This window comes from Silurus meridionalis, chromosome 15 (assembly GCF_014805685.1).
Source record: "Silurus meridionalis isolate SWU-2019-XX chromosome 15, ASM1480568v1, whole genome shotgun sequence".
In the NCBI taxonomy this organism is placed as follows: domain Eukaryota; kingdom Metazoa; phylum Chordata; class Actinopteri; order Siluriformes; family Siluridae; genus Silurus; species Silurus meridionalis.
The window spans coordinates 12615371-12743582 of record NC_060898.1 but is presented as its reverse complement, the minus strand read 5'-3'; the positions used below and the strand labels follow the sequence as shown (position 1 = coordinate 12743582).

Genomic DNA, 128212 nt, shown 5'->3' with positions numbered 1-128212 from the left:
TTCTTTATAGTGATTTATACAAACCTGATTCCAAAAAAGTTGGGAAACTGTACAAATTGTAAATAAAAACACAATGCAATGATGTGGAAGATTCAAATTGCAATATTTTATTCAGAATACAACATAGATGACATATCAATTGTTTAAACTGAGAAAATGTATTATTTTAAGGGAAAAATAAGTTAATTTTAAATTTCATGGCATCAACACATCTCAAAAAAGTTGGGACAAGGCCATGTTTACCACTGTGTGGCATCTCCTCTTCTTTTTCTGTCTGCAAATGTCTAGGGACTGAGGAGACAAGTTGCTCAAGTTTAGGAATAGTAATGTCTTCTTTGTCGCATCTTCCTCTTTATGGTGCGCCTAATGTTTTCTATGGGTGAAAGATCTGGACTGCAGGCTGGCCATTTCAGTACCGGATCCTTCTTCTACGCAGCCATGATGTTGTAATTGATGCAGTATGTGGTCTGGCATTGTCATGTTGGAAAATGCAAGGTCTTCCCTGAAAGAGACGACGTCTGGATGGAAGCATATGTTGTTCTAGAACTTGGATATACCTTTCACCATTGATGGTGCCTTTCCAGATGTGTAAGCTGCCCATGCCACACGCATTGGGGGAATTGGTGATCCTCTGCCCATCTTGACTTCTAAAAGAGACACTGCCACTCTGAGAAGTTCTTATTATACCCAATCATGTTGCCAATTGACCTAATAAATTGCAAATTGGTCCTCCAGCTGTTCCTTATATGTACATTTAAATTATCCGGCCTCTTATTGCTACCTGTCCCAACTTTTTTGGAATCGGGTTTGTAATCCCATATATAGTCAGTGCTGGTCAAAAGTCTGGAAACTTTGTTTTTATTCTTTTATTTTTACTTTATTCATAAAAAGAAAACCTCAGTAAAAAATCAGCTTTAAACCTTTAGCTGAAATGCACTGCCATGCTTTGCTATTCTGATATTTCTTTCTGACCTTGCAATCCTGTTCATATCAGCAGTTCAAGAGGATTTAGGTTTAGTGACTAGGTATAGTCTAGAATCTAGATAGATAACACTACAGCTGACTGCTTGCTCTGTAAATAACACTTATAAAACAGGGTTTTGAAGTATGAAATGGTACCCTTGTTGTTTCAGTATTCCTTTCATCTGGAAATAAGTCTCCAACCGTCCCTGCTCCAAAACATTCCCAAGCCATTAAGCGTCCACCTCCATGTTTGTAACATTTTCGCTTTCATTCTACATCTTCCTTATCTTAAGTTCTTCTGTCAAATTTGTGCTCATCTACTCATCTGTCCACATAGTTTTCTTCAATTCATTCACTGTCTAATTCTTATATCTTTTTGTCTTTTGCATATAAATAAAAGGAACATGCATGTGCCTTTAAAATCAATTAAAGACTAGGTGTTTCCAGACTTTTGCCAAGCACTGTCAAAACTTCATGTAAATACCACACACACACACACACACACACACACACACACACACACACACACACACACACACACACACACACAAAGCGATTAGGTTGAGTTTGGCTCCTCTGTAGGGTTCTTCCTTATGTCACCTCTGGTGTTTTCTTAGTGCAAATGGATTGCTTATCGCCCAATAACGAGCAGGTTAGTCTGTTTTATGATCTTATTTTATATACTTAAAATCAATACGCCATATTTCCGAGCTGTCCTAAATCCAGATTTCCACACAAACTAAAAATGTTTGGACTAAAAAAAAATAAATAATAATAATAATAAAAAAAAAAAACAGTAAATAAGCTGGAAATATAAAACTGTACTACAGAAGCATTGTATTTGTGCCAATTTCCAGTAAACATTATATCATTATTTATCTATTTATCCAGCAAAATCAGTGTATACATTAATTTACTGTGGGAATTCTGTTGGGAATTAGTTTAGCTTTATGTTGAATTTTAGTCATCTTGGAGGAGTAAAAAGTGTGTTACAATTATGACCTTGTGTGTTTTTTTCCTGTTTCCTTTTTAAAGTAAACTTTAGTATATATATATATATATATATATATATATATATATATATATATATATATATATATATATATATATATGTATGTGTGTGTGTGTGTGTGTGTGTGTGTGTGTGTGTGTGTGTGTGTGTGTGGTCAGTGGGCAGTATCTATCAAAAGTGGTCCAAAGAAATAGCAATGGTGAATCGGTGACAGAGTCATGGGTGGAAAAGAATCATTAACGGGGAATAAAGGCTGGTCCATGGGGTCTGATCCAACATATGAGCTACTGTAGCTCAAACTGCTGAAGAAGTTCAGGACTGTTTTGGCAGCAAAAAGGAGAACACAATATTAGGCAGGTGATCATATTGTTATGTCTGCCAGAACATTGTATTTAATTATATATATTCAGTTCAAATACATTTTGTTTGTATGGCACATTTTACAATGGACATTGTCTCAGCTTTACACAGATAAAGTGGCAATAAGGTTATATAAAAGAATGTGTAATTTTATTGGCTATAAATTAGATTCTTATAATTGTTAATCCATGATGAGCAAACCAGTGACATCTGTGGCAAGGAAAAACTCCCTTAGATGGTATGAGGAAGAAACCTTGAGATGAATCAGTTTTAAAAGGGAACCCATCCTCATCTGGGTGACACTAAATTTCCATTTATTGCAGTTCCATTGTTAAGGTGTGCAGTAATATTGGGTGCGTGAGTGCAAAACTATTTATGCAACATGTAATTCTGATCCATTGTAGTCTGTTGATATTAATTACAGTATGAATCAATCCTCAAAGATCTTGAGTTGATCTGTGGCTTCATAGATCTTTAGGCTGTAGATGTGGAACCATCCCCAGCTGCACAGTCAAGTCAAGTCAAGTCAAGTCAAGTCAAGTCAAGTATATTTTTATAGCGCTTTTCACAACAGACATTGTCTCAAAGCAGCTTTACAGAATTTTAAGAGTTAAGGTGAATGGTGTGCATTTATCTCTGATGAGCAAGCCCTGGCGACTGTGGCAAGGAAAAACTTCCAAAGAGTGGTCTCCAATTAAGAAAGACTCCATCCAGAGGTAGGATGACAGGATGAACAAGGCAGATGGGTAGAGAAGAAAGGATAGAAACACTGGTCACTGGAACCTCAGGGGCAAGTTTACATGACAGAGAGAAGAAAAGTGGGGTGGCAGGAAGAGAGAAAATAAAGGTTGTTAAACATTCTCATTGTTTAAGTTTTTAAGGAGTGTGATCAGGGACTAAGTGGGAGAGCATAGAGGAAAGATCTAAGAGCTAAGGAAGACCTACTGACAAAAGGCTTGCAGTAGAATTATGTAATCATTGTGAGATTTAATGGGAAACCAGTGTAGACTGATTAAAACAGGGGTGGTATTTTTTCCTGGTTCAGGTAAGGACTCTTGCTAGACTAACTGAAGCTTATTTGTGCACTTACTAGAACATGTAACAGTACTTGCAGTTTATCAGAGTTAAGCAGAAGGATGTTTTGTACAATTTTAAAGAATGTGTAAAGGACATTAGACAGTGGATGCTTAATAACTAAGCATCCACTGTCTAATGTCCTTTACACATTCCTCAAAATTGTTACAGCTTTTCTCAGTTGCTTTGGACTGTTTCTTGAATCATCCTTACTATTTGCAAACCAGTAGGTGCATTTTCTTAACAATTTGTACAAACAGCACAATATATTGGATTGCAAAAGCCTGTACTTTTTTTTTTTAAATCCTTAGTTCATCTCTCAAAAGCAAGTATTTGTGTCAATAAACGTCATTCCCATCATAATGAAACGTCTCTTTGTCATTGTTCACAAACAAGATTGTCAAAATGATAATAATAATAATAATAATAATAATAATAATAATAATAATAATAATAATAATAATTTGAATGTAGACTGTATGAATGGCCACCTGCTGGCTCTCAAACAGGGGGAAGGAGAAAAGTATCAGACATAGTCTCAGATAACTGTTTGTAGTCTGCACATTTTTCATTACGTCTTCATATAATTTGAAATATAATCTCATGAGACATGTGGCTGGGTGGGGCTGGGTGGGACAGGGTTGACGAGACATTTTAACTATAAACTCATGTGACATTTAAACCATTACTTTTCTGGATTGCTCTAGGACAGATTTCATGTACAGTATTTATATATGAAATAAAAAAAACATTTTCAATGCAAGACATTTATATTCAAGGTACTTCATTATCTATAACTTATCTTTTTGAGCAATGATTATTTGATAGACAGTAAAACCCATTTTTTTCCAAAGATATTTAAACTGTGTATGTAGCCCACTTTTGTCAGGAACTGTTAACATTTATCAGTGAGTCCCAAATTCGGGGGTAAAGGCTAACCTTCACCTTATGTAGCAACAGGGTTCTGGAGGAATGGTTGTATCATTTCACTGTGTACTGCGTCATATATGGTTTGAAATGACAATAAAAAGCTTCTTGACTTGAATTGAGCTATCAATAAAGAGCAGTTTGTATTTTTAACACCATGACTGTAGCCATTATTAATAATAATAATAATAACAAAAAGAGTCAGAAGGTCTCCCTTGGTTCAGTGAATTTTCCACACAAAGATAGTAGGACAAAAATCCATTATCAATGGATGTTATGGCTAATTATAGGCTGCATATTGCTCAAACCCTGCATTTAAACACTTGCCTACATTAATATATTATAATTGGAGATGCACTGATATCAATATAATGATTCAGGCCAAGGTCAGGTCATTTTCTTTTATAATTTTCTGAAATATGATCTGCTAACATTTAATGCATTACATAATGCTATGTGATGTAAGCCATAAACAATATGTTTGTGACATACAAGTGTACATTGTTAAAGAGAAAGCACTGTCTTCTTCTTTTTCTTCTTTCAGTTTCTCCCATTAGAGGTCGCCACAGTGGATCATCCGTCTCCATACCCCCCTGTCCTGTACATCTGCCTCTTTCACCCCAACCACCTGCATGTCTTCCCTCACCACATCCATAAAACTCCTTTTTGGCCTTCCTCTTTTCCTGGTGGCTCCATCCTTAGCATTCTCCTACCGATATACCCCATGTCCCTCCTCTGCACATGTCCAAACCATCTCAATCGAGCTTCCCTCACCTTGTCTCCAAAACGTAAAACATGCGCTGTCCCTCTAATAAACTCATTTTTAATCCAGTCCATTCTCGTCACTCCCAACAAAAACCTTAACATCTTCAGCTCTGCTACCTCCAGCTCCGCCTCCTGTCTTTTACTCAATGCCACCGTCTCTGAACCATACAACATTGCAGGTCTCACCACAGCCCTATAACTTTCCCTATAACTCTCACAGATACCCTTCTATCACAAATCACTCCTAAGACTCTTCTTCACCCACTCCACCCTGCCTGCACTCTTTTCTTCACTTCTCTAACACATTCTCCATTACTTTGCTCCGTGGATCCCAGGTACCTAAACGCGTCCACCTTGTCCACCTCTTCTTCCTGCAACCACAACACTCCACTGCCCTCCCTCTCGTTCACACACATGTATTCTGTCTTACTCCTAATGACTTTCATTCCCCTTATCTCCAGTGCGTACCTCCACCTCTCCAGGCTCTTCTTATCCTTCTCCCTACTCTTACCACAAATAACAATATCATCCGCAAACATGATTATCCACAGAGACTCCTGTCTGACCTTGTCCGTCAACCTGTCCATCATCACTGCAAACTAGAAAAGGCTCAGAGCCGATCCTTGATGCAGTCCAACATCCACCTTAAACCAGTCTGTTGTTCCTACTTCAATGCTGTCACACTGTTCTCATACATGTCCTGCACCACCCTCACATACTTATCCGTCACACCTGACTTCCTCATACAATACCACAACTCCTCTCTCGGCACCCTGTCGTTTGCTTTCTCTAAATCCACAAACACACAATGCAACTCCTTCTGACATCTCTATACTTCTCCATTAACATTCTCAAAGCAAATAATGTGTCTGTGGTGCTCTTCCTCGGCATGAAACCATACTGCTGCTCACAGATGGTCACCTCTTCTCTCAGCCTGGCTTCCACTACTCTTTCCCATATCTTCATGGTGTGACTGATCAATTTTATTCCCCTGTAGTTACTGCAGGTCTGCACATCTCCCTTATGCTTAAAGATCTTTACCAGCACACTCCTTCTCCATTCCTCAGGCATCCTCTCACCTTCCAAAGTCCTGTTAAACAATCTTGTTAAAAACTCCACTGCCATCTCTCCTAAACATCTTCTGCTGGAGAGAGAGATTAGGATACACAATCTCAATCACAGGGACAATTAACAAATGTGGCCATCTGTAAGTTCATGCATGTTGGATAAAGTAGACAGTGCTTTGTATATAGTGTAATAGGGTTTTAAGTATTGGGAAAGTGATAATGGATGGGAATTAGTAGGTGACCAGACTGGTAAGAAAAAAAATAGGGGGAACTGTCTAGAAAAAAAACAAAACAAAAAACAAAGCAGGAAGTTTATTGCTAGTATCATTTTTCTTTATGGCATGTTTCTCATTGCTCATTGACAGATTCTGAAGCAATGTAGACAATAAAATGTGCTTTATTTAGAGCTGTACAGAATTGCATTTTAAGTGGAACAAACCTATTACAACCCTACTTGACCCAAGGTAACTGATGGCTGAGGTACTTTCTTTACAATGACCTAGAATTGTACATGCTTGACACACACGTGCTGCTTTAATATATATCTATGCACATCAGGAAAATATAGTTCAGTCTTCAGCATTATGTGTCCATCTCTCTCTCTCTCTCTCTCTCTCTCTCTCTCTCTCTCTCTCTCCTAATGAATTACATTCACAAGTTTTAACCATTCAATTCAATTCAAGCTTTTTATTGCGGCTTTCAGAATCCTCAGAATCCTTTTCAATAGAGGCACACTGGATTGTAAGTGCTCTATATAGATCAATATAACTCACTATGTCACTATGTCTAAATAGAAACCTATATATATATATATATATATATATATATATATATATATATATATATATATATATATATATATATTAAAAGGTGTGTTTTGTGACATATTTAAGAAAGAAGTACATTGTCTAAACATCTGAATCCAATATTGTTTAGCATCTCAGGCTTTCTTGGTGTTCTTGCAAATCATTCATAAATATCACAGCATGCAGCATCATGAATCAATTTTAGCTTTAGGGACATTACTACTGAAGCAATATCTTTTTGCTTGAAAGACTGTTGCATGAGAAATGTTCTGCTGATAGAAATTGTGTTTTTTATGGAAATTATTTATGATTTATGAAATGATTCATCTTAGGATGCTTAAGGATGACTTTGGACTGTCAGTTCTTCTTTTAAAGTGTCCATCACTAAGCAGTTGGTAACTTGTTATGTTGGTAACATCAACAATGGAATTATAATTAATAGATGTTTGGTTCCCTTTTGAGTCTGGTACCTCTCAATATCGGTGACTCGTGGTGTCACACTCTAATCAGCTGATTAAATCCAAACACCTGCAAAGGTTCCCTGAGCCTTTAAATTGGTCTCAGTCTGGTTCAGACTACACAATCATGGGGAAAAACTGCTGAATTGACATTTGTCCAGAAGACAATCATTGACACCATGAACATGGAGGATAAGACACAAAAGGTCATTGCTACAGAAGCTGCTGTTCACAGAGTGCTGTATCTAAGCACATTAATGGAAAGTTGAATGAAAGGAAAAAAATTAAAAGGTGAAACAAAGCCTATTCAAGAATTTGGGGGAGATTCACAAAGAGTGGACTGTAGCTGGAGTCAGTGCTTCAAGAGCCACCACACACAGATGTATCCATGGGCTACAACTGACACATTTCTTGTGTTAAGCCACTCCTGACCCAGAGACAACTTCAGAGTTGTATTACCTGGGCAAAGGACAAAAAGGACTGGACTGTTGCTCAGTGGGCCAAAGTCGTCTTTTCAGGTGAAAGAAAAGAAAATTTTGCATTTCATTTGGAATCAAGGTCCCAGAGTCCGGAAGAAGAGAGGAAAGGCACAGAATCCGAGTTTCTTGAGGTCCGGTGTAAAGTTTGCACAGTCAGTGGTGGTTTGGGGAGTCATGTCATCTGCTGGTGTTGGTCCACTGTGTTATATAGGGTCCATGGTCAGCACAGCTGTCTACCAGGAAATTCTAGAACACTTAATGCTTCCCTCTGCTGACCAGCTTTATAGAGATGCTGATTTCATTTTCCAACAGTACGTGGCATCTGCCCACACTGACAAAAGTACTAAAACCTAGTTTAAGGACATGGTATCCATGTGCTTGATTGGCCGGCAACCTCGCCTGACCTATTCTTTTATAAATTAAAGAATTTAGGCAAATATTTTTAATGAACATTGATATCATTAAATTTAATGAACATTGATATAATGTTTTCTTTGACAGTTATTCTGGACTATTCTAACTTTCTTTGATATAAAGAAAACAGAACCTTTCTGAGATGTTGACTCAAATTTATCTAAGTATACTAGATCTCAAGAGTGCACCTCTTAAAGGGTCTTCTAAACCAGACAGTGGGACAAATGCATTCTCTCAGACTCCCAGCCATCATTAGGCTTCAAAAGCACAATCTCCCAAGCAAATCCAGACAGTAGTGTCTCGCAAGAACAGCCTCAAAGATCTGCCAAACTTTTGAACATTTTTCTTTTGAAGTTTGTAAGATCGTTCCATTTCTCCATGCATTACGAGCTAAATGACACTTCCTCTGAGTGCCACTCATCCTGTTATCTATAATTAAACATCATAGGGACTCAGACTCTCAAAGCAAAAAGCAAGGAAGTTGTGGTAGGACCACAGATTGGCCTAACCGGATATCATACATATAACATGACCTGAATGGCCAGAGAATGTCACTTTTTTTTATCTGAATATTTATTCACTCTGAATGACAGGAAGGGAAGGGATCCTTCTAGGGATCAGTGTATAAATAGTCAAACCATGGTAAGTTTGTTAATTAACTGGAGTTATCAGCTGTTCATCAAGACAGATCTTAGCAATTCCAGTCTTTAGACTATCTAAGGAAGAACATCCAAGGCATCTTATTTTTGTGATACCATTCAAAATAATATAATCTGAGTTTTCTCCACAATAGTTTCACTTATCAAATAAAGAATCCTTTGTTTTCATTGAATCCTTTGGTATCATTTTGAAGCATGCTAAAGGCTAAATTATATAGGTCATCACTAGGTGGCACTATTTATTCCTTCTATTGAACCCTAATCACTGCTTGACATGCATATTTGCTTTCATCTCTTAACTTAAACACCCAGAAAATAGGTTATGAACCTATAGGGTGAAGGTTCACAAATTCCCTTCAATATAAATTTTTTATTGGAAGAGCCAAAGCATGTAGTGCAATTTTGAAATTTAAAAGATAACATAAAATATCTATTAAATTCTTGATTCGAACTGGTCAAAAATGTTTCTGTGTTGGGTTGTGACAAGTGACATGATTAAATTAAGTATATATATAATCATATGGTGAAGTTTTCTTTGTAAACATTTTTTTTTAATATTCTATGACTTACATTTTTTATATTTTATATTGAACACCAAATGACATACCATGCCTTTCATGAATAAATAAATACGTTTAAAGACCAAAAAAATTATTAATTATATTATTATAATAATTAAAAATGATTAATTATCATGACCAGGAAGTATAAAACACACACTGAGTGAAGCCGGCGCCAGCTTTTGTAAAAGAGAAGGAAGCGCTGCAGGGATGCTGGCAGTGTGGCCCTCAGGGAACTAGGGTTACATAAGTAACCTAAAGGCATTCCCTTTCAGGAACTCAAGCTGTGTCACAACGCTTTGGGAACAAGTGTCCAATCACACCAGACTGACCAGTCCCTGACTAGTGTGTATGGGCACAGCTAGGTTGAAGGACAATGGTACCAGGAGTGGAAATGTTGTCCAGGTTGTAAAACCAGACAAAGGTCAGCAGGGTGGACCAGCCTGTTATGGAGGGGTACTCTAGAGGACCAAGCCATAGAGGCCCGAATGGAGCAGGAAGACCAGAGGACTCATAAGAGGATGCATTAATGATCCATCTGCTCAGGGTCTGCTTATTAACAGGAAGGCCTGTTCTAGGAGGGCCGTAGCAGACAAGCAGTTGGTCAGAATTCTTTCAGAGACCCGTCCTGTGGACGTAAGTGTCCAGTGCTCATGCCGGGCACAGCCGGTTTAGTTTTTCCTGGTCTGGGGCGGACACACATATATCACTTAATGGAGATAGAGACAAATGCAAACGCAAGTAACACAATCCTTTAATTATTTTAGGGCATTCTCTCTCCCCGAGGCTGGTGACTCGCTTCTCTTTATTGGTGTCACCAGACTGAAACAGAGCACACTGATTACTCTCATTAGCTGCAGGTGTTTCTTACCGCTTGTTGCATCCGGCTCTGCCCTCCACTCGCTTACTTCTGGCACATACCCCCAATGCCCCACTCAGGCCAGGGAACTGTCCGGCCAAAGCTGAATCCCCACCCCCAGAGGCAGAAGCTGGTGGAAAGTGCTCTTAGACTCCGAGGAGTGGGTGGGTGGGTTGGGAAGGTTGATGGAGCAGAAGACAGGGAATGAAAGAGGGAGAGAAGCTGCCTGTCGCCATCTGGTCTTACCTGAAGGGGCATAGCAGAAAGATGGAGTGCCCGTTTTTGCCAATAGTCCCATCTCGCCAAACAGGATGCCAGTGTGCGCTGTTGCGGCTGCAGCACTCCTCCGTGCCTTGTCCCACTTCCTCCATTGCAAAGTCTTCCTGACGTCATACCTCTCTTCCAGCACGGGGTTTTGGCACCACTGTAATGCATTTCAATGGTTCTGTGCTGAAAGAAAGAGAGACAGGCAATAGTTCACCAAGCAGAGGTTTCTTTGATTTGCTTTCGTTTTTACCCCAGCATTTCCTTTTTAGTAGGCTCACCCACACACCCTCTCAGTCTAGATGTCCGTCGGCGGCCACTGACGAATCGGCCCACCGTCCTCCAGCGTCCACCTGCCTCACTCACGGATCAGCACACTTTCCATTTATAGCGCTCGTCCAAGTTTTCTTGCACCCCGACACACTTTTCCCTGGCATCCGCCTCAGTGCACTTGCCAGCCGACACATCTTTACTCCGTCGCCCGACCGCGTTCAGTCACTGCTTGGCAACCCTTCCTCCAGTCTCTGATTGGTGGCTCTCTCTCCCCGAGGCTGGTGTCTTGCTCCTCTTTATTGGCGTCAGCAGACTGAAACAAAGTGCACTGATAAGCATTACCATCAGTCCTGTGTCATGCCAACAGTAAAGCATCCTGAGATCATTCATGTGTGGGGTTGCTTCTCAGCCAATAGAATGGGCCAAAAAAAATGAATTTTATAAAAACATCTTCCGAGAATAACTTCTCCCAACCAATGAAGAACAGTTTTTTGATCAACAATGCCTTTTTCATTATGATGGAGCACCTTGCCAGAACTTAAACTTATTGAGAACTTGTGGTCATTATACCATAGAAACATCTGACAAAAAGGTCTAAAAACACTGAAGCATACTTTTTAAAAACACTGCACAACACTTTTTTTTTAAGTTTGCTTTCTGAAAAGTTTTTGCTGATTGTGACAGGTACCTGGTGGGTATTCACAAATATAGTTTTGGTTTTGCTGCATCACGTAGGAACTCTGAGAAATGGGCAGTTAACTGTTTACCAGCAACAACGTATTTAATCGTGTTTATGTTTCTTATACGCTATTAAGTTCAGCATAATTAAAATTGTTTTGCTCCTAATTTTTGTTTGTATTTAATGTCTGGTGCATCAGGTTTCTGTGTCCAACAGTAGTCAACATCGATGGATTCCAGTTGCCCTGATACCATTTTTCCATTGTAGCAATGTCTTGGTGAAACCGTGTTTGTCGCTGGCAGCACCGAGATCTGAAGTGTGAGTGGAGGAAAATGTATCTTGTGTGACATGTTGCACTTCACAGTTTTTTATGCTTTGAGAAGTTTGTCTACCAGCAGAATGTAATGTGGTGCTCTGTAGTTGGCAAGAAAATTGTCAACAACATCTTTAAAGGCTTTCCAGGCAATTTTTCTGGCCCAGCTAACAGATCTGCCAAATCCAAATCAATGTCACTGCCAGTTCCCTGCATTGCAGTTCATCTGCAGTTTACTCAATAAGGTCTATGTTAATCCAATAATGAGCATCTGTGTATGCAAGCCACTTTTTTAGCCTGCTAAGACCGTGTGAGCTGGCTCCGGTCTGCCAGGCATGCCTACTGCATACTTCCACAGAACAGCTTCCAACCTGGCCTGATTTCATGCCTGGAAATGCCCAGACTGCACAAAACATTGTTCATAGGTCTCTTACAGAAATGAAAATATTTGGAAACAAATATAAATAAATAAAAAAAAACATTACAAAACAAAGGATTGCAATGAAACGATATGTGATGGGCAAATTTGGATGTGATTGTCATGATCAGCAGCCAATAATCTATAAGGAACACCCAACAATCTTCAATAAGCAAAAACTTTGTTGTGCTCTGAAATTAATACTGTATTTGTGTTTCCTGGGTTATTAAGTTGTTGACCAGTTGTGACCTGACACAAACCTGTTAATCATGTAATTTATTTTTCAATGTTTTACATATGTTTTAGGTTATTTGTGTATGAAAGAACTTTGTGGTTGTTTTGCAACTAAGTTCCTTATTAGTTAGGCTTTGTAAATAATTCGATTGAACCTACTGTACTAATATATTCTCATCCTTTGTTGGCAGATACCAGCTAGGTGGTTGTGAATACAATTTATAAGCTGAACTCTAAGATGAAGAAGTATTTTTTTTCCCTATGCTTAAGATTAGAGTAACTTCTGTGTCCCCCTCACTTTCAAAATGACTGCTACCCGCAAAACCCCACCAATAACGAACACAACCTAAAAGCTTTTTATTCATAGGGGAATAATTTTTTTCCTCTTCATGTGTTGCTCAGTAAGTAAATAGCAGTATTGTATTTGAATATGCTTCATCACTGCATTTTTCATGTTGTTATTATTTATTTTCAGTAGTACCAGTCCCTTTTAAATCATGCTTTAGTTGTAAAAACAAATGTTAGCCTAAGCAATAAATATGCTACAGCAAAATCATCAGTAAAAGTTGTCCTCCTTGTATGAATTACTGAAAACTTTCAGGTTTACTGAATTAGCTTAGGAAAGTCCTTGTGTAGTGCTTAAATTATAAAAATTATAAAAATGTAATTTACTGAAGAGCTTGTAGTGTTAACATACCTTTTCACCTCAGTTAATACATGCACTAATCACAGCCAGGCAGATAGCTTTGAAACTATGAATAGATGCAGATATTAAACCAGCACTGCTTTAAAGTAATAAAAAAAGGCCTTAAAGTAATAAAATCCTGTTAAGAGCATACCATAGCTTGTCTGTAGGACCATGTTTAATTTCCTAATCCTGCACATGAAAAATAGCCAAGTATAATCAAGTTTATATGTTTGATTTACTCCAGGTCACCTTTAAGGTGTGATATTTGGTTTGGAGGTTCTAAATAAATTAGATAGCTGTTTCAGATCTGTGCATTTGCATTTTGTCATATTTGTCTTTAGTTCTTCTCCCAGAATATTAGACCCCAAACCTGTATGAAAATGTGCATAAGACAGGTCCATGAAGATATGGGTTGGAGTGAAAGATCGTAGGTGGCTATTGAGCTCTGATCTCAACCCTAATGAATACCTTTGGATAAATTGGAACACTGAATGACCCCTGACCCCTGAACACCACTGTGGTTGAATTAGTGCAAAGCACACTCCAAACTCTAGTGGAACACCTTCCCAGAAGAGTGGAGGTTATTTTAACAGCAAATGTAAACTAAATGTGAAGGGATGTTCAAAAAGCACATACGAGTCATATGGTAATGTATATACAAACTTTTGTCTATATCAGATGTCGTATAGATGTGCATGCTTTTTTGTATCTGTCTGATCTAGTGTTCTAATGCAATGCTCTAGCTTTCTGTCACAGTAAATGGATATATTTGATATGTTCATTAATGTGAAATAAAGCCTTTAAATATCTAACTATCATTAATAATTATATAATAATAATACAGATAACACCTAATAGTAATTACAGATAATATGTAATATTCTGCAGTGACACATTGCAGATCATTTTAACAGTAATTAGATTTGATTAGACATTCATTGCTTGGCTCCTATTGTCAGAAACAGGGAAATTAAAAAACAATGTGCAAACAGCCAAACCACTGTATATACAGTACATGTCCTGTGTTCCCCTGTGCCCCCAGGTGTCCTCCCTAAAGTAGGACTAGATATTTTACTAAATTTAGGGCAGCAAATGTGGCCTGCCACTATTTGCTATCATTATGCAAGAATATTTGTGTTGTATGTATTTGTGTTTATATAAATGATTATTTAGATATGAACTTAGAGAAATAGATTTATTTTAGTTACATTGTGTGAAAAAAAACAATCTTAATAAAGTTCTTTATTGGTCTAATTAAGTCCTTTCTCTTCGTGGTTAGATTGCATGTGTGATTTGCTCTACTAGAATGGCTTAGCTACAGAAAAAGTAAGTGAAAAAGAAAGAGCTTGACAGAGTGTGAAAGCTTTATTGAAGTCTTTTACTACTTGTTGAAGAACAACACCCACAGTATTATTCCAGTCCCTCACAATCTCTCCTTTTTCACATTAGTGAAAATTCCCCTGTTTCCGATATCTTAAAAATTCCAGCTTTACTAATGTTACAAAGTGCGGAAACTGGAGACCAAATTAATGATGTTATGTTTTGAATCTGCTTACTTGGCTTGCCCATTATAATCAATTCAATTAGATTTTATTTGTATAGCACTTTTATCAATAGACATTATTACAGAGCAGCCTTGCAGACATAAATAGATAAAGTATATATATATTATAGATTTGTCCCTATATTAGTAGAATGAACCCTAAATAAGTGATCCAGTGACGACAATGACAAGAAAAACTTCTAAACTTATCATTCTTGTGTTTATCAACAACAATATACTAATATATTATAAAAGTTCCAGTGTAATCTGTAACTCTAGCAACCCTAGAAACTGGGTAAGTACCTTACAATTATTAACTATTGTAAGATGATAGAACAGGGACATCAATATAAGCCTGTGATTTGCAGTTACACTAATAGCTATTAGAATGAATTAAAATACATCAGTCAATAAAAGATGAAATTTTATTCCTTGCCAGATTAGTATATTTTTGGTAAAAAAAAAAAACAAAAAAAAATTGATCATTAAAACCCTGACATTTTGACTTCTAAAGTAATTTTTCTAATATTTTCAAGATATTTTAAAGACTTTTTTTTTTTTTTTGCATTATTGTAATTTCTATATGCTAACACATATTTAGCAAATTTCTAATTATTAAAATCTCCCCCCCAAATATTAACAATATTAATATTTTAAGCATCATCTTTTACTATTATTATTAGCATTAGTATTCATATTTGATCATATTCATGTTACACTGAATTCAGGAAGGTGGCTTATTATTTTACAAGCTCTATGCTTTGTACAAACCAATGACGTAAAGTTTTTCTTTAGGAGGAAGATGCTCACAGCAGTTTCCTTTATCCCTGAGCCTGACAGGATAATGTTAAGCTTTGAAAGAGCAAAATGGTCCTGGGGGTTACTCTGTGATAATCGGGTACTGTGATGCTTGAATGTTCCAGCTGAGACTCTCTGTTAGCTCTTGCTGTTTTATCATCTTCCTTAAACAACAGGTTTTCCATTTTCAAGTGTTCATCATCCTGTCGAACAGGGTCAGAATCACGGGAGGCTTTCTACTCCGAGATCAGAGCTTTTCTGGGTCTGATCTGTAGTGGAAATAATTGCAGCTCATTTAGAAATAGTGCACTCGTCACACACACTCACTCATCCAATTTTATGTAGTAGGCAAAGCTCATGTGTCAAAAGTTAAATTAGCTAGATCTACCTATGAGCTAGTCTGCTATGTAACAGCTGTCAGCATGCAGAAGGCTTCCTAATCCACATATTCTGGGGACCTTAACTGGAGCACTATTACTGACCTATAGATACAACCAATTTTAAACAATTCTTTCTGAATTTAGATTGTGGATGGATGGATGGATGGATGGATGGATGGATGGATGGATGGATGGATGGATGGATGGATGAAGATATTTCGGTAGGCAGTTAGGCTCATCCCAATTTGAATTGACACAGACAGTTATTCTACACTAAAAGTATACTTTATTAAAAGAAAATTTATAACATCACATCACTGTGTAGTATCACAACACGTCACTGTTGGTGCAAACGACCTCCTGTATCACTTTTTTCTGTATTTGAGATTCTTCTTTCAGCAGTTCTTTAGCACAAAATTAAAGCCAGAGTCTCTGTGGGCATTGTTCTAAGTTCTCCACAGGAGTCATGGTTGTGAATAAATGCACTGCCATTGCTTCCTTGTTTGCATGTAGAGTAATAATATTTAACTGGATGATAGCTACCAAGCCCCCACTCATACCCAATACACCAAACATGTAATGCCTTCCCCATGAAAGGTCAGATAATTGTTTAGAGGATTTGAAAGATGAAATCCATAATTAGAATCAATCCGAATGATACCAAATGCTATTACATTTAAACATTTTAGCATAGCAAAACACTGGGAAAAAAAAACTTAAGTTGAAATATCTGAAAATTAGTCATTATTATTTCATGGTGGCTGTAAGTGTAGACCCTCTCATCTTCTCTCTGGATTGTACAGGGATGATTATAATCAGTGAGCAAAGAGACAAATCAAATAATAAAAAACTATTAATATAATAATAATCTTTTTTTCCCTCTTTCTATTTATAGTTCTGTCTTGTTCAGCTTAGAATAGATTTGTTTTTACTTATGAGGACAAAAAATGTAAAATGATATGTCAATTGATTTTCAACACAAAAAGCAGTATGACTTTGCTGTAGAAAAAGCAAAGCCCTGGCAACACTGAAAAGCAGTGATGTTACAAAGAGAAGAGAAAAAAAAAAGAGAAAAAATGAATGTTTTGTCATTGTGCTTTGTTTTAATTTATGACTATCAATTAATAATGTATTATTACATCCTGACTATATGAGAGAGAGGAAACATCTGTTTTTATTTTACACAAAAATACATGTAATGATATGGTGAAGTTTTATTTAAAGAGATGTTCAAAACATAAACATAATCACCAGTCATGGTGACAATGTCAACAGGTTAGCAATATTTACACACAATCTGGAAATTTTATTTGGACATTAGTTAGAACAATTGCTGAATATATAATTACTGTATAAGTTGGGTTTCATGAACATGGACCCTAACCTTGGCAACATTTTCAAAATCATCTTGATTAGAGTGAGTTTCATTGTATACATTCTTACCTCTCTCCTGTCAGATTACACTATGGATAGTAAACTGAATGACATCTGTTAGATAATTGCCTATTTATTATTTGTTGCTTTTAAAATAAAATTTTCTTTAACTGTTCTTCAGCGATGCATTAACCACATATCTGGTTCCTGCTGTCTGTCATGCTGCAGGTGAAAACTGAAAGCGGCGATTTGTACTCTCTCCAAGTCACTGAGCGAGCCCGAGTAATCTTCCAGCTCATTTCATTCCAGCATCCTATTGTGATCTATTCTGCGACTTTTTCTGCAACCTCCAACTGACTTTGAAAATTCGTGGCAGAAGAGCTACATCCAGAGTTGCTATGGCTATCAAAAACAATGACTATTGGGTATTATTTATTTTAATGACGTATGTTGTTTTTACTGAAAGATGAAAAAAGGTACAAAAGGATATATAAATATCCAAGTTTACTAGGATAAATATTTATCCTAGCAATTTTTCGGTATTTCTAGGCAATTCTTAGCTGCAAAATATTCCAGAGATGCCAATCATATTGACAAACACATGCATATTTTTATTTTCATTATGCATATTTTTGTTTTATTTAATTCATTATTATTATTTTTTTAATTACATTCTCAGAACCACACACAATTCTGTACTGTACATACATGTTATACCTTGTACTAACCAGGGCAGAGAAAGCACTGTGTTCTCTCTGTTTACCTGGTTGTGTTTCTTGGCCTTTTTGCCCTCCTGCTGAGTTTTTGGGTTTTTGCTTTGCAGCTTTCACATCATTATCAGAGGCGTGACAAGTGGCTGCTGCTGAGTTCTACCCCACTTTGATTTATCTTAGAGCAGAGGACTTAGATTCTCCCTGGTGAGATTTCTTGTAAGCATCACCCCTTGCCGCCTACGACATGTAGCATGTTCTCTCATGCAGGGCTTAATGACATTGGTGATGGAGGTGAATGTCAGGAGGAGGGACACATCACTTGACACATAGATTGGGTTCCTCACTTACACCAATTTATTTTTATTGCCCGTAACTGAGTAGTAATACATTTAGACACAATATTTATTGTTTCTGCTGTTTTTAGATAAGATGGTTTATCAATAGTTTATTGATAGTTAAGTGTTTTTTGGAACCCTCACTGAAGCACTTCAACAGGGGGTCCTTTAAGGGCTGCTTTGACAGTTAACTGTTTTCCACTTCTTAGAAAAAAGGTTCCAACCCTCTCTTCTTAGAAAAGTTGGTCTGTCAATAATTTATTAAATTAATTACAGGACTTTGCTTCCAAAAAGTGTTCAAAACATTATTTATACACAGAACATTTAAGGGTTCTTTAGCAGGATAACCAGAAAAGAGAAGTTAGATTTGTTTGTGTTTGGAAAAGCTAATGATTATTATTTTTTTTTTTTACAAGATATGTATTTATAAAGGTTAAGATTCTGAAAAACCCCCTGTATATTTTAGATATATGCATTGTATTGTAGACAACAAAGATTTGAATTATGAACACAGTTTTTCAATATCTAGATTCCTTTTAGAATTTATAATAGTCTATTATAGAATGCCCAAAGATACAGATTTTTACAGATACCTTTTTGCATTGCTGATGCTTTGAAAACTCACACATATCACACCTAAAAGGGTTTATGCAAGCTGCATGCATCACATCACAAGCCTACGAGGAGCATTGTGTGTCTGTGATCTAGCTGTGTTCCTGAGAAAGTTTTCACCCACAACACTGACCACAGTTTCCTTTAGCATCTGTCTTTAATCTCCAGAGTTTTGTTTTACTGATCTTTACCCAATCTCCACTTCTTTACTCAGAGCACACCATGTTCATTCAAGAGTGTTTTCTTCTTCTGCTTTTCACCCTGTTTCAAGCAACAGGTAAAATTTTTCTGTTTATGTTATAGAAACCATAAATATCTGACCATTGACCAATTTAATCTCTAATAGCGTTTACTCTTATTACAGCTTGCTCAGGCAGTCTTATTGTAGGAGGCCATGAGGTCAAAAAACCCAAACCATGGATGGTGTCAGTCCAGGTTGAGAACATGCACATTTGTGGAGGAACTCTTATTCAAAAGCAGTGGGTTCTGACGGCTGCACACTGCAAACTGTATGCATTTTTAAATATATTTTATTTTGTGCTAATGTTCCAACAGTTATCATTTTGAGTTCATTTAGAGCTTCTGTCTCTTCTGGTGGTTTCTTTTTAGTTTACAGCACTGCTTAGAAAAAAGGTTCTTCAATAGAGTTTTCAAGAGTTACTTTTTCACTTTTTAGAACAAATGGTTGGGCAGTGTTTTGTTTTTTGTTTTTTTCCTTTCTGATAATAGTTAAGTGTTTTCTTTCTACCACATGTTCCGTATGTTTTCTCCAAGTGTTTTAATTTTTTTTTTTTTTTGTAATATTTGGTCTCTGGTCTTTTTTAAGTTGGTTTTTCAGGTGGTTTTTTAATACTTAAGTGTTGTGTACCTCTGTAGAATCATACATAAAATACACTTAAAAGGCGCTTTGCTGGTTTACTCAATAGTTCGGTGTGGTTCACTTTTTAGCAAATATGTTCTTGAAAATTTTTTATGATAATTACTTTTTATTCCCTTTTTTGAAACAATGTCTTATACATTTATATGCTCTTTTTATTCTTATTATAAAACATTTTTCCTGGTGAAGATGGAGGTTTATTTTAAATACATTTAAGGGTTCACAGCATACACATAAAAGCTAATTGTTTTAAAGGTTTAAATAGGACCTTTATAGAACCTTTGAAAAATACTTGAAAAAATGGTGGCAAAATAAAATTTTCTTTAAAAAAAAAAAAAAAAGAAAATTATTTGATTTTACATTTTTTAAATACGACTTTAGCAGCAAACTGTTAATTAACTGCTTGTTGATAATTTAATAAGTAAATAAAAATAAGGCCATTAAAGTTCGGTCTATTAAAGTTGACCTAAAAATGTTGTTGCACTGAATCAGAATCAATTAGTGTAGCAGATATCAAAGAAATTTAAGAAATGAGGCTGTTTTTATTGCTGAACTCCGCTACAAGTCATGTAGTTGCCATGATAGCAATAAAAAAAACTAAAATAACAGATACATTCTTAAATTTCATATAAAATATTAATATTAAATGTAATAGTGTTACCTGCAAATCAAATTAGTATAACCCTATATAAATCTGTCCTTGAGCGATATTTCTAATATATATTTATAAAATAAATAAAAAATATAAGACGAGTAAAAGAATAAAATGCACATTATCCCTAATTTAACCACAATTCAAATTTTGTTTCAGTGCTTCCAAATCTAAACCAATGACAGTGCTTGTAGGTGCTCACTCTCTGACCAAGAACAAAAAAGCAGTACGAGTCAAAGTTGAGAGCGCTTATATCCCCGAAACGTTCAGTGTTGAAAAAAAGATTGATGACATCATGCTCCTGAAGGTAAAGAACAGTCTTGTAATGAAAAAATTGTCAAAAGTTTCCATGAAGTGCATTAAGATTTTGATACTATTTTTTTCCAGCTCCAAAACAATGTCCATTTGCAGAAAAACAAAATTCAAGTGAAGACAATTCCCAAATCGGGCAGAAAAATCCAGACAGGGACAAAATGTGAAGTGATGGGTTGGGGAACTATTCAGACAGATGACCTTAAACCATGTGACACCTTGCAAGAGTTGGAGGTGACGGTTGTGGACAGAGAGTTGTGCAACTGCTTCTACAACGGCAAACCTAACATCACTGAAGATATGCTGTGTGCAAAAAACAAGCAAGGGAACAAAGATGCATGCTGGGTAAGTCAAGCTGTTCCACTATTAGGGGAATACATTTAATATCAACCGCTAAAATTATTCACAGAACAATTCCTTCTTGACTACAATTTATTAACTTGTGGTCAAGAAGAAACAACATGTCAAGCATGTCCCTGTGAATGAGTTACTATAGAAACAAAAACAGATTTGAACATGAGCATTAACATACAGCTGTGTTAAATTTAAAAAAATAAGTGGTTTAAAGATAAAAAAAAATTTTAATAATAAAAAATACCAAAGGCTCACATGAATAAAGATTATATACTGGTGTGGGCAGAGTCTGAGGTTGACTAAGTTTATTTTCTCAAACAAAGAAATAAAATGCCATTCAGCATCCAGAAGAATGAACTGTACCTTGATGTATTTTCAGGGAGATTCAGGTGGACCTTTGCAGTGTAAGAAAGATATTGTGGGTGTGGTGTCTGGAGGAAATGGCTGTGGCAATCCCAAGAAACCTGGCGTCTACACTCTTCTCTCCAAGAGGCACGTTCTCTGGATCAACAACAAACTTAAAAAGCATTTCAACAGCACAGATGTTTAAAAACATGATGTTCATCCATGCTTGCAATAGATGAAGTTGTATACAGTAGTCAATTGGTGTATACACCACGTAATATTCACTTGACCTTTACTTACTGTTTGATTTTCTTTTATCTTTTACTTCACACATACTGCAAAAATCACAAATGTACATTTGTGTGGTCTTGAAAGCTGCGTTTGTGTTTTTTTCTTTCGGTTTTAGTTGTTTTTCTCAGCAACTTTGTGTGTTGTTCTTTTTTTTTTTCATTAGATAACATTGTGTCTGTGGAGTCCACATCAGAAAGTTTGCTTGAGAGAAACCCCACAGTGGGTGATTTGCAAAAGCACAATTGTTAGTCATTATAAGCAAAAAAATAAATAAAAAGCAAGTTTTAGACTCATCTTTTATGAAACGTTTGGGTTTCTTTGATAATTCAGATCAGTAATTGCTTTTATTAATGATCTCTCTTCTATGTAATTGTTCCACTAGATTTAGGGAGGTTTGTGCTCATTCAGCCAACAGGGATTTAGAAAAGTCAGGTACCGATGTCAATTTTCCGATTCATCCCAAAGGTGTTCAGCAGGCTTGAGGTCAGAGCTCTACTCAAGATCTTTCACTCCATGTAAACCATATAACTTCATGGAGCTCACTTTGTGAACAGGAGCATTGTCTTGCTGAAACCGGGTTTGAGTCTCCTAGTTTCAAATGAAGGAAAAAATTGAATGCTTTTCAATAGTGTGCCTCTAATTTTTGTTTTAACAGTTTGGAGATGAACTACATGGCTGGAAAGGTTGGTGTCCCAATACAAAACCTACTCTATCATGTAGATACTGTAAATAAAAAAGACACTGTGTGGGGTGTTATTATAAGAAAACCTCTAAGAGTTTTATTCTTTTTAATATACATCAATTTGACAACAAATTGCATTTAAATTGATTTTTACATGTATTGTTAAATGTGTGTGAAACTAGCTTATCATTCTCTTAGCAGCCTTATATTTTCCTCTCTAATAAAGTCAATAAAATGCATGAAAAAAAAATTCCAGAATACTTTACCTTTTAATATTACAAAGCGCTGGAGATGCTCAAGAAAAATTTTAACTTGCGGAAAGGGTTTGTGAAAAATCATGTGTAATTGTAAAAATAAAAGTTTGTTCTTACTGAAAATTTCATCAAAATAATTATTATGCATGTTGTCATACAAGTTATGGTGCATGAGCAGTTACTATAGAAACAATAAATAAATAAATATTTGAGCATTGTCAAAATATGTTTTTCTTCAATGACTTTATAAAAGCCTTTAGCCCAGTTTATGGAGCGTAACAGGTTTGTTTGTTGATGGTTTACACTTGGGTGCATTCTGACAATCCGTTCACTAAAATGTCTGCTGATGTCCAAGCACAAACAAGCCAAAACCTCCTGCTGACAGCACATGGCCAATTTCTAACACCCACAGAGTAGCTGAAAGCATGAGCAACCTAAAAAGTGATGAATTTTGCAAAATTCTAACACTTGGCTGAAATACATTTTTATTTCCTGCTGAAACCTTGTTGTGTTTAGTATAGAGTATAGGTGAAATGCATCATAATAAATATGAGCAACAGCTTGATCTTTATTTAAATAAGAAAATGATGCAAAGTTAATACTTTGAAAAATATGTGTGCATGCAATACATTATCATGTAATTAAAGAGGATAATTGCAGGTAAAGATACTTTATTCGCAAATATAAAATATAGACAAAGAGTCAAGAAAAAGTAACAAAATGCAAAATAGATGACCACATGAACAAGAGAAAAACATTAAGAGACAAGCATGAGAAACATGAAAATCAAACTTGAAGGATGAGATTATATACTGTGCAAGTGCCAATTCACAGTGAAACAGGAAACATACATGTGTGACTTTTATGTAATGAGGGTGAGGAGGGTTTAATGTGCCAAACTAAAAACAAAACAAAAAAATAGCCTGACATGAAAACAAGAGCCATAACTTGAAGCATGGACAACAAGATCAACAACCATGAATTACAAACTTGAGACAATTAGTGAGGAGCAAGGTGGGACTTACATACACTTACTCAGTGGTGGGCCATGCATTTGGTACCTGGGCTTTCAGTGGGGACTTACCCGAATTAATCCACCGCTTAATACCACCACTATCATGTCACAATTATAGAAACTATCAATACAATACGAAAGCGCATGATAAAAACGCATGGCATTACAGAGAGAGAGGAATTTCACATATGGAGTGCGAATACCATTTTTATTAAAGCAAGCTCCAAACCTCTACACTACAACCGCAACTGTTCCACCTACATCATCTGGAGCAGTTCAGAATTCATATTTGTCTAATAACATGACAAAAACATAAAAAAATGTAAGTAAAATACAACCCACTTACCATATTACTCACATAATATGCACTGCTCCTCAGAGGCTGTAAGCCACTGGTACGGCTCGTATTCACTGCTCTGGAAGTGGTAAACAAACCCTTTCCAGGGCTGAGACAAACTAGCTAGCTTCAGGGTTAGCTAACCTCTCCTCACGATGTCTAGCTTTTCTTAAAAATAGATTTTTAAGAATGTCCGAAACCAAATCAATTTCACTTCAGCATCAGCCATCAGCCATTGTGGGCATAAAAAAGACTAACTCAAATGTATTAATGTGTGTAGAGTGCTACAGACATGTTTTGCTAGTCAAAGATGGCTGTAACAGCTTCGCTCTGACCAACCAATAAGAAAAATACTGACAAAATTTAAATGGCTAGAAAAACAGACCATTGTTAATATAGTTTAAGGTAAAAAGGTCAGCACTACTGATTCTGAAGGCCCTGGGTGGATTAGATTAACATGGCAGCACATAGAGGCTGAAATCTGATTGGACAAAAAAATCTAACATCCACATACACGTACTGGAAGTAGTGCAGCCAAGAAAAAAACTACGAAATATAGAGAATAAACTCCTGGCAATAAATTAATACAATTTCATGAAATGTCGGTCAGTGCTTCTGATAGTGTTTAGGCCAGTAGAGAAGGCTTTGCTGGCCCTGACCACCCACCACTGCACTTACTAATCAGGGAGGACAAGTAACAGGTGTGAGAAAACAGTTGCATGACTCACTAGTCATAATTCTGACAGAGATTAGTAATGCGATGACATAGAAGTGCTCTGGCTGCTGAAAAATACACGCTGTCCATAATTCTGACACATACCTTAGAATCTACAGTCTAATTTGTCAAAAAAAATTATATATACTATTATGATATGATATATAAAATGTGTCATGAATATTATATAATAATCTGGTTTGGGAACTCGGGCCATGGAGGGAGACAATGCCGCCAGCTCTTGATGTGGTCACTTTGTGAGTGGAGGTCACGACGCATGGTCAGGTTGTGAGAGGGCTTGATGTTGCCCCCCCTGGTGTGGTCAGGTTGTAGGAGGAGATTGCACTTGGTTTGATGGGCCCCCCTTGTTGGCTCCTAAATTTAGCTTGGCTGGAGGGGACACACTATTGACCTCTGGCATAGAGCTGGCATTGAGCATGGCATGGAAAGCTGCTTAGAGATGGCCTCTCACTATAGCATGGCATGGGACTTTTTTTTTTTTCCCTCATAAAAAAGTGGAAACAGGATAGCAGGCAGATCAGTCAGACTGAACTTCAACACATTAACTTCTGAATTTGCGCATCCAGCCTCTGTGCCAATCTCCTCTGCCCACTGGTGAACTGGACTGGTGGGCTCAGAGAGCATGAACACCAGCCAATTAGTCTTCTTAGGCTTGCGGTCAAAGCAAAATAAAAACTGGTATTACGTAAAGAATCCTCCCGGTTGGAAAAAGCCAATATTATAAAATTGCTCTGTTTTTGCCCACAGCATTCACAAAATTGGTGAAGCAGTCTGTCAAGTAAAGTGTGTGCACTGAAAGCACATGATAGGCAGAGCGGATGAAAGTGCTGGGTAAGAGAGTTTATTTAAATATACTGGCAAAAAAATCCAAAACAGCAGGCAGAGTCAAAAACGTGGTACTGGCAAAGGTTGATCAATAATACTAGGGAAACCAATAACACTAGGGGAAAACCACCAACAATAAAGAGAAAACAAAATAACAATAATACCATGTATCTAATTAAACTTTCTTGTGTTTTTTCCCCATTTTGTAGCAACCTGTAATTATTTTAGATGATTTAAGAACTGACTTGTTTTTGCTAGTGAGTAAATAACACCTACATTCCAGTTAGCTTGTGTATGTCATGTGATGAATGTGATTTAATTATGAAACAGTTACATCACAAGCTTTTTTGGTGGGTTTTTTGAGTAAGAATAATTGTAAATATAGCTGCAAGCAGCGATGGCGGGCCCTCGCACATTTGTGTATCGCTAGACGGTGCCTCCCAGAAAACAATGCACGGTGGGCAAGTGCATCAAGTGGGTAAATATCAGTGGACTATTTTATGTTGTTGCCAAGTGCTTAATTACGCCTGAAAATGAAAGTAAAGTTTGACGCGTTGCTATGGGAACAGCGTTTGATATATCAAAAATTCCTCCTCAATTTATCATCTACAATGTCTCAGCATCATGTTGACCACTTTTGGTGTCAATCGCATAAATATGTCTCGCCATCATGTTCGCCACGTTTGATGTCAATCGCATGAATTCCCTAGGAGGAGTATTTAAAAGTTCACCGCATGCACTTATAAAACAAACCAAAATGGCTGACTTCCTGTTGGGCGTAGCTCATAGTTTAGAGGGCGAAAGTTGTTCGGCTCGATGAGGTCTATATGCATACCAACTCTTGTACATGTGCGTACATAATTGCCCGATCTGTGCACAAATGTTTGTTTTTGAATTACAGGGGGCGCTACAGAGCCCCCCTGCCACGCCTGTATACCAGCCTTTCTAAGGCCCTAGTGACAAAGGACTCTGACGTGTGTGCCAAATTTCAAGAGTTTTCGAGTATGTTAAGGGACCTCTAATGACCAATGTGTGTAAAAAATAAAAAAAAAATATAGCTGCAAGCAGCGATGGCGGCCCTCGCACATTTGTGTATCGCTAGACGGTGCCTCCCAGAAAACAATGCACGGTGGGCAAGTGCATCAAGTGGGTAAATATCAGTGGACTATTTTATGTTGTTGCCAAGTGCTTAATTACGCCTGAAAATGAAAGTAAAGTTTGACGTTGCTATGGGAACAGCGTTTGATATATCAAAATTCCTCCTCAATTTATCATCTACAATGTCTCAGCATCATGTTGACCACTTTTGGTGTCAATCGCATAAATATGTCTCGCCATCATGTTCGCCACGCTTGATGTCAATCGCATGAATTCTAGGAGGAGTATTTAAAAGTTCACCGCATGCACTTATAAAACAAACCAAAATGGCTGACTTCCTGTTGGGCGTAGCTCATAGTTTAGAGGCGAAAGTTGTTCGGCTCGATGAGGTCTATATGCATACCAACTCTCTTACATGTGTGTAAATGTTTGCCCCATCTGTGCACCGATATTTGTTTTTGCATTACAGGGGCGCTACAGAGCCCCCTGCCACGCCTGTATACCAGCCTTTCTAAGGCCCTAGTGACAAAGGACTCTGACGTGTGTGCCAAATTTCAAGAGTTTTCGAGTATGTTAAGGGACCCCTAATGACCAATGTGTAAAAAAAAAAAAAAAAATATAGCTGCAAGCAGCGATGGCGGCCTCGCACATTTGTGTATCGCTATACGGTGCCCCAGAAAACAATGCACGGTGTGCAAGTGCATCAAGTGGGTAAATATCAGTGGACTATTTTATGTTGTTACTGACCCATTTGGGGACTGTAAGCAAAAGAAACCCCACATTTTAGACAAACAGGGGCGCTAGTGGGCCACTTAAGAGACACACCCTTGTCCGACCTTTTGGACACACTTAACAGCCGACAAATGTGATGTATGTGTCAAATTTCAAGTTAATCTAAGCATGCCAAAAGCCTTAAATATGCCTGAAATAAAATGTAAGTTTGACGTTGCCATGAGAACAGCGTTCGAGATATCAAAAATCACTTTGCAAATTATCATCTACAATGTCTCGCCATCATTTTGATTATGTTTGGTGGCAATCGCATGAATATCCTAGGAGGAGTATTTAAAAGTTAACCACATGCAACTGTCAAAAAATCCACCTTTTGTGACTGACACACTTCCTGGCGCCTGTTGGTGGCGCTATGTCCAAGATTCACAATAGGCACATTGATGCGATCGGAATCCTTGGCGGACATATACACTGCGTGTCATCCGAATAAGACATTTTTTGCTTTAGATATTAGACACTTCCTGTTTTCTGAATTCGCCATAAATTTGTCGCCTCGCCATGGCAGCACCGTTCAAAATATAAAAAAATCCCTTCACAATTTAGCAAGTGCAATGTCTCGGCATCATGTTCACCATGTTTGATGTCAATCGCATGAATTCCCTAGGAGGAGTATTTAAAAGTTCACCACATGCACTTATGAAACCATCCAAAATGTCCGACTTCCTGTTGGGCGGAGCTAATAGGTTTAATTGTGAAAGTTGTTCGGCTCAATGAGGTCTATAGGCGTACCAACTCTCGTACATGCGCGAACATAATTGCCCGATCTGTGCACGAATGTTTGTTTTTTAATTACAGGGGGCGCTACAGAGCCCCCCTGCCACGCCTGTATACCAGCCTTTCTAAGGCCCTAGTGACAAAGGACTCTGACGTGTGTGCCAAATTTCAAGAGTTTTCGAGCATGTTAAGGCACACAAAGTGCATGCCAAATGCTTAAATATGCCTGAAATAAAAGTAAAGTTTGAGGCGTTGCCATGAGAACAGCGTTCGAGATATCAAAAATCACTTTGCAAATTATCATCTACAATGTCTCGGCATCATGTTGACCACGTTTGGTGTCAATCGCATAAATATCCTGGAAGGAGTATTTAAAAGTTCACCACATGCAACTGTCAAAAATCCACCTTTGTGACTGACACACTTCCTGGCGCCTGTTGGTGGCGCTATGTCCGAGATTCACAATAGGCACATCGATGCGATCGGAATCCTTGGCGGACATATACACTGCGTGTCATCCGAATAAGACATTTTTGCTTTAGATATTAAACACTTCCTGTTTTCTGAATTCGCCATAAATTTGTCGCCGCCATGGCAGCACCGTTCAAAATATAAAAAAATCCCTTCACAATTTAGCAAGTCCAATGTCTCGCCATCATGTTCGCCACGTTTGATGTCAATCGCATGAATTCTAGGAGGAGTATTTAAAAGTTCACCGCATGCACTTATAAAACAAACCAAAATGGCTGACTTCCTGTTGGGCGTAGCTCATAGTTTAGAGGCGAAAGTTGTTCGGCTCAATGAGGTCTATAGGCGTACCAACTCTCGTACATGCGCCGAACATAATTGCCCGATCTGTGCACGAATGTTTGTTTTTAATTACAGGGGCGCTACAGAGCCCCCTGCCACGCCTGTATACCAGCCTTTCTAAGGCCCTAGTGACAAAGGACTCTGACGTGTGTGCCAAATTTCAAGAGTTTTCGAGTATGTTAAGGGACCTCTAATGACCAATGTGTGTAAAAAAAAAAAATATAAAAAAAAAATAAAATTATTAAATTCTAAGGAAAACAATAGGGCTTCGCACCTCTGGTGCAGGCCATTCTGGCCTGCTCCTCGGTGCTCGGGCCCTAATAAATTCTAAGGAAAACAATAGGGCTTCGCACCTCTGGTGCAGGCCATTTTGGCCTGCTCCTCGGTGCTCGGGCCCTAAATACTGAATAAGGTGGAATAAATATAATGTTTGCACTAACATCTCAACTAATTCTAAGCAGCATTACTTAGATATATGATTCTTTAAATGGCACTGCAAACATGTAACCATGAAACCTGACAACTATACATTAGTTGTATAGCAAATAACCATTGCAACTCTATGAGCAATACCAAAATGTAAGATATTACCAACACAAAACTTGCCCAGTCACTTAAACTAAAAAATATTGCAAAGTAATTTTTAGCCATGTGAAAAGGAAAGTACACCCTTCTTGAATTATATGGTTTTATGTGTCAGGACATAAAAATCATCTGGTCCAAATCAGGTTTTACTTATTACATAAATACAACCTTAGATGGTTGTTAAGACGTGATGTGGTCCAGATGATTTTTTTTCTTACAGTGTGCCATTATTTATTTTTACAAAAATCTAGCCAAAATGGAGAAGCCATGTGTGGAATAATTAAATAAACTTTAACTGCTTCTATAGGATTTAAGAGGCTAAGTGGATGTTCTAGCAAATTCACAACAATTTCAGATTATGCAAAAACACACACACACCACATGTACATTACGGACAAACAACTCATACCAACTGTCAAACAAAGTGGTGGAGGGGTGATTTGGGCTTGTTTTGCATCCACAGGAACTGGGGGGATTCCAGAAAGCAAGACTGTCAGATATACCCTGAACTCTCAGTTGATTAACCCAACACTTGTTTATTTTGTGTATGTCGGTTCCAAACCTCCTATTTGGTATCCCAGAGTAAATGCATGCACACATAGATTACAAAAAGACATTTTCAATGGATCGTTGATTTCAGGATTCACCATGGAAACACAAGGCAGGGGAAAAAAATGAGCTACATACTTCCGAGAAACTGGGTTGGAGGTTTTAATGGTGGTTTACTAAGAATATAAGCCCATTACAACTAAATAAAAAAAAACTGCTGCATCAGCGAAAGAAAGACAGTTGGCTTGGCAAAAATAAATAATGGACAGTAAATGTATGAGTTTATAAAATTATAAAGCTACTTTTCCTTTTCACTGTGATGCAAATTTCTTTTGGGGCATGTCGCAAAAATAGACAATCATTTACTTTCTGGCCTCCATAAATTTCTTAATACTATTGCAGTAGTGTAGATAATTGGCTATTAATATACTGCCAAAAGTATTGGGTCACCTGAGCTTTTCTGCTTTATGTGGTTCTTCCCCAAATTTTACCACAAAGCTGGAGGCAGTCAATTGCATAGGTCTTTAGATGCGCTATAATAAAATGTTGCATTCACTTGAACTTGGGAACCCAAACCTTTTCCAGCATGGCAAAGCACAAAGTGAGCTCCTTGAAGATCTGGTTTACATGCTTTGGAAAGGAAGATCTTGAGTGGCCTGTTATAAAGCTCTGATCTCATCCCTACTGAACATCTTTGGGTGCTGACGCTGACTGCACCCCAGGCCTCCTCACCTACATCAGTACCTGACTTTCGTAATACCATTGTGGCTGATGAACACAAATATCCACAAGCACACCTGTGATCAAAGGGATTCTAGGGGGCAGTTTGTCAGACTCAGCTACCAACACAATTGACTTCGTAAAATGTAGGTGTATATTATTACTTACGATTTCTTGATATTTACACTACTTTTTATCAGTTTTTAATAAATAAGATCATCAACATGGTCACCATTTAAAAAAGGCCTTTTGAATGCATTTTACAGTCATTGTTTCACTTGTGCATTATTCATGGTTATTTTATTTTTCTGCATATGCTGTATACTGTAAACTTATTTATAGTAGTCTTAGATGTTCCTAAAATCTTTCTTAATTAGTTGTATTTGTTTGAGAATTTGCATTAAGTATCTTCTTGGTTTAATTGTATTTAAGTTGCTGATGGTCCCATTGTATTATTGGACCCTTCTGCAACACCATACTGTCCCAGTTGTAAGTGATTATTGTCTTTAGGTCTTTAGGTCTTTAGGTCTTTAGGTTTCTGTTCGGTAGACCAAGAATCCTTATACTTGTTTGCACTGTAGGATTAAGATGAAAAGACAACTTCTGCTGTGACAAAGTCAAAATGCAGGGAGGCCCATAGAGGTAAGATGCACAAACCCCAAAACCGCCACTGCCCACCCCTTCCTCCTTTTTTTCTTCTTACCAAAAACAATTAAAAACAACTGTCATTGACATTTTACAGAATATGACTGGGGACGTATATGCAGATGTTGGTCTATGTACCTCCACCTCCACCTTTTCTCAAATAAAGATTTGGTCTGTAATTGTTTTACATTTTCAATCATTTTGAATTATATTGTCTTTCTAGTTGCCCACCAAAGAGCTGTATGAGGTCCATCTATAAGGGCAATGTTAGATGGACATGTAGATGGACCTTTATACATCTTCAAATCTAGGGCAAAAGTGCTGAACATAAAAAAAGGCCAGATTTGAAATTAAAATGTTGGAGCACCAGTACTGGGAAAAAGTATGTGAGCATTATTTGTCATTTATTGTTAATTGGAATATAAAGAATTAAATAAATATGTCTTTTTATTACAGCAAATACAGAAAGAATTAACACCCTTTGGTAACTGAATTTATTTAAAGTAATTTTGGCAAATCATGTCTTGTACCACAAAGATGATTTCCTAGACATTCTGGCATCATGTCCAGACCCTGTCCATTTGGCTTCAACATTAGTGATGAGGTGGGTGGCATCACATATTACCTAATTAGTGGGGACTAATAATGAGGGTGATTATAGTTTAAAATATTTAGATTCAGTCCAAAAGATTTAGCACCCAATAATCTATTGTTACCTGCACATTGATGGTGGACTTCCTATTACCAACTGAGTCCCAGTCATTGACTCAAGGAGCCTTAATAGGAATGTGGGTTTCATCAATACCCCCAGTTACATTTTGGAACCCTGAAACAAAGTTATTTATTTGGAAACATTTTAATGATTATAGCTGTATACAGTATGGATAGATTAGGTAGTGCATTGTAAATAAAATGGTCTTGGTGGAATTCCTCTTTAATGATTTAGTGGTTTATGGTCAGGGAACTGCACAAAAGTGTGCATACTGTACAAACTGCTCTACAGATGTGCTCATCCTCTGAAAAAAAAAAATCATATTATCTGTGCTTCCACATCCACTGGATTGTCTTCAAATGGGCACGCTATGCTGTCACCTCTATAAAACAAACTAAACTTCAAACTGAACCTACTCTGGTTATGTTTAAAGAATAAGTTATGGCTATGGCTACTTACAAATCCTGAAAATTGCATTGATTTTTGGAACCAAAAGCAGAGGATATCCGCTTATTTACCCTTAAACAGCCAAAAGGCTAACAGGACTCAGGTGGAAACATTAGAAACTAATTAGGGCTACAGAAACAAAATGGCGACATCTGGTGGGCGGAAAAACGGGAAACGCAAGCAAAAGAACAAACAAAAGGCTGAAAACATACCGAAGCACCACAGAACCTGACTCCTCTGCATGCTAAAGTATGTTAGCATAAAATTTGAGGTTATCTATGTGACAGCTAAAGCTTGGCTTAAACTGGGTCATGCAACAGTACAATGACCCCAAGCACACCAGCAAAGCTACAACAGAATGGATGAAGAAGGGAAGAATCAAAGTGTTGCAATGGCCCAGTTAAAGTTCAGACCTCAGAGCTGGGCATTAACAAATGCACACAAACCTCCAGGAACTAAAAGAGTCAAGTAGAGTGAAAATAATTTATTTACAGTGAGAGAGTGATAAAGTCATACAGAGCATTAATTACTTTATGTTATTGCTGCTAAAGGTGGTTCTACAAAGCAATAGAATCATAAGGTGTATTTCACAAATGGTTTCTCCATTTCGACTATAATAAACAATGACGATGCTGTTTCCTGTATTTATTATTAACAATATTGCATTGCACTAGTCCTTGTTAAGTAAAGGACTTTAATCATTCTAAGTAAGTTTTCAGGTCCAAGGTCTTTCCTGTACTATGGTTTTCCTGTGATCTTGATTGTCTTTGGCAGTTATGATAGAAAGATGGATAGCTTCCAGAAGGCGTCCTTTATTTCAAAGTTCTGAGGAAAATGATAGCGAGAGAGAGAGAGAGAGAGAGAGAGAGAGAGAGAGAGAGAGAGAGAAGATGTCTGAAATGTGAGTGATAACAGGATTGTATCACTACCTAGTGGATAAGCATATATTAAAACGCATTCACCTGCTTAAAATGCCCTTCTGCAATCAATACCAACAACAAAAAAAAAAACAAGCAGGAAGTTTTAATCTGAAATGCTTCTTTTTCAAGTTTAAATCTGTTATGACTAGCATTTGCTTCAATATTTGCTCTATTTCTAATTATTTCTATGTACTGCTTCTATGAATACCAGTTCCATGTATTGTATGTACAGTATAATTCAATTCTGTTTCATGAATTCTGTTTCATGAATTGCTGAATTCTGGATTTTGATTGGCCAGAAATGTATTATCTCTAATAACAGTTCAGCTACAAGTAACAGGGTAATATGAAATAATCATTTGTATACAGTGTTGTTTTAACAGAAAGTACTTATATAGGGATTCGTATTGGAGATGAAAACTAAAGTCTAACAACCAAAATTTGACAATAATGTGTAAATGGTAATATAGCGATTTTTGTGCTTTTTGTTTTCTTTACAACAGGTCAATATGTTAAACTTTGACAAAAAAGAGAGAGGCCAATAAGGAAATATTTTTAAACCACCCAGTATTTTTCCTAGTATATTTTTATATATACTGTATACTATAATCTACACTCATTTCCCCATAATGACAAAGTGAAAACAGAATTTTTGAAATTTTTGTACATTTACATGTATATTTAAAAAAAAATATTACATGTAAATAAGTATTCAGAACCTTTGCAACAACATTTAGGTCAGATGATGAGATGTTTCTACACCTTGACTGGAGTCCACCTTTCTATAAAAGGCCTCACAGCTAACAATGCATATCAGAGCAAAAAACAAGCCATGAGGTCAAAGGAACTGGCTGCAGAGCTCAAAAACAGGTTTGTGGCAAGATCACAGTGGCCTCCATAATTTTTAAATGGAAAAAAGTGCGGTACAACAAGAGTTGGTGGCCTGGCCTAAGCAAATAAAGAGTCAGAGAAGTGACTAAGAACCTGATGGTCACTCTGACTGACTGAGCTGACTGAGGAGATCCTGTGTGGAGATGGGACAAAGTTCCAGAAGGACAACAATCACAGCACACCTCCAGCAATTTGAGATCTGACGCAAGCCTCTCCGCTGTGCAAAACCTTTGGAAGCTCGCTTGGAGTGAGCTTCCAAGCGAGCTTCCATGGGTTTTGCAAATAAATAATTAAATAGTGTGCCTTACTACTTTACTATTAAAAATGCATGTTCTACAGATACCATATAAAATACAGGTATGACATCATATGACATCACATTTTAAATGCACATTGTTATGAGTCAAAATGACTCAACATTTAAAATGCAGATTATAGCAATTTAGATTCCATGTATAGCTTATGACTAGTCAGTAAGTATTTGCCATAGTCTAATGCATTAGTTTCGAATTATGACCCGATCATAACTAATTTTTAGATTTGAGAAAAGCCTCAGGTAAAATGTTGCTAAAACTGTGGCTCTGTGTTGCACATACATAAAAAAAAAAAAAAAAAAAAAAGAAAGGTCAGTTTGTGCTTGCTTGAGTAAACATGAGGTCACCTTGTGTTTTCCCAAACATGTCTTGGCTGTGTACAACCAACAGTTCTTTTATGTGGTCTTTTCTAAATCTCTTAACTGCATAAGACTTAACTGCTAAGCTGGTTATGTTCAAGTATGTCTAATTATAAAGCACAGCATGAAAAAGCTTTTGGATTTAAATGATATATAGCTGTTGCCTATTATATTGTGATTTCTGTCCATTTGAAATTCAGATTAACTCTATTGATATGACATATTGAGGTCTGTGCCAATTCTATCAAAATTCAAAGATTATTAAACACGATTGTCTGTAAATCAGTTTTGCATCAGTAGACTAGAGAGTCTAGAGCCCTACCTGTATGCTGTAGAATAAGCTTTCAGCCTGTAATTTTCATCATTCTAAGTAGTGATTTTGAAAAATCCTAAATCCTATGATTAAAGACGGTCAGATCATAATAGTTGCTAAGTTCTTGTAGATACATTGAGCCAAGGTTGTGTAGAGCTAGACATATTTTGCTCTTGCAATAAAAACCTTTCTTATTCTTGTGCATTTGGCTTTGTTACAATAACTATATGTTTGCTGTTGCGCCTTCAAGCATTCATTCAAAGTTGAGAGAAAAAGGTGTGAATGGTGTGTGACATTTTTATACCATTATTTGTGGTGTTTTTATAATGTGTATAGTGCTGTTATTGTTAATAAATAATGAGGTCTAATTATAAGGGCAATAATTTTTTTCTTTACAGATCAATCTTTACAGACATCTTCAACATCTCCCTGAGCAGCAAAATTGTTCCTACGTGCCTCAAGACAACGACCATCATTTCCGTGCCGAAGAAGTCTACTGTCTCCTGCATTAATGACTATCAACCCGTCGCGCTCACACCCATTGTGATGAAGTGCTTCGAGAGTTTGCCAATGACACGACTGTGGTGGGTCTCATCAGTAAGAAAGACGAGTCAGCTTACAGAGAGGAGGTGCACCATTTAACAGCCTGGTGTGGAGCCAACAACCTGTCTCTGAACATTGACAAAACCAAAGACATGGTTATGGACTTCAGGAGAGCACAGAGCAGCCATTCTCCACTGATCATCGATGGATCCTCAGTGGACATCATCAAGAGCACCAAATTCCTTGGTGCTCATCTGGCGGATAACAGAGGGACCATTGAGAGCATCCTGAGCAGCTGTATCACTGCCTGGTTTGGGAACTGCACCGTCTCGAATAGCAAGACCCGACTGAGGATAGTGAGGACAGCTGAGAAGATTATCGGAGTCTCTCTCCCCTCTATTAAGGACATTTACACTACACGCTGCATCCGCAAAGCCAACAGCATTGTTGGAGACCACACACCCGTCACACACACATTCTTTACCCTCCTGCCATCAGAAAAGCGGTTCTGAAACATTCGGGCCGCCACAGCTTTTTCCCGCATCAACTCCTCAATACACAGAACTAAACTGGAACTCACACACACACACACACACACACACACACACACACACACACACTCACTCAAATGTGTGTTACCGAACTGTACAACCTGAACTTAACACACACTCATTACTCATCTCAATCCATTCCACCATCATTTATTTTTTATTATTTATATTTGACTGTATTATACTGTTAACATGCTGTTTTTTGCACCTCTCAACAACTGCTACTGCTGTTTTTTGCACTGCTTTGTGTTTGTTTATATATACTCTCAGTTATAGTTTTTCATAGTTCTCTTTGAACAGTACTGTATATTCAGAGTATACAGTAGGTTTTCTTGTGCTATGTTGGGTCATATTGTCTTGTGCTGTCTTGTGTTGTCTGTCTGTCTGCACTGATTGTCTGTACTGTTTTTCGTCTGCACTGTTTTCACTAGCTTGCACTCGATGCACTTTATGTAGCTTTGTGTTATGTTGTAGATCTATGTTGTTTAGTGTAGCACCAGGGTTCTAAAAGAACGTTGTCTCGTTTTTACTGTGTACTGTGTACCACTGTGTATAATAAAAATGATAATAAAAGCTTCTTGACTTGACTTGACTACATAAGTGTGGAGTGTTTTTTTTTTTTTGTGTGCTTCAAGTCACATGGTCAAAATGGAATTATAACCTGCCATTAATAAACTTCTGCTTACTCCCAAATGAAGATCAGCTGTTTTTGTACAATCCTAATGACATTTTCTTAATTTTATCTGACTGATGAAGCCGTAATCTACATAAAAGAAAGCATATATGATTGAAATTTCATTGTGAAAAGATATCAGTTGGAAAAAAGGGTATGAAAGAATTCCCTGTACATTAGATATACAATGAAATATTGTGACGTATGAAAAATAAACACCACAGTGACATTATCAAGATCAAAATGTTTGTACAAGATCAATAAAATAAAAAAAGGACACATATCAGGAAGGATGTCAAGAGAATTACAGCAGCATTATTAGTGCTGCAGGATTGTCCGGTCACTCCCTGCATGTAACAACCATTCATTGTATTCCTCATTTATTTGAATTATGTGGTAGAGTGAAACCCCTTTCTTACAAAAAAAACTGTTTTAGCCTGCTTGTGAAAAACATGACAAAATGTGTTATGGTCTAATGACACTAATAAGGAATGTGTTGGGAATAACTGAAACATAGTACATGTATGGTGCACAAAAAAGACGATCAACCTTATCACCCATAGAACCCTCTGCTTTTTAATGCCTCTCCAGGGCTCCACTTCCCTCCCATTAGCCAAACGTTGAATCCTTTATCATGGCTTTTAGTCTCTATGTAGCTGCTATTTGCAAGCAGAGCAGGAGTGCAGAGTTATCACACAAAGATCAGTCTGGCTACAAAATCATGGTCCTTGTTCATGTTTACAAATAAGTGGGTTCATGATGCTCTAGGAGCATGTTCAAAATCCATGTACAGAAAACTACAACAGTGGCAACAACAAACTCACTTACAAATAAATACACTTTTGTGCCTATGTTGTCTTATAATTCTTTGGGGAAACATTAATTCAACATAGACGAACTATATGTTGTTGAGTCTTTTAAAAAGCCACTTAATATCGCAATACACCTCTCGCAATACACCTGATCCCAAGAATAAATTATTAATAACTGAAGTCCATTGATGTGTAGAGTTTTCATAATCCACTGACACTACACAGCAAGCCAATGCTGTTTCCATTCTTAAGTAATGGTGATCAATATTTAAGAAGTGTACAGACTGTGAAGTTGTGAGTGATCTATAGCTGTCAATCAATAATAGACTAGGAGTTAAGTCTCACTCTGAGATATCAAGGACAGTGTAGCAGTTTCTGTCACAGTTCACAGACTGATAAACAGGATTCTTGGCTTTATATCAAATTAATTTTAAAGGAGAGTAAATTCTTCCCTGCACTGAATTGCAAATTGCCTTTAAGGCCCAGAAAGAGTGGCTGTATTAGTGACACTCAGAAATGGATATATATTTAGCTGTGACACTGTACACTTTATTATTATTATTATTATTATTATTATTATTATTATTATTATTATTATTATTATTATTATTATCATCAGCAGTAGTTGTATTTAGGCCATGACTTAAAAAATATTATAAAAAAATATTTTCATACCTACAGTATCTGACTTTTAGTTGGGCATATTAGACTAAAAGACCTTTGTATAGAAGTTAAGAAGGCATTAAAAAAACATATTTACAACCAAATTAATATTTCTCCTTTTAACCATATCTAAAAGGATCTTTGTGATTTATTTAAATTGATTTTATACAAAAAATGAAACAAGTACATAGATTTAAATGAATATGTAAAATTCCACTCCTAAGAATTATTATTAATGTACAAAATGGCATATTTGAGACCCCTCTGCCAAATCAGATAAAGTTTAATGGACAGAACAGGTCATGTCATTTTACTTAAGCTGGGTTATAACTTGGGCATGCAATAAAACAAACTTTATTATTTCAAACCATTATTTTGTCACTTTTGTTCTATACTTGAAAGTAACAGAGGTGTACCATGTTTAACCTAATTAACAGTGACACCATGCTGCATAGTGGGGCTGATACGCTTTGCTGTCCAATCGAGATATCTGTTTATATGCAGTGTTTACTTACCATATAACGTGAACAGTGTACTTTGGTTTTATTGTGCCAGAAAACAAGGCACAGTGTGTTAAGAGAGCATAAAAGAGTGTACTGTATTGTCATGTTGTTTATAATGTCTTAAAACTCTGTTTCAAAGTCCTAATGGAAGTTAAAAGAATTTTGGTGGGCCCTGATCCTCATTGAAAAACAAAAACCAAGCAGAAACCTAAAAGCCTGTTCCCAAACCAGTGGTGGTTCAAAAGACCTATTGGAAATCCAGTATTTACCTTCTTCTTCTTCTTTCGGCTGCTCCAATTAGGGGTCGCCACAGCGGATCATCCGTCCCCATATCACCCTGTCCTCTATATCTGCTTCTTTCACACCAACTACCTTCATGTCTTCCCTCACCACATCCATGAACCTCCTCCTTGGCCTTTCTCTTTTCCTCATACCTGGTGGATCCATCCTCAGCATTCTTCTACCAATATAATTCATATATATATTATAATATAATATATATTCCTCCTCTGCACATGTCCAAACCATCTCAATCTCGCCTTCCTCACCTTGTCACCAAAACGTCCTACATGCGCTGTCCCTCTAATAAACTCATTTCTAAACTTGTCCATCCTCGTCACTCCCAACGAAAACCTCAACATCTTCAGCTCTGCTACCTCCAGCTCCACCTCCTGTCTTCTACTCAATGCCACTGTCTCTAATCCATACAACAACGCAGGTCTCACCACAGTCCTATAAACTTTCCCTTTCATTCTTGCAGATACCCTACTATCACAAATCACTCCTGTCACTCTTCTCCACCCACTCCACCCTGCCTGCATTCTTTTCTTTACTTCTCTAACACACTCTCCATTACTTTGCACTGTTGACCCCAGGTACCTGAATGCACCACTCCACTGCCCTCCCTCTCATTCACATGTACTCTGTCTTACTCCTACTGACTTTCATTCCCGTTCTCTTCAGCACATATCTCCACCCCTCCAGGCTCTTCTCAACCTGCTCACTACTCTCACCACAAATCACAATATCATCCGCAAACATCATAGTCCAGGGAGACTCCTGTCTGACCTTGTCCGTCAACCTGTCCATCACCACTGCAAACAGGAAAGGGCTCAGGGCCGATCCTTGATGTAGTCCAACCCTCACCCTGAACCAGTCTGTCGTTCCTACTGCACACTTCACTGCTGTCACACTGTCCTCATACATGTCCTGCACCACCCTCACATACTTCTCTGACACACCTGACTTCCTCATACAGTACCACAGCTCCTCTCTCGGCACCCTGTCGTACGCTTTCTCTAAATCCACAAATACACAATGCAATTCCTTCTGTCCTTCTCTATACTTCTCCATCAACATCCTCAAAGCAAATAAGGCATCTGTGGTGCTCTTCCTCGGCATGAAACCATACTGTTGCTCACAGATGGTCACCTCTTCTCTCAGCCTGGCTTCCACTACTCTTTCCCATAACTTCATGGTGTGACTGATCAACTTAATTCCCCTGTAGTTACTGCAGGTCTGCACATCTCCCTTATGCTTAAAGATCGGTACCAGCACACTCCTTCTCCATTCCTCAGGCATCCTCCCACCTTCCAGAATCTTGTTAAACAATCTGGTTAAAAACTCCACTGCCATCTCTCCTAAACATCTCCATGCATTTACAGTTATGTCATCTGGTCCAACCGACTTTCCACTCTTCATCCTCTTAATCGCTGCTCTCACTTCCTCCTTACTAATCCTATCTACATCCTGCTTTACCAACTCCACATCATCCAACCTTCTCTCTCTCTGATTTTCCTCATTCATCAGCTGCTCAAAATACTCCCTCCACCTTCTCAACACACTCTCCTCACTAGTCAACACATTTCCCTCTCCATCCTTTATTGCTCTAACTTGCAGCACATCCTTCCCAGCTCGGTCCCTCTGCCTGGCCAATCGGTATAAATCCTTTTCTCCTTCCTTAGTGTCCAACCTCTCATACAGCTCCTCATATGCCTTTTCCTTGGCTTTCGCCACATCCCTCTTTACCTGCTGCCGCATCTCCTTGTACTCCTGCCTACATTTCTCTCTATCCTACTTCTGTTTTGCCAACCTCTTTCTCCTTATGCTCTCCTGCACTTCCTCATTCCACCACCACGTCTCCTTGTCTTCCTTTCTATTTCCAGATGTCACACCAAGTACTTTTCTAGCTGCCTCCTCATCACTCCTGCAGTAGTTTCCCAATCACCCAACACCTCTTTACCACCACTGAGCCCCTGTCTGACCTCGTCCGTCAACCTGTCCATCACCACTGCAAACAGGAAAGGGCTCAGGGCCGATCCTTGATGTAGTCCAACCTCACCCTGAACCAGTCTGTCGTTCCTACTGCACACTTCACTGCTGTCACACTGTCACTGTCTCATACATGTCCTGCACCACCCTCACATACTTCTCTGACACACCTGACTTCCTCATACAGTACCACAACTCCTCTCTCGGCACCCTGTCGTACGCTTTCTCTAAATCCACAAATACACAATGCAATTCCTTCTGTCCTTCTCTATACTTCTCCATCAACATCCTCAAAGCAAATAAGGCATCTGTGGTGCTCTTCCTCGGCATGAAACCATACTGTTGCTCACAGATGGTCACCTCTTCTCTCAGCCTGGCTTCCACTACTCTTTCCCATAACTTCATGGTGTGACTGATCAACTTAATTCCCCTGTAGTTACTGTAGGTCTGCACATCTCCCTTATGCTTAAAGATCGGTACCAGCACACTCCTTCTCCATTCCTCAGGCATCCTCCCACCTTCCAGAATCTTGTTAAACAATCTGGTTAAAAACTCCACTGCCATCTCTCCTAAACATCTCCATGCATTTACAGTTATGTCATCTGGTCCAACCGACTTTCCACTCTTCATCCTCTTAATCGCTGCTCTCACTTCCTCCTTATTAATCCTATCTACATCCTGCTTTACCAACTCCACATCATCCAAACTTCTCTTTCTCTGATTTTCCTCATTCATCAGCTGCTCAAAATACTCCCTCCACCTTCTCAACACACTCTCCTTACTAGTCAACACATTTCCTTCTCCATCCTTTATTGCTCTAACTTGCAGCACATCCTTCCCAGCTCGGTCCCTCTGCCTGGCCAATCGGTATAAATCCTTTTCTCCTTCCTTAGTGTCCAACCTCTCATACAGCTCCTCATATGCGTTTTCCTTGGCTTTCGCCACATCCTCTTTACCTGCTGCCGCATCTCCTTGTACTCCTGCCTACATTTCTCTCTATCCTACTTCTGTTTTGCCAACCTCTTTCTCCTTATGCTCTCCTGCACTTCCTCATTTCACCACCACGTCTCCTTGTCTTCCTTTCTATTTCCAGATGTCACACCAAGTACTTTTCTAGCTGCCTCCTCATCACTCCTGCAGTAGTTTCCCAATCACCCAACACCTCTTCACCACCACTGAGCCCCTGTCTGACCTCTTCCCTGAACCTCACACTACACTCTTCCTCCTTCAGTTTCCACCATCATTATTCTTCTTTCAGTCCTCACTCTCCTTCTTTTCTTCTTTGCCTCCAAAACCATCCTACAGACCACCATCCAATGCTGTCTAGCTACACTGTCCCCTGCCAACACCTTACAGTCTCCAATCTCCTTCAGGTTGTATCTCCTGCATAGAACATAGTCCACCTGTGTGCACCTTCCTCCACTCTTATACGTCACCCTATGATCCTCCTTCTTCTTAAAATAAGTGTTCACCACTGCTATTTCCATCCTTTTAGAAAAATCTACCACCATCTGCCCTTTCACATTCCTCTCCTTAAGGCCATACCTACCCATCCCCTCTGATCACCTCTGTTACCTTTACCAACATTCCCATCAAAGTCTGCCCCGATCACCAATCGTTCTTTCCCATCTACCACTTCATCTAATTCACTCCAGAATCTTTCCTTCTCCTCCATCTCACAGCCAACTTGTGGAGCATAGGCACTGATGACATTTATCATCATCCCTTCAACTTCCAGCTTCATGTTCATAACCCTATCAGAAACTCTCTTCATCTCCACTACACTCTTACTGTACTCTTCCTTCAGAATCACCCCTACACCATTTCTCTTTCCATCCACACCATGATACAGTGAGGAAAATAAGTATTTGAACACCCTGCTATTTTGCAAGTTCTCCCACTTAGAAATCATGGAGGGGTCTGAAATTGTCATCGTAGAAATCACAATGCATGATTTTTTAACTATTTATTTGTATGATACAGCTGCAAATAAGTATTTAAACACCTGAGCAAGTCAATGTTAATATTTGGTACAGTAACCTTTGTTTGCAATTACAGAGGTCAAACGTTTCCTGTAGTTTTTCACCAATTTTGCACACACTGCAGGAGGGATTTTGGCCCACTCCTCCACACAGATCTTCTCTAGATCAGTCAGGTTTCTGGCCTGTCGCTGAGAAACACGGAGTTTGAGCTCCCTCAAAGATTCTCTATTGGGTTTAGGTCTGGAGACTGGCTAGGCCGTGCCAGAACCTTGATATGCTTCTTACAGAGCCACTCCTTGGTTATCCTGGCTGTGTGCTTTGGGTCATTGTCATGTTGGAAGACCCAGCCTCGACCCATCTTCAATGCTCTAACTGAGGAAAGGAGGTTGTTCCCCAAAATCTCGCAATACATGGCCCCGGTCATCCTCTCCTTAATACAGTTCAGTCGCCCTGTCCCATGTGCAGAAAAACACCCCCAAAGCATGATGCTACTGCCCCCTTCACAGTAAGGATGGTGTTCTTGGGATGGTACTCATCATTCTTCTTCCTCCAAACACGTTTAGTGGAATTATGACCCAAAAGTTCTATTTTGGTCTCATCTGACCACATGACTTTTTCCCATGACTCCTCTGGATCATCCAAATGGTCATTGACAAACCTAAGACGTGCCTGGATATGTGCTGGTTTAAGCAGGGGAACCTTCCGTGCCATGCATGATTTCAAACCATGACGTCTTAGTGTATTACCAACAGTAACCTTGGAAACGGTGGTCCCAGCTTTTTTCAGGTCATTGACCAGCTCCTCCCGTGTAGTTCTGGGCTGATTTCTCACCTTCCTTAGGATCATTAAAACCCCACGAGGTGAGATCTTGCATGGAGCCCCATTCCAAGGGAGATTGACAGTCATGTTTTGCTTCTTCCTATTTTCTAATGATTGCTCCAACAGTGGACCTTTTTTCACCAAGCTGCTTGGCAATTTCCCCGTAGCCCTTTCCAGCCTTGTGGAGGTGTACAATTTTGTCTCTAGTGTCTTTGGACAGCTCTTTGGTCTTGGCCATGTTAGTAGTTGGATTCTTACTGATTGTATGGGGTGGACAGGTGTCTTTATGCAGCTAACGACCTCAAACAGGTGCATCTAATTTAGGATAATAAATGTAGTGGAGGTGGACATTTTAAAGGCAGACTAACAGGTCTTTGAGGTTCAGAATTTTAGCTGATAGACAGGTGTTCAAATATTTACTTGCAGCTGTATCATACAAATAAATAGTTAAAAAATCATATATTGTGATTTCTGGATTTTTTTTTTTTAGATTATGTCTCTCACAGTGAACATACACCTACGATGACAATTTCAGACCCCTCCATGATTTCTAAGTGGGAGAACTTGCAAAATAGCAGGGTGTTCAAATACTTATTTTCCCCACTGTAGAACAGTTTGAACCCACCTCCAATGTTCCTGGCCTTACTCCCTTTCCAAGTCAAGTCAAGTTTAAGTCAAGTCAAGAAGCTTTTATTGTCATTTCAACCATATACAGCTGATGCAGTATACAGTGAAATGAAACAACGTTTCTCCTGAACCCAGGTGCTACATAAAACAACATAAAACAACAGTCACAGAACAGAAGAACACAGGGCCAGGAACTAAGATCCTCGCCACATAAAGTGCATGTGTGCAACTGGTGCAAACAGTGCAAGAGACAACACAAGACAGTGCAAGACAACACAGGACAGTGCAGGACAATACACAATACACAAAATATAAAAATAAAAGCAGCAGTAGCTCCGCCAGTAAAACCTGTCGTGACAGGATAAGGTGCACAGTAGCAGAAATGTAAACAAATATAAACAGAATTTTGCAATTCTATAATAGTGTAAAAATATGGTAGCAGCAATCAAGATAAAGTGATCAGTGACCAAGGGATTAACAGAATATTGTGCAAATAGAGCAAGTCCCGAGATCAGCAACAAACGGCATGTAAACATTATGCTATAATGAGAGGTGTGAATGGTGCTGAAACCTGGATGTGTGAAGTGTATGTGTGTTGAGTCCGGTTGTACAGATCAGTCACTCAGTTGTGTGTAAGTGTGTGTGTGTGTGTGTGTGTGTGTGTGAGAGAGAGAGAGTTCAGTCCAGATGTTTGTTCAGGAGCCTGACGGCTTATGGAAAAACTGTTGCACAGTCTTGATGTGACGGCCCGAATGCTTCGGAACCGTTTTCCTGATGGTAGGAGGGTGAAGTATGTGTGTGACGGTGTGTGTGGTCGTCCACAATGCTGTTTGCTTTGCGGATGCAGTGTGTGGTGTAAATGTCCATGATAGAGGGAGAGACTCCGATGATCTTCTCAGCTGTTCTCACTATCCTCTGTAGGATCTTGCGATCCGAGACGGTGCAATTCCCAAACCAGGCAGTGATGCAGCTGCTCACAATGCTCTCGATGGTCCCTCTATAGAACATGGTCAGGATGGGGGGAGGGAGATGGGCTTTCCTCAGCCTTCTCAGGAAGTTGAGACGCTGCTGGGCTTTCTTGGTGATGGAGCTGGTGTTATGACCAGGTGAGGTTATCCGCCAGATGAACACCAAGGAATTTGGTGCTCTTGACGATCTCCACTAAAGATCCATTGATGATCAGTGGAGAATGGTCACTCCGTGCTCTTCTGAAGTCAACAACCATCTCTTTGGTTTTGTCCACGTTCAGAGACAGGTTGTTGGCTCCACACCAGGCTGTTAGCCGTTGCACCTCCTCTCTGTATGCTGACTCGTCGTTCTTGCTGATTAGACCCACCACGGTCGTGTCATCAGCAAACTTGATGATATGATTCGAGCTGTGCCTTGGTGCACAGTCGTGAGTCAGCAGAGTGAACAGCAGTGGACTGAGCACACAGCCCTGAGGGGCCCCAGTGCTCAGTGTGGTGGTGCTGGAGATGCTGTTCCCGATCCGGACTGACTGAGGTCTCTCGGTCAGGAAGTCCAGGATCCAGTTGCAGAGAGAGGTGTTCAGACCCAGTAGGCTCAGCTTCTCGATCAGGTGCTGGGGAATGATTGTGTTGAATGCTGAACTGAAGTCTATGAACAGCATCCTTACATAAGAGTCCTTGTTATCCAGATGGGTGAGGGCCAGATGGAGGGTTGTGGAGATGGCATCGTCCGTGGAGCGGTTTGGACGATACGCAAACTGCATGGGGTCCAGTGCGGGTGGGAGATGGGTCTTTATGTGCCTCATGACAAGCCTCTCAAGCACTTCATCATGATGGGTGTGAGTGCAACGGGACGATAGTCATTGAGGCAGGACACAGAAGACTTCTTCGGCACAGGAATGATGGTCGTCGTCTTGAGGCACAAAGGCCTCAGGGAGATGTTGAAGATGTCAGTGAAGACATCTGCTAGTTGTTCTGCACATTCCTGAGCACTCTGCCAGGAATGTTGTCAGGTCCAGCAGACTTCCGTGGGTTAACTCTGCATAGAGTTTTCCTCACTTCAGCTGTGGTTAGACAGAGCACCTGGTCACTGGGAGGAGGGATTGTCTTCCTCGCCACCACGTTGTTCTGCACCTCGAACCGGGCGTAGAAGTCGTTCAGCGCTTCTGGAAGGGAGGCGTCACGGTCACAAGCAGGTGATGTGGTCTTGTAATTCGTGATCGCCTGGATGCCCTGCCACATGCGCCGGTGTCTCCGCTGTCCTGGAAGTGGCCATGGATTCTCTTGGCGTGTGCACGTTTTGCCTCTCTGATAGCACGGGACAGTTTGGCCCTTGCTGTTTTAAGGCCGTCTTGTCCCCTGCTCTGAAGGCAGAGTCTCTTGTTTTAGCAGCGCACGAACCTTGGCGGTCATCCATGGCTTCTGGTTGGAGCGTATAGTGATGGTCTTGGAGGTAGTCACGTCATCAATGCACTTGCCGATGTAACTGGTCACTGTTGACGTGTACTCCTCCAAGTTGATGAAATCGCCATTGGTTGCAGCTTCCTGAACATGTCCCAGTCAGTGCATTCAAAACAGTCCTGGAGAGCAGACATGGATCCTGCTGGCCAGGTTCTCACTTGTTTTGAGCTGGTCTTGAACGCCTGCTGAGTGGTCTGTATGCTGGGATCAACATAACAGAGATGTGGTCTGAGTACCCGAGGTGGGGGCGGGGCTTCAGGTATGCGCCCGGATGTTTGTGTAAACAACATCCAGCGTGTTTTCTCCTCTGGTTGCAAAGTCCACATTCTGATAGAATTTGGGAAGCACAGTCCTGAGATTTGCATGATTAAAATCTCCGCGACTATAAACAATCCGTCAGGGTGTGTGTTTTGAAGTCCGCTAATGGTCCCGTAGAGCACGCTGAGCGCTTCCTTAGCATTAGCGCTAGGTGGTATGTACACTCCGAGCACAATAGCGGTGGTGAATTCCCGGGGTAAATAAAAAGGTCTACATCTCACAACAATAAACTCCAGCAGCGATGAGCAGTAGGTAGAAACATGCACAGAGTTCTTACACCATTCCGTGTTGATGTAAACACACAGACCGCCGCAAGTCTTACCGCACAGAGCTGCATTTCTGTCAGCACGAAACGCGGCTAGCCCGTCCAGCTGGATGGCGGTGTCCGGAACTCTGTCGCTCAGCCACGTCTCAGTAAACACAAAAACGCAGCAGTGTCTGTACTCACGCCAAGTAGCTTGTTGGAGTCTGATGTAGTCTAATTTATTGTCCAGGGAGCAGACATTTGCCAGCAGTAGTGATGGTAGAGCGGGCCTGCTAGGGTTAGCTTTTAGCCTAGCATTAGCACCCGCTCGCTTTCCGCGTTTCTGCTTCCTTGCGCAATGCTTCCGATTCCCCCTCCTCCGTCCGTCCTCCGCAGGCGATGCTGAGGTCTGGAGGCCTGGTTCTCGGAGCACGCCGAGGTCGCGTAGCTTCTGCCGCAGGTCATTATTTATGGTGTTGTTTGGGTTGTTTCTGAGTTCTTTCAATGTTTTGCGGTTGTACACAGGGACACCGGTTGCTCCGATGTCCATGTGTTGTGTAGGGCGGGCTACAGAATAACGTTAGCACCATTTTGGGTCCGAGCGCCGCATACTGCCCGCCGCCATCTTGGAACCATCATCTTTCCCTTTACCCGTCATAGTACCAACAATTAAAGTACCAACCCGAACCTCCACTCTCCTACACTGCTCCTTTTCCTGCCTTCTCTGTAGATGTCTTCCTCCTCTCCTTCTTCTCCTTTGGCCAACAGTAGCCCAATTTCCACCGGTACCCTGTCGGCTAACGATACCTGTGGCGGTCGTTGTTAACCCGGGCCTTGACCGATCCAGTATGAAATTCTCATTTGTGATCCGCATATTTGATTTGGCACATGTTTTACGCTGGATGCCCTTCCTAATGCAACCCTCCCCATTTACCCGGGCTTGGGACCGGCACTAAGAGTGCACTGGCTTGTGCCTCCCTAATGGCTGGTTTGGGAATCCAGTATTTATGATGGTTTCAAATCTATTGGAAAATCCGTAATCCGAAAGCCTGAATAGATGATCCCCAAACCAGGATCCATAAAATTCCCATAGGCAATTCCCAAGGCCCATATTGGAGACCCAATACCTGAAGCCCTGTTGCCAGATCCTTTTCTTCAAAATATATTGGACTAACCAGATCCAAAAAAAAAAAAACTTAACCAGATCCATTTCCAGATCCAGATCCATTTCCAGATCCAGATCCATTTCCAGATCCAGATCCATTTCCAGATCCAGATCCATTTCGAACAGGTTTAATGCTCAAATGCAGAGCATTAAACCTGTCAAATGCAGAGCATTAAACCTGTTCCCAACCCAAAACCAGTTCCAATGCAGTGTACTCACTGTTTTGTAAATGAAAGAATGCATACTGTAGATGTATCTTCGACAATGAGAACACGCATACTACAGACCAAATAGTTACAAGTTCACACACAGCCCAGTTTATAGAAACCGTATCTATCCCTCGTGTAGCAAAACCAAGAAGTAAATACACAAGATCCAGAAACAATCTCATTGAAGTTAAAACTGAAAATGCCAGATAAACAAACACCAAAAGTTTTAAAGTTTGGTCTTTTAAACATTAGATCACTTGCACCCAAAGCACTGATTATAAATGAGATGATCACGGATAATAATCTCGATGCACTCTGTCTCACTGAGACCTGGATTAAACCAGGTGATTATATGGGTCTAAGCAGTCGACACCGTCAGGATATGTTTATAAGCATGAGCCCGTCAGACTGGTCGTGGGGGTGTAGGAACCATTTATACTGCTTCTCTTAATGTTAGTCAGATGTTAGGATTCAGCTTTAAATCATTTGAAGTGCTCGTTCTTAAAGTTGTACTTTCGGACATACATAGTAAACTCGCTCTGGTCACCGTGTACAGACCCCCAGGACCCTCGCTGATTTTCTTCAAGAGTTTGCTTGTTTTCTATCAGATCTCTTGATCAATTTTGATAAAGTGCTGCTTGTAGGAGATTTTAATATTCATGTAGATGATGTAAACGATGCTCTAGGATTATCATTTGTTGACTTATTAAACTCTTTTGGGGTTAAACAAAACGTCACCAGACCAACTCATCGCTTTAACCACACATCACAATATCATCCGCAAACATCATAGTCCAGGAGACTCCTGTCTGACCTTGTCCGTCAACCTGTCCATCACCACTGCAAACAGGAAAGGGCTCAGGGCCGATCCTTGATGCAGTCCAACCTCACCCTGAACCAGTCTGTCGTTCCTACTGCACACTTCACTGCTGTCACACTGTCCTCATACATGTCCTGCACCACCCTCACATACTTCTCTGACACACCTGACTTCCTCATACAGTACCACAAGCTCCTCTCTCGGCACCCTGTCGTACGCTTTCTCTAAATCCACAAATACACAATGCAATTCCTTTTGTCCTTCTCTATACTTCTTCATCAACATCCTCAAAGCAAATAAGGAATCTGTGGTGCTCTTCCTCGGCATGAAACCATACTGTTGCTCACAGATGGTCACCTCTTCTCTCAGCCTGGCTTCCACTACTCTTTCCCATAACTTCATGGTGTGACTGATCAACTTAATTCCCCTGTAGTTACTGTAGGTCTGCACATCTCCCTTATGCTTAAAGATCGGTACCAGCACACTCCTTCTCCATTCCTCAGGCATCCTCCCACCTTCCAGAATCTTGTTAAACAATCTGGTTAAAAACTCCAGTGCCATCTCTCCTAAACATCTCCATGCATTTACAGTTATGTCATCTGGTCCAACCGACTTTCCACTCTTCATCCTCTTAATCGCTGCTCTCACTTCCTCCTTATTAATCCTATCTACATCCTGCTTTACCAACTCCACATCATCCAACCTTCTCTCTCTGATTTTCCTCATTCATCAGCTGCTCAAAATACTCCCTCCACCTTCTCAACACACTCTCCTCACTAGTCAACACATTTCCCTCTCCATCCTTTATTGCTCTAACTTGCAGTACATCCTTCCCAGCTCGGTCCCTCTGCCTGGCCAATCGGTATAAATCCTTTTCTCCTTCCTTAGTGTCCAACCTCTCATACAGCTCCTCATATGCCTTTTCCTTGGCTTTCGCCACATCCCTCTTTACCTGCTGCCGCATCTCCTTGTACTCCTGCCTACATTTCTCTCTATCCTACTTCTGTTTTGCCAACCTCTTTCTCCTTATGCTCTCCTGCACTTCCTCATTCCACCACCACGTCTCCTTGTCTTCCTTTCTATTTCCAGATGTCACACCAAGTACTTTTCTAGCTGCCTCCCTCATCACTCCTGCAGTAGTTTCCCAATCACCCAACACCTCTTCACCACCACTGAGCCCCTGTCTGACCTCTTCCCTGAACCTCACACTACACTCTTCCTTCTTCAGTTTCCACCATCTTATTCTTCTTTCAGTCCTCACTCTCCTTCTTTTCTTCTTTGCCTCCAAAACCATCCTACAGACCACCATCCAATGCTGTCTAGCTACACTGTCCCCTGCCAACACCTTACAGTCTCCAATCTCCTTCAGGTTGCATCTCCTGCATAGAACATAGTCCACCTGTGTGCACCTTCCTCCACTCTTATACGTCACCCTATGATCCTCCTTCTTCTTAAAATAAGTGTTCACCACTGCTATTTCCATCCTTTTAGAAAAATCTACCACCATCTGCCCTTTTACATTCCTCTCCTTAAGGCCATACCTACCCATCACCTCCTCATCACCTCTGTTCCCTTTACCAACATGCCCATCAAAGTCTGACCAATCGTTCTTTCCCATCTACCACTTCATCTAATTCACTCCAGAATCTTTCCTTCTCCTCCATCTCACAGCCAACTTGTGGAGCATAGGCACTGATGACATTTATCATCATCCCTTCAACTTCCAGCTTCACGTTCATAACCCTATCAGAAATTCTCTTCATCTCCACTACACTCTTACTGTACTCTTCCTTCAGAATCACCCCTACACCATTTCTCTTTCCATCCACACCATGATACAGTGAGGAAAATAAGTATTTGAACACCCTGCTATTTTGCAAGTTCTCCCACTTAGAAATCATGGAGGGGTCTGAAATTGTCATCGTAGGTGCATGTCCACTGTGAGAGACATAATCTAAAAAAATCCAGAAATCACAATATCACAAAATAATATTAATATTTGGTACAGTAGCCTTTGTTTGCAATTACAGAGGTCAAACGTTTCCTGTAGTTTTTCACCAGGTTTGCACACAGTGCAGGAGGGATTTTGGCCCACTCCTCCACACAGATCTTCTCTAGATCAGTCAGGTTTCTGGCCTGTCGCTGAGAAACACGGAGTTTGAGCTCCCTCAAAGATTCTCTATTGGGTTTAGGTCTGGAGACTGGCTAGGCCGTGCCAGAACCTTGATATGCTTCTTACAGAGCCACTCCTTGGTTATACTGCCTGTGTGCTTTGGGTCATTGTCATGTTGGAAGACCCAGCCTCGACCCATCTTCAATGCTCTAACTGAGGAAAGGAGGTTGTTCCCCAAAATCTCGCAATACATGGCCCCGGTCATCCTCTCCTTAATACAGTTCAGTCGCCCTGTCCCATGTGCAGAAAAACACCCCAAAAGCATGATGCTACTGCCCCCATGCTTCACAGTAGGGATGGTGTTCTTGGGATGGTACTCATCATTCTTCTTCCTCCAAACACGTTTAGTGGAATTATGACCCAAAAGTTCTATTTTGGTCTCATCTGACCACATGACTTTTTCCCATGACTCCTCTGGATCATCCAAATGGTCATTGACAAACTTAAGACGTGCCTGGACATGTGCTGGTTTAAGCAGGGGAACCTTCCGTGCCATGCATGATTTCAAACCATGACGTCTTAGTGTATTACCAACAGTAACCTTGGAAGCGGTGGTCCCAGCTCTTTTCAGGTCATTGACCAGCTCCTCCCGTGTCGTTCTGGGCTGATTTCTCACCTTCCTTAGGATCATTAAAACCCCACGAGGTGAGATCTTGCATGGAGCCCCAGTCCGAGGAGATTGACAGTCATGTTTAGCTTCTTCCATTTTCTAATGATTGCTCCAACAGTGGACCTTTTTCACCAAGCTGCTTGGCAATTTCCCGTAGCCCTTTCCAGCCTTGTGGAGGTGTACAATTTTGTCTCTAGTGTCTTTGGACAGCTCTTTGGTCTTAGCCATGTTAGTAGTTGGATTCTTACTGATTGTATGGGGTGGACAGGTGTCTTTATGCAGCTAACGACCTCAAACAGGTGCATCTAATTTAGGATAATAAATGTAGTGGAGGTGGACATTTTAAAGGCAGACTAACAGGTCTTTGAGGTCAGAATTCTAGCTGATAGACAGGTGTTCAAATACTTACTTGCAGCTGTATCATACAAATAAATAGTTAAAAAATCATATATTGTGATTTCTGGATTTTTATTTTTTAGATTATGTCTCTCACAGTGAACATGCACCTACGATGACAATTTCAGACCCCTCCATGATTTCTAAGTGGGAGAACTTGCAAAATAGCAGGGTGTTCAAATACTTATTTTCCCACTGTAGAACAGTTTGAACCCACCTCCATTGTTCCTGGCCTTACTCCCTTTCCACTTGGTCTCCTGAACACACAACATATCTACCTTTCTCCTCTCCATCATATTAGCTATCTCTTTCCCTTTACCCGTCATAGTACCAACAATTAAAGTACCAACCTGAACCTCCACTCTCCTACACTGCTCCTTTTCCTGCCTTCTCTGTAGACGTCTTCCTCCTCTCCTTCTTCTCCTTTGGCCAACAGTAGCCCAATTTCCACCGGTACCCTGTCGGCTAACGATACCTGTGGCGGTCGTTGTTAACCCGGGCCTTGACCGATCCGGTATGAAATTCTCATTTGTGATCTGCATATTTGATTTGGCACATGTTTTACGCTGGATGCCCTTCCTAATGCAACCCTCCCCATTTACCCGGGCTTAGGACCGGCACTACGAGTGCACTGGCTTGTGCCTCCCTAATGGCTGGGTTGGGAATCCAGTATTTATGATGGTTTCAAATCTATTGGAAAATCCGTAATCCGAAAGCCTGAATAGATGATCCCCAAACCAGGATCCATAAAATTCCCAAAGGCAATTCCCAAGGCCCATATTGGAGACCCAATACCTGAAGCCCTGTTGCCAGATCCTTTTCTTCAAAATATATTGGACTAACCAGATCCCAAAAAAAAAACCTTAACCAGATCCATTTCCAGATCCAGATCCATTTCCCAAGTGCATGGGAACTGGTTTTGGGTTAGGAACAGGTTTAATGCTCAAATGCAGAGCATTAAACCTGTCAAATGCAGAGCATTAAACCTGTTCCCAACCCAAAACCAGTTCCAATGCAGTGTACTCACTGTTTTGTAAATGAAAGAATGCATACTGTAGATGTACTCCTATCCATCTGTAAATAATTTCTGTACATGCCTTCAAAAGTAATTACATTCAAAATGTATAAATAGCTGCAAGAACATCAGTCAGTCTTTAGGAAATAGCACCAGCAGTCTTAACTACACTTTTTGCAATTTAATGAGAACCTCAGCTTTTAATTTTTAGAAGCATTTTGGAAAAAAAATCTTGAGTGGTCCTACATAAAATCGTGCCTTTTTTACTTTACAATTTTTTTATTAATATTTCTATATTACTATAATTAATATTATATTATTATTATTATTATTATTATTAATAATAATAACTATTATGATGATGGTGTTGGTGTTGGCGATGATGATGAGGATGGTGATATTGGTGACAATGACTATTATTATTAATAATATTATTGTGGTTGTTTTTGTTGTAGTTGTTACTGCTGTTGCTTTTGCTGTTGGTGTTGCTTGGGAATTTATGGCAATTATTGGCTTTTGACTTATTAGATATTACATTTCTAGGTCTCTACTTTAGGTTTTAAAGTATTTGACTTTCACTTGTAACTAGTGTCTGTTTGGGCACAGATATTTGCGTTTTCCAGGTGAAATGTTTAATAAAGAACCAACACATTAGCTAAATATTTAACTTGTGAATTTGTGAAATAGAAAAATATGTACAGGGAACAGGGATTGTGTCATTTGTTTTACAATCATTTATTTTACATGGAGCTGCAGAAATAAGGAGAAGCTTCCTTGCACCCTGTAATTAGTGTGGAAGGAAACTTGCACTCTGTTCGCATATCCACTTTGCGGCGCACTTCGCGCGCGCGCACACACGCACGCACGAACGAACGCACAGAAAGCTTTCATTTTAGCGCAGAACATTCATTGGGATCCTACACCCCAGCATTGTCCACACCAACTGTCCTACCTGTTGTGAGGGCCACCCAATGCGCATGCGCAGTTCGCGTTTGCCTGCTTCTTTATATAAACATATATTTTAATGGTGGAGGCATGTTAGATCCTGCTAAAATATGCAGCCTGGGATGTTATGGAGCGGGTTTATGATAAGCCCACAGTAATAATTCAGACACAACAACACGACATAGCACGACATATCTCACTACACGGGACATATTTGCATATTTTAAGTGTAGAAATGGATTATACAATGTTTGAAACTCTACAAGCACGTGCAAAGACAATAAATATAAAACTGCAACAAAATAATAACAATTTAACTTGCAAAGTCTTAGAAGTAATGCAGGTTTTTGTAAGTAAGACAAACAATAGATATATTTTTATATAAAATTAATTGATTTCAGATAAGTTAAGATAATATTGACTCGAAGTGACCGGATTTTTGATCCGTAAATAAAATATTAGAGCGTGTTATATTTTTAGATCATTATTACGGACTGGAAACGCGCGCGCCCGCGCGAGCGAGAGGGAGAGGGAGGCCGCGAGCTTGTGACGTAAAAGGTCGAATCCCAAACGCTCCCACGAGCGCCCTGGGTGCAGAAGGAATGATTTCGTGCACTACATAGAGCACTCTTAGATGGAACAAATAGTCATTTTGGGACGTGACCGCTTTCCCTGCGCGAGGGGGAAACAATGAGAGGCGGCCGTGCTCCGATTCCGGCCATTTGAATGGGCTGAGCTGTAGGTCAGGATTCGCGGCGTGACTTCATATTTTGATAACAATTATCATTCTAATTATCATCATCATCATCATCATTACGCTAATAACAATACATTGCAGAATGAGTAGAGCAGGCAGTGCCATGTGAAGCTCTGTGTCTCACCGGGGGTGTGTTTGCAACAAATCCGTCCAACTTTTGCAAAGCGGGTGAGTGTCCGGAATCTGGATCCAACACAGTACACGCTGTAAATCTGATCATTGATGCACACCTTCATGTAACATCCTATTCACCGGAAACTTTTCTGAACAAGTACTTCCATGAAACCCGATGTTTTTGCCGTACTTGCTGTTTATTGGGGTCATTTGCCACATAGTGTTCGCCTTGTTCAGGAGCGCTCGTGCTGAAAACACTCTTGTTTGCTTTGCTTATCTTCAGGCTAAGCGAGGAAACTCTGTAACTGTTGCAATAGTAACACCAACGTTCTCTGTGTTAATGTTCATGCTTCTCTTGAACTTCTCTTCATGCACTCATTGTTTTTTATGTCTGATTTTTTGTGTGTGTGTTCACTTTGTGCAATGGCATGCTCAGATTCTAGACGGCCAACTTTTTTTTTCAACGAAAGTCGCTCGTGCATGCCCAAAAAGTCACTAGAAGTTACCAGGTGACGTCACGTGCGTGGTTGGAAGGTGTGCCATGAATGAGGAAGAATTCCTGATGGCACATAGGATAGGGTTATCATCATGATCGCTTTTCATTTTTGACCTTACTTCTTCTAGAGAGATTTCATGTTTGGTCACAGCAGTGTAGACTTTTTACACATCTCCATACTTTACAGAATGGAGACAGAGGTAGTTTGAGGAATGATGGAATGAAAGGATTGAATGGAATTTGTTGAGACCAACAGTGATCTGGGAATGGATGCTGCAGGGGTGGAAAATGTACACATCCTTCACTCAAGTAGAAGAATAGACACTCATGTTTTAAAAGTCTCTGGTAAAATTTGAAGTTCTGATTACACTTTTTCCAAGTTAAAGTAAAGAAGTTTGGGCTCTTAGATGTACTTAAGTAAAAAGTAGCCATTACTACTACCCTTAGTGTCACGCTGGTAACTGGACCTCGCATCATATTAATATATAAATATAAAAGAAATCCACATTTTGTTGTCTAATGAATGTATTCAGGCTGAACAGCCACCATATAAACCACAAGCAGAGCAACGATGATGATGATCAGGTGATCAGGAATGTCTCTGTTCTCAGTCATGTTTACATCGCTGACTCCCTCTGTCTCATCCACGTTAGCCTCAGAATTTTTTGTTGCCTACTGCCTTGCTTGTGTGTTGATTTGTAGGCTAGCCTACAGCTGTTGTGTGTGAGAGCCAGGAAATAATACACCAGTGGTAGGATGAAAAAGCCATGCAATGACAAGAAAGCGGTTGATGGGCTGAAAACAGTGCTCAATGTAAAAAATTCTTTATTTATAATGTCACCAAACAGATTAAAACTAAAGTAACGAGCCTGGTTTGAAAATGTAAGAAGAAGAAAGGCAGATATTTGTGTAAAAAAATGTTGAAAGTAGAAAGCTGTCCAAAAAATAAATAGTGAAGTAAAATACTGGTACCAGAAAAATCTACTTAAGTACAGAAACGAAGTATTTGTACGTCATTACTTTCCATCTCTGGGATTCTGCAAGCAAAGGAGATCAGTAATTGGTTATTGAGACCAGTGAGATCAGTGATTGGTCCTTAGCAAACAAAAGTGAGCAGGGATTGGTAGTTGGGATAAATTTTGATCACTTCTTGGTTGTATGAACACTTGTGACCATTGTTTGTTAGGACCAGATGTGACCGGTCATTGGTTATTGGTTATCTGATTTGATCACTGATTAGGTGTTCAAACAATGATCTTTTTTTCAATTCTATTTCTGTTGCATTTTTAACAAATTTAACATCGTCTAAAAGCAGTTTTACGGAATGTAAGAATTGTAGAACAAATTTCACAATGGGACCATTCATTGTTTCGTGGGACCAAATCTGACCAAAAATTGGTCATTGTTAATCAAAGGTGATCACTGATTGGTTGTTTAAACATTAGTGGTCATTGATTGTTGAAACCAAAGATGACTGGTAATTGGTCATTGTTAATCAAAAGTCATCACTAATTGGTGGTTTGGACAATGGTTACCAATGATTCTTTTTTTGGGACCAAAGGTGACCAGTCATTGGTCATTGTTAATCAAATGTGATCACTGATTGGTTGTTAGATCAGTGATGACCATTGATTGTTTGGGAAAAGGTGACCAATTTTTGTCTTTCTTTATCACAGGTGATCACTGATTAGTTGTTAGAAAAATTATAACATTGTTGGGAACAAATGTGACCAATCATTGGTCATTGTTATTCGAAAGTGATCACTGATTGGATGTTTGAACAATGTTGACAATCGATTGTTTCGTTGGGACCAAAAGTGACCAGTGTTTGGTCTTTCTTAATCAAATGTGATTACTGGTTGTTTTTTGGGATTGGTGGTGGTCAGTGTTTGTTAAGAATGGCTAATAATGTGCAGCCTAGTCAGGCATGACAACTTTCAATACTTTCAAATTTTATAGCCGGCAACTATGAATTGAGCAACAGTGCCATATCATGGGCAGCACAGTTGCTAATATTTGCTAGAAAATTCACAATAGAATAGGCTTAAAATATCTGAATTGTTCCCTCGTTCTAAGTGATCCATGACAGCTGCTTTATAAGAGGCTACTGTACATTTGAGAACAATAATGACATTTTTACAGTTCTTGCATGAACTGCATAAAAGAAATAAACTTTGGGGGGGGTTGAGATGAGAGTGGGATGATGACACTCAGAGCTATTCTCATAATCACATCCTTCCATCATTTTGAAACTAAAACAGAAGAGAAAGTTTACTTTATCCTGTAGAAATTTTAGACTCATTACTCATTGAAAAATTGCAAGCTTATCTGTACGTGGCTGCATTGCATGAGGCGAAACACAATAGACGGGTACAAATACAGCAGTGTTGATGGCTAAACATAAACAAACCATGCTAATGGACAGAATAATTATCCTCCAGCCCACTTTGAAGAATGTTTATTTTAGCCCATTGTTTATATTACAAATTTAGAAATCTTGATTGATGGCATTTATCTAAGCAGTGTGAGTATATGAATAGTTTCATTACACCTAATTATGTTAAGGCTTACTATAATCCTGTTTATTTATATGCAAATTGGCTTTATATTCAGTTAATTGCAAAATACATTACCAATTAGACTGTAATTAATTGAATAAACATACCACCATGTGAACAAAACATACAGATCATTAAGCCCAAGGGCACCAGTAAGGATTTTTCCGTCTCTAGAGTCCCCATAACCTCCTTGTTTAGTCAGGGCTCTTAGAGACATAACACTTGTTTACATTTGAGCATGAAATCTTTAATAAAAATCATCATAAAATGTTTCTATTTGCATGTAGGGGCAGTTATTTGTTTTTTAGTTTTTGGTTGTTGTTTTTCAATATGAAAAAATGTGTAAAACACACACACACACACACACACACACACACACACACACACACACAGACAATTGTGTTGGGTTGTTTAAGTGAAAGGAAGCTAGTATTCACTGCATTCACTGTCAGATTCACAGTGGGTCATATTTATTTGTTTGGGCATCTGCTGATATTAAATTTGCATCTAAAATAATGATTTATTAATTATATTTATTACCATACTGATAAAGATATTAGTATACACACACACACACACACACACACACACACACACACACACACACACACACACACACAGAGTCCTGTTAGTCCTGTTAAAATGAATGTACACCATTTTTTAATTCTTAGGTTTAACATATGGTGACAATACAAATCATTTGGTCCTTATTAGGTCTTAGAATCAGGTAAATACAGCCTTTACACAGTGTCATTATCATTATTATTACACAGTGTCATTATTATTATTATTTTTACAAATATCAAGCTGAAATGGAGAAGCCATGTGTGGAAAAACCAATGTAATCATATCTCTGTGACTTTATCAGTCTCTCACATCATTGCAAAGGAATTTTGGCTTACTGTCCTTTACAGTGTTGCTTCATTTCATTGAGGTTTGTGGGCATTTGCTTATATACAGCTCTCTTAAGGTCCTGCCAAAGCATTTCAGTCAGGATGAGGTCTGTGACTGGGCGACAGCAACACAGTGAATGTTTTTTTTTTTTTCCAGCCTTTCGGTTATGGAATTGCTTTTGGTGTGCATGATCTGTTGCATGGCTCAATTTCGGCCAAACTTTTAGACAGATGGCCTCTCATTTGACTTTAGAATACTTCTGCAGCCCAGGTCTCATGTCTGCAAAACAAGCCCAATTTGTGCTTAACAATTGATATGAGCTGTTTGTGCTTATATACCATGTTTAGTTTTGCCAAAGGTGCCACTTTGCATTATGACTAAACCTTTCCTTTTGGTCTCATCTGTCTAAAGGACATTAATCAAGAAGTGTTTGGGTTTGTTTAGATGCAACTTTGCAAATTTCTAACATGTTCTTTAATTCTGTCATTACCATTCACATTTAACATGCTAAATAAGAACACTCTAGAGTATTTAATGCATAATATTTATTATTACTATTGTTACTATGTACAATATTTATTGTATTGTATATAATGAATAAGCTACACTGAATGCTAATTTCTGTTGCAGTACTTGATTGTTAAATGCCTGAATGCCAATAAACAATCCTGGTATTTATTTTTCAGCTCTGTCTGGACTTGTGAGAATCTGCATGGACTAACATGAAAAGCCTAAAAGCAAAGTTCAGGAAGACTGATGTAAGTATAATGTGTGTGTGTGTGTGTGTGTGTGTGTGTGTGTGTGTGTGTGCGTGTGCGTGCACATGTGTGTGTGTGTCAGTCATACTTAGCAGGGAGTCAGAAACCCAGTGAAAGACTGATGACTTTGCAGAGTCTCTGGGTATCTCAAAATCTGCTGGACCTCTGAGTGTGTAATTAGGTGTAATTTTAGTTTTTGCTGTTTTTGACAAGGCAAAAAACAAACACTCCTTTTACACTCCTGTTATGAATGTTTTTTTAGATAAATGGTTTAAGAGTTTTTGAATGGGTAAGCACAGGGGATGCACACTTAACATCAATAATGTTGAAAATGATGCTTGATACAACAGCAAAACAAAGTATGGTATATTGGATTTCCATTTAGAATAGCTTTTTTTGCCTTTTTTTTGAGTTCTTATTGATTAAAAAACATGTACTTATAAGGTGTAAGGTTCTTCATTGAATCTTGAAGGTTTGGGTGAAAAAGTTCAAAATCTATATATTACAACTCGTTATTTAAAATTAATCTCATAAAAACACAATTTGTGAGCTCCTTTGTTTGGGAAAACCCAAAGAGTTTAGACACTGAAGACGTAAAATGGGAAGAGGTAGCTCAGTAAAAGATGTTGAAGGGTCACAGGAGTGGAAAGTTGGTGTGGCTGGGTTTTGAACTCTCGACCTTCAGATCCAAAGTCCAGTGCTTTAACTGCTAAGCTACCACCTCTTCCTAATCATTCTATGTATTTATTTATTTATTTATTTATGATCACAGTATAAACTGTGAGGCTTTCTTTTGGGTGCAGTTCAAATATTTACATTCTGCTCTGTTGAATGAAACGTTGATTTTAAAATGCTGGACTGGAGCTTTACTTGGACTTGAATCTTTTTGAAATACCATATGTTTATTAATAGAATTAAGAAATAATGATTCTGATATGCAAATTTCAGCACAAGCCCAAACAAATAAATACGACACAATGTGAATCTGACACTTGTTTATCATGATGGAGAAAAGCTTCTGTGGTGCACTTTTATACAAAAAAAATGCAAATAATACTAGCTTCCTGTTACTTAAACAGCTCAAGACCGTGTGTGTTGTTACATTGGGATAATTTTTTTTGCCTTCCAAAAAAAGTAAAAAAAAGAATCTAAAAGGAAGTGACTTGTTTCCAGGACGGGTGATTCAGCCGTTATTCCAATGACCGTAATAACGCGTCATCACACACCACAGTGACTTTAGGGAAATATGCTGTGCTCAAAATGAAACGTGTAATAATGTTGATTTTGGCCTGCCAGGCTGTCGCCATTCAGACCTGGTCACAGTGTAAGGATCGTAGCGGTGCTCTGTATGTGATTATCAAACCACAACATTCAATAAAAAGCGAAGCCTGGAACAGAAACAGCCTCTGGCCTTATCAGTGTGGCTCAGACATGCAACTAAAGAAAAATGTACTCGCTCACTTTCAGTATCCTTTTCATCCTGGTCTTGGATGTGGTGCTTATCTGGTGAACACTGAGTGTGAGAAGGGAAGTGCACCCTAGACGGAACGCCAGACCATTGAAGGGCACTATGCACACACTTTTCCACATCTTCGTCCACTTACTTGTATGTTTTTGGAAAGAAACTGAAGAAGATCCCCTGCTGATACCAAACCTGAGCTCAGGATTGAATCAGGAAGCTTAGAGCTGTGAGACGGGGCTTAGTATAGATTCTCATTCATACCGCTTCTTCTAATATATAATCATTTCAAAAGTAATAATTTATTCCTAAATAATTTAAACGTAATTTTAAGCAGATTTCTATCTTTTTTTATGTTTCAGATGCAAAGCTGTAGGTTTTTTATAAAACACAGAAAACTTCTCTGTAGCATCAGAAGCTGCGTGTTGGTCTTTCCAGCTATTTTAAATCGGAGAAATAGAGAAGCTGGAGAGGGAACCACTGATTACATCTGCTATAACATAAAGAAACAGGAACTCACTCCTTCAATGGATCGCCCAGGACTTTCAATTCAATTCTCTTTATTTGTACAGCACTTTTTCAGTAGATATTGTCACAATGTAGGTTCAAATTTATATCCCTATTAGTTTATACCCTAATGAGTATGTCAGTGGCAGCAGTGGCGCGGAAAACTCTCAGAGATGATATTACAAAGAAAACTTGAAAGGATCCAGACTCAAAAGGAAACCCATCATCATCTGGATATACTTTAATTATAGTTTCAACATCAAACGTCTTATAACACTGAATGTGACTATAAAAGGATAAAAGTGTAATTTTTCTAAATAGATAATGATACTTTGAATAGACAACACTGCTTATTTGACACATTTAATTATGTGCCACATCATAAAATGTAGATATGGATTCACCGTTTTTCTATTTAATGTTTATTAATTACGTACTGTATTAGATTTCTGTTTGTTTTGGATTCTAAAAGGCCAGAATATTTGGTGGTATTTAATTCCTTGTCAGTTCTTCCAAAAGAAATGATGGCGTATTCATGTAAAGCTGTGTTTTGCAGCTGCACAACTGTCAGACCTTCTCTTAACAGCATCTGACCAATCAAAAGCTTCCGACCAAATTTTTGCCATAGTGTCATTTAAGTATTGATATCAGAAGTATTAGTTGAAATAAATAGTACTGATTGAGCGAATAGGAAAAATGTATGATTACATTTCAGAGGTTAAATCAAAGAATTTCAGTCTAATGATTATATAAACCATATGTTTTCATTATTTCTCAGTAATTCTTTCCCTTTAAAGAGCTCAGGTTATATCCCGTGAGTATTAGCATTTCATTTATTTGCTCCGAACAGGCTCGGTTTAACAGAGCAGCAGCTGGAGTTAATATGGAAGAGTAACATGGTAAACCCTTCATGAATACACTGAACGAATTTATTCGAGTTCAAGCGGTTAAAGGAAGACGAGATTCTGAGACACACAGAAAGAAAAACGTCCGTCTTTGATTTCTTTGTGTGTGTTGCCAGTTTAAAAGCTTCGTTCCTGCAGCGTGCGGCCCAGGGCACGATTTTGAAAAAAAAAAAAGGAGCGCGATGAGGCAGCGAAAGAAAATATCCTGTGGGTTCTATTCGGGGAGGGTTTGTGTAAGCTCAAAATTGTTGTGGAATTTCTTTTCGGGGCCAAACATTCGTTCTTTGGGCAAAACAGGAGATCCGTGAGGCCAGTACAAATAATGAGAAGAGCCAGATGCCAAGTCGATCCTGTAATGCTGTTTTTTTTTTATTTTTTTATCTTAGATGCAGGCTATAGAATGTCTGTATTCTTATTGTTCTTACTACGGCTTAAAGATTGCTTTCATCACCTTTCTTGGCTCTGGTTCAGATCGAACCTCTTTCCAGCTTTTTGTCTTCTGATTATTCAAGGATTTAAATAAAAGCACTTTAAAAAGGTGTGGTGCAAAATGAAAGGATGAAGGTGGGGGAAAATGAAAGGAAAAATGCATTGTGAAATACGAACATGCCTGTAATTCCTGATTCTCAGGCTACATCCACAAAAATCCAAATAAATTTGAAGCTGTATGTTGTTCTCTAGCTTTTGGCTTTCTGTCCACACTGAGACAATATTTTGTCCACTTGAGAAAGCTCCTTTTTAGTGGACAAAATATTGTATTAAAATATCCTTTTCGCTTTATAGTGTGAAATGAGAAAATGGAGATTTTCAACAACAATGACACATTGCTAGTCATGTGATGCAGTTTTGAGTTACACGTGGCTACAAATGCTTTTACATTTGCAAAGAATAGGGATGTCAGCATTTTAAGATGTTTTGGTGTAGTTAAGCAATTTTTCGAATTAGTTTGAAAACACCAGGTGTAGTTGGATCTTATTTTAAAATGAAATTGCGGTATTTTAGATCTCTGGATTTAATGTGGACGGACTTTTAAAGTGTGTATCGTGTTTTTATAACAGCAGTTACTTTTACACTTTGACAGACTTACTGCCAGAATAAATGTTGATCTTTGACAAGGAAACACACGTGCTTATCAAAATGGTGGTGTTCTGTCAGAAGATTTATTATGTCCTTATAAAGTAAAGTACAACGCAAACGATTTATTACAGCACCAATAAGACAGATGGGATAAATAAGTCACCATGACTTTTATAAAGGCGTTCACATCTTTAGAATTAAAAATCCCCCTTTTTGTTGTTCCATTCATGCTTGATGTAAAGTTTCAGTGAAGTCGCCAGTTACGTCAACAGGATTAAACATGTGTCTGGTGAATTCTTCATAAACGACAAAACAACTGTTTGGTTTTGGTTAATTTATACTGACAAAGTGAATAAACCTGGGCTCCAGATGTGCACCAAATAAGGCTGTATTGTGGTGTGTATTAGCAGTGTATGAAACATTTGGTTTCTATCAACGTAAAGCTAGAGCGAAAGGATTTTTGTTTAGAATTAGAAAAATTGTTTTTGATTTAAAAAAGAAGTCTAAATAAACCTGATTAATTGCCGGTACAGTCTCTTAAAAATAAAAGGAAATTTCCACACATGCCGTACAGCAACGGCGGTGCATCAAATAGCATTAGATTTCAGCTGAAATAGGTCCAGCTACATAGTGACTGGCAGGAGATGCAACCAGTCAGAACAGAAAGAGTATTTAGGAAGATGGGATACTTTCTTATAAGAGGGAAATAGAATATGGCATGAGAGTTTTAAGAGTTTTTTCTGTAATTTAGCTTTTAAGCCTCATGAACTGTAGGATAATCAGTAGCGATTTTTAAATGCCATAGACTGAGTATGAGTAGGATTTTTTGGGTCCTGCCTGTCTTCATTCCATCATCAGCCTCATCTATTTATGAGCTACTGGCAAAAGAAATAGCATCAGCACTTTAATTTAAATCTTTTTTGGTAGATTAAAGTGAGTAACTGTGAAGATATTATTTATGAAATGTTCAATAATTCATTGTATAATCTTACTTTGAGCACTACTCCAGCAACCTAATTTCTGCCAAGTTTTTTGCAGATCTGTCATATAGACGATGGTAAAAACAATAGACGCAAAAGAGTTTCGTGTGTAGGGATCTGCCGGACTTAGAATTATAAAACGGTAAACGTGACGGTACACGGAACGGTGCATAACCGGTATATACATGTTTTAGTTTATTTCCTCATTTTGGTTTAGAATGAGAATTATAGCATACATACACTTTACTGTGCAGTACAGGTCACAAAATCATTCGTATTTTGAATAAAGTTTATAGTATAGAAAAGTGTTTTGCGTTAATAATAAAAATTTTTTTAAAAACGGTTTTCATTTATCAGGGCATCAGTAAACATTTTATATAGCACTGTTTTTTTATTAAATGGAGCCCATAAGGTTTAGTTTGTTGAGTTTAGTTTATTTCTATAGCGCTTTTCACAACAGACATTGTTTCAAAGCAGCTTTACAGAACTTAATAGTTAAGGTGAATGGTGTGCATTTATCCCTGATGAGCAGCCATGGCGACTGTGGCAAGGAAAAACTCCCTTAGATGTTATGAGGAACAAACCTTGAGAGGAACCAGACTCAAAAGGGGAACCCATCCTCATTTGGGTAACCTCAAGATTGTGATCTTAAATCTTTAAACAATACAGAAGTGTGCCCATGAAGTACATGGAGTAGCTATGCAGTAGGGAAAAGGGTTTGTTTCACTTTAAAATCGTGTCTCTATACAGCTGTGAATAAAAGAAAGTTTTGTTTTCATTCTGCTGGAATTCATTTTCATTCCTTGTTGTCAGGAACTGTGACTTTGTTTCTCAGGACCACCATGTTGGGTACGAACAGTTATTTTTACTCAACTAGTCTGTAAACTAGTTTTTCTTACTTAGCTAGTGCTTGTTCCTAGTACTGAACTACTTGTCCTGAGGTTTGTTTGTTTTCTGAGGCAACTTGATTTGTAGGAAGAGGCTGTAGTTCCTCTTCTGTAGCTTCTGTTCTCGAGTACAGTTTGCAGTCTGCTTTGCTTGGATCATTATTTGTAAAACACATCTAGATCATTTGTCAGTAGTCTGTTTATTGCCTTGATATCGTATGCAAGCCTTACAGGTTATTATATCGTTTGTGTCTAATGTTATCAGGCATCTTTAATAGCAGTGGTATTAGTCAGACAGTTAACTGCCAATGAATGTGTATCATTAACTAGTTGTTAATTTAGTTTTGCTCTTTCGCTCGTGTCTAACTGGATATATTGAGTACTGTTTATTTTCCTAAAAGCAATCGATACTTGTGTTTATTCCTGGTGTGTGAAATTTGTACCCATATTATATATATCTGTTCAAAAAAAATATGTTTTATCTAACATAAGCCTTGACTGTGTGTCAAATCAAATGTTTTTCATTTCAAATACATCCAGTACTGTACATAGAGAAATGAAATCCTCCAGGATCATTAGCTTTATGTCTGCAAACAACATTTGGACCAAACTGTAAAGTGAGACACTAGCATTGTGACAGTGCAGCACTGACCAGTAGACATGTGATAGTTCAAATTGTCTATACTATAGAAAATACTGTGCATTTGTGATTACATTATGCATTTGGTGAATAAGCAGCAGCTATAACTGTAAGAAAAGTTTTTAGTCCAGGCTCTTTGTATTGCAGAGTCAAATGGCAAGAGGCTAGTGGGTGGATTAATGGGTATGTTAGTGGGTCTTTTTCTGTATTTAAAACACTTGAATTTCAAATACTCTGCTCCTTTTTTAATCAGTGATGGACAAAGAACACAATTTCTGCACTTTCTCTACTTCAATCTTACTGCATTTAAAGTAAAACTTCTCCTTTACTATTTCTGTTTGGGTTAAAGTACAAAGGTTCTTGCTTATAGATGTACTTGAAAATCATGAGACTTTTCTTTCTCCATTAAAACTCACTTGAGAACCATAGGGTTAATTAGCAAGATATAAATTCTCTTCTGCAAAGAATGGCATGTCGTTCTGAAATGTAGTGATGTAAAAAGTAGGATATTATACAATAACATGCAGTGAAGTAAAGGTTTTTCAATATTCTCTGATAAAGCGCATAGGTGAACTTAATGTACAAATGTATGTAAGAGCAGTAATAATGTAAAAATACCCCCTTACTACTGTTCTTCTTCTTCGGCTGCACTTATTAGGGGTCGCCACAGCGGATCATCCGTCCTCCAACTATCTGCATGTCTTCCTTCACCACATCCATAAACCTCCTCCTTGGTTTTCCGCTTTTCCTCCTCTGCACATGTTCAAACTATTTCAATCGCGCCTCTCTCACTTTGTCTCCAAAACGTCCTACGTGTGCTGTCCCTCTAATAAACTTGTTTCAAATCCTGTCCATCCTCATCACTCCCAAAAAAAACCTCAACATCTTAAACTCTGCTACTTCCAGCTCCACCTCCTGTCTTTTACTCAATGCCACTGTCTCTAAACACAAATCATTCCTGCTATCACTCTTCTCCATCCACTCCACCCTGCCTGCACTCTTTTTTTTTTTCACTTCTCTAACATACTCTTCATTACATTGCACTGTTGACCCCAGGTACTTGAACTCCTCCACCGTCTTCACATCTTCTCCTTGCAACTGCACCACTCCACTGCCCTCCCTCTCATTCACACACATGCACTCTGTCTTACCCGTACTGACATTCATTCCCCTTCTCTCCAGCACAGACCTCCATCTCTGCAGGCTCTTCTCCTTCTCCCTACTCTCACCACAAATCCCAACATCATCCTAAACCACCGCCAAAACCATCGCCACCGCAAACAGGAAAGGGCTCAGGGCCGATTCTTGATGCAGTCCCACCTCCACCTTGAACCAGTCTGCCGTTACTTACTGTTAAATACTGCTTTTAAAGACACTGCCATGGCTTTAGATACCTAGACTTGTTACAGTAGATAGCTACTTTTATATATTCACTTTTCTGTGTATACTGTACACAAAAGCCACTGAAAACGATTATATAACTGTAACAAAATAACACAGCTCAATTACTGGACTATTTACTAGGGCTCTTTTACTGGTCACGTGGAAGGCAAGCTTGGGACAACAGGGAAAACAGGGCCCTTTATATTCTTTTACTATGTTCTTTGTTTTTCAGTTGTTTTTTTCACTTGCATGCACACACACACACACACACACACATACACACGGCTTTCTGCTACTCTGCTCATCTTCCCTTTTTCTCCTTGTTTCTGGTTATTTAAAAAAAAGATCCTGCACATATGTACGGTAGGTCCCTACCACTCACTTTTCCCTAGCCCTACCCTTCATTCACAAACTAGCACTTGACCATGCCCCTATCTAAATATCTTACCTTTTGTCATTACAAAAAAAATAATTATTATTTTTATTCATAGGGGTGTAACGATCCAAGAACCATGGAACATAGTTAAAATCTGAGTTCCCTCACAAACAGAAGTGGTGGACTGCAACTTTGTTTAGTCTCACATTTTTCCATTTATTTAGTTTTATTTAATCAATTTAATTTGTGACCTAATTAGTAATTTAATTAATTACTTAATTTAAACAATATAATAGTGTATAGCATTAACATGATTTATTCTATTTAATTTTGATGTATATTTTTTATTATAAAATATTATTTTATATTATTTTTATTATATATTATTATAAGCAGGCATTTTATTAAATTTTTATTAATTTTTAAAAATGTAAATTGTTTACGTTTACAAATATTAATAATAAACTGCGTTTAAAAAAAAAAAATGAAAAGCAGTTTTTGTTTTATATTTCTTTCCCCAAATGTCCCAAAATAAACAAAAAAAACGAGCGGTGACTTAAAAACGGAGGTACACACTGAAACGTGAATTTTGAGTACCATACAGCCCTAGTTATAAATTCTTTGTGCATGAGATGAGTTAAAATGATTGAAAAATGTATTTGATAGTAGGGCTGTAACTAATGATTATTTTGATATACTCACAACTTGATGTATATTTGCACCTATGAATTGTTAAAATGTATTTGGACGTACAGTTGTATATTAACAAAATTCACTGTTTATATTTACTCAGATATATATTCATTCAGATGTTTACAAAATATATTTACTGGGTTTAAATATATCTATTTATGACAAGTATACTGATGTTACTTTCATGCAGTATCTGTTTTCTTGCACTGACTGCTGATATTTTTATTATAGTTGCTGCTATCGATTATTTTAGTAATTGAATATTTTTATTCCATCGATTAATCGAGTAATTGGATAAGAAATACTTTTTCTTTATTAAAGAGCAATAGAGAGAAAATAAGATGTGTTTCTTAAATGAACAAGTAATTTTTTTTTCTTTTTAGAACCATGTACATTTTTTTTATTGCTCAATTTGCATACGAGAATATCAGTGCAAACTAAACCTATTTTGTGCATTTACTAACCATAATACTTAAAACTACAAATACAGTTTAGTTCAAAAAGTCCCTCTGCAATGGTGTGTAGAGTAGGTTATAGGAAACTATTTGCTTAATTAAACTCATGTATATATTTATTAAATCTCGCACAGTATCGCAATGTTTTTGGAAAAGCTGAGATTCCCTACAAACTAAATCAGTTTTTTTATCGCCAGCTTTAAAGAAACGTGCTCCACTACCTGCTCTACATGGCCGCTGCCCAGGGACTTTTTAACGCACTGTATATAAATATAAATATAAAAATCAATTTAAAAATACTTTAAAAATGGTAACCACACTGTACAGTGTTTTCTTTATGGTTTAGTTTGAAATGATCCCAAACTTTGAAAACGTTTTTTATTGTCCTTCAACCTGAATCATTTCCTCGACCCTTACTCACCGTTCCTACATTTACCCATTCTGCAGCATCTTCTGTGTTACCTGTCCATTGCGGTCCAGAGTTTAGCGGGTGGTGCGACAGTATTAATGGTCTGTGGGAAATAGTGTTTCGTTAAGTGGACTAAACGAAGAAATGTATTTGACTCTAAGTATTTTTGTAATTTTTGTTTGTTTATACAAACTTTTTATATTCCATTGACAATGTAAACACTTAAAAAACAGTATTTCGATAGCAGCATACTAACAGGCTTGATTTAAAAAAAGGACAAAATATGCATAAGTATTCACTAAAAACCACAACAGTGATTGAAAATGTAATAGTTTACTTCTGCTGTTATTCGCTGCTTTTAAATTTAGTCAGGACCGGAATCAAGTGGGGCATGAAGAGGGGCCGTGCCCCCCCAAAAGGTTGTTGTGCTTCCTAAATATTTTTGGTTGTCTGTTTGTTTTTCGGCTTGTTGTATTGTACACAATGGTCACGCCACAACAAGTCTAGTATGACTGTCATGAAGTTAGCAAACAGTTTACACAATAGCACTTCATTAAACTGTAACAGTTTTACATAATAAGGATTATACAGTTTTTGCTCAACGTGCTGATGTCCTATAATTGCAAAATAACAAAATATTGTCTCAATTTAATGTCAAGACATCTTAAAATTCATCTACATTATATAGACAAAAGTTTATGGAAACCTGACAATATGACTTGTATGTGCTTCTTGAAAATGCCATTCCAGATTTAGTCCCTATTTACTGTTATAATAAACTCCACTCTTCTGTGAGGATGTTCCACTACATTTTGGAGTGTAGTTGTGGAGATAAGTGATCATTCAGCCACAAGGGTGTTAGTAAAGTCAGGTACTGATGTGAGAGAGAACTCCTTGGGTGCAGTCATGGTTCCAATTTGTTCAGTAGGATTCAGTGGGGGCAGAGCTTTATAGCAGGCCACTCAAGATCTTATACTGAAACCCATGTAAACCATATCTTCATGAAGCCCACTTTATGCAGAGCGGCTTTGTCATGCTGAAACAGATTTGGGTCTCCTAGTTCAAATAAAGAGAAAATTCAATGCCACTGCATCCAAAGATGCATGCAATTTTGTGCCTCTGTAAAAAGGACAATGCTCATAATCACATACTCTGGTGCTCATGATATTTTTCACTCTCCGGTGTTTGTAAGGTTTTAGAGATTTATAATCACACTCTTTGTGTCAAGCAAATGAGGGGTTCCCTGTTCAGTCTGGTTCTTCTTGGGATTTCTTAGATGGTATGGTAAGAAATCCCAAGAAGAACCAGACTCAACAGGGAACCCTTCCTCATTTGCTTGACACAATGTCATGTTTTGCTTTGGGACAATGACCTTTGTTAGAAGTATGTGGGAGATCGAACGGTTCAGGGTAAGAAAGAACAGTGGAGCGGCAACCAGTTTCAATGGAATCGGGTTCCTTAATAAGATTGTTGCCACTTTCATTCGCGTGTGCCAAAGCCAAAAAACAAACTAACCAACCTCTCCAAGTCTCTCCATGTCTCTTTCTTTAGCGTCCTTCTTTCACCCTTACCGCTTGTCTCACCAGGCCTTGCCCTCCATTCACTAACCGGCACTTGGCCATGCCCACGCTGCTACAGAGTAACATTTAATTGAATTAAATTAAAATCAACGTTGTAGTAAGGGAAAGGCAGGTGGCTAAATACTTTTTTTTTTTTTTTTTATTATTATTATATATATATTTTTTAAATGTCTTCCTAAAATTATTTATGAGGCTCCACTGATTGATTCTTTTGTGTATTACTACAAAGTTGCCAACAACTGTAGATATTGTTTTTTTTTACTTTTCAATGAGAAACAAATTGAGCAGAAATCCAGATTCCAAAATGTGCAGAACTTACTCCCTCTCTGATTTCATGTCCATGTGAAATGTAGCATCCTGAGGGTATGTTTGGTTTGTTATATGAGCCATGTTGATTTTGCTGTGCATGACCTGTTTGGGGTGTGTGGATGAGTAGTGTTGACATCTCTGGGAGAGCGCCTGAGAACCTCAGGGTCCGACACGGGACGTTTTTACATGCAGCTGACACACCAAAGATAATCATATAATCTGGAATTAAGTATTGAACATTATAGCATTTGAATGGTAAACTTAATACAGCACTTAATGTTTAAATAAAGAAACAGGACAGAAATTTAATAAAACATGTTTAATTATCTTTATTATAAATAAACTTTATACCATGCAAGATTACTTCAAAAGGCACGCTGTTGATATAACAATTAGATATGCTGTCACATGCATGTGTTAAAATATACATTTTATTTCATGTAGGGGTTTAACGATACACGTATTTGAAATGAAATTTTTCACTACAGGGCTTTCGGTTTGGTACACGTGTTCCGAATGCAATCCTTTTTACATGCTGAACACAAACTTCCTAAGGGGTTAAGTATTAAGTAGGGGACCGCAAGTTTATTTAGTCTCCGTCTCATACCTTTATCATTTATTTTACAATTATTTTTAAACTTTAAAACATACACAACAGCGCCAGGGGTATAATAAAGAAACTAGGGTTAGCGCAGTGTCACTGTGGCTACTCGCTCTGTACCGGAAATAAAATTTGTTTTGCACATGCATGAAAACACTTAAGAATCAATAGCGTTGGCCGCTAACCAGGAAGTGGCTAGCGGCTAATGCTAGCGCTGTGGATTCAAGATTTAAGATAATTTATTTACAAACATTGTTATATTCAGGATACAACTTGCAGTGAAATTAAAAATGAAACCTTTTGAATTCAGAGTGCTAGCGTTAACCGCTAGCCACTTTCTGGTTAGCGGCTAACATTAGCACTATTGATTCTTTAGTGTTTTATTTCCTGCTTCAAAATTTTTTACTTATAATGAGAAAATCCTGACAAATTCCACATATCAAGGGGGTAAATGAATGAATGAAGGATTAAAGACATTTGTTAAATGGCATTTTATTTAAAATTGTTTTTAAAAATGTAAACTGTTCAAATGCCAATGATCACAAATGTTAATAACAATAATAAATTGTGTAAATTAAACATTAAGTAATTTTATGTTTTGCATTTCTTCTGTGATTTGTTTTTTGAGTTTTGTGTACCGTTACACCTCTAGTTTCATATAATTATTAGTATAATTTATATAATTTTAAGTTGTGTTTATAAAAACAGAATGCTGCAACACTATCGTAATCAGCCTTTTTTTTAAATCTTGTATTTCTAAAAGAGTTGATGCCGCAATGTAACAATATTCCGTGTAGGTTAGTTTATTATTTTTTTTATACTAGGTCAACTTTAGTTTGCCATGTTGTCTTTTGCATGCAAAGTCATATTTCACTTGGTCAGTTTTCGATGGATTTGCTTTTGTTATATATAATGGTATTTTTTGTGTAAATGACCAATGAGACAAAACATATCAGTCATATGATTGGTGAGAGAAGAGGTTTACCCAACCTCGGGCCCACCCATTTTCCATCAGAGGGGGGAAAAATGGTGATGTTCGTGTGGAAATGATAGAATATATTGATAGGAAATTGTCCCTGAGACTGATGTTAATCTGTTGTTGCAAACATATTGCAGTGATATTTTCGTTCTTCAAAATTTTTTTCCATTAGTATTTTTCTGTGCGAGTTCCCTGGTGGTCTAGTGGTTAGGATGCGGCGCTCTCACCGCTGCGGCCCGGGGTTCGATCCCCGGTCAGGGAACCAACCCCAGCCACTCTTAGTGCCGGTCCCAAGCCCGGATAAATGGGGAGGGTTTTGTTAGAAAGAGCATCTAGCGTAAAAACGTGCCAAATCAAACATGCGGATGATCCCACTGTGGCACCCCCAATGGGAGAAGCCGAAAGAAAGTTAGTATTTTTTTGTGTGAACATTGCATGGAGGATCTGCCAGGAATGTCACCGATGCTGCTTGATATTTTTAACTGCGTCTCTTTAGCCTGGCACTTGATAGACAGCTGAATATAACCTTGGGTCATTAAACCCTACCACATTAATTAGGATGTTTTCCCCTTCCTGAACCTTCTGGCCTGTGCCCTGGGAATGTCAGATCATTTTCAGCCTCCCATCTACATGCATGTCTCTTCTCATTTGGAATGAAATCAAGCCAAAAGCAATTAATTCGTATCCATGCCAGTAAGGCATGTGAGACATGTGTAGTACCTCTGGGGCGGTAATGCCATGGATCTTGGAATTCTGTATGCCTCCTAAATTAATTCTGTAATGGATTTCTATAGCTTTGTTGAAATATGGTGAAGCTCCTGTATACATTTTGACAATCCAACCAACATGCTACAACATGCATAACCTGACAGTGGCAAGAAAAAACTCAATTGGAAATCTAGAGAGGACCCAGGCTCAAAAGGGGAACCCATTCTCATTCTGGTGAAATGGAGTTTGGTCATAAATTAATGAAACATTACAAACAACAGAGAGTTAAAGGGTGTGATTTGTGACAGTCTTGTACAGTCAGTTGGAGTTGTGGATCCAGGTGCTCCAGAGCAACTCATAAGTTAGCTGAACATCTGAGATTTTTATAGATTCAACACCTCCATTGCAGAGTTTTTAGATGTTTAATAATGGAGAAACAGCATATGTAGAATGTATTTTTGAGTGTTGATTAAGACGTTTATCCTCAAAGTCCAATGTTCAGCCTAGAAATAGCCTCTATATTGGAATAAATACACAAGAATTGGACAGTAAATGACTGGGGAAAGGTCCTGTGTACAGATGACTCCACATTTGACATTATTTGGCTCAACAGAAGAACTTCTATGAAAGAGAACAGTAGAGATGATGTTACCTGACTTTCTTACACCCACAGTCAAACATAGAGAAAGATCTTAATGGTTTGTGGTTGTTTTAATGCAGGGAGGGTTGGAAACTTAAAATGGGCAGAAGGAATACAGAACCAACATGGCTACCATTACATATTTCAGTTCCATGCAATTCCGTCTGGCTGCGGTTAACTAGAACCAAATTCACAATAAAAGACAATGACCCGAAGCATACATCCAAGCTATGTAAGCATTATTTAAACTTTTGGTCTGGGTGTTATTTATCATCAAACCCAAATGCTATTTAACTGCTCTGGGCTAAACTGGATCAGAAAGACATATCCAACTAGCAAAGACCACCTTTGGTAAGTTTTATAAAAGGCATGGCAAAATATTTTAGCTGAATGTATGGAAGAACTAACTGCCAAGAGTGTGTAAAGCTTTTTGTCATGGTAAGGGGGGGGGTTTCACTGAAAATAAAGTTTAACATCTGTACATTTATATATTTGTTAGGTTACGGTAATTTGTTATACTATTAAAATACTGTACCTAGTTTTTTTGTGCATAAAAATAAAAGGAACATTTGTGTCTTTAAAAAAAACAGTAAAGACAAGATGTTGACAGGGACTGTAGTTAGATTTTATAGTGTGGAAGGTCCATGAAACAAGTTCCTGGTATTACTTAGGCAGATATAAACAGTTGCTCTCATCAGAAAAGAGCACTTGTAACCTCACCTTGTTAATTTTCTTTTGTCAGAAATCATGCTAAGAGCAGAGTTAATGAAATTAAATAAAAATACATTTGATTTGAGGTTCACTTCTGACAAAGTGCTGACACTGGAGACTTAAATGAAAGTCCCCTTACAGAAAGAGAAATATAAACCTGTAATCTGCAGTCACACTTTTTCAAAGCTGCTGTTAAAGAAGATTAATTAGCGTCTTAAGCAAAATTCAGCAGTGCTGTAGAATAAGAAGGCCATAAGACGCAAAATCACATCTCCTCTCACACTCTGTGCTCAGCAGTCCAATGTGGCGCTAATCCTCTTTATCCTTTGTCCTGGATCGACACCTTTCACTGTGCTGACCTTAAAGGGGCAAAACTTTGCCTGCACTCATATTCTGGTGATGTGGCCATCATAAATAGCAACTTTCTTATTGACAGGACCAGGTGGGAATATATTTGTATAAAGACCTGACAGCTTGAAAATATATTCCTTAAAATAGTTCAGCAGTTACAGTTCATGAATAGTTGGTGCTGAGGCTTTTGTTTTTTATTTCCATTAATTATCTTAATTTTTTCTGTTGTTGTTGCATTAGCATGTTTTTGTCAAATGTTTGTTTAACCAATCAGACAAAAATATTAAAACTGATTGAGCATGATTTCATGTGCATCATGCTAAATGGTGGCTAACAGCTTCGGTTATCAACCACATATCACGTTTGGTTTAGACATTCTTTGGAAACATTATTATTGTTGTTATTTATTTGAAGAAGTATTTTGAGTGACTTTTATACATAATGTTTGTCATTCAGAAATGCTAATATTGCTATATAAAGGAAGCTGCCATCAACTAGCTTCTAATTGACATTGTTAATTAAACCTTTTAGACACTGATTCCTAAAAGGTCAATGAAAAATGCTACAGCTAATAACAATGAGCCAAAGTCATTAGCTGTAAATAGCTCAATACACATGCTAATCAGTGGTTATTTTTTGCAGTAATTGTTAACCACATTGCTTTAAACATTCATTTGGTAAATTAATTTATTTATTTAAAAAAAGGTTTTATATTGTGAATAAACTTTCAGACTTCTCAGGCTTGCTTCAAAACGAAGGGAAAATTAGCAAACCAAGCTGAACTCATACAAGTTTTAGCGGTGCTCGTTAGAATGTACCGTCTGGTGGATCCCCTGTGCAGAGGGTCCCACATAGGGGCCAATCAGGCATACACAGCTGGACAAGCCTCACTGATTAATCCTATAACCTAGAGCCAAAGCCTCAGGCAACCAATCATAATTAGAACAGTGTTTAAAGGAGAGAAGTTTGGTTCTAATCCTGCAATCAAGGCAAGGTTTCAACTCCCAAATCTTCACCTACAACCAAAAAAAAAAAATGTAAATATGTTCTCACCCATGACTTTCAACTTGAAATCAAATTAGCATTGTTGCATGTGCTGTGTAATGTCCCCTGCAATATACATACACTATGCGTGGTTAAATCTATAACATTGATCACACTAATCATTTTTATTCATCATTTTAAGTAATTATCACCATTAGTCATCACACATGTTCGCTGGCTAGTTTGTTTCTAACGCTTTCCTGCATTGTTTGCTGTTGTTCCTGTACTGCAATTTCAGTCCAGAATGTTGCATGATGTTATAGCTGCTCAGGCCTGTAACTGTTAAAACACAAATAAAGTAGCTTTTCCTGAGCTTTACTTGTTTTGACTGAGCAAACAGAAGACACGCTTTAATGGAGGCATGCATGTTTTTTCCACTTCGCATGTCAAATGTCCCAAGGTTGAACATGATGGTTTTTACGACTTAAACGACAACAACATGCCACTGAATAGTGAGTCTGAGCACATTCGCAGAAACGTTTGAACCCAGAACCCTAGACATGGATGTACATATGCTTATTCGAAACTGATTGTCAAATGTTTATACACAAAAAAAACACCCTTCCTAACGAGTTAAGAGTGTATGATATGCCACATGATGAGTTGAGTTTGCTAAACAGTGCACATGTTTAAGAATCTCCAATCACTGTGTCACACTTGAATGAGCACAAAGACTCATGCTACACTTCAAGGGTGCTTTAGTTTTCCCTCTGGTGAAGCTTTAACAGGTTCGCTGTGGAAGCCTACAACAGAACTTTCGGAAAACGTTAACCACTTTTTGTGAAACGCAGAAACCAAAGTCAATGAATGAAAAGAGTGGAACTATTTAATGTAAGACTACATATATGACTATAAATGAAGTACACTTTTGTAAATTGGGAAACCTTTGGAATCTAACAACCTTTAAATAAATCCTCCAACATGGGGCTTGTTTTTCAGAGAGCTCTTAACTACCAAAAAGGACCTATATGCAAATATGTGTTTTATAATTTATAATTTTTTAATATTTTAATACAGTTTTTTATAAAGACTGTAGTATGAGTGTTGTAAGAGCCTACTTGACTACCACAATAAATATATAAATATAGAGCAATAAATATAGAGCGTAGAATCTTCATAAAATTACTGAAGAACCACTCAAAGAAGCATTACAAAAGTCCATGAAGAACCTTTTCTGTTCTCCAACTAATCCCAGAAATATCCAGTTAATATACAGTATGCACATTAGGATCAAGCGTTCTTTAATGGTTCATTGTGCAATTGAGGAATATAGAGCTCTTTACTATGATTTTATTGTGAAAATCCTTATTTTTGGCTTGCAAAATTCTATTTATTTATCAATGTATTGCCTACTTTATTATTTTTTTTCCTATTATGATCATGTGATGCTTTAAAACATGTTAGACATATAAAGAATGTTAAAGAAACCAACAGAATCATAAGTTCTCAGATTCCTCCATGACTCACACACCCTCCCGAGCTCTGCTTTTTATGCTGCTGCATGAATCACCGTCTCCCAAACTCCTCTGCAGGGTTTTGTGGGACGTTTCAGCATGTTAAATGGTTTTGCCCGAACCTCCTCAATGACGCATCACAGATTCGGGCGCCAATTTAGGTAATCCGTTCGAGGGCTCATACAGTACATGATGTCATACTCTGTCACATTCTGGATCTCCTAAATATCAAAATTACAACATTCAAGGCTTGGTTTCTCTGCCAGTTCCAAAAATAACATTGTTGTACAACAATTTTTATTTATTAAGGACTGTCATGCACTTTTTATCCAATTACATTTTATGGAATGTCTGCGAGTCATACGTGCGTGCATAGATTCGCAAGAAACATGACATGCCTTTCCAAGATGAGATTCTGAGGTCATGTGTAAAGTCTAGGCTGTTGTCATGTACAAGAGGCATGACTAAGGTCAGGTAATTTCTTATGAACTGTAAGTCAGACCAGGCTGAATTTCTATGTACAATTTATTTATTTATTTATTTTTATTTAAAAAATTTTATTTTATTTTATTATTTTTTTTTTTAATAGATGACCTAATTCATTCAAAATAATGGGCATTATATAAACACTAGATTTAAGCAGCTGCTTGATTAGCTTAAGATTTAGTGATCATAATGAAACGTAAATGGTATATTCAGGTACTGATCTACTATTAATTGTTGGAAAGGCACTCAATTTGGCAAAAAATATATCTGGATATCTGGAAAAATATGATATAAAGAGAAATTGTTTCTTTCTGCTTTATTCTTTTATTGAACCTATAGAATTTATTCATTTTCGAGGCGGACTTTTATCGATCTCACACTGAGAAGAGCCTTCTTTCTTGTTTACTCTGCCATAAAACCCAGATACCTTAATATCCATCATCTCTGGAGCTTAAACATGGTGACAACGAGGTGACCAAAAGCCTATTAATCGGAACCCCTGGTCCACCAATTATAAACCAAGTTTAAACCAAGTTTAACTAGGCGGCCTGCTCTATACATAGTTCTGTTTTTTCCCCCAAACATCTTTTATGTACGATTTGTGGGGCCACTGTGAACTTGGGAACTGTCAGTGCTGCAGAAATGTTTTGTAGCTTTCCCAATGATCCTGGGGACCTCAACACTCAATCATTCTCAGAACCCTGCTTGCAGTTCCTTCCAGTGAGGTGTCATGGCATGGTTCTTGCTCTGATATACATTTTTCAGTCATTACACAACATAGGGCTACATAACAGAACACAGAGCTAAGGACTATAGTAAGTTGTTCTTGCTGCATGAAGTGAAAACAGTGCAGACGAAAAAAGTGCAAACAGACAACACAAGACAGTGTGGGACAGATACACAAAACACAAAATACTGCCACCCATAAACCCACTGTATAATGTGTTGATAAAAATAACTGTATGCAAGTGTTTACTTATAAATAAATACAAAATGTAAACAGAAAAGGTTGTGCAAAACAGCAACAACAGCAGTTAATATATATAGTTATATAGTTATAATTAAATAATATAAAATGGGTGGTGTTGAAGACATGGATGTGTGCGAATCGAAATGAGTGTTTGTTTGAGGTGTGCGTCATTCCAAAACTTGTCCAATCGATTTACCACTGCTGGACTCTAAAGTGTAGAAACATCTCAAAGAGATGATCAAGAGAAATGAAATTGGCCTAAGTTAAGGGTCATAGAAAGGAAAAAAACTTTTCATTGTTGGATTTCAGTTTTTTTTTTCTTTTTAATAAAGTTTCAAAGACTGAAGTGGGAAACCAATTAAAGCATAAACTTAAAGCTGCAATATACATTGAACTTAAAGCTACAATATAACCAAATGCCAAAAAAGTGAAATGGTTTGAATACTTTGTGAATGCACTGGGTTTGCCTCCCACTGAAGCTTTTAGTTGCTCAGCAGGCTAGCTATTGAATATATGATTTTTTTTTCTTCATCGCTGTGGGTCTGCAATTAAGCATTGAACCAAAGTGTCACTTTATCTGTCACAGTTCTGGAACTCAGTACAGAAACTGTATAGCTCTCATTCACAAGCATATTGTGTGTGCATCTCCTCGATGTCTTCTATATCATGTCTTACCAACCAATGTCAATTGGTTATTTGTTGCCACACTGCCAGTCATTGTGCCTTTAGACACACCCAATTCTGATATACTTCATTCTAAGTATAAATAGTGTTTATATACGGTACATATATATAAAAATGCTTATTAAAAGTATGTGGACACCTGTCCATAACCCCCTTATATTTACACATCTTCCTAAATGTCTTTTTATGCTTTTAAAAATGAGATTTTCCTTCAAAGTAACTATGAAGCCTATGACTGACTGTAAATGTGCCTGTGCACAAAGTGAAGATAAGGATTTACTGAGGTCAGTGTGAAGCAAATTGATTGACCTGCACAGAGCCCTGTCCTCAACCTCACTGAAAATCTTTTGGATGAATTGGAACAAAGACTTCGAGCCGGACCATCTCACATGGCAAGTGGCCAAAATTGCATGCTCTGAATTGCTACAAATCCCCACTGTGCATCTACTAAATGGAGGCTCTTATATTGCTTGTCAGAGAACAACTCTAAAACAGTGCCCATGGTAGTGCAATAGGTTGTTAAATACTCAAGTATTTACATATGTTCAGCCATATAGTGTGTATATTTCTTAAATCTTTGCTCAGCTAATGCATTTAACACCACATTGGCAGCCTAACTGTGTTTAAAGAAGCAAAATAAAAAAGGGCTATTTTAGAATTTTAAGATGACTCAAACTCCTTCAAATTCTTTTCTAGTCTATTAATAGAACAAAGAAGGCTATTTTGTGAGGTCTTTGGCGCAGTTCAGGTCTCCAGAAGAATGTGAGACACGGTTCAGTGCATGCCACAGGGGAAAAAAAACATCTATTTTTAGCACTTCATTCTTTTGCCTTTACAGGCATAAGCTTGTGTTTTGCTCGATTGTGACCCTTTCGCTCTCTGTAGCTGTTCCACATCTCCTGTAAACTTATCCTCATCAATCTTCTGCATGGAGCTGTGGAACATCTCCCAGGAGTCCTCCTGCTTAGACAGAGCGTCTGTGTAGGCTGCTAGGGGACGTCGACTTGGTGGAGAACAGAGACAGACGAAGCACAACATGTTTTTGGGTTGTGTTTAAAAGGGTCAATATGCTGGGAAACAATGATGGAGGTTTAATGCTGGATGAAGTTGTCCAGTGTGGAAAATCCATCTTTTATCACATGCATGTGGTTTCCTGGATCATTAAAATTAGTTGTTTAGTCATTATGCATGATAATGCTAATAGCTGGCTCCAGATTGCTTGTTATTTTCTGAAAATGTGAATTGTTCTTAGACTTTATCTGTATGGACTTCATTAAGAAATTTATAACAAGCTATTAAAAAAAAAGGTTTCTGGGAATATTTGTCAAATGTATTTTGTTGGCGTTTTGTTTCTACCTAATAAGAGATACAGTTAGTGTTTTCAAAGATTTCGCACTGGCACAGTATAACAGTCTTAGCACTTTGAATATGTGCCACTGGTTGTAAGGTCGGTAGTTAAACAGGGACTAGCATATTGTTTTGGTTTATTGTGTTTTGTTGCAAGAATATAATTATTCCAAACAGATTTGAATTGAATTTCTAAGGCCCATTACATTCATTATTTAAGCACTTAATTTACTGGGCTGATGTTAAACCGGGGTGATCACTGAATAGCTACTGAACTTAAACATAAATCGTGCTTACAAATAAACGTGTAAATCATGAAAATTCAGTTAGTTTAGAAAAGTGTTTATTTAAAAATTTACACCTGATAAGGATGCTCAGTTATGTGAGCATTAGATTAAAAGAAAGCAACCCAAATGAAACCCATGAATGAAGACAAAGAAGACTAAAACAAGGAAGTTAGTGTGTGCCTATTGTGGTTCGTGTGCTGCAATAGCCGAGCTGCATTACTGGAAGACTTGGTGCAAATCATGCTTAGGAGGTGATATTTCACCATTAATTCAATTCAGCAGTTGATAAATAAGTCCCAGTGTTCATATGGACAAAATGCAGTCAGTCAACTAAGTCCTGTTTTGTTGCTGCTGGTCAGAGCTTGAGGTTAATGTAGCTAAGGGGTAATGGAAGCTTTCAGTATGGCAGTATGCCTGAAACATTACATATTCTGTTTAAAACATGTCTAGTTGCATACTTCAGGAAGTAAAGAGCACTTATTTCTTTCTCCAGTTGTGTGCATGTTTGTTACATGATGAATGTTCTCTGTCTGAGTTTGAGCAGTATTTTGTCTGGTATGTCTTAGCATTGCAGTTTTATACTGCTTTTTTTTGGTGAGGGGGTGCTCACATGGCTTCTCCATGACTGCTTTTGCAGTTAAATTCATGACAAACAGCTAAGACTTTTTGGTAATCTGGAGTGAATTTAACAGCTGTTGTTTATCTGGACTGAGACTTTCTCCAGGCCTCCCCTGCAGTTCTGCATGGTTCTTTTCTATATGGTTCTCAAGAGACGGGTCTCATCCAGAGAGTAAAGATAATGTAGAACGCTTGGCTTCAGCCTCTGCATGCATTTTATTTATTTTTCCCACCAGTGTGCCACATGCCTGTAGCGCTTTTAACAAGATTTAATGGATATTTAATACACTTTCACCCCAAGGAAATACAGAAAGTTGGGAACATGACATGTTTTGCAATAATGAACTATTCAGTGCTCAGAAGTCACACTGTTAATCTGACTTGAGAACTAGCTGATAATTTCTTTTGTATATTTTTGTATTTTCTCCTGGCATTTCTTGCTAACAATGCAGTCAGAGACACTGACAAATGTTGCTCTTTTGCTAACTTGATTAGCATATCATTTTATGCTCGTGTTTCTTTGGCAGGTTTCATTATCAGATCAATTTGCTGAAGATTTGCTTGTTAAGGATTTCATTTCACAGGCGCAGCTTTTTTGTTTTTTAATTTTTTATTGTGGTTCTTTTGAATCCATTTGAAATCAATCATTCTCAGTCATTGGTCAGTGACACAAGATTTGGGATGATACCCAAGCTTTCTATTTCTTTGAAAAACGTGAAGTAATACGAAACTTCTCCTGCAAAACTTTACGCAAAATTCTTTATTTGTTCACGATGATCTAAATAGCTTCTTAATCTCTAAATAAAGCTTGTTCTTCTTTTCACATGCTCATAGGCAGGCTTTTTTTTTCTTTTCAACTCAGTTTACAATAGCAAAACAGTAATTTTCCATTTAGCTAAAATTAGCACCCGCTTCCAGAAAGCACCAGTTTGAAACCAGACAATGCCACAGTTACCCATGGTAGTTCAAGAATTCAAAATGGGGCCATTCGGGAGAGATGACTTACTCTCACCTACTAGCCTATCATAAGCATCAATGAGCTAATGTATGAAGGAAGAAGGAAGATAGCTTTTTAATCATAATGAGCTTACCACATGCATGGCATTTTGAATGTAGTTGGCTTGTTTTACATCTCTTGGATGGGATTGTTACACTACTAGGTATTTAAAGGCTGTGATATGGCAGGGAATAGCTGGCCTGACAGTCAGAATTACCCAAGACCAAATTAGGGAACACATCGGGGGAGAAGATAATTGACAACTCTAAGCAATTGCAAGTCAGCTCAAGCATACTGATGAGCACTAGGATTTGCTTATGATATTCATGAGTAGTGAGAGTGGCTCACTGGAAGATGTAAAGTGGTATCATGGTTTTCATCATTAAAACGTGTTTGTTGTATAAGCCACTTGTGTGTAGTGTATAGATTAATTATTTTATTCTTTTTCATGCTCCCCCTACAGTCTTACCACCATATCAGAAATTTTGACTAGCAAATGAGTGAATGCGAACATGAAACAGACTTATTCGGGTCAAAGACGGGTCTTTTCTCAATCTGGACTGCCTCAGCCTGGGAACATGAGAAGCTGCTGGTCTGAAAGCTGAACAGCCCCCCGACCGGTTCACACGCCGTATCGTTGCTTCGTGAGCACTTGATCCACTTGGCTTTCATTTAGGTGCAGAAACTTGAGCTTCCAGCACAAGTGCTGTTTTTGTTAAAGGAATCGTTTCCCTCTTTGGCATTTAAATACAGGCGATCACCAGAGACATGTCCGGTGTCTGAATTTTGACACTTTAGATTTCTGCTGCAGCTACTGTACAGGGCTTTGCTGTAGTTGTAAAGCTACAAATGTAATTAAAGCAAATAGCTGCCATAGTAGCATGCAGTGAATGTGTGTGTGAATCATTCCTTAGTGGCATCGCCTCATTCTTCTCCATGTAGTTCTAACTCTGTTTTTGAGTAGTGATTGAGGCAAATATGATAACACTATTTAAGGGTAGATAGACTCAAACACCTCACTTTGAAGTGGCAGTTGCTGTTGGTTTGATTGTACCTTAGCTAAGTAGAATTGGATGGTTGCAACCCATTGCTTCAAAAACAATTTTGCACAGCACTGTTTTGTTTAGCTTTAAGGGACAACAAATCTTAAAAATTGCAGTAGGAATTCTTTAGGAGCGGGTGGGAATTTTTCTTTTCACTTTGACAAAGTTGTAGCAAAAAAAAGAAACCTTAACGGATGTTTCCCAGCATGGTCTTGTGAACTTGACTTTACAGTTGACTTCATCTATACCGGAATATGTTTGGCCATCACACGTATATGTGCTTGCTGGACATCCCATTCAAAAACCATGAGCATTGATATATAGATCAGCACTCAGAAGCCCCACTCAAGATATTTGGTCAAAGACATTTCCATTTCACAGTAATAGCATTTAGATTTGATTGCAGCAAATCGGTCAGGGCACAAATTCCACATTATGTGACCTTGCCACTTATAACTTGACTGAGCACTTCATGCTCCTGCCAATTTGTGTTTTTGCAGAGCATGTCTATATGCTTGATTGTATGCAGTGATTGTTAATGAGTTGCTAAAACATCTGTTATATGATCGATAGTAGGGGTGTCTGCATACGGTTGACCATAAAGTATATAGCTGGGTAGTTCCAATTAAAGCCATTATATTTATTTGATTAAATTCAACTTTATTGACATTGTGCAAGGTTCTTGTACAGAGCCAATGAAATGCAGTTATCATCTAACCAGAAGCGCATAAGTGGCCTATTTACAATATATAAATAGCAGTGTGATAAATAAGTATATGGGGTCCATATGTACAGGGGTAAGGGTGAAAAATGTACAGAAGGTGCAGGTAATATACAATATAGCATGCAAAGATTGTGCATAGATTTCAGGAGAACATGCCCAAATGACATGATATTATGTACAAGTATGAATGTTGTATGATATATACAATATAAATATTGGTGGAATATACTGTACAGTAGTGAAGTTATGGATGGTGCGAAAATGTATAGTAGAAAAGCACGGCAATTATTGTAATAGGGGAGAATTTTTATTTATTTACTAAACTAGCTAAATACAAATGCTCAGGTATATTAATGTATTAAAAGTAAGATGCTCTTGATAAGGGCATCTGCCAAAAGCTGTAAATATTATAAATGGTACAAAGTTGTAAAGTCATAAGTGATACCCAGGTGACATATTCAGGTAGGGGGTGTTTTTTTAAACCGAAGATGTTATAATGTTTGCCTTTAATAAAAAAATAATGTAATGGTTTAGGGTGCTAAATTGTAGCTATAAATGTATTTTCCTAGCTACAGTAATGTTTTAGAAAGTGGTACAATGAATAGAATGTTCTTGAATAAGTGCAAATCCCATATTGCAATATTACTTTAGAAAAGTTACTCCTTTTACATCTTTTTGAGCTAAAGTGCAAAACTTCTTGGTGTGGAATCTATTCAAGGACTAAATGTAAAAGTGCATCATTATACCATTTTAAGAAAAGAGCTTTCTATTGTTACAGACACACAGGAAGAATACCTTTGCTCCAAGTGAGAACCTTCAACGCGATTAATGTATTCACTTCAGCGTAGCTGGAACAGCATGTTTCTCTGAAATGTAGTGAGTAAGTAAAACTAAGGCGGTACATACTAAAATGTGGTCTAGTAAAAATTTCTCAACATTAAATTTAACCAATAAAATACTATAAAAGTGATTTAAATGCAGTAACAAAGTAAAAATTATTTCTTACTGTTTAGCACTTGTTGTAACTACAGTGTTGGATTTTTCTTTTCAATGTTTATTGATGTTTGTTTAATTACTTTGGATTTAAAGCTAGTTAAAATACACTAAATGGACAAAAGTATTGGGAGACCTGACTTTTCCAGCCATATGCGGTTCTTTCCCGAGCTGTTACTACAATGTCAAAGGCACACAATTGTAAAGGATGTTCTCGGATGCCATTGCATTGAATTTTCCCTTCACTTTAGGACACTCAAACATGTTCCAGCATTATTGTGCACAAAGTGAGGTTTATAATGAAGATTGGGTTTGCATGGGTTGGAGTGAAAAATCTTGTGGAATAGAAAATTATTGTGTGTGTGGTTGTTTTTGTGAAATGTGTAATTTTTTAAAGGATGTCATTGTGGAAACATTGTTAAAAAGTGTGTATGTTGGAGGACGGCATTTTGGGGTTTATAAAGACAATCCTCTTGGTTTATTCTTGGCTTAAAAATCACAGTGTTGAGGAAGAATTCAATCAGATAGCAGTTAAAGGTTTACATGAAGCGGTGGGTGGAGGCAGTTTGTTCTTCCCTGATGGTATTTCTAGTCTTTCTGTAGTTTTCCAGATGAGGTTTAAGTGCAAATGGATTTACAGTGCTTTTAACATAAATGCACCAGGGTCCCAAAACTTCAAGTGTTTACTTCAGTACTGTTAGTTTTTAGCTTAGATCTGACCAGAAATGGGGCATTTAGAGATAAGCATAAAGAATAAATATTTAGATTAGAAGTGGGATTGAGGAATGGATATCGTTTCCTGTATGGAGCACTAACATTACTCAGGGTGGGACTTACACACAGGGTTACACACTGATTCAGTCAAGGTTGTTTATAAAGTGTTGAGTTGCATATCTTCCTTTTTCCTGAGCTACATCACAGGCTGCATAGTACACTAAGTGCATGTTTATTTTTGCCCAATCTGTATGGTCATGTTTTTTCAATTATCAGATGGAGAATTATTTTACCTTTTTTCCAGTTGAATTCATTTTTATTTGTATAGCACTTTTAACAATGAACATTGTCTCAATGCCACTTTACACAGATAATGTGGTGATAAAAAATAAATATGATGTTCTTTATAAGGGTAAGTTTGTACCTGATGAGTGAGCTGGTGGTCACAGTCAGCTGGTGACTGTGACAAGGAAAAACTCCCAAAGATGGAGGAATAAGGAAGAAACCTTAAGAGGAACCAGACTCAAGAGGGAACCCATCCTCATTGGGTTGCACCGAATGTCTATTTATCACAGATAAACAATGTTGGAGGTTTGCAGTGATGGTGATCAGAAGCAAACTGTAGTCTTGAGTCAGTGTAGAATACTGTTGACATGCACTACAGTCCAAATCCATCCCTTTTTTTTTATTTTTTATTATTGATTGTATAGATTAGCAGCTGTCTAACATTGTCTAAAACTAGATTAGGATAGTTTGATGTTACAGGCTAAGGTAAGGCACAACTAAGATATACACTATAAAGATAGAAGTATTGGGATACCTGACTTTTTCAGCTATATGTGGTTCTTCCAGGCATACAGTTGTATAGGATGTCTAAATATTCTCTATACTTAAATCAGAAGGCCAAAGCCTGTTCAACCATGACAGTGCCCAAAGTGAAAATGCACAAGGTGAGCTCCATTAAGATATGGGTTGGATTGGAAGTCTTGAGTGGCTGTTGAGGTCTTCAAAATCCAGCGGAACATCTTCACAGAAGAGAGGAGGTTATCAAAACAGCAAATAGACACTAAATGTTAAATAGGATGCTCACAAAGCACATATGAATCTAATAGCCAGGTGTCCACAAACCTTCCATTATAGTGTATTCATGAATGTGTTTAGCTGCTATATAAAGTACACTAGTTTTCCTTATGTACAGTTTATGTTCATGTAACAGAGAACTAAAAATCTGCATGTACAGAATCTATTTTCCCCTTACACTGACTGTGAGTTCACATGTGACAGAATTTGAGACCTGTCAGCTAATAAGATGCATGTATTTTCTTTTTTCCTTTTTGCCCCTATTCACAGCTCCAAGTGCTCGGTTAGGTTATCCCCTGCTAGCTAAATCCTTGGAACACATATATGAATGGCAATTACTAAAAATGATTATTTGCTGTTATTTATTTCTTTCCCTCCACACCTGGTTGAGCAATAGACCACTCAAAAATAGGCCTATGATTTAAAAAAAAAAAAAAAAAAAAAGTAATAATAATAATCGCTTAATTTGCAGGTTCCCCAACCAGCAAAGTGCATTCTGGGTTGAGCAAGAGGAGCTGAGCAGTCTGAGCAAGTGGAGTAGAATCTTAAGAAAGGCAGTCTCTGCTCTGATTTAATTATAAGCACTCTAGTCGGCTCTCATGCTCAGATTGGGTATGGGCGACTGTTCAGATAGGATGCTTTAAGTGCAGATAAGAGCATTTATACTCTTCAACCATATGTTGTCGGCCTATTGCACAAACCATGCAACAATAATGGAAAAGACAAAAAACGTGCAAGCTCTGAGCCAAAAACAAATGAGTCGAAAAATCCTTGTGGACATTTGCATCAACAATCACAAATCATGTCTTTTTTTTTTTTTTTTTTTCTTTCTTTCACGAAAAGCATTTCGGTGTAGCTTTGTGTTCCGTCTTTAATGACAATCCATTGGAAGAATGCATAAAGCACAGCATGCAGTGCAGGATTAAATTAACCTACAGCTGGTGCTAAGCCTCACACTTCATATTTACGCATGCCTTAATATAGTTTTCAGTAAATAAATCTGTTAACATCAACATCCTCATGGTGTGGGTGTGAGGTAAACATGAAATACAGGAGGTGAGGGAGGAAATCCTGATTGAGCCTAAAGGCAATGCTGCAGAAATACCATATCTGGGGAAAAAAGCTAAATATGATTCACAGACTGTTTTAAACAAGTTATTCACAAGGGCCAAACTGTGACGGCTAGACGACTGGGTCAGAGCGTCTCTAAAACTGCAGCTGTTTTTTCCCGGTCTGCAGTGGTCAACACTGAGATTTTTGATGAAGTTAAAACTGGTTTGAATTTAATGTATTTATTTTATTGTTGATCGTTGTTATTATTATTGTTATTATTTTGCACTTTGTTAGATTGTGATTGGATTAGATTATTAGACTCTAATGGCTTAATGACAGTGCAGCTGCTGAATCTCAAAGGACTGCAGGGTTTATTTGGCAGTCAGGGGATGCTCCGGATTACTTAAGTGCAGTTAGCCGTCTTTCCCCCGTTTACAGATCAGATGTAAGGTGAAGGAGGGCACTGAAAGGTCATAATGGCAGGCTAGGTTACATTACACCTATTCCACACATGCCGGGATGTAGCAGAGCAGAAAAGCTGAGTGATGTGAGGAAATATAAATAGATAACTGAAATTTCCATTGCGCTATTAACACTGTGGCCTTCAGTAACTTTAGATTTCTCACTCTGTTACTATTACAGCACTGTGCCCTGACATTGATCGAGTGATAATTAAATGTATATGGTGGTGGAAAAGTTCATTAGATTTTTTTATTTTTATTGAAATTTTTTTTTTCTTTGCACAATTTTTATCTACCTCTGAGGCAAGGACCATGTTGGTGGATTTATGGCATGTATGAAGTGTTATGTAAAGGGATATTTGAAAGTATATGCTCTTTGTTTTTATTGTTATGTTCACATGTACTTTGTTATCGAATCTAAAATGGAATATAATCCTTAACTAAAATGTAGCCAATCAGCCAAAATGTACTTTTTGTACTCTCTTTTTTACCTAAAGAAGATTAAAATAAGACACGCAAGATACAGTTCTTAGCTAAAGAAGAAATAAAAGAAATTTTTAAATAAATGTCTTTTATAAAACACTATATTTTTCATATATTTACCGTCACTTCACAAACCAGATAGTTAATTTTAAGATTCCATCATTTTACAATTTAATGACTTTAATTCTTAGAACAGGGTAAATAGGAAGAATAACCATGTATATTTCCACCAGCATTTTATCAATATCACTCAATTACTTAGCATTAATTTTTGAACATTAAATTAATTCTGCATTCAACAGTTACCTTAAAACTCTGTATTGCATATTCTCTATACTTTATTAATGTGAATCTAAAAAGATTGACATTGGAGCAGGAGTTATAAACTCTTCCATGTTCCAATCACACATTTATAATGCACATTTAATATTTTATATATACAGTATATATACAGTGTATATATATATATATATATATATATATATATATATATATATATATATATACAGTATATACAGTATATACAGTGTATATATATATATATATATATATATATATATATATATATATATATATATATATATATATATATATATATAGTTCCATACGAACATGAACATTTTGCATTTTCTTAGTACTACTCCAGCCCTTAACTGTAAAAGTAATAATATGTTTGACTGTGGAATGATAGATTTTTGGGGTTTAACTAGCATATTTGAAACGTTCTACACTATAATCTGCAGTCCCAACCAAATGATTTGCATCTGACTTTCTGCTGCACCAACTGATCTGTGCTTCTAGTCCACAGGTCAGCACAAAGCTGGGTATAAAATAGAGTGGGGAGTTTTCCATGTCCTATTAGCTAGCTGTGTCCTGTTACATTCCATAAATAGTGACACACTAACAGAAACCACCATGTTTTGTTGGCTGCCCCCCTCGTTTGCTTTCCTCTCGATGCTATAAACATACTTGAAGTCCAAAATAAAAGGCAGAGCCATGTCAACTGGTCATATACCAACTCTCAGGTCCTGTTTGTTGGATGCTGTGCCATCTGGTATAATGTCCTTGAATCTATGTCTAAGAAAAGACATTTTGACACCTCGTGGATTTTCGGGTCATATGTAATCAGCGTTTGGTGCTCTGTACAGGAAAATTCTTTGACCCTTTGTTGCTTTCACTTCTGTAGTTCTTGTGTTCAGTGGATGACCGTTTTTGTGTGTGTTTTGCGTCCTTTATGACCAGATGTGTTCTTTTTTTTCATGCTGATTCATGTTCTTTTTCTGTTTGGATCATCATCAATCACACATTGTATTTTCTGTGTTGTGCTTTGTGACCTTACATAAAGCCTAAAATCAACTTGCATTTAAAAGTTAAGCAATACGAATACCTGAGAGTGGGGACTGGATGCGAACTGGACATTATCAATATTTTCATAAATTACGTCATTGTGCACTTTGAAACAATTATGGTAATTATTCTTTGTCAGTAGTTTTACTTACTTTTTCTTTCCCATGCCAATTAAAAAATGTGGTCTACTGTATATTATGCGTTTCAAAAACGTGTCTTCTTATTTTGCAAATTGAGTTCACTTTTATTTCTTTAGTTCAGGAAGACAACAAATCGTAAATTTATTTAAGTGCCTTTTGACTTCTAACGCATGGCCCTTTCACAAACAAGCCTTTGTAGTGGGGGGAAAAAAAAAAAAGAAAACCAGATGTTCTGTCTGTGGGAAGATTGAGCTCTACCTCTGCCATGTTAATCTATATTTTATGTGACTCCCAGGGCATGCCTCGGTCTCCGTAGTGTTGTTTACTTCATATTCGTGAAGAAGCAGTGTTGCTCAGAGGACGCGCTTGAAAAACGGTTTAGCAAGGAGAAATCAATCTACATATAAAATATTGGTCACTTATTTAAATAATAAAAGAGTAGTGCATCTACTAATAATCTGTGATGTTTTTCAGAGCAACGAGTGGAGCAAAAATGATGAGCGTCTCCTAAGTGCAGTGGAGCATGGAGAGACGGAGAAGGTCACCACCCTCCTGGCCAAGAAAGGAGCGAGTGCCACAAAACTGGATGGCGAGGGCAAGTCTGCGTGAGTATATAGAGTACCACAGGCCTTTAATAGTGATCCAAATTTTAACGACGTTCCTAATTGTGTTTTCTGTCCTAATGTTGTTTCAGCATAGCACAAGTCTGTAGTAGGTTTATTCAAGAATTTGTAAATTTAATATCAATTTCATTTACATTTAAAGCACTTTTATGGCACTCACACTAAAAGTACTAATGAGCGAGCTGAAAAACGAGGATCAAGAATAAAAAAAGAAGAACCTGGGGGAGATTTTTAAGCTGTGAAAATGAAAGCTGAAATTCTCAGTGAAGATCAGGGTTTTTTTTTTCTTTATTTTCTGGCAGCCAGGTTCACACATTACAACCTGCATAGAGGTTTTTTCATTTGCACCTTTTCTTGGGAAGTGAATTGCTCATCTTGTAAGATTCCAAAACGTGTTCTCCTTTAATAACCTTCTTCGGTCTCATTTTCCAATCTTGATAAGTTTCTTTGTTAAGTTTTTATTTTTTATTTTTATTTTTTAATAAATCCCTTCCTGATTTGCCACAGCTTATCATGTGCTAATAAATGCCAGACAGGAATACATTATACAGCAAAGCCTATTTACTTTTAGCCACACTCACAAAATTCCATAAAGGGCAAAAGCTTACTGAGAGCAGGAAGGAAAAAACAATTAAATGATACATTTGCATTCTTTGCTAATTTATTTTTTAATGTTTTTTCTCTTTATTTATAGGATGTTATTACTTTTGCCATAGCTGTTTGACAAGTCATATTTGTCCTTTTGTATAGATTTTGTCTCAGACCACTTTCTTTATATTCATTCATGTTTGGAAATTTGCTTGTCTAATTCAAATTGACATCATTGTGAAAGCCTCATCCGACAGGTTCAAACTAAAAATTCAAATTCAAAGAGAAATTTAGAAATGCAGCAGCAGTTTTCGTTTAAGGACAAAATTCATCAGGTCAATGATGCATCCAGCCTGCATTAAATCAAGAATAAATCAGCAACAGTTACATGGTATAATGAGGAAAAGACACAGCTGATGAACCACTCTATGTCCACTGATTTGTTAAATATGTGGTAAATGTGAATGCATGCATACAAGCTGGAACATTACTGATAGATAAATAAATAACAATATTATACTCTTATCATTGATCATGATATTTATTTTCATGCAAAAAAAAAATAGGTTAATATCCATGTTTCTCAGCTAGCAGGACTTTTCATGAATGCCAAATTTAAAATGTGCATTTGTTTTCAACCCTTTTCAAGTTCCTCCAAATGTTCCCAGTGCTAATATCCCTGCACTGGCTTCCGGTAGCTGCCAAAATTAGATTTAAAACACTCATGCTTGCCTACAAAGGCAGAAAAAAACCAGTACCACTCTACTTCTCAGGTCTTATCTGACTAGCAATGCACCATGCTTTCTCCGATCCTCAACTGCTTCTCGGCTGGTCTCACGATCTATTCAGCTACAAGGCAAACGGGCGTCCAGACTCTTTTATGTTTTGCCATCCAGGTGGTGGAACGAACTTGTATTCGATCCCAACAGCTTAGTCACTAGAAATTTTGAACGGACACCTAAAGACATACCTCTTCCAGTAATAACTAAATTGGCACTTGTTTTTCTAACTGCATTGTCTCCCAACAGAGTTTTATTATTTTTAGTCTGTCTCCTAGTAAACCAGCATAATAATGTATTTATTGATGGAGACTTCGAAGCACTTTTGCAAGTCACTCTGGGTAATGGTGTCTGCCAGATACCATCTAAATGTTATGTAAAATATGACCATCAGAACGCAAACCCATGTCAAATGTGTTTTTAATTGACTTCTAATAATTAATAGTCTGGTTAAAAAACAAAAAAAACAGACACCATTGTTAATCATTTTCTAATCATATACTTCGCTGACCAGATCACTGCTGTTTTAGTACTTAATTTATAAAAAAGAAAGATAAAAGCTTCAAATAAAGTCGTGTTACGGCTCGAGTCTGTGTGGCTTTGATTCTCCTTGTATAGAAGAAAAAGCAATCACTTTACATGATTGTCAAGGTTGAAATCGAGTCCTTTTCAGCAAACCCGTTAATCTTTAACTGCTCTGGTAGACCCTCTCTTAATTCATATATTCTAGTATTAAATACAGCCTGTAAATATATTATTGAATCTTGATGTTTTCATGGTCATGTTTTAAGTATGTGTTTGTCTGTCTGTCTCCGTGTGTGTGTCCGTGTGTGTGTCACCTCTCTCTCTCAGTCTACATATTGCAGCCACTCGGGGTCAAGCAGAATGTCTTGCCCTCATCCTGGCCCACGGAGCTGATGTATCTCTAATGGATGCTTCAGGTTTGAGCTATGCTGATTTTATTTGCAATTTCTGTATTTTTTCCCACATTCTGGCTTGATGGATTTTTAAATGCATACTGTGTTCTTACAGCAGCACATAATTACTGACACACAATCTTCTGAACAGGCTTAAATCTCCCTGCTGATGTCCCCATTGTGAACAATTAAGTTCTTTTAATAGTCTGTATAATGTATATTATAATGAATGACATTCTAAGAAATTGTTACATGCAAGTTGTGTTTTTTAAATCTAATGTACAACAATTCTTTTTAAATACCACATTTACCACATATGCTTTTTTTATTGTAGGTACTTGCTGTACTATAGAATTAAAATGTGTTTTACTCTTGGCTCTTTTTTAATTATAGAAATCACTTGTAAAATCCACAAAAACCCAAAACATATATATATATATATATATATATATATATATATATATATATATATATATATATATATATATATATATATATATATATATATATAATATAAATCCGTTATCTCGACCTCGGTTACCTCGACAACCCTATTTAAGTCGACGTTTTTGAAGTGGAACTGCCAAATTCTTGCTTTTTCTAAGCATTTTTTATCGGTTATGTCGACGGTTTTATGTCGACGGTTTTATGTCGCCGAACCCTGATATCTCGAGCACAAAGGGGGAAAAAATTTGCCATTTAACGTCGGTTATCTCGGTGCAGCCGCAGAAGAACTCGCGGAAGTGGCGGAAAAATCAAGGCTTACAGCTGCTACAGGTGTTGTATTGTATACTGGTGAATCTCTGCTGTTAGTTAGTGCACATATGCCTTTTGTTGTTAAATGTTATGCGATGAACGGGAGGCGAAAGCCGCGCCTGGCGGCCCGGAACGTGGGATGAGCAGCAAAAGCATAGAATGAACAACGGCAGGATCGGGGGGAATCCGCGGTGCGCTTTGGGAAGAAAAGCGCAGCCGTTGAGAGAGTGCCGGTGGGAAGGCATGTACCGGGATATGCATGAGCGATAACAACGACCGCCGTGAACCAACATATACCAACAATAATGGACAGTGAGAGTGTGGAAGTTTAAATAGGAGCTGGTGATGATGCTAAACGAGCACCATATGTGCGCGATTAAAGCGGAGCTTCAGAGAAAGCGGCCGAGAAAGCACCTGACACGCTGAAGGGGTGTACTGTACTGTATGTATTTACTGTATGTACTGTATGTACTGAAAGTACTGTATGTATTTTTATAGCATGCCTTCATCAAACAAATCGCGGCAACACTGTTGTGTAAAAAAAACCTTCAAAAACACGTGCATGCACATTCTCATTTATTAACACACATCATGTACATAAAGAAATTTCACGCACGTTAATATATTGCCGCCATTTTGATTTTCGTTTATCTCGATCATCGGTTACCTCGATGCTTTTTGGCGACCCCCTAGGACATCAACATAACCGGGTTCCACTGTAAAATGTTTTCCCATACATAGTTCAGTTGTTTTTACCTCATACCTTCAACTCATGGTTTTTTTTTGGTTTGTTTTTTTTTTCCTGTTTGTTTTAGGTTCTAGTGCTTTACACCTTGCTGCCAAAAACAATCATCAGGAATGTGCCAAAAAACTCGTGCAGGTAAAGCAGTGTCATGCATTTCCGCTTTTTGGTTGCAGGTAGAGTTTAAATTGATCTCAATTCACAGGTACATGCTTATTTTCAAAACTGTCCTGAATGTTTTCTTAATTCTTAATGATTTGTACTGCACTATTCAAAACAGTATCTCAGCTTATTTTTATATCCATTGTTTTAATATGAACTGATTTGATTTGGATGTTATTTACTTTCTGTTTATGTGATAAAAAAAATTGATATTTTGTACATTACAGTAACTAATGTACTAACAATTATGGTTACCAAGGAGTCACAAGTATACTTCTAGTCAGATATCTGTGATCAGTAAGTGGCATCATAAAAAAAAGGTTCATTACAGTAATACATAAGAATCAATAACTTTTTATTAATATTATTTTTTTTTTTAGACAAAGTGTCAATTCATCAGAGGCATAAGTTAGAGGCTACCTTGCAATGAAAGTGTGTAGACCCTGTGTGGGCGAAAGCAAGCAATGTCTCACAACGGAGAGTTTGTCTGCATACTTGCTGCACGCCTTTTTTAAATGTTAATAAAATGTTTTGTGCACAATTCACGGAAACTTTTATTTTAAACACTCACTTATACAATTTTGCTTATACCAATTCTAAGGTCCTCAAAACTCAGTATTAAAGGTTAATTTCATAAGTAGTATAATCAGGTTGCTTTTACTGTATGATTGTATTGTATTGTAGTCTCCTTTTCACCCAAGACAGTATGCGGTTTGAGCATTTGGACATGAAAGTCACAAAGATGTTTTGTGTTTTCTGTTTATTAGTATTATTTGCATTGTGTAGTATTAAGAATTTGTGTCCTTTTTTTTATGCAGCAAGTAAATTATGGCATCAAATCGATATCAGTATGCATTAGGGCTGCTGCTATCTATTATTTTATTAATCGAGCATTCTAACGATTATTCCATCGATTAGCCGAGTAATCGGATAAGAAGTACTTTTTCTGTATTAAAGAGCAATACTAAATAAGAGAGAGAAAAAAAGATGGGTCTCTTAATCTTAGGATGAATATGTAATTTATTTTTCTTTTTAGAAAAATGTACATTTTTATTCCTGAATTTGCATACAAGAATATCAGTGGAAACTCATTTAGTGCATTTAATTACCATATTACATCAAGACACAAACACAGTTGCGTTCAAAAAGTCCCTCTGCAGTGGCCTTGTAGAGTAGGTTATGGGATTCGTTTAATAAAACTCATAATTATTCTCATTTATGTATTAAATCTCGCATAGTATCGCAATGTGGTTTTCTTGTTTTCGGAAAAGCTGCTTAAAATTTTCCACGAATTAAATCCATGTTTTTAAATCCAGCTTAAAAAACGTGCTTGACTACCTGCTCTACACGGCCACTGACCAGGGACTTTTTGAACGCAACTGTATATGAATAAAAATATAAATTCAATTGTAAATGACTTTATAAACAGTAACCGCACTGTACAGTGTTTTCTTTGTTTTAGTTTGAAATGATCCCGAATTTTGGAAACTTTCTGCCATTTTCTTTGTCCTGAATCTTCTCCTCGCCCCTCGCTGTTTTCTCCCCATTCATTCATTTTTTCATTCTGCAACACCAGCTAAATTCTGCGGCGCTCTGGACAGGTAACACAGCAGACGTTTAGCAGAATTTAGCTGGTGGTGCATTTGTATTAATGGTCCGTGGGAAACAAAGTGCTCTGTGTTTAGTTGAACCGACTAAACACAAAGCATAGAGGCAAATTATTTTCCCGCAATGAATTTTGGTAATCGGATTACTCAAGTTACTTGAGGAATCGTTACAGCCATAGCATGCATAATTATATTAGGTCTCTCAGTCACAGTCATCTTTTAAAGTTTAGATTTGTTAGGAATGTAGATTATTTTCTTAAGGCTATCTAATGTTAAAAAGTCAAATTATGACTCTAAAAAATTGATTAGAGAGAAATGTAGAGTTAATAATGTATAAATAAAAAGGTTAGCAATATCTACTTAAAAAAACATTGTAAATGCAGTATTTTTCTCTCCAGAAAGCAAATAGACACAAAAAAAAAAGTTTTGTGAAAATGGCTGTTAATTTTCGAGTCATCATTTCGCCCATGAATGCGAACATTGTCTTTTCTTACAAAACCTAGGGTTTTTTCCTACTTATTGTGTGGAAGTTCAGTGTGAGTCGTAAATAATGCACACATTGTTTCTAAATGGAGTTTTACAGCATGAGTGAGTTCCGAGTTACATAACGTGATCTTTCCAGAGTCATGTGGATTACACAGCTGGTGATAGAGCTGTATTGTGGGACCTCACAATACAACTAGATTTTAATTTCAGGCATTTATGAAATTTGTAATGCATTTAAATTAAATGGTAACCATTAAAGTATACAAAGGTAAACACTTTTCTGGGATATGCCCATCCCTTCTTTGTGATTACAGCAGCAGATCTTTCAAATGTTCAGTATCCAGATGAGATTATTACCTGCAAGTGTCGTGACTTAATATTATAACATTATAAAGTAATATTGTGGCATGTGAGTCTTTTATAAAATCTTGTTTGGACCACTCACAAAGGCTTCAAACATAAGTTTGTTTTACTTGTTTGACAACCTAGAAAAAAAAATATTCAATAATAGCCTGTATTGACATTATATACGTTTACATTTGTACAGTACTGTGAAATACGTTTCTTATCTTTGAATGAGTTCATTTAAAAGGAATTTGTAGTCACATTCAGTTGTATTGGCACAACTAACTTATATGTTGAGAGAAAAAAAGTCTTTATTTTTTAGAATCTGTTGGGACATATTTCATGAAAGACTAGCAAACGAGACAATGAAACAGGCCACTTGAACAGGAATTGCAGTCTCGTTTGTTATAACATTGTTCAACTAGCCTGTTTTGGAGTTTCATGTACATATGAACTGGAAATAAATGCTAAATTTGAGCTGAATGATTGTATTAATATCTCTAAAGAAAGTTAACTGTTTCAAAGAGGTTATTATGTTAGCATCAGTTAGCATGCTCACATTCATCCCTCCACTGCAATGCTTCCACCACATTCAGTTCAATCCAACTCATCCTTCAATCCATCTATCCATGTTTCAATCTAATTCATCCATCTGTTTTTTCCAAACTCATCCATCAATCTCTCTACTATTCATATATTGGAATGTCCATCCAAGCCAATCATCCAATTAAATTCATCCATCTCTTTAATTTACTTTTGTCAATCCTTTAGTAGATCACATGTACATCTGTAAAATATTGGTCAGTGTTTTCATACATGTGTACACAGAGTTAACTGAAATGACAAATTCGAATGGAACTAAAATTGTAGAGATATTCCAATATCTAATAATGAGATTACCTCTTTTAGCCACATGCAACTATCCCATTTTAATGAAGGGTATGGGTGATTGTAAATTTACAGATTAATCTGAATGTAAAAATGGACAGAGTTACCAGAGTTAGGGATAAAAACCTACATTAAAAAAATTCATGCCACTGCACTCAGCCTTTTTAATTAGATTTAGGTACAATTTATTATTTCCAAATAGAAGGTTTTCTCACTTGAACTCAAACTTTTTAAAATGCCACCACCAGGTTTTTCATCAACATAAAAAACAGCTAATTGAACACTAAGGGCAACATGCCCAGTTACTATTATTTCTTTATTTTTACTATTATATCATTTTTCTTTTTTTTAATTGCTACTTCTGTTGTTGTTTTTCTTTCTTTCAAAGTTCTTCACATAAAGTAGGATAGTGTGAAATGCCACTGTGAAGTGTTTTTGCATTTCACATTGGCAAAGTGCAGACTTTCTCGACTGGGGGAATTACAGCAATTATTAAATTGAACAATTGCCAGGCACAGGTTAAGTTTTAATTTAAAAGATTTTGCTGCACGGTTGAACATATAACAGACTGTGACAAAAGTGAAATGATCAAGTGCTTAACCATAAGAAAAAGGTTCATTGCTTACTAATAATGGCACTATAGGTTTGTCTGTAAATGAACGCAAAAATTTTAATATCAAAAACACAAATATAGCTGTCTTTTAACAAATATGGGTCAATGGCGACAAACAAATGTTCTCACGCCCTATAATCTGATAATCTATTATCTAAAGGGGTGTATGGCTTTGTATAAATGTGGTGTAGTGGCTCGAAAATGTAGTTAGTCTTCAGCAAAGTAAATCCATGAGCAGAACCAGTGTAATTTAGGTCTCTGTAGTAGCAAAACCTGAGACACTTTTTTCAAATGATCATCTTAGATTATTAGTGTATTTCATATTAAATCACCCTTTAGGTCACCTCGCTTGGACACTACTTTAAAACAATACAAATATAATTACATGATAGTTTTAACCTGGAGTGTTATGCAAGTTTTATGGTCTTGTTCCTGACATAATTGTGTCTTTGTTACTACAGAGTAAATGTGTAATTGATGCTTTGGACAGCGGAGGGAGGACTGCCCTTCATCACGCAGGTAAAAATCTTTCATGGTTTGTTGGAACATTTAAGAAATTCAGTTATGGGGATGGTCATCTAAATACCAGCTTTCATATCAGGGTCATGTGACTGCAAGCTTTTATTTCAGGCTAACAGGAGGCATGCTATATATTTGGTTGCTTCTGCCTTGATGACACTCAGCATGAAAACTCTGCTACAGGACAGGATTTAATTCAGGTCTTTTAAAAGCCATAGAAAAAGAGCAGTCAGAAAGCAGTACAGTCGTGAAGGTCATATATGATTTTTTTCCTTTTAAAGAACAAAGTGCTCACTAGTCAGTTACTCTTCTGCACTAGAAGAGCTCAGTGCTGTCAATATTCCTCTGCAAGTGGAGCGTCTCCAACGCTCATTAAGTGCTTGTTACACATGGGGTTGAAAACATCAGCAACTCATCCTTCCCTTTTATTTGCAAGCAGTATTTGAATTGAAGAAAATTGCTCCTGGTCACTTTTTCTGAGTGTTGAGTAGAATTGAAAAAAAGTTTATTTTAGGGGGAAAAAAGTTTGTACTCTTGCAGTTTTATAGCAGCATGTCTCCATAATGTTCACAATGATGAAATGAAGTGTTGTGATGTGTAGTTACAGAATTACAGGACAGCAGTCGAGATGCAACACGTGTTTTGTAATTTTTATCTTGCGCTTTTATTTATTAGTAGCTATGATATGTTTCTATATATAGCATCTAAAACTAGCCACACATTATATAGCCACAGAAATTATATAACACAACATACTATATATTATATAATAATTTTATAACTAATTAGTGTGAAATTTCTCATTTCCTAGTTTTTACATAATTTGCAAAATTGTAATCACTGAAATTACTAAAATTGTATTGCAGTCACACATCAGCATAGTAAAAGGAACACTAGACTGTTGCTTTGTTGTCTCTATAGTTAACGTTTTCCCTCATGTGATATAGAAATAAACCCTCTTACAGTCTTCTCCTAAAAGCCACTAAACTTCCTTTTTGAGGAGAACGTTAGTTATGTAGACGCTAAGGGCTATCAAGCTTAATTAGGTAATCAGGTCTTTCAAGGCACACAATTAAACTTTGAGAATGTGAAGATAAAAATACGTCGATATTCTTTGTCAATATACACGCTTTAACAGTCACAGCATAGTCCATTGTTTAAAATAGCTCATTTCTTTCAGTCTTCCGTTTTCCTGTTCGGTGGTTAAGATTAAGTTTAAAAGATGCAGTTAAAGATATGTTGTAGGCAGTGGCATCACTATCCATACATACTAATTGCTCTAGAGTTTTCTGCCCCTGGCCCAGAAATGAGCTCACAGAGCTCATCAGGAGTGGACCATGGTCAGTCAGAGGAAGTCCAGGTTTTCATTAGAATTGTGTTTACCTTAAAAAAATAATAAAGATTTTCTAACCCAGAAATGAGCTCACAGAGCTCATCAGGAGTGGACCATGGTCAGTCAGAGAAGTCCAGGTTTTCATTAGAATTGTGTTTACCTTAAAAAAATAATAAAGATTTTCTAACCCAGAAATGAGCTCACAGAGCTCATCAGGAGTGGACCATGGTCAGTCAGAGGAAGTCCAGGTTTTCATTAGAATTGTGTTTACCTTAAAAAATAATAAAGATTTTCTAACAGAAATGAGCTCACAGAGCTCATCAGGAGTGGACCATGGTCAGTCAGAGGAAGTCCAGGTTTTCATTAGAATTGTGTTTACCTTAAAAAAATAATAAAGATTTTCTAACCAAAAGTATTATTAATCAAGCAAAAGTGACTACTAAAGTAGTTAAACACTTCCAATGTTAAATGCTGAAACCTGGTCATCTACTTTGGAGATTTGTCTTTGTGCTCCTCAGTACTGGTCCTTTTTAACATGATTTTTGTCTGTTTTCCTTCACAGCTGCCAATGGAAACATTGTTATTGTTCAACTCCTGTGTGAGAATAAGTGTCCTGTGAATTTGAAAGATATGGTATGTACAAAATAAGTATATATTTTTTTGTAATACATAATCTTTTGGGGGTTCTTTTTTTTTTTTTTTTTTTATTTGCATTTACATCCATGAATTTCTCTGAAAGAGTTGATTTGAAAAGTTTCTTCCATTCTCCACACTTTATTGGTACACTCCAAGAGCCTGTGGTTTACCTCAAACATGTGCAATAACGAAGACGCCGCCTTGCGCTGAATTGTGTCTCTTGGGGTTGGACTGTTTTGTTTATGCTGATTCAAGTTTCCCAACGCAGACTTGAGGTCTCCATGAGAAGGAGTTTGCCATGTCTGTGATTTTTTTTTTTTTTTTTTTGGCTTGGAACTAGGCCATTTGTTGGCTCTTTCCTGAGTAGTTTCTGGCCAGTACCCTCGCTGAAGCTTGCTGTGACTATCTGCATACTTATCGTCTGCTTTATTAAAGAGCTTGGAAGTTTTTATAACAATACATATTTTCTTAATTTAATCAAAACATAACATTCACATTGTATTTTAAATAAATATATACACTTGCCGCAGTAGCTCATTGGTAGTTTATCTAAATGAACCAGGTAGTTGGTTGGTTATATGAAATGCTAAATATTTTATTTGTATTGCACAATTCATTAATTAGTACTTTATGTGGTTACTTAAGAATTTTATTGGTAGTTTATTGAAAATACCCAGGTAGTTTAATGGTGGTTTATCTTTGCTAATTATAGAGTTTGTTGGTTTTACTTTGTTGTTTAACTAATGGTTTCTTTGGGTTGCCAGTAGTTTATTTGATGAAGTACCTAGGTGGTGCAGACAAACTGCAAATAAATTAACTAGTTGGTCAAATTTTTTCTTGGTAGTTTGTTTAGCACAATTAAGAATTTGTATAGCTAGTTTGTCTGCATTAGTTTAGTAATTCCAAGTATGTAGCTATCACTTACAAACCCATGTCATGTCTCTCTTTTCCTTTTTATTTATATTTCGTACAAACACATCATCCTGAAGCAACTTTAAAAATCATCTTACAAGTTTCTATACAATTACCAGCTTGCATACATATATACATTTCTCAGCCTAAAACATTAGTGATGTGTGTATGAGAGGTGAAAAATGTATGTTACAATGTGCAAAATATTGGCATTTCTTTTTCCTTTGCCATCACACAAGCTAGAGCTATACAGAACAGGGTACGTTGACCAGATTCACATGAATGTGCAAGAAAATCAGAAAATAGTTCCATCTTATTTGAGGAAAGTAGAGCAGGGATTTGTTGCATCAGTCATACTTTTAACTTTCATATTATCATGATTGCATGAAACCCAAGCTCTGATGCAATACGTGCGAAACGTTAATGCCATAAGCTAGTTAGGACAAGGGTAGGTGTGGTGAAACAAAGACGTTCTGTGTAACCAAAGTGCTCGTTATTTGCGTAGTGTTAGGGTCTGTGGGTGATTTTGAAAAACAAAGATGAGTGAAGCCTTAAATGACTAGATGTTGTGTTTAAGATGTTTAAAACACAGCGGTTGTTTCTCATTAAAACACTCACTGGTGTGTTCTTTGTGGCAAAAATGAGGGCACATCCCCAGCAGAGACAATAATGATCTTAATTTTCTCTTTTTGCACATGTCAGTCACAGAGGAGATGCTCGAAATAAGGTTAAATTAGTGTTCAATGAGTCCCTGTTCTCTAGGCATTCCCCAAAGTACACTTGCACACTTGTATCCTATTGCTTTTTTGCTTCCTTTTTTCCTACTAATGAATTTTTTCTTTGTTACCTGCCTTCTCATTACTTGCTCGCCCTACTGGAAACCAAACACATAAAATCATGCCTCACAGCTTGAGCAGTACTTTCTTGCAGCATCACTATTTTGCATAAAGTCAACTAAAATTCTCGTTTGGTGCAGAGTCTGATTTCCGAGCACGAAGTACGCATCTGGAACTTATCGCCGTTTATTTTTAAATAATCAAAGCACGGATGCCAGCTTGCTAATCTTTAGCATGCCTGTGTATCTCTTATTTTGAACAAACACCACAAGAATGTTTTATTAAGGAAGGAAGTTTCTATTATCAGATGGGAGTGCATGAGGAAGTCAAGCTTTCGACTTTTAAATCTTAGTCTTCACCCGAACACCAGTGTTTTCATTTTAAGAACGACAAACTAAAGAAGCCAACCCTTTCTTTTTAACTGTGTTCCTTTTTTAGTTTCGATTTAAAAAGAAAAAAATTAATAATAATAAAACACTGACTTTTCCTCATTTGCAGGTTAAAAAAAAGACAGTGTTCAATGACATAACTACAGTGTCTGGTCAAAGTTTGGGAACACCTATTCTTTTATGGTTTTAGAGAGACACATGCATGTTCTTTTTGTTTGCATGCATCTAACTAGGCAGTCTGGTATGAAGATTTACTTTGACCAAACAAATATACACGTGAACAGATGTTGGTACAAAAACACTGTAAATAGATTAAATGTTTTTTCTATTGAGAAATCCTCCCTGAGCATGAATAACAGCTTTACACACTCTTGCCATCCGGACAGTTTGTTGCTCCAAGCATTCAGCTGAAATACTTTGCTGTGCCTTTTGGTAAAACTTGCCGAAGGTGCTCTTTGTTAGTTGGGTATTTGGGTATTTCGGACCGTGCGATTTATTTCATTCCAGAGCAGTTACAATTTTTTCAGGCCTGGCCATTTTCATGATCGATAATTGTGAAGTTGGTTTAAAGTAGCCAATGTTCAAATAGAACGGTAGCCATGTTGTTTTATTTAGCCTACAGGTGTATAATGAGTTAGCATGTTCTCCATACTCCAGAAACAACAAAGTGGAACATGACATAGCAACATATATTTTATGCAAAACCCCAAAAATTATTGTTTTCAAACTTTTGACAGGCACTGTATACCGAAGCAGCAATGTTTTTGTTTTCATTTTGTATATATGTTCAGGATTTAGGCTCAGGGTAGGTTTAAATACACATCATTTAATACATAAGTCTTTAGTTTGTCTCTAATTGGTCAAATCCACCTTGTTAGCTTATAGGTATATACATGTAGCACACATACATGTTGTAGAGGTACAGTTACTGACTCCATTTCATCTTTGTGCAGCGAGACCTATTTGTTAGTGGTGGTTTAGTAATGCTGACATGCTCAAACTCCAGGATGGACAGCATTTCAGTTCTGCAGAGATTTCAGTTTGAAGTTGAAATGCCTTCTGAATCCTGAATGATAAGAGACCATATTTACCAAGTCATCATCAAAATTCCATTTACAGATCACTGCAGAGACGCAGTACACCAAATGTCAGCTTAATTGGATTTTACAAATTTGGAGAAAAACTCATTTGAACTTAATGATATTCCTATTGGATGACCGGATATTTGCACACTTCCTCAAATTCTCAGTCTAGTCATGTTTCTCTCTCTCTCTCTCTCTCTCTCTCTCTCTCTCTCTCTCTCTCTCTTGCAAATACATTAATTCACTTTACTCCACACTAAAACCGTGTACATATCAGACTACACTGTCGTCCCAAATGTCCTGTTTTTCGTTGATTATTGTACTGTTATTGCTATTCTGACACATTTGAACACATGCACTCTACACCCCTATTTATTCCTGTCATTAAATGTAACAGTATTTATTGCACATTATGCATATGAGCTCAGAATCTAAGTGGGTGCAGCTTATTGATTATTGAGGCTCATATTATTGGGTTTGAACCTTACTGTCTAGAAAATATAGGCCAAAAAACACTGCTCTAGTATCCCCTTCAAGTCACCCCTTCTATCCTAAGCAAGTGTCTGTTAGTCTGTCTGATTATAGCACAAGATGATCTTAACCAAATAAAGAATTGTGATGACATCAGTGGTGAAGTAGATGATCGTAAGTAAACAAATACAACATAGAAAAAGATAGAGGACTTGTTTTAAAGTCTTGAATAACATTTTGTGCCATATTTATTCCAACTGCATGAAGACTCATCAACTATTGATTATTATTGACTTAAAGGCTTGGGTATTTGACACATGTTTAAAAATCCCAGTGCCTTTGTAATGGTCTGAAAATAACTCTGATCACTGCCTCACTCCACCCACTGTATTCATTTAAAACTGCAGCCATGACTTTCTCTGGCAACTTCAACCCCTGTGCTAATATTACACACAGTTTAAATGTCAGATTGTTAAATTAGTACCAACTCTGGAGTTCTTTCCAGATGCCACACTAATCTTTCTTTATAGAACACGCTTTACAAAACCGACTTTATTCACACAGGCTAATTAGTGAAAATGATGTGGTGTTATTGAAAGCCATCATTTATGCATGTTGATGGATCACTATTGTGTTACTTACAATCACTTTATTTCAAACACATGATAATTTTAAATCCATCATGGAAAGACATCATGCTTTGTATTTTTATTAGGGCTGGGAAGTAAAATTTCCCTGAATCTTTGTTTATTTTAAGTCACAATGTAAGAACGTAAAAGCATTTTTTTGTCATAACACTAGTACATTTAGTTGTACTATTCATGTACACAGTGCCCCTGACCATTTATCTCATACTAAAATTCAAATATTTTATATATATATATATATATATATATATATATATATATATATATATATATATATATATATATATATACACATACAGTACAGACCAAAGTTTGGACACCTTCTCATTCAAAGAGTTTTCTTTATTTTCATGACTATGAAAATTGTAGATTCACACTGAAGACATCAAAACTATGAATTAACACATGTGGAATTATATACATAACAAAAGAGTGTGGAACAACTGAAAATATGTCATATTGTAGGGTTTTCAAAGTAGCCACCTTTTGCTTAGATTACTGCTTTGCACACTCTTGGCATTCTCTTGATGCCTACTTTGAAGAACCCACAATATGACATATTTTCAGTTCACTTTTTGTTATGTATATAATTCCACATGTGTTAATTCATAGTTTTGATGCCTTCAGTGTGAATCTACAATTTTCATAGTCATGAAAATAAAGAAAACTCTTTGAATGAGAAGGTGTGTCCAAACGTTGGTCTGTACTGTATATATAATATATATAAACTTTTGGTCTGTACTGAGTGTCCAAACTTTTGGTCTGTACTATATATATATATATATATATATATATATATATATATATATATATATATATATATATATATATACAGGAGTGCAGAATTATTAGGCAATGAGTATTTTGACCACATCATCCTCGTTATGCATGTTGTCTTACTCAAGCTGTATAGGCTGGAAAGCCTACTACCAATTAAGCATATTAGGTGATGTGCATCTCTGTAATGAGAAGGGTGTGGTCTAATGACATCAACACCCTATATCAGGTGTGCATAATTATTAGGCAACTTCCTTTCCTTTGGCAAAATGGGTCAAAAGAAGGACTTGACAGGCTCAGAAAAGTCAAAAATAGTGAGATATATTGCAGAGGGATGCAGCAGTCTTAAAATAGCCAAGCTTCTGAAGCGTGATCATCGAACAATCAAGCGTTTCATTCAAAATAGTCAACAGGGTCGCAAGAAGCGTGTGGAAAACCAAGGCGCAAAATAACTGCCCGTGAACTGAGAAAAGTCAAGCGTGCAGCTGCCAAGATGCCACTTGCCACCAGTTTGGCCATATTTCAGAGCTGCAACATCACTGAGTGCCCAAAAGCACAAGGTGTGCAATACTCAGAGACATGGCCAAGGTAAGAAAGGCAGAAAGTCGACCACCACTGAACAAGACACACAAGCTGAAACGTCAAGACTGGGCCAAGAAATATCTCAAGACTGATTTTTCTAAGGTTTTATGGACTGATGAAATGAGAGTGAGTCTTGATGGGCCAGATGGATGGGCCCGTGGCTGGATTGGTAAAGGGCAGAGAGCTCCAGTCCGACTCAGACGCCAGCAAGGTGGAGGTGGAGTACTGGTTTGGGCTGGTATCATCAAAGATGAGCTTGTGGGGCCTTTTCGGGTTGAGGATGGAGTCAAGCTGAACTCCCAGTCCTACTGCCAGTTTCTGGAAGACACCTTCTTCAAGCAGTGGTACAGGAAGAAGTCTGCATCCTTCAAGAAAAACATGATTTTCATGCAGGACAATGCTCCATCACACACGCCCAAGTACTCCACAGCGTGGCTGGCAAGAAAGGGTATAAAAGAAGAAAATCTAATGATATGGCCTCCTTGTTCACCTGATCTGAACCCCATTGAGAACCTGTGGTCCATCATCAAATGTGCGATTTACAAGGAGGGAAAACAGTACACCTCTCTGAACAGTGTCTGGGAGGCTGTGGTTGCTGCTGCACGCAATGTTGATGGTGAACAGATCAAAACACTGACAGAATCCATGGATGGCAGGCTTTTGAGTGTCCTTGCAAAGAAAGGTGGCTATATTGGTCACTGATTTGTTTTTGTTTGGTTTTGAATGTCAGAAATGTATATTTGTGAATGTTGAGATGTTATATTGGTTTCACTGGTAAAAATAAATAATTGAAATGGGTATGAATTTGTTTTTGTTGTTGCCTAATAATTATGCACAGTAATAGTCACCTGCACACACAGATATCCCCTAAAATAGCTAAAACTAAAACTACTTCCAAAAATATTCAGCTTTGATATTAATGAGTTTTTGTGTTCATTGAGAACATGGTTGTTGTTCAAATTAATCCTCAAATAAAATTAATCCTCAAAAATACAACTTGCCTAATAATTTGCACTCCTGTATATATATATATATATATATATATATATATATATATATATATATATATATATATATATATATATATATATCTATATATATATATATATATATATATATATTACATATACACATATTGGGCTGCAAATATATACACATACATACATAGTGGCCTGCAAATAAATGCATCAGTTATAATTATTAACAAATAATCATTTTATGTTCATATATAGCTAAACATCAGTGACAGAAAATATAGAAGTGTGGGTGAAAAGAAAAAAATAAAAAGACTACATTTATTCCTATTTTTATTTTTTTTTTGATGGTGCAAATAATTTGTCCATAAAATATATACTGTACATGGAAGTGTAACAGTTTGATGATTTAAAGAATGTTTGGTTAGTCACAACGCTGGTGGTTTTTCGTATGCAATGTTTGAAGTACATGACCATGATGGATAGAAGAGAGACCACGATGTTCTCCACTGTCCTCACTATTGGCTGTAGGGGTCTTGTGATCTGAGGCAGTGCAATTCCCAAACCAGACAGTGATGCGACAGCTCAAAATGCTTTCGGGAGTCCCTCTGTATATTTCACACACTTGCTGTAAGCCATTGAGAATCAGGAAAATGATTAGGAATGTTACATACTCAGAATAAATTAACCCACTGGAAAAAAGATGAAACCCTATGATGTTTGAAAACCAGTCTGATTCATGCACAGATTGCAATCCTCCGATTTAAAATCCATAATGCATTGCAGATGCCGGCATGGCCAAATGCATTTTATATCTATTACGCTGCCAGTTTTGCTTTTGAGCTTTCATCATGTTCCTGAGTGCAGCCAAAACACAGAGCTCAGCCTCACTGAACGCACTTCTGATGAGATGTCGTGTTCCCGCTTTCTGCACTCGACTAATTGGCAGAGAATGCTGGGACCTCCAGGGCAAAAGGGGGGGTGGGAGTCAGGTGATCAGTCTGCCTGACTGCTTTCATTATTTCTTTCTCAGTCCAGCCTATACGATTACATGTCGATTAATTTTTTCATTAGCTGCCAGCAGCAGTAGCAGATCATCAGATCTCTCTGCCTAACAAGGGGGGAAAAATCCACATCACTTTTAACTTTTTACGCTGTAGATAAGGATCAGGTCAATAATATTTCTGCATTTATAATGTGATATCCTTAAATACACAAACTGAAATATGGAACGGGATGAAAAAATATGGAAACATCTTTTACAAAACATCCAATATATGACTGCTATTTGTGTTTCCTGAATCAAGCTTCAGCCATAGGAATGAGTTCAAAACGCTCTTTTTGATTCAAAGCCATTGTTATTTTAAACAATCGTGAGATATTTTGCTGAAATGTAATAAATAAGAGAAGAAAAAAATTCTCCTATTTGTGATAAGTTCTTGGACACACTGTCAATATAATGTAGAATTTTGACATTTAAAGAATTGGCTTGGAGTTCAGTGTTTCCTGGTACTGTAACTGTACTGTACTTTTTTTTTTTTTACTTTTTACAGCAGTTTAATTTGTGCATAAACCATTGTTTTAAGAAAAAACATTAACAAAGCAGCTGTTATAGAAAACTAACCATCAGCATCTGGCCAATTAGAATCCGGAATTCAAAATCGCTGTGGTCCCATGCGCACTATATTATTATCCAAACCTCTATGCTGGTGTGGACTGACACCAATTATTATTATTATTTTTATGTCCCTGTGGTGACTCAGAAACCACTTTGTTCGAATGCATGAACGCATGTCGCATACATTATTGTGTGAGTGACGGCTTTTGTTTGTACTGAAAACTTTATTTTTCAGTAAAAGTAATTGTTATTGAGTTTTAAGGCAACTCCATTTTGTTTGTTGGGGCTTTGGGACATAAAAGCATTCATTCCAAATTCAGGCGATGTTTTTGTCCGCCAGAATTCATTAGACTTCATTCGCACTTTCACTTAATACAGACTGTAAACTGATCACCAAAGATGAATCTAAATAGGAAGTCGAAATGCTAATTTATTTTGAGAATCATCCAGCTCTAACCCCTGTGTTCACATTTGTTCACAGCACTCACGGTCAACAGCACCACAAAGCGACGTTTGAATCATTTTCTTTCTTCCTTGCTAGTTATTATGTGGTGCAATCACAGTCCTGTGTCATGTGAGGTTCAGTGTTTCTTCAGTTCCTCACACCACAATTAGTGAGGTTTGTTGTTTTAACATGTCAAGTAGTTTAGCCTTCCATTGAATGTACATAGAAAAAAATAAATAAGTAGCAGAGATAGCTCGTACCCAACGAGTACTTTATGCAAAATGCTTTGCTAATCTGACAGACTTTGCCCACAAGTGCAAATTAGCTGCTGACACAAAAGACAAACTACAAATGACACAAGTGACCATAAAGCAAAAGATAAAACTGCTTGATTTCTGGATATTTCTTGTTGATAACATTTTACCAGGCTGTAACATGAATCTAATCATATCTAATCACTAATCAGTTTTAATCGTTCACTTTGCCTTCCTGTAGGATGGATTCACACCCTTGCTGCTCTCAGCGAGACATGCCCACACAGAGGTCTGTGGCATCCTGCTAGACTGGGGAGCCAGCATCAACGCTTGTGACCGGAATGGCAGGTGGGTCCACTCGTCCAGCTCTCTCGTTCTACACGAGTTTTGTTCGGATATGAGGATTGGTTAATAATTGGTGTGAACACTGCAGGAGTGCCGTCATGCTGGCAAGTGAGAGCAGCTGCGTCACATGTGTGGATCTGCTCGTGCACAGGGGAGCCGATCTACACCTGATTGACTCACTCGGACACGACGTGCTGCACTACGCCAAGCTGTCGGGCAGCGCCGATGTCCGAGCTATAATCACCGCTGCCCTGCAGCGCCACCCAGCTGAGTCAGGTGGTTACCACATAGTACCACTAATATCAGGGTGGGATTGGAATGACGGTTCTGATACACATTATTATACAGCTAAGTTATAGCCCTGATAGCAGAGCCATGTCACATTTATCTCTTATAGACATACCATTGCTGTCCATAGACACACACACACACAAAAACTTCAGTAATGTTTCAGTAACGATAATGATTACTTTAATAATGAAGTGTTCTATTTGTATGAGAGCTGCTTCAGCCAGCACTTCAATCAAGAACAACTGTTTAGTGGTGGTTTCTAAAAGATAAAAATAGGAATAAAATCCCAGTCTGAGTACAAGCATAGGGTCAAAAACTAAAATCAAGCATTCAGTAGGTGAGAAAATACAACGTGGTGAATTGATTTATAGGTGTTGACTCTCGGATTGGCTCCAGGTGAAGGAAATAAATTGAAACCCCAGAGACAATCAAGTACAGAGGAAGGAAGATAAATGTGTTGACACCCTTGAGTTATTTGTCGTACGTATATTTTTTCTTTCGACACGCCGCCTCTGAGGTGTGCGGATGAATTTCCCTCAAATCACAAAGGCTCAACAGTGCCATCTTGTGCTGGTCAATTGAAATGTTTTGCTTTCGGAAAGAGATAAATTTTTGATGAAAAGATGCATAATTACAAATAAAAATAGGACGACCTGGTGTTTCGTTTTATTCCATTTTATCCATCACATATTTATTTTTGTTCATTTTTTTTTCTGTATTAAAAAAGCAGATAAGAGTTCACCCAGAAGCCAGCAGGTATGCCCTTTTTTTTCCATTTTCATTTTTTTCTCACTACTTTTAATTTAATTTCTGTCAAAATATTCACTATATTCAGCTATTCACAAATGTCCACTTTAGACTTTTTTGCATCATTGTCATTTTTCTGCTCAGAACAGAGTTTCTCTATTTTTGCAACATGCATAATGATTACGCTTGATTAAAAGCAACTATTTTGTTTGAGGATTGATTTTTGTTTTGTTTTTTAATCCCTTTCACTAACCACTAAACCTCATTTGTTTTTCTTATATGATAGCTGCAAGATCACACATCTAAGCTTAATGATGAGAGAAGCACAACCCCAAAAAAACGAAAAGCACCTCCTCCTCCTATTAGCCCTTTGCAGGTAAAGACCCATCTCTCACTGAGCATATGTTTGGTGATCTCTGCTTCGCCAACAATTTTAGCAAAAATGAAAGAAATTAGGAAAACCAGTCAAGAAGTCAAGACAATGTTTAGTGTCTGTGACAAACAAGATACAAGTAGATAGTTTTAGGTTTTGTGTAGTGATGTGTTCCTTTTTTATTTTTGTGATCTAGCACCTTGGTCTTGGGGGAATGCGGTTTCGTTTAACTGTGTCTTGTGCTGTTTATGTTTGGAAGGACATAATAAAAGCCTACCTGACTTGACTACTTGACTTGAAACAAGTTATTGTTTTATCAAGTTATAGTGTTGTCACCTAAAATGATTTGAACTTTACAAATAACTGAATACTAACTTTATTTAACATTGATATTTTATTAAAACAATTTTATTAATCATTTTGGTGTGCTATCAAAATCGCACTTGCTATGTAACTAATGAACAAAATTAGCCAAGCTAGCCAGCTAATTAGCCACTAGATTTGTTTTTTTTGTTGTTGTTGTTTGTTTTTTTTTTAGCTAACATTAGCTGTGCTATTAACTGTTTGATGTTAATAACTAGCTAAGATCTAGTTAACACTTAAGTAATATATAAGCAAATGTCTAGTGAGATATAATGCAGTAAAAGCTTGCTAGTTAGCTAGTTATACATACTTTTTTATTTTTTTTATATTTTTAAACAAAAGCATTTGTTAACTATGGGCCAATATATTATTATGCTAATCATTTGTTGTTAAAACCAATAGACAAAGTACCTAGTAAGTTCGCTAACACTGCTTAACTATTATAATTTGGAAATGAGTAACCAGAGTAGATAGGCATTATGTTGTTATCTTTGATGGTTAGTATTTGCTCGCATATTCCCAAATTGGCAGTGACTGAATTTAGTGTTGTATATTTACACATTTATCGCTGCTATTTTACAAAATTATTTATGTAAAATGAGACTGATTAATAATGTTTTGAAGTGATTTGGAATGATTTTGGATCATAAAAAAAATGAAGACACACTTCCATTACATTTATTCTTTACATCATTGTGCTAAAAGAGCAAACCTCAGACATCAGTCGGTGACTCCATTTGTAATAAAAGGACCTGGTGTGCATTTATTTTATATCAGGCTGAAGTGTAGTTTAAATGTGTGTTGTTGATGGTGAGTGTAAAATTAGAAATTAACTTTTTTGAAGTAAAATCTGTTTCGATAGATTCAAGTGAGTGGTTCAAGGGATTGCACAGGAACACAAAGTGATCTAATGAGTATTGCCTTGTAATATCTCTACATATTTTCAGCTGGATATCGTCTCGCCACCGTATTTGACTCCAAATGAGACTCCGGTGTCAAGTAAGGGTGACAAGAGATTCAATTACAAGGTATAAGAACACTGAGATATATCGATCCATTTTCATGCTGGACTTAGCACAAGAACAACAACTGAGTAAAGGCTTTTTTCCCCATGTGGTGTTTTTGCAGGAGGTGGACCTGCGGAGTGTGTCACTGTTGAGAGAGGAGATTGAGAAGCTCCAGGAAGAGAAGAGTATGCTGCTGGAGACCATTGCAGATCTAAAGCAGATTACGGAGCAGACTGAGCCCAAGGCGAGTACAGCACAAGCACTTTAATATTCTCTCATGTGGCAGATGCTTTGATCCTCAGCCACTCGCGCTTTCTGGAACCCATTTTACCAGCTGCATCTGCCGACCCGGGCAAGGTAAAGGACTTTGCTTAAGGGGATGTGACGGCAGTAGGACTGTCTCACATCTGTGCAGCCTCATACCTTTATGAAACTTCACTACAGTTCCCATACATCGGTCTTTGTTAATTTACTTAAATGCACGGTATGTCTAAAGGTATGTGGACACCTGGCCATCACACCCATATGAGGCTCTTTTTCAAACTGTTAAAAATGGCTTTATATGTTGTAGAGTTATAATTTCTCCTTACTCGAACTAAGAGGCCAATGCCCCAGCATGATCGTGCCCCTGTGCACAAAGCATGGCCAATTAAAATGTTGTGAAAGAACTTGAGTGTCCCACACAGAACCTTGAAATCCACTGAACACCTTTAAAACTAGAACTGGAATGCTGTCCTGCTACACACCAGACCCCCTCATCAGACCTTCATTATGCTTTTGTAGCTGAATTATGCTCTTGTAGCTGAGTGAGCAAATTCCCACAGCCACACAGTACAATCTTTTAGTGGAGGTAATTATAAAAGCAAAAGAGGCACTGTGAAAGGCACATTTGGGTGTCATATTCAGATTCCCAAACCTTTACCCAGGTAGTATATCATAAGGGGCAAATATATCTCCATAACTTCTCCATATTCTCCCTTTTTTTCTTTATTGAATATCAGAAGTGTGTCATGTTTGCAAAAATCCACAAGGAATAAACCCCTTCAGTCCCAAAGAATTTTCCATGCCAGCAAACTCCATCTCTTAATGTTAAACAAACCCCTGCTTACAAAAAAAGTATAAATAATTTAGCAATGTGTTTTAATTCATATAGATCAACTGCCATGTAATGAATGAGCTGTTAAAATAGACATTTTATTATTGTAGAATATGAGAATTAAAATAAATGTGATTTAAGGTTGTGATATAGTCAGCAGCTGTTACAGCAAATGAAGCAGCACCACCTGGCCAATCAGAATCCAGAATTCAGTAGGACTGTTGAATACTGTATACAAAATGTTTTTATACCAATGCGTATGGGTTGAACTGCTAATTATAGACTTACACAGCACTGGGTTTCTGATAGCCCTGGCGCTTTCATTTGTTCTTTCTCTCTGAATTGTGTTAATGCGACTAACCAGGTAGGGGAATCCTCTCATCTTTAATAAGGCTGTCGCTGATGCTACTGCAAGAGGATCTTTAAATCCATTTTCTCCATGTGCTCTGGCATGCCGCATGCTTTTATAGAAATGTTGTGAGGATTTTTTTTAACCCCAGACCTAATAAAATGGTCTTTGAAACTAAGCCCTGTTTGCTTTCCTGTGTTATGGCAGACTGAACACTGTGGAAACTCAGCATTGCTTGCAGCCCTTCAAGCCAAGGTGGCATCGCTCTCGCTGGAGAACCAGCAGCTTGCCCAGATCATTAAGGTAATGATTTTGCTTCATCGTAACCTTTTACAGCATATGTAGTCAATCAGGTAAGACTGTTTGTGTCTGAAATTTACATCCATGCACTTGACTACAATGTAACTAACAAGTAAGTACACTAAAGCCAACAGGTTTAATATATATAAATCACACACTTGTACTGGAAGTCATTGTATGACTGCATTTATAAATGTTATACATATCATTTAACATATCTCAGATTGTAATGCAGTACAGTTCATAGTGTATGTCCTTTTTTTATTATGCTTTGTTGTGATCTGTTAAAACATTGGCTTGCTTTGTTTTCAGCATTATTATTAATTGTTACTGAAATCACGTATAACTGTTTGTATTGGGATTCAAATAATTTCTGAACTAATACAGAGCACTTGTCTTGTTATAACTTATTATAGATAGCAGCAGAGATGCTTGTTCAAAAAATTTATTAATTGTTTTATGTAGAATTGAAGCTGTTTATACTCAGTGTACTATGCACAGATGTTTTTTTTTTTTTTTTTTCCCCTCTCGTGCTAAACAGAAGCGTCCACCTCCTCAAGGTGAGGAAGGCCAGGTGGACTCGCGTCCAAACAGCATCGGCTCCAACACATCATACCACTCCACTCATGCTGAATTCGATCTCTCCAGTGAGCAGGAGCTTTCTGAGGTCTCAACTTTTAAAGCTGAAGAGGTGAGCGAAGCCACAAAGGGGGTGTACGAGGAAGAAATTGCAGTGCTTAGGGACGAGCTGCATTTCCTGCGAATTGAATTGGATAGGTTGAGGCTGGAAAATCACTCCCTGCAATCCAGACTTGAGCCCAACTCTCATACAGGGGAAATTGGAAATGAAAGTCTGTCAGAAAGCAGGGCTGACATCAAGGCCAAGCTGGAAGTCCTGCAGAAAAAGTACGAGGAAGTGGCGTTTGAGCTGGAATCCCACCGGAAGGAGAGGGCGAGAGCGGCACCTACAGGATCTCCAAGCCAAGATGATCAAGTAGTACAAAAGTTTCACCTTTTAAAAGGCTGTCTCGAACAGGAGGTTAAAGATCTGAAGACAAAGCTGGCCAAGTTGCAGGAAGACAAAATGCATGATGCGCAGTTGATAAAAGAACTGGAGGCTCGGCTAGAGAGTAAAAGTTGTCAAGTTGTAGAGGATGAGTGTCAGGAATTGAAAAACTCTTACAGCCTTCTGGTGGAGAATAACAACCAAGAAAAGGCGCTGTTGATTGAGAAGTACGAGGAGGCTCAAGACGAGATAAAGATGCTTCAGGAGGCCTTGCGTGGTACTGTGTCCGTGGAGGCCGCTGCTAAAGACTTCGATGAGATGAAGGCTGAGATGGGTGGGGTTATTGATGGACTCCAGAAGCGGCTGTTGGAGCTCTCAAAATCCTACAGCGAGGCGAAAAACGAACTTGCAGAAGCCCGAAATCAGATCCAGTCCAAAGCCTTGGAGACCAAGCAGCTATCACAGTCAGTGTGTTTGACTAAAGAGCAGCATGAGAAAAAATTACAAGAGCTGATGAATAGGATCAAGGACATGCAGAACTTGTCAAATGACACCGATGTCAAGTATCAGTCAGCGCTGAAAGAAATTTCTCAACTCAAACAGGATGCAGAAATTCAGGCCAAGTCATCAGTGAGCATTGCAGACCACACTCAGGTCGTGGCCTCTTTAGGAAATGCCATGAAGAGCTTAGAGTCCGAGATGGACGTTCTTAAACAACAGCTTACGGAGAAGACCTCACAGCTGGACGCCTTACAAAACAGACCTGCTGTGGAGGAAGACGTGATTCCGAATGATTGTGTTTCCAAAGTGGATCATGAGCAGATGATAGAGTCCCTGGAGCAGAAGATCAGTCACCTCACCCAGCTTCTTCAGGATGCTCTGAGGAAGCAGGATGAGATGGCACTACAGGTGACTGCAGCCTGGCAGGAGGTGAAGGATAGCAAGAATGAGAACGAGGCAGCGCAGAAGCTCGTGGTAGAGAGAGAGCAAGAGAATAAGATGCTGAGTGGAAAGTGCAGAGAGGCCCAGGAAGCCATCACACAGCTGAAAAAAATGGTGGAAAATCATGTACACTCAGAAAGAGAGAAGAATAAAAAGGTAAATACAAACACTCATTTACCTGTTCAATTTCAGCAAACATGATTCATTCATGAAGGTTTTTTTTGTCTGTTCTCTTTTCGCCATTCCATTCCATCTTGTTTATTATTATTAATATGTTTCTAATCATGTTATATTTGGGTTTTTTTTTTTTTTTTTTAGTATTTTTTGAGTATTTTATTTTAAAAAAGCTGCTATACATATATTTGTATTATAAGTAGTAGTATAACAGGAATAGATTTTGCTTACATTGTTCATCAATTTATAGTCACACACTCAGCAGAATTTTAACTTTAGTCATGTGGAAGTAGACATATATAGGCTGTGACACAGATTCAAAACTTAACCGAGATCAACTTTTTTAAACAATTACTCAGAACTATTTATTCTTACAAAAAAAAAACAGTGTAAGCATCTGTAGCACATTTTAGAAATTAAAAGACACATTTTTTTAATCAAGCTAAACATTTTGAAGTTACACTTTTCATGATTAAAAAAGTTTCAAACCAAGGAGCCTCATTTATCAAGCTGGGCAGAAATGGATTTGGGCATAAATCATTACTACAAGTGTTTATGCAAGAAATTTGGTATTCATGAAAATTATGTAAATTCAAAAAAATGTTGTTACTGTGTGTAAATTCAGGAATAAGAAGATTAATATAAACCTCAACCGACATCAAATTATATAATCAGCATAAATTACTGCATTTCTCTGTCTAGAACTACTAAATTACTTGGTATTATTTTATGTGCAGTATTTAAATCTATGCACATTGACCTATATAAGTGCTTTAGAGTCTCTATCACAAACACACCCTCCTGTTTACTATGTCAGGGAATACTCCTACTAAGAATACCCAAAATAAATACAAGAGGCAACACAAATGGATTAATGAGGACAAATAAAATTAATCATTTCATTTTAAACAGCATATAGAGAATGGGTATTTTTTCTGTGCATAGCTGTAAACCATAAACAGATGTTTCAGCTTAGAGATCTAATCTAAGATCTAATATTTGGCTGTTATTATTACTAATTTTCCACATTATTAAATACTTTTATTGGCATATTCATTCCAAAATGCTTTCACCTTTTATTGTTCATGCTTTTGATTGGTTGTTACATTCTCACAGCCGTCTGTGCACTTGAACATGGCATTGCTGTATGTAAATAAGCTGGGCTGTTCACACACGTTAAAACACGAGTGTGAAGGCAAATTGGTATTTACAAAACTTTTGAAAATCCGGTGAAAATCTTCAGTGCGGTTTAGATAAAGTTTGAAATATGAAGACTAATGTTGGGATCATTTCAGTTATCTGATAAGACATGGAGCACACGTTCAGCTTGATTCACAACAGGACAACAATAAACTAGACTACACCTCTAGAGGCTGCTAAACTTTATTTCCTGCTCATTTGTAGTGTGCCATTGTTTCCCTTTCTTTAAGATTGACGATCTGTCAAAAGAGGTGGGGAAGTTGAAGGAGGCCCTGAACAGCTTGTCCCAGCTCTCATACACAACAAGCAGCCCAAAAAACCGACAGCAGATCCAGCAGGTTGATTCCCTACAACAGCAGATCAAACAGCTGCAGTACCAACTGGCTGTGAGTAAAAGGCTTCTTTTACCTTTGTATAATCCGAAACACCCAGAAGATTACCCAGTATAAAAGTACATCTGTTTGTATGAAACAAATCAATACAAAAAGAAAATGTAATATGTAAATGTAACAAGACACCTAAAACAGCATCTGAGCATCCTTAAAGGCATGGCTTTATAGTCTTCATAAGCACAGCTGAATGAATAGTTTGGTTTTTTTTGCCATTTTTGTTTTTAACAGGAGACTAAGAAGAGACACCATGAAACTGTTTCTGTGTACAGAATGCACCTCCTCTATGCTGTTCAGGTTTGTACTTGTTCAGTCCACTATTAAAAGAGCAGTCCAAAGAAGGAGGTTATAATAACAGCTATTACCCTCTTAATTTGAAAGTAATAAAGCCAAGATAAACATTACTTTTGTAGTGGAGCTACAAGGCTATGACGTTTATAGCTATTAGATTAGTCTAAAATAGTTTCCTCAATCAGTAGCACTAATATATGCAATAGAAGTCCTATATTCAAATATACAGATAAATTGTAAATGGCTTTATCATCTGTAATGGATTATAGTTTATGCTAGACATGCCACTCATCGTTTTAGGTGTGTCTTCAGTGTGCACAGTTGCATAGGGAAAAGTGTTTATATTAAAGAAAAATTCATGTTCAACACCCTCAGTCAAGCTAGGGTTTAAGATGTACAGCCCTCACATTTCAGCAACCATTTCAGTATTTCTTGTTAAGGGACAATATTATGGAAATGGCAGTTTGTATATCAGTACAGATTTACCGAGCTCTGAAAATAACTCAACATACATACCTTTTTGATATGAAAATATCAAAACTGTGTCCAAAGTGTTAATATTTTGTGTGAGTACCATTTTTTATCCATCACTGCCTTAATCCTCCTGGGCATGGGATTCACCAGAGCTGCACAGGTTGTTGCTGAGATCCTCTTCAGCTCCTCCATAATGACATCACAGAGCTGCTGGATGTTAGACACATTGCGCTTTTCTGAAGGGAAGGGCATCAGGTTCTGCTTCAGAATGTCACAGTACATTTTGAAATCCCTGTTTCTCTCAATGAATCGCAGCTCCCCAGTACCAGCAGCACTCATGCAGCCCCAGACCATGATGCTACCACCACCATGCTTGACAGTAGGCAAGCCACAATTTTCATGGTACTCCACACCAGGGAGTCACCACACATGCTGGACACCATCTGAGCCAAACAAGTTTATCTTAGTCGCATCAGATCACAGGACATGGTTGTAGTAATTAATGCTTTAGGACAGGTTGTTTTCTTCTGGGATGATTCTGTAACCTTTAAAGCAATGCTATAGCACTCATGAGTCTGATTTTTTTTAAGCCAGCTTCTGCACCTGACGTACAGCAAGAGGACTCAAATTCTTGGATGGACCCTTGTGAGGCCTTTATATGGCCCTGGCCACTGTACTGTAACTCAGTTTCAGGGTGTTACCGATCTTCTTATAGCCTCTGCCATCTTTGTGGAGATCAACAATTCTAATTATCAAATCCTCAAATAGTTCTTTGCAATGAGGTGCCGTGTTGAACATGCAGTGGTCAGTATGAGAGAATTATACTCAAAGCACCAAATTTTAACTGCTTTAATACCAGATACACCAATGTGTATGGTCTTGTCTCGTAGACAAAGAGATGAACATGGTGAATAGGACATGTGGCTTTGCATGGCTAAATGGCGTACAGCTGTTATCACTTAGGGTGTACTCGCATTTGTTGACAGCTATTTTGACAATAATGGCTGTATTTTGAGTTGTTTTCAGAGGACAGTAAATCTGTTCTGCTATACAAGCTGCATATTGAGTACTCTTATTTTATTTCTCTATAGTATTGTCCCTTGAGGCGAAATATTAAAATGGTTGCTGAAATGTGAAGGGTGTACTCACGATAGATAGATAGATACATACATACATACATACATACTCACTCACTCACTCACTCACTCACTCACTCCATGTGTATACACACGCTAAAAACCCAAAATTGCACACTAAGTCTACAAAGAGTAGCATCTCTACTAGCATCAAACCCTGCCTTGACCAAGTGCATCAAACATTAACATTAAAAGAAATATTCATCATTTTCCGCATGCACTCAACTGTGTACACTGTAGACCTCAAACGAAGGTTTGATGCTAATTTTTGTGCAAATGAAATCATTCATTGTTTTTGAGGTTTATTTTATTTATTTATTTTTTTATCTAGAAAGTTTTCTTATCTAAAGGTTTGGGGTGCCAGCGATCCCACATCATTTTTGAAACTGAAACTCACCAATTTGACAAAATATCTACAACAATTCTACTGAATTCTTGTCAGTTAGTGACCTTAAAAATGCAGAGGAAGATCAATGGAACTTCGGCTGATTTTAGTTCGTCAAAACTCTTTTATCCATGTTTATAGATAGTGACCTAGCATCAGAAAACCACAAGAGCACGTGTGCCTGACATACTGAACAAAATTTAAACATGCAGATATAATATACAATGTAAATCTGTAGACCACAAGTTTTCATTACTTGAAGCTACTTTAGCCTCATGGCTCTAAAGAAGTGCATTCGAGCTGACGGACAACATATTTCAATTTAGTTTTACAATTCTTTTATAAAATAAATAAATAAATGGATAAAAGGAATCTGCTCATAACTAAATTTGAGCATTAACTTGTTTTCTTGCATATTACAGGGTCAGATGGATGAAGATGTTCAAAAGGCCCTGAAACAAATTCTGGTGATGTGTAAAATACCAGCAGAGGAAAAATGACAGTGCTGACATGTTCCTCCAGACCAGACGCTGCCTAAATAACAGTGGTAGAAGGAAGTTTGCACTTTCATTGAGAATGTGTCCAGATTAAAAGGAATCGGCAGTCTTTTTTAGCATCTCTGGAAAAAGTAGAAGGATGAAATGAGGTTTAAATATTACTCTTTTGTATTTGCAAGCACTTGATAATGAAAGCATCAGACAATCAAATAAAGAATGAAGCAGTAAAATAAGGCTTATGAGTACACAGAATACGTTATCTTGTGTTGAAATTGTTTTTGTGTCTAAACATTTTAAATCCCGCAACTTTTGATACTTCCGACTTTATATTTGTGGTGGTCAGGTTTGAGCGCACAACTCAAATGCAGATACTATGATACATTGTGAAAAGGGCGGGGCTTAACTTTTAATCAACTAATGATGTCACTGTTTATCGTTTTCTTTCACGTAGCTCAACTTTCACATAAAATACTAAGTTTATAAATGTTAAACTTAAAAGGTTAACAAACCGATTAAAGGTTGCATTTTCTAGATTAACTAGAAAGCTAGTAGACTACATGCATTTAGTAATGTTAGCTAAAACATTGTGATGCAACTTTTTGTTTGAAGTTTGTTATTGGCTGATTCAATTGTATGTAAACTCCACTGAACTCTAGAAGATTGTCACTGCTAAAGTCCTTCCATTATTCAGTGTAACTCAAAATTGCTCATAATGAAGTCATGAATTGTTTTTATTTATTAAGTAAAGTGTATTAAATTTTACAGACAGACAGATAGCAGCTTCCCATGAACCAAAACTGTAATGTCTGGGAATGACAGTCATTTTGTTAAATTTTTTTTACCATTATCTCTACAGGGCTAGTGCTAGAGCAAAGTAAAGAAAAACTGACTTATATCGAAAAGCAGAATATAGCTTTCTGTTTCTATCATAACCGTGGTAGAACATTTCCTAAAAATTGCATTGATTGTTTTAGAAAAATAAAAACAGTATACCTGGTTTCTAGTTTCTGCTAGTGTTTGAAATGGAGAGAAAACATATCAGTGCTATGCTATGCTGGTTAATTTGGTCTAGACAAACCAAATTCAATATAATTAATGACACTAAATTACTTATGACTAATGTCTATCAATTTTCAATATCTAAAAATAGCTATTTACTAAACATCACAAATTACAGTGAAAAATCCTAATCTTCACTGTCAGTTATAATTTAGTAGCTTACAAGCTAACATTTTAGGATTCCGACGAGACCTAATTGCAAATGTTTATGATCATCAGCTATATAACTAATATCAGCTAACCTGACAGGATTTAAAAGTAATATTTGTTTAAAAGTTAATAATTTTCATTGCTTATGCAAGAGAAGATGAATTACTTGACAGTTAAAAAATAATAATAAAACTAGTGTATCAAATTACACTACATGTAGCCATAAATGCATTCAAAGATGCCCATTGGCATTATCCTTCTTAGTTACTTTGGAATGTAATTTAGTGTTCACATAATTAATAGATCTAAATTAATGGTAGCTAAACTTGCACCTGCCTGTAGCACTGACATAAATGATTTAATGTAAGTCAGATTTTCACAAGTTCATGCCAGTGCGCTCATTTGTGAGCTCAGTAGCGTAAATTGAAGAATTTGAGATGTGACACTATTGGAGTCAGTGACCTGCTAGCAAAACTTATAGAAATAGGATGACTTGATAAGCTTATAGTCTAGGGTTCTTTAGTAATCCTAACAATATTTTTGTTAGTGATCATCACAATCGATCTGAAGCTGTTACTGCATTTTAGTTAGACAACTAGAAATCTGATATGTGGTTTGCTCAGACCTTTGATAAAGAAGGGACGTCGGAAATGATGTGTACAGGAAAATAGGTTTATATAGTGCTAGCAGATGCATTTGACAGAAAGTTGCTTTGGGCTGTGCTGAGGCTTTAGTAAAGCTTTAAAGGAAATGCCCATGGAACAGATGGACTTTCCAGACGCAGTAGTTTTCTCTCTTTCCAATCCTGTTTTTAATGCCAGCTGGAGTCCTTGCAGTAACCAGGACATAAAACGACTGTATCCGTGTGTGCCTATGCTAATTCGTAAGGCATGTTAGGAAGTCCAGTCACACTTATTTAAGCCAGACGTAACGGTGTCCCTGCAGTATTTTGAAGTACACACCAGCTGTATGTCAGTCACTTAGTGTTGACTTTTTTCAGTATTAGGTTTTAGTATTATAAATCTGGTAACCTTTTTTTATTTTTTAGTTTAAGTCATAGACGAAAATATTTACAATGCTCAAAAGGTTAATGCATGACAGTAGGACAAGTGCTTTTCAGTTATACAGCACACTAAAGCTTTTTTTTTTTTTTTTTTTTGCAGTTTTAGTCCTCATAGCTCCCAGTGATTAGAATGTTGTGAAGTTGAATGCAGATTTGATATTTAACACTATCAAGCTCACTTGTAAATCTATTGACATAAAAGCCAACAAATATAAACGTTAGCTACATTAGCTGACATTTATATTTTGTAAGCTCATATTAACATTGACTAGCACGTGTTAAAAGTGCCTAGATCAGGTAGATTTGCTCGATTCAGGTGCAAACGTTTGCCTTAATATTAACATTATGTAATATTACCAGACATCATGTTAGTTATCTAACATAAATCAACTCATTTTCAGTTTGCTATTTTTTATGAGCCTGGAATATTAAAAAAGTATAAATAAAATAAAAGCCACTTTGTTACTAATAAATAATAAAACGACACAAATATGATTCTCATAGTACATTTTACTGATCATATTTCATATAGAAGTCATTGGTGTTAAGAAAGGGGATAAATGTCCGCCGCACTCCTGGGATTTAACTCACAACTTGAACTGCTGAACCACCACTGTCCCACTTTACAGCCGTCTTTAAGAGAGTTGCTGTCTTTTCTCCTGGTTCTTGAGGTTGCAGTCCACCTGCTCTGCCTATTTCAGTGTTTTTGTTCCTGCTATAAACACACACACACTACAGTCTGACTCCAGGGCCTGTTCCTTAGCTGATTAGTTGGATCAGGCGTGTGAACACAGAAAAACGCAGATCAGCCCAGACAAGGTATCTGTAGAACATCTTTTCTGTTTCATTTCAGTCATCTTCCATGAGTAGCAGGGTACACTGTGCAAAATCAATTTGAAGATATATACTTTGGGTAATTTTTTTTCTTTTGTTGTTTTTGTTAGATTTTGTAATAGAGATGTTTTCAGGAAGTTGTCCTTTTTTTTCTTCCTAGCTAATAAAACTGCTATGAATTTGTTCATGCATCTTCAATTTGGAGTATATGTGTGTGTGTGTTCGTGTATTGTTTACATGGTATGAGTATTTCTATAACTGCTGATCATGCACAATTCTTTAGTGTTAATTCAGAAGGGGCAAACTGGTCGAGCTGACTGAATGATTACATTATCCACTGGATATCCACTTTGTACAATTGTGCTGAGCAGAAACGCATCTTAAACTGCAGAATACTAAACCTTGAAGTTGATGAGCTTAAACAGCAGAAAACAATATCAGGCTACACATTTGTCAGAACAGGAGTTCTATGAAATCCCAAAGCTTTTTTTTTTATGCATCCACATTTGGTGACTCTTGATCAAGCTAATTTTTCCACAGCATGAAAATGCTAATTAATATTTTCAGGAATTGTTGACAATTATGTCAACATGGAGTAGGATTTTATATAATGTTTCTAAAACCTTGTTAAATTAAAGCCATAAAGAGTTAAGAGCAAAGGTAGACCCTACCCTGTATTAGTATATTTCTAATGAAAGTGTTTGGTAAATGAAAATATAATGCAAACATTAAGCACATGTACTTTTCTTTGCTGTGCTTAACTTGTTATAATACTGAATTAGATGCCATACATAAATGAACATAAATACAAACACCTGCAGTGTTCAGGAAAAATATCAAATACTTTGAAAACTCTTATATAATCAGCATCAAATAGAAAACTACACGTTCAACTCAGTGACTTTTTTTTTGAGAATCATAATTTTTTTATTATTATTAATATGACATATTTATAACCAAAAAATGAATCAGGTGATGTACATTTAGTGCTGTAGATGTTTTACATGTGCTTTGTAGTCCCCATTTTAGAAGTGTATTCTTATATAATTAGATTATATCAAATCAACACATTCTGTAATTATTATTATATATAAGTTTATAGAATGATGGCATGGAGTTTTTTTGACTGTTGCTTTAGTTTATTTCCTGAATTTTACAAATGTTACAAATGTTTATCTGGAAGGATGTGCATCAAGAAGAGCCGTTATTTTAATGATGTAATTAGTTTGAAATGGTAGTAATTTGCTGGGGTTTAGTGCTTCTC

At 37.5% G+C, this 128212-nt stretch overlaps 2 protein-coding genes across 4 annotated transcripts; both read left to right on the top strand.

Moving 5' to 3' along the window:
* The first annotated feature begins 19213 nt into the window (after nt 1-19213).
* On the top strand, nt 19214-23006 carry LOC124398000 (granzyme K-like). The gene is made up of 5 exons (XM_046867955.1): nt 19214-19304; nt 19392-19536; nt 20716-20863; nt 20944-21213; nt 21602-23006. The coding sequence occupies exons 1-5, from the start codon at nt 19250-19252 to the stop codon at nt 21770-21772; spliced, it is 789 nt and encodes a 262-aa protein (XP_046723911.1). The 5' UTR covers nt 19214-19249; the 3' UTR covers nt 21773-23006.
* Nucleotides 23007-55981: 32975 nt separating this feature from the next.
* Nucleotides 55982-124076, top strand: rai14 (retinoic acid induced 14). Of its 3 annotated transcripts, XM_046867858.1 has the most exons (19): nt 55982-56086; nt 56183-56269; nt 60850-60921; nt 92971-93101; nt 95339-95427; nt 96975-97039; nt 101464-101521; nt 103417-103487; nt 112719-112825; nt 112911-113098; nt 113841-113869; nt 114147-114236; nt 115544-115624; nt 115725-115847; nt 117256-117351; nt 117890-119452; nt 120901-121056; nt 121291-121356; nt 123768-124076. In XM_046867858.1, exons 3-19 carry the CDS (start codon nt 60886-60888, stop codon nt 123843-123845), a joined length of 3027 nt encoding a protein of 1008 aa, XP_046723814.1. In that variant the 5' UTR covers nt 55982-56086; nt 56183-56269; nt 60850-60885; the 3' UTR covers nt 123846-124076. The 3 variants fall into 3 exon arrangements, with proteins under 3 accessions (XP_046723814.1, XP_046723815.1, XP_046723813.1); XM_046867859.1 differs by having other exon boundaries at nt 56005-56269; nt 113844-113869; XM_046867857.1 differs by having other exon boundaries at nt 56005-56269.
* The last annotated feature ends 4136 nt before the right edge of the window (nt 124077-128212 follow it).

What these genes read in the sequence shown, in the direction of transcription:
- rai14 (XM_046867858.1), top strand. Translation starts at nt 60,886, where the DNA reads ATGAAAAGCCTAAAAGCAAAGTTCAGGAAGACTGAT. An exon ending in CTGTGAATTTGAAAGATATG is followed by an intron (nt 103,488 to 112,718) that starts GTATGTACAAAA and finishes GCCTTCCTGTAG; the next exon opens with GATGGATTCACACCCTTGCT. An exon ending in ACCTCCTCTATGCTGTTCAG is followed by an intron (nt 121,357 to 123,767) that starts GTTTGTACTTGT and finishes TGCATATTACAG; the next exon opens with GGTCAGATGGATGAAGATGT.
- LOC124398000 (XM_046867955.1), top strand. Translation starts at nt 19,250, where the DNA reads ATGTTCATTCAAGAGTGTTTTCTTCTTCTGCTTTTCACCCTGTTTCAA. An exon ending in CACCCTGTTTCAAGCAACAG is followed by an intron (nt 19,305 to 19,391) that starts GTAAAATTTTTC and finishes CTCTTATTACAG; the next exon opens with CTTGCTCAGGCAGTCTTATT. An exon ending in ATGACATCATGCTCCTGAAG is followed by an intron (nt 20,864 to 20,943) that starts GTAAAGAACAGT and finishes ATTTTTTTCCAG; the next exon opens with CTCCAAAACAATGTCCATTT.